We start from the raw sequence: 119,531 nt of genomic DNA, 5'->3' as shown, positions 1-119,531 counted from the left end.
GTTTTCCATCACATTTATAACAAAATCAAATATCCTTACCGTGACTGACAAATGCCCACCAGAATGTGGGCATCCCTCTCCACAGCTCTCGGTTCATTTCCCCTTTCTCGCTCTCTCCTAGCCTGCTTTACTTTTCTTCAAAGAATGTATCCCCTTGATATTACATATCTGTTGATTGTCTCCTCCCACTTTAAGTTCCAAGAAGGGAGGAACTGTGTCTGTCTTGTTCACAGCTGTATCCGCAGTCCTTAGAGCAGAGCCCGGCACATTCAGTAAATATTTGTTGAATCTGTGGATGAAATGAGACATTACATGTAAGGTGCTTAGCATGGCACACCTGGGTTCCCTTCCCTTCCCTTCCTTTCCCTTCCCTTCCCTTCCTTTCCCTTCCCTTTTCTTCCTTTCTCTTCCTTTCGCTCAGACATATTCACTCTTTTCTTATACCTCACCCCACAACCAAGAATATCTCCCATATGACCAAGTGGATTCCTTCTCTCATGCCCCCCTTTCTCACCCATTTCTACTCTTTCTTCTCTAGGTGGCCTTTACATTCGGCTGTTGATCTGGAGTGTGACATGTCTTCTCCATTAGACAATGGTTCCCTATGCAGGAACTTTGGAAACTGTGGTTCGGCCTCACTCTGGCTCTCTCCTTTCCAAGGACTCAGCCTGTGGAGCTACCCACAGGGACCACTGTGTCATTTCCTCACTCTGGTAAAGAATTCCAGTCTTATTCCCCTTCTCTGTCAGTAAGTCCCTCCTTCAGTCTAACTGAAATCATCCTTGCTACAATAAAGAATGAGTTTCCTCTTAGTTCCCTAGGGCTCCTGAGAGTAGTTGGGCCAATTTTTTCTGTCATCTTTTGTTGGTTGTCAGGGACATGGAGTCTCCAGGTCAGGCTCTCAGGCAGAGCCACGCTGACCAGATGCTTGGCAGGAAAGATTTCTCCTTTATTTAGCTCAGAAGACCTCAGTGGGTCCTGCAGGGTCATTAAGTCTCCAGGACTGTTGTCTATCAGGTGGTTGAGAACCAGGCACAAGGTATGATGGGTACTGTAGTAGTAGTTAATGAACCTGGATGATGGGAGAGATTGACACCTGTGACCTTGACCACCTCACTCCCTCCTCCCCTTCTTAGTTCATCCATTCATTCATTTAGCCTTTCAGAGTAAAAGTCAGGAGCACCAACTATATACCAGACACCCAGTTCTTACATTCTCTAATCTCTCTTTCCCTGTCTTTAAAATGGGACTAATAGTACCCTACTACTTCTATGGCCATCATAAAGATTAAATGCGCTAATATATATAAAGTCTTTAGCATAATACTTGACTCATTGTAAATACTTAATAAACATGTTGTTTTTCAATTTAATCAACACTGAGAGATGCCAGCTCTGGACCAGGCTCTCAAGGGTGTAGTGGGAAATGCAGATATAGAAACAGATATTAATAAAAGCAGGTCAATTCAACAAGGCGTTTGGGGACAAGGTGGACCTGGTACTCTGCTGGGGGACCTTAGGGAAGGCACACCCTCTCTGGTCCTGCCAAGGAGAAGACAGGAGTTAGGACGGAGACTGATGCCTAAAAATAAGGTGAGACAGGAGTAAGGACTTGGGGTTGAGCCAGTGGACTCTGCCTTCCAAGCTGCCAGCTCCTCTGAGTGTGACTTTGGGCAAGCCCCACCCCAAACCTCAGTTCCTCCTCTGAACAGTAGAATCATCACATGAGGTGGCAAGGTAGTTGTGAAGATTCAAGAAGAGAACAGATGGCAAACTTGAGGTGCTGAGCCCTTATGTGAGAGCAGTGCCAGCCCCGGCCCGCCTGAGGTTGCGGAGGAATTTCGTCCATGGCAGGGAGGACATAGAGCTGAAAGCTGGGAGGTCTGCCTTGCTGCTGTAGCTCCTCTCATGCTGGTGGCTATAGCGTTTGAAGAGGCTGAAGACCCAGTACTTGCCATGCCCCAAGAAGTCTGTTATGGGGTTCACTGGATGTGGTACTGAACCTCAGGCTAAGGACTCACATGCAGGCACATCTGAGGTCGGGGGGTACAAGGGCCCCCTGGGATATTACATCTGCTACTATCCTGGGCCAGTGGGGACTGGATAGACAGTACAGGGCTTCAGCCCTGCTCGGTAAATGAGTCGCTACATTCTTGGACAAGTAACTCAGGCTCCCTGAGCTTCAGTCTCCCCATCTATCAAATAAGGGCAATGAGATTGACCTGGAGAGTCTTTCAGAATTGACTAGTCCTATTCTCCAGCTTGTCGTGGTCCATTCCTTAATCCCCTTGCCCTTCTCATGGCCCTGGTGAAGTTATAAGTGAGGCGGTTTCTGCCACTTTGCTTAGTCTCTCCTTTAGACTGGAGGATCCTGAGGGCAGAGCTTTGTCTCTTCCTTCAAACTGGAAGGTGGGGCTATGTCCCTTCCACATGCTCCAAATGTTGGTATTCTCTAACATTTACTGTACACAGTGATACAATACAACAGGCTCTTCGCACACATCATCTCTGTTCATTATAGAACATCGATTTTATGAATGTACCCATTTTACAGATAAAGAGACTGAAGAGGCTTAAGGAGTTTAAGTGACTTGTTCAAAGTTACCCAGCCAGTAGACAGAGGAGTCGGGATTTGTTTAGAGGCCCATGTCAGGGTTATGAAAGGAAGACAGTGTTTGGGTAAACGCTGAGCCAAACCCCAGCTTTTTTACTCATTCACTAGCTGTGTGACCACAGGCGAGTCTGGAGTGCTCTGGCCTGTTTCCGTATCCTTATAACAGGACCAATGACTCTACTTCACAGGGAGATAATACATGCAGATGTCTGAACAGGGCCTGGCACACGGTAAGTGCTCAATAAAGGGTGTTGCCTCTTCCCTTCCTTCTTTCCCTCCTCTGGGAGGGCCTCCAGGCCTGGGCATACTCCAGGCCAGGCTGAGCTAGCTGTCTCAGAGGCAATATTTGTGTCCCGTCCTCCCACACTGATAAGGCCTGGAGGACTGCTGCCCCCACCCAGGGTCTCTCCATTCTCAGGCAGCCTTAGTCCACTGGGGCAGAGGGGTTAGGCGGTAGTATGGGGGTAGTCTCCAGTCCGATGGAGACACAGTCCAATTAGAGAGGAGAGATACCGGTCCAGACCTGACAGTGAGTGAGAAACCACAGCATTGTGCCACCTCATTGCACGAGGTTTGTGGCTGGGGTGTGGACACAGGAGGCAGACTTGTTTGTGCTCTGGCAGGGAGGTTATCTGGAGCTCTGTCCTACGTTGAGTAAACTGCTGGGGTCACTCACCTTTCGGAGGGCGGAACATGTCATGTGGACAGCAGCTGGGGAAGCTGGCATAGTCCAGCTGCTACTTGTTGAAGAGAAAGCCCCATAGGCAGCTAAAGCTATGCATGGTAGAGCAAACAGGAATTGTCCCCTGGGGACCCAAGGCCACCCAGAGTTGGTGCATGTTCTTCTACACACTGCCTGTTGACATCCTCTCCAGCACTGAGCACTCCTGGACCCCAAGGGCCTCAGATCGCATAGGCTGCAGGAGACACCAGGAAACACTGAGGCAGAGTAGATTCCTCCTCCCCAACAGACTCCCATAGTCAGGAATAAGCAAGCCCCCCACCAAAGCAGGAAGGACTGCAGGTAGACTGCAAAGAGAACCCTGGAAGCAGAGGGCTCTGTGCTCAGCAATGCTCCCTACTTCAACCGGGAGTCCCACTCTTGGGAGAGGGCTGCTGAGGAGGGGGAGAAAGTCCCGCCGGAAGCAGAGGGATGGCCACGTTGACCTGACCCTTATCTGGAAGCCCTAGCATTCAGGCAGGATATTGCACCAGGAATGGATCTTCCTTGGTGCCACCGACTTGGAGGCAACAGCAGACATTGTCCCCCAAGGCCAGAATCACTTTGTAGCCCATACTGAAGGACTGTTAACGGCTGACCTGGAAGGTGAGGACCTGCTCTGGGAATAGGAAAGAACATGAGGCTGGACTCCCAGGGACCCTACCTTCAGAATCTTTGGATTGCAGACCCAGGGCTGAAGGGGGCTCTCAGCCTCCAAGGCCCAACACCATCCCAACTACCATTTTCACTCACCTCTGAAATTTTCCAACCTCCCTGTAAAAGACTTCAGCCCCATCTGAAGTACTCCTGTTCCCTCTGAAATAATCTAGTCTCCCCCAGAAGACTTTAGCCTTCTCCATAATATTGCAGCCTCCCTCTGAAATTCTCTAGATTCTCTTCACTCAATACTCTAGCAACTTCTGAAATAACCCAGCCTCAGTGAATTCTGTAGCCCCCACTGTACACTGCTGCAGTCATCTCTGAAGTACTCCAGCCCCTGCTCCACCGTTAAACTCTAGCTCAACTTTAAAATGTGTGCTCTAACTTTAACACTGCAGCCCCCTGAAATATGCCAACATCCATAATACTCTGCACCCTACTTTAATACTCCAGCCCTCACTCCCGTTATAGTTCTCCACCCCCAGTGAAAATCTTCCAGCCCCTTTGGTAACACTTTAGCCCCACTCTGACACCCAGCACCTCTGCAATGCTCTCTCCTGCCCCAAAGGAAAGATGGACTCCAAGGCCTGCCCAGAGCATTTTGTAGTAGTATTCAATCCAGCTTCTGCTGGTTCCCATGTCCTCCTGGGCCTCAAACAGCTCCCGGACATTAGCCTAGGGGAGTGTCAATATCCGTGGTGGAAGGAGGCTATGGGATGACTCCACTGGCTTCCTCGAGGTACTCCTAGCCTAGCATAGTCCCCTTCTATAAATCTCCCCACCCCCTAGATAAGAACTCCACTAACAAACATGGTGGTAGTCCCCAAAGGTTGGAGGCAACCAGTCCCTGTGTGGACGCACTTCTGACCTGCTAGGTTGACTTGTAATGAACTCCCCGGCTGGGTCAGCTGCCTAGAGACAGTCCCACAGGCTCAGTCAGCCCCAGTACCTGGCCATTTTCCCCACTGTGTCACTCTGAGAGACACCTGTCCTTTGGCTCCATGGGTAGCTAGACCACGGCCAAGAGAAGCTAGGCCGAAGTATCTAGGTCAAGGCCAAGCTGCCTCTGTTTGAGGACCACAATGACTCAGCAGGGCCTCTGGGTCATCGGGGAGCAAAAGTGGGCCCCCTGAGAAGGGCTTCAGGTGGTGGGGGAACCTTCCTGCCTTGCGTTGTGCTTGTCCAAGTGCCACCTACCAGGTCACCCTTATGTGAGGGTGAATGTAAGCAGAGTCTAGCAAATCCTTGATTGCAAGGTGGCTACATGGGAAGTGATCTTAATTACAGGTTCTGCAAGCAGAAGGAACTGGATTCCCAGCCCAGCTCTGTTGTTACTTAGGCAAATCACTTTCTTTCTCTGAACTACAAGTGGTTTTGCCTTTGGAACAGAGATAACCCTTATCTTGCTCTTTACCAGTTTCCTTCAAAGTTCAAGTGAGATAGTGGTTATAGAATAAATATTTTATTTGGCAAATATCTATTGAGGGTCTACTATATGCCTGTTCTCTGTGACAGAGATTCTAAAAGTCCTGATCAGAGCTCCCTCCCTGGCTCTTGACAGTTTTTTTGTATAACTACTATGTACAAATTACTTTCAAAGCCAACATTTCCTTTACTACTCATCCTAGGAGACAAATATTACTGTTCTGGTTTTATTGTTATAGAAACTAAAGCCTAGAATTGTTAAACCGCTTGCCTGAAATAACACAGCTAGTAACTTGTGGGGCTTAAATTTGAACCATGCCGCCTTTGACATGAAAGAGGTCGGCGTATCGCCCAGTCCTCTTCCACCTCCACCTCTCACACCCTGGTTCTTCTGCTGTGGGGAGATGAGCCAGGTCTGTTCCTAGGGGTCCTGGCATCAGGGGCTCAGTCTGTTTAAACCCTGTCGTCCTGGACAGAGGTCCTCTCAACCTTATTGGCACCAGGAACCGTTGTTCCTATGAGAATCCAATGCCTGATGATTTGAGGTGCAGCTGAGGTGGTGATGCTGGTGCTGGGGAACAGTTAGAGATGAAGCTTTACTCACTTGCCAACTGCTCACCTCCTGCCATGTGGCCCGGTTCCTACCAGGCCACAGACTGGTCTATGGCCCTGGGGTTGGGAACCCCTGCTCCAGGAGTCCCCAGTCTTATAGAGGACAAGAGGACCAGACTCAGAGCAAGACATACGGAGGCTGAGCAGACCTCATAGGCCATCTTGTCTCACCCTGTCTTTGTACAGATCAGGAAGAGTCCCAGAGATGGGCAGACATCTGCTCAAGATCTCACAGACCATCCGAGGCCTTGCCTCTTACCCAGGCGAAGATTTGCCAGCCATAAAAGGCAAAGCCTGTCAAAGGCCCTCTAGTGGTGAAGACAATAAATGCTCAAGGTTCAGAGAAGGAAGAACACGCACCAGGCCTAGAAGGCTGAGCCTGGGCCAAAAAAAAAAAAAAAAAAAAAAAAAGGCTGCCAGCGCGGGAGAGTGGGGCGGGGTGGGGGGTGGGGGGGATGACGACCTCTGTACAAAGGCTTGGTAGTGGGACTTGTGGTATTTATCACCATGGAGGCCCATCCCTGGTTCATACATGAGGTCAGTCCGTGTGGATCTCAGAAGCTTGCTCGCCCTGTTCGTTGTCTGCTGAGACCAACCGTTATGCTACGGAGCTGCTCTAATGATTGTGGTTCTTCCTGTGCCTGAGCTGAAATTCTGCCTGCCTGAGCCTCCACCTGCTGGTGAGAGTTCTGCTATCTGGGCCCCAGAATGAAAGTCATCCCTGGCTCCAGAACCACTGAGGGGGAAGGAGATCTTATTCAGAAGTCTCGTCAATAGGCAATCTAGTTATCCTTCAGAACTGAATCGGATACTCTCTCCTCTGGGAAGTCATCCCTCTCTCCAAGGCAAAGCTTATTTCCTCTTTCATTCCTATTTTCAACTAGTACCTATGAAGTATCTGCTAGGTGCCAGGCACTTGCAAGGTACTGGGTAGATTAAGTAACAAAACCCTTGCCTAGTAGAGCTGAAAGTCTAGGAGGGAGAAAAAACACATCAACTAATTCATGTAATAATAGCTGTTTTTTTTCCCTGAAAAATATCTAACCAAGGTTGACACATTTCATTTGGCAGTGATAGCTTTTTGGTTTCTTTTAACACAACTTTTTAAAGTGACCCAGCCAGTTGTCTTTTAGAACATTCCATATTATTGATGAGTCTAAAGATTCCCTCACAGTGTCATTTACCTTATTCCTCTAAATGTTGTATCTCTTGTCACTGCAAGTTAGGTCAAGAGCAGGGGTAGGCAAACATTTTCTGTCAAGGACCAGAAAGGAAATATTTTTGGCTTTGCAGATCACACAGTTCCTGTTGCAACTACTTGGCTCTGTCACAGTAGCATAAAAGCATACACAATATATAAATGGAGCGTGGCTGTTTCAACACAACTTTATTTATGGACACTGAAATTTGGAGTTAATGTAATTTTCATACATCATGCAATATTATTATTCTCTTGAGTCTTTGAACTATTTAAAAGTGTAAAAACCATTCTTAACTCATGGGCTGCACAAAAACAGGCAGAGGGCCATAGGTGACTCATAGTTTGCTGACATCAGTTATGGGGTTCCCACCAGATCTCCCCATTGAAAAGGAGATACCAGATCAGCCGTACAGTGCGCCTTCAGCACGCCTAAACATTCTGTTCTTTAAAATCTTTCACCTGGTTGTTTTGGCATCTGCTATGCCCTGAATTGTGCCCCCCCATCCCCGCCGCCCCGCGCTGCCCCATTTAGGTGTTGAAGCCCTATATGGAAATAATTAGGTTAAATAAGGTCATAAGGGTGGGGCTCTAATCAGATCAGACAGAAGTCCTAGTAAGAAGGGACACCAAAGAGTCGGTTCTCTCTCTGCTATATGAGGACACATAGAGAAGGCATCTTCTACAAGCCAGGAAGAACGCTCTCACCAGAAACCAGCTCTGCCAGACCTTGATCTGGGACTCCCGGCCTCCGAAACTGTGAGGAATAAATGTTTGTTTTTTGGGCCACCAGTCTATGGGATTTTGTTATGGCAGCCCTAGCTGACAAATACATTGGTATTCTCACCTAAATTGATTATCTAATTGGGGCTGCAAAATGGAGTTTTCCTTCTAGTGTGGTAGATAGCATTTGTCTACAAAGAAAAGTGTTCCCTCATCAACTAGGAATTAACTATAGTTCCTCCCAAAAAAGCAGGATAAATGCTTAATTCTCTAAAGGAAGGTTTCTGTTTTTTCTTTTAAAATGAAAAATTCTAGAACCTGTTTGTATGCTGAGAGGATAATTCTGTGGAGAGGGAGAATTAAATGGTGCAGGAGAGGAAGTTATGGAAAGTATGAAGTCCTCAAAAGGTGAGAGGCTTTGGAGTGTAAATGGGGAAGGGAGAGGAGAGGTAGGAAGTTGAGGGAACAGGAAAATCGGTGTGAACTGGTCAGCTGGGCAGACGCAGAGGTTCAGTTTACTGAGAAATGCCCCAGAGGGTTTCCGGGCCTGATTAGTGTCCTTTTGAGGCTGAGAGTTGTGACCTTATCTGCATGGTAGGTGGTTTTTTCTTCCATGCCCAGAGAAGGTGGATGGTTGGATTACCGCAGGTCTGGGGCTTTCCAGGCAAGTACACTGGAGGGAGAGGAAGGCAAGCAGTGCAGGGTCTTTGCAAAGGAAGGCTAGAAGGAGTGGCAACAGAATCTAAGATGGTTGAAAACAGAAGTGATAGCAAGAGAAGTGATAGCTAGATGGGAAATGGATAGGTTTCAGTGGGCTTGCTGGGCTTTGAGTTTTGGTTTTGGTATCAGTTTTTAGAATTGAATTAAAGGAGCGTGTGAGCACAGGAGGCTGGAAAGATAGCAGAAGATTTTAGCAGCTCCTCATGAGGCTTCTTTGCCCTTTGCCCACCAGTCAGTCACTTATGCCACACAGGGAGCAAGTGCCACATAGAGGACAAGTAGTGGACATGACTCCTATCTAAGCCCCCAGCACCGAGCCTGGCATAGAGTAGTGACAGGGAAGGTTTGAGGTTTGATGAATGAATGATAGCAAATACTTAAATGGTGCCAAACACTAGTCTAACAGCTCATTGATTTCTCCCAAGACTCCTGTGAGGTGGGGTCTACTATTATCCTGTATGGTTGAGGAAACCGAGGCACAAAAAGTAAAATTATTTGTCCAAGGTCACGGAGCTAGGAAGAGGCAGAATTGGTCTACAAACCAGGCAATCTGGACCCAGAGTCTGTGTTCCTAACCACCAGGTTATTCTAAATGGATGAATGAGATTCATAGAATCTCTGTCCTGAGTGATACCAGATATCTTGAGGTCGAGAGATCCAGAGACAATAAACAATGAACTGAGAAACACACCTTCTAGATTGTGACAACTGCCATGAAGGAGACCATTTGGGTACTAAGAGCAAGAAAGAGGGGACTTCCTTAGATGGGGTAGTCAGAGAAGGCTTCTCTGAGGAGGCAGCACTTCAGGGAAAGGATAGGAAGAAGCTAGTACTGTGAAGAGCAAGGAGAAGAGTGTCTTAGGAAGAGGGAATAGCACGTGAGAAGGCCCTAAAACAAAAATTCAATGTATTCTAGGAACTAAAAAGGATTCCAGTGTGGCTGAAAAGGAAGATGGCCCAATGGGACTGGAGAAGTGGGCAGGGGCCAGGCACAGGAGAAGTGGGAGGCCATGGCAAGGCATTTGGATTTTATTATTCTTTATTATTATTGTATTGTATTTTTATTATTCCAAGTAAAATGGGAGGTAAGTCATTAGAGAGTTTTAAGCAATTTGGTCCAATTCCTATTTTAAAATCAGAAGCAGTTTTGTTCTATTCATTTGTTTATCAAGTCATTGATTCTTAAATTTCTTCATTTATTTCTTAGTTCTTACCTTCGATTATTTTTTTATTGAGCTTTCAATTGTTCACCTGTTAATTCCTCTGTACCTTGAATAATTCATGCATTTCTATGCTCAAAGAGTCCATGACTCTGTACCAGACCCAGTCCTTGCCCTTCAGGAAAACATATCTCATACCCCCACATCACAGGAACCAGCAGTCACCAGGCGGAAGGTGCTGCTGAGAGCTGTGCTGGTGAGGGGGGTGATGATGATCAGGGAAGGCTTTCTGAGGAGCCAGACCTTGAAGGATAACCGAGAAAGCCTGGTAGATTGGGGGACCCTCAAGGACAGGGATCAGTCTATTTCATCTCTGTGTTCCCTAAGCCTGACACCTGACAGGCAGTGATAAATGTTTGTTTGTTAAATGAACACATGGACCAATGGCCAATCAGAGAGTACCTGATGGTGGAGGAGATGGTGCCCAGCCAGGGAGAAGCCACCTCTCCCAAGTACCCCAAGTACCTGTACGTTCACCTTCTCCCCTGTGTCTTCCTCCCATTACTCCTCCCATTTTCCTAAGGAAAAAGCATTCTTACCTTCATCCCACCTACTTTGCCACCCACAATCACATTGGGCTATACCTGAGTCCTTGTGTGTATATGCACACACATACAGAGGCATTCTCACACATCCTTATTCACACATGCACAATGTGTCCTAGTTGTTGATTCCAAAATTACAGTCGTGTTCATTGACTATAATCATGCATGCACACGTACACACACACACACACACACACACACACACACACACCTATACTTACACACCCTCCCTGTTTCCCCACCATATCCCAACACACATACTTCACCAAACAGCCCTCCCACATGGCGTCTCCTCCCCAGATAGATTTTCCTGGTCCTTGGTCTAAAGCTGAAGAAGTAACAGTGGCCAGTATAGGGATTGAACCCCAAGTTGAGGGGGGGTCAGGGACTCCTACTAGTTGGAAAGGCTGGAACTGTGATAGAAGATGATAATTAAGTTTTTCTAAAACTTGGGGAGGCTGACACCCTCCCCTCCCTCACGGCGGCCTGAAGGCTGATTCCTCTAAAAAGCAATTTCCTAAAGAAAGAGTCTCCTGCTGCTCCCCACTCTCTGGCATCCCTGTGTCCCTAGTGCCCAGCCCCTGAGGATGGCAAGGCATGGCGACTGGATCCAAAGTGGCTCCAATGACAGCAGTCTGAAGTCAACTAACTGGCTGTGAGAATTTGGATAAGGCCTGTCCCCATCTATCTGGTCCTCGGTTTTCCCAGCTGCAAAAGGGCAGCGCGGATGAGGTGGGGTGGGGGGCTTCGGTGATAGAGAAAAGGCCCTCTTAACTTCGAATGCAATGATTCTAAAAGAGCAGATGCTTCTAAGGGGAGGAACCTGCCCCTTTGGCAGGGGCCCTTAGGAAGTCCGTGCTGGGGGTTCAGGTCTGCGGACAGGAGCTGGGGTTCAGGTACGGGGTTGCGAGAGCCGACCCCCGGTAACCCGGGGGAGGCGGGAAGTGGGGGCGGGCGGGCCAGGGATTTGAGGGCCCCTCCCCGCTGCAGGCAGCTGGCTTGGGGCTGGGGCGTGACTGCAAGTTCTCCTTGCCGCCACCGCCGTCGCGTCGCTGCGGCTGCAATAAGAGAAGTCCAAGACGGCTTCCTCCTGCCTGCCCAGAGCGGGCGGCGATCAGAGGCGGGCAGCACCCCAGTTTTCCTCAACCACACGTCGGTACTTGTGGCGTCTGAGAGCCCGGCTGGCTCGCCCTGGGGTCTATTAGAAGCTGCCTCCGCTGGGACCAGGTAGGCGACGGTCAGGTGGGGCCCGAGGGGCAGTGCGGTGCCCCGCCCCTAGTCCGCCTTCGGCCCCCAAGGGAGGGCTCGGGGAGGAGGGAGGGGTAAACCTGAATTTAGGGAGGGGAGCTGAGGGAGTTGAGAGCCAAAGGGGCCCCACCCCTAAAAGGACCTAAAGAGGAAAACTGAGGAGGAGACCTGGAGAGTAAGACCGACAAAATATGGGAAGGAGACTACGGGGATACGGGAAAACAGACTAAAGGAACCCCAAAAAAAAGTCTGGTGGGGAAAACGGAAGGAACCTGTAAAGTGAGATTGATAGAATTTAGGACTGGGCCTGAGTCGGGAAGAGGAACCTAAGGGGACCCCCTAAAGAGGCTGGGGGAGAAACTGAGGGGACCTTGAAAGTGAGGGTTCGGGGATGACCTGAGGGGTCTGAGTGAGGGGAATCAGGTGGTGGGACTGAAGATCAGGTGAGGGAGTTGGTTGGAACGGGTGAAGGAGAACCATTCCTGGAGGATGCAGACTGTGAAACGCAATCCCAGGGGTCCATGAAGTCCCCCTATCTGAAAACGGTAGAAGTCGGAGGTGAATCTTGTAGCGGGAGGAGTGAGGCTGGTAGCCAGGAGGGGAGCGGAGACTACCAAGAATCAGCCCCGTGGACCCTCCTGCGCCTGCACGGGTGGGAGGGTCGCGGATAGCGAGAAGACACCTTCGAGGCGCTAGAGGCGTGGGTCGCGGCTTCCTGGGGAAGTCCCCGCCCTCATCAGGGATGGGCCTCGCTGGGTGCCCCCTCCCCGCCCGCTGCGGCGGTCTCAGTCTACGTTCCTCTCAGGATCCGGGAATTGCTGGCCGCCCCGACGGATATCCTGCTTTTGACCGTGATTGCCGGGAGGGGCTGTCTCCATGGAAACAAGAGGGCGGAGAGGCAGAACTCCATGCTTGGCTGCTATAGCGCGCACTGCCCTCGCAGCCCCTTTGGTTCCCGCTCCGCCCCATTTTGGGCCCTCAATTGGGGGCCTGCTGCTGAACAGAGGAGTAAGGCGATGGTGCTCCGTGTTCAGGGTACCTGGGGTGGGTAATCTGCAGTCTCAGGGACTTGACCAAATTGGGCCCTTGGTTGCTGTGTGACTTTAGGCAAGTTATGGGGCTTCCCTGGGCCTCATTTTCCTCATTCGAGTTACGGAGGGAAATAATTTCTGCCCCTTCCCAACCCATCCCCAGTTATAAGAATCAGGTGCAGAAAGCAGTTTTTACCAAGTGTCCTGGAGAGGTTAAAGAGTTATTTATCACTAATCCTGGGGAGCCTCCCCTTCACCTTCCCAAAAGCATGTAGGAAAACCAGAAAGCCTGACAGGGCCTCCAGACATCAGCGCACAGTTGACAGCTAATAAATGTCTGTGATCTGTTGAGGGAAAATCAATAGGTTTGAGATCTGTCCCCAACCCCCATGGTGCCACACCCAGTAATCCTGAGTCCTTCTGCCTCCTTCCATCCGTGCTGACGGTGGTGGTAGAAGAGCAGGGCTCTGTTCCCATGTCACAGATGGGAAGATGGAGCTTTGAGAGTCAATGACTGACAGGGCCAGCAGTAGAGACCCAAAGTCCAGAGCATCTTGTCCGTGAATGTAGTAGCCAGAGCTGAGGCCTGAGCTACCCTGCATCCCTCTCAAATCCCATGTAGCCCTCTGGAGAGGCGAGTGGGTGAGAGGGGAATGGTAGAATATGGGGTTCATGGGCTTCCTGGCTGGCTCCTGCTCCCCAACAAGCCTGAAGCTGTGAGTGAAGATATGAGAGTATTCGTGAGTAGGATTTGGGCTTTGAGTGAATGAGCGTGAGTGTATGAGCATATGTGTGGGTATTCCGGTGTTTTCTGCAGCCACTTGGGGCTGATATAGAAAAGAAAGTGGCCAGACCTTGAGAGGCTAGGACCCTAAACCTGCAGAAGGAGGAGTCAGGGCCCTTCCTGCTGGCTTAAAGTAGCACCCAGGGAGGGAGCTTCCTGTCAGGTCACACTATGGAATCTAAAGTCCTATTTCCTCAGCAACCCATGGACCACCCATGCCTCCCAGCCCCCAAGAATGTTGAGTCCCTAAAGAGCTCTGTTCTAGAGGTTAACGAGTGTGTTTTCAACAACAGATGAGAAACCACTTTTACCTGTAAGTGGAGAAAATTCAGCTGACACCTTCAGGACCATATGGAGGGTAAAGCCAGCATGGTCAGGATAGGTCTCCTCTCTCCTCCCCTGCCCCCACCCTTCTCCCACCCTACCCCTCATGCCTGGCCCCACCAGGGCAGTAGAGTCAGATTGGGCTGTGTCTTAGCCTTTGGGTATTCAGGGGTGGGGAGCGGTAAGCCCTCAAGAAGGCTGGTGTGAAATGGCCAGGGTTCAATGGGAGGTGAAGGAGATGAGGGCTCTGTGAAGGCACTCGAGCTTCATGAGAGGTGGAGGGTCTCAGTGAGGGATGGAAGACTTTCATGGGGGGAGGGGAGGGGGTCAGGTCTTGGTGACGTATGGGGGTGCCGTGGGACCGAAACTTCGGTTCTGCCCCTCCAGCCCTTGCTGCCCGTGGCCAGCCCGGAGGCTGAGGAGAAGCCGGAACTCTTGCAGGATGGTGGTTTCCTGCTGCTGCCCAAAGTCCCAGTTCCCTTTTATTGAAATCCCCCAGGCAGTTGGGCCAGCTCAGCCTTCCCACCTCGCCCTGGGAACTTCTCTTTCTTCTCAGTCTTGCCACTCCTCCTCCCTCGGTCTTGGAGGGGCCTTCCATCTAAGGAATGGAGCAGAAGTGAAAGTTCACTGAGTACCTACTGTGTGCCTGCTGCTTTCAGGGGCTTGACCACATTTGATGCTCAGAAGCAACCTCATGAGGTAGAGATTTATATTCCTGTTTTCTAGGCAAAGAAACTACAGTTCAGAGAGGTGAACTGACTTGCCCAATATCTCAAGCTAGTTGTCAGGCCTGGGAGAATTTGCACCTAAACCTGTCTCCAGATCTTACAGATACTTGGCAGGGGTTGGGGGGAGGGGAGGAGGGACAAGACATCCTGGGTCTACATCAAAGCCCTGGCTTTGGAAAGTATAGCCCTCAAGAAAGGATGAGTAAGCCGGGGGCTCCTATGTCCAGGAGTAGGGGTGGGAAGGAGGCAGGCTTCCCACTGGGTGGCCAGCTGCCATACGGCAGCGGTGGTGTGTTCAGTTGGCCAGGAGCTGGGAAGAAAATATGATGTTCACCAGTCAGGGCCAGCATGACCTCCTGCTCAGGCTTTGGAGAACATGGCCACGGTGCCAGGAACAGAACTCTGGACCTGAATTAATAATCCTGGCTTTGAATACCCTGTCTGGCTATTTGACCTCAAGCAAGTCACTTCCCCCTTCACACAAGAGGGGGTGCTGATTAATGGTCCCTGAGGGCCATTCTAGCTTTGCTGCTTGTTGTTCTCAGCTTCACTTAGCCACTGCACACTGGGCAAGAGTCACACTTCTTCACGCCTTCCCCCGAAAATGCACAGAAGGTACAGATGCAAAAATTGAGGTTCAGAGGGCTGTAATTCATTCAAGGTCCCAGAGTCGGGTAGGGCCACACAGAGGAGACACTGAAGGCCACAGCACCATGTTCCAGGGTTGCACCTCGGCTATGACACCCACAACTTGATTTTGACCCAGATGAGCCTCTAGAAGCCAACTTTTGTCAACCAAATGTTCAGGAGGTACATTTATTCATTAACAGATTCAGGTCCCTATCTATAAAATAGGGGTAATAATAAAACTCACCTCATAGGGTCACTAAGTAAAATTATGCATGAGAATTGCTTGGTACAATGCCAGGCACTGAATAGAGGTATTCAGTATATTAGCATTTTTAAACTAATAGTTATTGCCTCCCAGATTCCTAGGAGGTCAAATAATTCTCCAAAGAATTGGTGGCACTAGTTGGTATCAGAGCTAGACCAGGACAGAGAGTTGGGTGAGGAATATTTTCATGCAGAAGCCTGAGTGGAGAGGACCCAAACTGCTCCCTCTCTCTTTCCTATCTTCATGTCTTTAGTTCTGTCTCTGACTGTCTTCATCTCTGCCTTTCTCTTTTTCTGTCTCTGTCTTTCTCTGTCTCTCTACTTCTCATTTCTGTCTCTTTCTCTTTGTTTCTCTCTGGCAGTGAAGCGCTGGAGCCAGCTAGTTCTGGCTCTAGGGAGCTGAATCTTTGCATCTCTTTCCAGCCCAGCGTTCAGGAAGTCACTTTGGTAACCTGAAATCAGCCATGGTGGGAATATTTTCACCATGGAAATCAGTAAATGCTAAAAATGAGAACTTTTTTTTTTTTTTTAAAGTGTCAGTATACTAGTACACCACACTGGGTTTCTCTCTTTGTCTGTCTGTGTTTAGGTCTCTGTATCTCTCAATCTCTGTCTCTTTGTATCTGCGTTTTCTTTTTCTATTTCTCCCCATCGCTCTCCTCTGACAAAGAACACAGTTACTTTCAGTGCGGCCCACTTACTGCCTTGGGCCCGGCAGATGCCAGACCCTGTGCCCCAAGCCTTTACCCCACATCCCTCCACCCCCTCTACATGGTGGTACTCAGAGGTCCAGGCCCAGCCCCAGGCTCTGGTACCCAGCAGGCTTGGGAGTACAAAGCCCTAAGAGCTGACCCCGCTGCCTGTGACCATAGCATCAGACCTGTTAGGGCTCTTCCTCAGCCCACAGAGCCCTCTGCCTCCTTCTCAGAAGCTGACAGTTTCTGAACCCCCTCCCTGCCACTACCTTCTAGGTGTGCTGAAGTCAGGGCTCTCCTTTGGCTGATTTGACAACATCTAGGTAATATGTACCCAAGTGGTAACAGTATATCTAGGTGGAGATCCAAGAGGTTGTATTAATTTGTGTCTTTTAGAGGGGAGTTCTGTGTAGGTCTGCCGCCAGGGAAGGGCTGTGTATATCTCTCTGTGTCCCTGCGGGGGCTTCATGCATCTGTGCATGCTTTTAGGGATGGCTGTAATTATCCATGTCTGTGACCGGGCAATGAAAAGAAGTGGTTCAGATTCTGGAGCTAAACGCCAGAGTACATCAACTCTGTGACCTTGGACAAGTTTCTGAACCTCTCTGTGCCTCATCAACAAAATAATACTTACCTCATAGGGTTGTTATGAGAATAAACAGGTAGTGTAAGTAAAGTGTTCAATGTGGTGGCTGACACATAGTGCTATAAATCCTGTATATACTGTTCTTGTGGAGCGACCATGTGTGTGTGGATGGGTGAGGGCTGGAGGTGTGTATATATGGAGGTGTGGATATCCTTGAAGATGTATGTGTCTGTGAATCTGTACAGAGGAGCTCAGAGCCTCTGCATGAGGTGCTGTGTGTAGCCGAGGTTATACGCGTGTCTCAGAATGTGTCAGGAGCGCTGTGTGGATCTGCCATTTGAGATGTGCATATCTTCCTGTGAGAAAACCTTCATTCTCACCCTGTAACCCCTGTTTTCATCTTACCCTCCATCTGTCCTCTCAGTGGCTAAAAGCCCGGGAGGCCGCCCCCCACCTCCATTCTTTCTCTGGCCCTAACCAGCCCTGCAACATCCTGGAGCCTCTCAGACATGGTGGTTTCACCCCAGGGGAGGGGTCCCGAGGTGAAGGTCTCGGCAATGGCTTGCCGAACAGGGACTATTTTAGGTTTCTCACCACAGCCCGCCTCACAGTTTACCACATAAGTGTCAGCCCCCGCTTCCAGGGGAGAACAGTCACAGTGAAGGGTGACAGGGGCTGGGAGGGCTAGAGCGGGGGTCAGGGCACTGCTGTGACAGAGTCATCATCTAGGCAGCCTAACCTGGTGGATCCAGAAAGGCTTCTTGGAAGAGGTAAGTGGTGCCTGTTAGGAGGGGCAGGACCCAGAGAGAAAAGTTGGAGAATATCCATAAAGCAAACTGGACTTGGGGGTCAAGAAAGGCAAGGCAAAGGCCCTCAGGCCCCTCTGGGGGGAATCAGTGTTTACTGGGCTGGCCCCACCCTGCAACTCTCCATTCCCCTCACATCTTAGGAAACTGTGCTCTCTCCCCCGGCAGTTCCTCTCTGAGTGTTGCAATGGCAGAGTTTCTGGCAGGGTGTGGGGACCCCTTGCTCAATGGCCTGCCAGCCTGTTGCTCAGGGGACACAGATACCAGGAAAGGCTTGGCTAATGGAGGGGCTCCCCAAGGTATCCTGGTGGCCCTGACTTCTGACCTGGGCCCTTCCCTGATGTGAGGATAGGAGCAAGCTCTGGAGGTAGGTGTCCACCCTCATTCTACCACCAGATGTAGCCCTAGGCTGCTGGGGTTTGCCGGGGGCCAGGCAGGGAACAGAGGCAGTGTCCAAAGAAAGGACTTGTTTTTAGGAGGCAGTGACTGGCAGCCCAATAGTGAGCTGATCGTGACTTGATAGAAATCCAATTAGAGAGATGGCTCTAACACTAAACTATGAGTGTACAAGGCTGTTAACCTGAGAGGCAGCCTGTGTACGTGTGTATGTGTGTCTGTGTGTGTGTGTACGTGCTGTGCATCAGAGCATGGGCTCCTGTGAGAGTTAGTTTGTTTTGGTGTGTGGTGGTATTGGTTAGCTCACTCATGCAAGTGTATGCTGTGAGCGTTGGTGTGTGACAGTTCCTGGTGTGTGTGTATTACTGTATGTGGTGGTGCAGCGGTGTGTCAAGTGAATATTAGTGTGAGAGAGTCAGTGTGGGTGGTGTGTCCTGTATGAGGGTGGATGTGTAAGTGCGCCAGGGGCGATGGGAAGGAAAATGAACGCAGAAGTCATGCTGGGGCAGAGCCCAGGCTTTCTGGCTTCCTGAAGAGGGCAGGAGCTGGCAGCTAGCTTGCAGGAACATTGGCAGAACCTTCATCTTCTATGTCCTTCTGTCTCACTCTCAGATCTCTGGCCCCTCCCAAGGACCATGTCGCAGCCTCACTGACCAAAGAGTAAGAGCCTGAGGGGTGAGTGGGGAGAGTGGGAATTGAGGCCTTTCAAGACCCCAAACGGGATGGGGGTGGCCTTCCTGGGCCCCACAACTCCTCACAACCCCCTCCTCCTACAAGAACCCTGTTGCTAGGTAACAGATGGGTGAGCCAGAATGAGGCAGCTTGAGAGACCAGAGGCTGGACCCACAACAGGAAATGGCCTTGATCCCTCTCTGCAGGGAATCTCCAGGTGCAGGCACACAGCCCTCACACACATTCGCACCAAACGCACATCAATTCATAACATGCAGAGACACAGAAAGACACACACACACATACGCATAGATATTCACACGTACTTCCACAGACCTGCACACACAGATAAACACTCGGAAAGGCACATATACTCCCACACAGGACTATGTACATGCACACGGTGATGTCACACAGACACAGAGGCAACTGTTCACACAGACTCGCATTCACAGGGATACACACACACACACTTGCACAGAAACATGTACATATCTACACACCCATAAGACATGAACACACACAGAGCCATCACCTGCATAGACATGTACACACACTTATATATACACCCGAACATTCTGCACACACACGCACACAGGCATACCCACAAACAAACTCACAAATACTTAGAGACATGTAAAGACACACGAGTTCTCTGAAAGAGTAACGGAAATACAACATACTGAAGCAATAGGAGGCGAAAATATATAAATAAGCACAGCAACATTTCAAGGCAGAAAACCAGCCCCGCCGAGGATACAGATACTCTCCAAACACACTCTGGCAGCTGGCTGGTAGATCCAATGGTGGCCATGCTTCATTTTTATCCCTCACTGGGGAGGACCCCCCACTCCGGGCCTGAGAGAGAAAGCTGCATGCCTGTGTGAGTGTGTGTGTGTGTGTGTGTGTGTGTGTGTGTGTGTACACACACGCACATGTCCAAGTATATGTGCATAGAGTGGCATATCTGGTAGGGGCCTCTGAGTGAGGCACGCTCCCATTTTTTAGCAGAGTACCTGGAATGGGCTGTGTATTCTGCAAGAAGTTGGAGCCAGGACCCAAGGAGGACGCTGGCCTCGAAGGGGACTTCAGGAGCTATGGGGCTTCGGACCGCTATGGCCCTGACCCTACGCAGGCCCGGTCTGTGCCCTCTTTTCCCCATATCCCCAACTACAACAACTTCTCCCCTCAGCCCACCAGCCCTGCCTTTCTCGATGGGGGCACCGTCAGGGGCATCTCAGGTGAGTCCAGTAGGCTAATAGCAGGTACTGCCCGGACCCTGGGAGAAGGGGAGACGTGGACTTGTCCTTAGGAACCTCCAGTATGATATGGGAGACACAGCCCTGCTTTCAGCATTCAGTCTGAGGGAGTATGTACAGCCCTACCCTCTGAAACCCCAGTCTGAGGAGCAGACAGCTCTGTCCCAGTGTGAGAGAGGGAAGAGGACAGATGTAAAATGTGAAGTCTTCTCTGTGGGGGGAAAAGGAGAAATCAGTGAACTGGGGACTTCCCAGGGTGGGAGGGATGAGTTTGAAGGTTTGTGTCCTGAATCCATGGTGGGGGAGGGGACAAGCTGTAAAGCCTGAATCAGGAATGTATTGGACTCAGAAGGCCTGTGGGAAGTAGGGCATGGCAGCAGTGGGGAGGCGCAGCACCTGGCTGGGGAACAGGACTCTAGAGGTACAGCCCCCTTGGAGCCCCATCCCATGCCCTACTCTGCTGAGTAGCCCTAACTCTGCAGGGCCCGGGGTGACCCTGTTCATCGCTCTGTATGACTATGAGGCCCGAACAGAAGATGACCTCACCTTCACCAAGGGCGAGAAGTTCCACATCCTGAACAACACGTAAGTGACTAGACTACCCAGCTCAAGTCATGGCTTTGTCCCTGTCCTCAGAAAGCTCCAGCCTAGTTGGGGACACAGAAACATGACAATAACAACCCTGAGCAGTTGCTATGATGTGGGAGTAGTATGAGGAACTATGGTCACAGAAAGAACACCAAACGTGGTCTCCAGGGTAGTGGTGATCAGGGCAGTCTTCCTGGAGGAGGTGATTTCTAAGCTGAGACTAGAAAAATGAATACATATTGAAGGAAGTGGTGAGAAAAGAGGAAGAGAGAGTGAGAGAGAATGAGAATAAACGATGACTTCTGGAAACCACCAACTGGTTCAGTCTAGGGGGATCATAAAGTATGAGGTACAGAAAGGAGAAAGGGCAAAGTGGAGAGGTGAATGGGAGCAGAGTCTGCAGGGCTTTTTAAGCCATGTTGAGGAGTCTGGATTTTATCCAGAAAGAAATATGTAGCCATTGAAGGGGGACGTTCAGTGTGGAAGTGACCTACTTAGCTGTTCACTGCCTACCTGAACCCCAGCCCAGCTGAGGAGCCAGAGGAGAAAACCAGCAGGCCCAGATGTCCCCAAACACATTCCTTCTGCAGGAGACAGTTTCCTGGGGGCAGCTGCAGTGGCTGGGGGTGGAATAGAGAAAAGCCCTAGGGCACGTGTGTCCAAGGTAAAGGATCGGCAGGGCCAGCCTCCACCTGATCCTCTCTGTGGCCCTATCTGACCACATGGTGTCCCAGAGGCTGGTTGTCACTGACATCTTCTGTTCTGTGCCTGCAGTGAAGGTGACTGGTGGGAGGCTCGGTCCCTGAGCTCTGGACTAACGGGCTACATTCCCAGCAACTACGTAGCCCCTGTGGATTCCATCCAGGCTGAAGAGTGAGTAGGGGACTGAGGGGAGACCAACCCCGTGGATAGGACTCTGGAGTCCAGATTCAAGGTCATCTCTGTCTCCTTATCTATAATTCTATTAAGGTCATTGTGAGAATGAAAGAAGATAATGATAATAATAGTAGATGATACTTATCTAGGATAGACTGTGTTCCAGGCACTATTTAAAGTGCTTTCTATGTATTAATGGAGTTAGGAACGAATATCCTATCCAAGTTCACATGGCTAGTAAGTAGGTGGAGCTGATATTTGAACCCAGATAATCTGGCTGCATTTGCTAAGCATTATATATATTGCCTCTCAGAGATAACAACAGTGTATGAGCTTTAAAAAATTGTAAAGTGCTAAACAAATTCAAAGGGGGCATTGATCAGAATTAATTGTACTGAGGAGGCAGGGAATTATCATTCATGGAGTAACATTATATACTTGAGATACTATGACAGGTACTTTACATACTTTGATTCATTTAATTCTCATATAACACTATTGATATTAGTATTGTCCCCATTTTACAAATACGGAAACCGAAGATCATAATTTAAAAAAAAAAATAATAATCCTCACATATATATACCTATATGGGAAAAGGAAAGATTGGAGAGACTGCAGAGTGAGAGTCACCAGGATTTGGTGACTAATTTGCCATTGGGGTATGAGAAGTAGGAGGAACCCAGGGTGGCCCAAAGTCTTCTTGAGGAATTTGCTAGGTGATGGTGCCATTTACTAAAGTGGGGTACACAGGAGCAGGTCAGGTTTGGGAGTGGGAACTTGTTGGGTTGAGGTTCATGGAGAGGAATACTCAGGTGGAGGAGACTGCCAGCAAGCAGATTAGGTTGTACTTTGCATGAGAAGCGCCCAGCCCATGCCATACCGTGCCTCTGAATTAGCCCAGAGGAAGGAGCATTTTCTCCTAATTGGCACTAAGGTTCTTTGTTTGCTGTGGCTCTTGCAGAGGGAATACCTGGGCAGGAGTGGAAATTTGGGACTCTTTGGAGTGGAGATGATAATTAAAACTTCATAGAGGAATGAAGGAAGAGGAAGGAGAGAGATTGCCCCTAGGACCCAAGTTTAGAGAAAGCTGCCCTTAAAGGAGAAAGAGCTGCTGGAAAACTAAGCCAGGCCAAGTCAGAGCAGCCAAGAGGGCGGAGAGGAGGTTTCAGGAAACAAAAGAGGGAGTATCAGAGGCTACCACTGGATTTGGCAATGGAAGTGACCTTGGTGAGAGATCTCTCTCTTTGTAAAGTAGGGTGAAGGCCAGACAGCAGAGCCTGGGAAAGAGTAGGAGGAAAGGAAGTAGAGACCCAAATGTGAAGTGCTTTTTCAAGTGAAGAGAAGACGAGAGATACAGCAGAATGTTGATGGCAAGATAGGGCTTAAAGCAGTTTGCTTTGGGGAAGGAAGAAATGCAGGCATATGTGCAGGTTGGTGGGATGGAGAGACTACAGATGGGGGCTGGTCGGTGGGGGAGAGGTGTCCCTGAGCAGTAGGGAGTGGACGGGATCCAGAGCTCAAGTGGGGGTGAGGCCTTCATCTGGGGAGGGTGGGAGTAGGCATGGCGGAGAGAAGGGGTGAAAGTGCAGAAGTTGGGAGGTTTGAGGGGTTCGTGCTTGTGTCCACATCTTGGAGGCAATGTCATGAAGCCCTGAAAGGCACTCAGTGCAGTGTCATGGTTAAGAGTTCAGGCCCTAGAACAGACAGTTTGGGTTCCTATTCCGGCAACACAGCTTAAGAGCATGTGGCCTTGGGCAAGTTGCTTAACCACAAGGTATCTCAATTTCCTCCTCTAATGGGGGTAAATAATAGTACTTACCTTATAATAAATATGTGTAGTGCCAGGTGGGTACTAGACTTATGGAGGAATCACTTTGTAAGTTATATAAATGTCTAATCACTATGCTGTACACCTGAAACTAATATAAAATAATATTAAATGTCAACTATAATTGAAAAAAAAAAAATAGTACTACTTACCTCGCAGCATTATTATAAGAATTAAGTGAATACATGTGTGTATTAAAGCAAAGCCTGACACAAAATAAATGCTGTTATTATTAGATTAATTATTAAGAAGTAGCTAATGTCATGGGTGTGGGTGGGGTCAGGGCTTTGAAAAACTCGGGAATGTGTCTTGTCTACACAGTCCATCAACAGTTCCTCCTTCTCCATCTTGCCACTCTCCTGAGTGCTCCATTTGCCAATGCCTATCCATATTCCCTGTGCCTAGAGCCCAGGCATGGATGGACAATCCCAGAGTTCACTGAGACTGCCACCTCGCTTAATTTGAAAACTATGCTCCTTTTAATTGAGCCCAAGATGGTTATGGTTCAAGTTAGGGATCAAATGACATCTGAGTCTTCTATGGCACCTGTGGTCACTTCAACTCCCCTGCGTTTGAGGCTACAATACAGTCCCAGGAAGATTATCTAAGAGAGCAGGATGCTTGGAGCCTGAGGTTGGAGTTGAGACTTAGGACAACATCCAAATTTAAGAGAGTGAAGGAAAAGCAGCAGTCAGAGCCTGCCAGGAGCAGTCAGAAGAAGAGAAGAGAAGCAGGAAAAGGTGTCATTCTGGAAGCTAAAGGAGGAAAGGGTTTGGGGTGGGTGTGGGGAGAGGGATCTGAGTGATTGCCCGGGGTGATGGGAAAAAAACTAGGGTGGGTGGCAAAAGATTTCAAATAAAGCTCATCAGCTGGCCTTGTGTGTAGGTCACTTCCCTTTTCCCAGCCTCAAGTTCCTCATCTGTAAAATGAACCCATGGAGGGGCAGTAATGAGATGGACTAATAGACTGGTGACACTCTGATGAGGTAACTGGTCCTGGGTTTCTAGCAATTTTAGTTCAAGAGAAACCCAAAGAGTGGAAAGGAGGAGTCTAACCTTTATCGGGCACCTACTATGTGCCAGGTATTCTAATTTCCCTTCTCTATGATCCTCAACACCAGGCTGTGAAGCAGGTATGAGTCCCCTTTTAAGGGTGATGACATTGAATCTTGGATTGTGAGGTGACTTTTCCTAGGAGGCTGAGTTGGGGGTTCAACCAGATATACCTGACTCTTCTTGGCTCTTCCCAACAGGTGGTACTTTGGAAAGATTGGGAGAAAGGATGCAGAGAGGCAGCTACTCTCCCCAGGCAACCCCCAGGGAGCCTTTCTCATTCGGGAGAGTGAGACCACCAAAGGTAGGGACTGCACCATGGCTGGCACTGGACAGGGACGGCCTAGCTAATAGGGTAAGGCTAGGAGTGGTGGGGTGGGACTTGTGTCAGGGCCAAGACTGGGACAGGGTAGAGGAGCAGAGCTAAGACAGACACTGGGTTCAGGGATGTGGCTGTTCAACTTCAGAGTCCCCAGCCTTTTGAGCATCTCCTGGTTTCCAGACTGGGAGCGAGGAGGAAAGGTGGTCCAAAGGTGACCCTTCCCCACAGGCGCGTACTCCTTGTCCATTCGGGATTGGGACCAAGCCAGAGGTGATCACGTGAAGCATTACAAGATCCGCAAGCTGGACACAGGTGGCTACTACATCACCACACGGGCCCAGTTCGACTCGGTGCAGGAGCTGGTGCAGCACTACATCGGTGAGGGCGGGCCCTGGGCCGGCACATGCTGTAGATCTCTGACCCAACCTACTGATACTGAGGCCCAGAGGAGGGAAACTTCTCTCAAAACGGGAGTGGCTGTCCAGGGCTAGAACCCAAGTGTGTGGACCCTTTTCACCCAGGACACAGCTCTGTAGGATTCCAGAGGAAACTGAGGCCTGAGGCCATCTGTGGCCAAATGGTGCCCCCTAATGTCTGAGCTGGATAGGAGGCAGAATAGGAAAGACCTGGATGGGCTGTGGGGGTTTGAGGGGAAGGTGGGAATCACGCCCAGGTTTCTGCTTTGGTTGGTTAGAGCAAGGATGAGGTGCATGGAAGGGTGAAAGCCGCATGTCTACATCTTTGTCTGGAATCCTCAACTCCATTTCCACCTGTCAGAATCCCATGTTATCCTCCAAGGTCCATATGGAGGCCACCTCCTATGGGAAGGCCCCTAATCCTTATAGGGATCATCTCTCCCTCTTGGCGCCACTTTCTTCCTTGGGCACCAACATGTTCACCCACTCAGTGGGTGGGGTTCCCTTCTACCCTGGCCTGTGACCTCACCTGTGGCCTAGTTCCTTATAACTGTGCTTGAAGGCTGGAGTGAAAAAAGGAATGTATTGGGCTGTTCTGGCCCACCTGTGACTTTCAACACCCCGCTCCCCAGAGGTGAACGACGGGCTATGCCACCTGCTCACTGCGGCCTGCACCACTATGAAGCCGCAAACGATGGGCCTGGCCAAGGACGCCTGGGAGATCAGCCGCAGTTCCATCGCGCTCGAGCGCCGGCTGGGCACCGGCTGCTTCGGGGATGTGTGGCTGGGTACGGAAGTCCCAGGGGCCGGGGCCGGGGCCTGGGGCTGGGGCCCAGGGCCGGCGCGAGGGCTTGGACTGTCAGGGAGCGGGTTCTGACGAGCCGCCGGCGCCCGGCAGGCACGTGGAATGGCTGCACAAAGGTGGCGGTGAAGACGCTGAAGCCGGGTACCATGTCCCCGAAGGCTTTCCTGGAGGAGGCGCAGATCATGAAGATGCTGCGACACGACAAGCTGGTGCAGCTGTACGCCGTGGTGTCGGAGGAGCCTATCTACATCGTGACCGAGTTCATGAGCCACGGTGAGGGGCGGGGTTGGGAGGTGGAATCTGGGGGATGTGGGGGATGGGACTTCGGGGCGAAGTTACAGTGGGTGTGGGGGAGGTACCTCGGTGGCGACCAGTTATGGGACGCGAGACGATCAACAGAGTCCGAATACGGGTCTGGAGGAGTGAGACTACGTGAGTGCTGGGAGTAGGGGCGGAGCCAAGTTAGACCCGGCGAAGCCTCTGGCGTTGGGGTAGTTAGTTTGTGGGTGGGGCTTGTGAAAGCAGGATCTGATGGGGAAGGGTCTGGGGCGGAGTCTGAGTGGGACGTGTCTGCCGGGAGTGACCGAGGCAGAGAAGAAACGAGTTGTGGGCTGAATCGGGGTATCCGTGGCAGCGGGGTCTGGCCGAGATCTGTGAGACGTCGAGGCGGGACGTCTCGGGATCCTGAGTGGTGGTGGATCAAAATGAGAGGGCTGGGCACAGGGGGCGGGGCTGAGCTCTAGGAGACGAGTTCTGAATAGAGGCGGGACTGAGGAAGAAAAAGCTGGCTTGGAGCTAGGAGTAGGGTCTTGATGCTGATTTTCTCGGTTCCTCTCCTCAGGAAGCTTATTGGAGTTCCTCAGGCGCCGGGAGGGCCAGGATTTGATGTTGTCCCAGTTGGTGGACATGGCAGCCCAGGTAAACTGGAACAGCAGCCTTCACCTCTCAGGATCCTCTCCTATTAACTTTCCACAAACCCCTGTCCCCGCAGACGTGCAGTCCCCGCAGACGTCCAGCCCCCGCAGACGTCCAGCCTACCCCCTGGACGTGCTGCCCCACCCACTGCATCAGCTGTGCAACCTTGAGGCAGGGCACGGAGCCAGTCTCTGAGCCCCGGTCCCCTCATCTGGAAAGTTGGTTTTTCAAATGATCTGTCAAACAAGCCATGGTCTTCCCATCTCTCCATACCTTGGCCTCCAGGTGGCTGAGGGAATGGCCTACATGGAGCGCATGAACTACATCCACCGCGACCTGAGGGCAGCCAATATCCTTGTGGGGGAGCAGCTGGTGTGCAAGATCGCTGACTTCGGCCTGGCTCGCCTTATCGAGGATGATGAGTACAACCCTCAGCAAGGTGCCCTGCCTCACCCCACCTTGGGGCCCCACATACTCGGGAACCCTTCCCCACCCCAAACCATCTGGGACACTCTGATCCTGATGAAGTGTAATAGGCAACTCTGGGTTCGAATCCCAGCTCCTCCACTTACCAGCCATGTGGCCTTGGGTGTCACCTAACTTCTGTGAGCTGTCTTTTCTCATCTGTAAAATGAAAATATTCAGCCAACAAATATTTATTACGTACCCACTGTGTGCCAGGTACTGCTATAATTCTCAAGGGAAAGACCATAAAGTGTGATAGATAGCATGAACTCTAGCCAGAATGCCTAGGTATGAATTCTAAGTACTTATATACGCTGTGTGACCTATGCAAGTTCCTTAACTACTCAGGGCCTCTTTTTCCTCATCTGTACAATGGAGATAATAGTAACATGTACCTCATGGAATTTTTGTGAGGGTTAGATGAATTGATGCATGTAAATCACTTAAAATAATGCCCAGCTTGTAGTAAAGGCTATACAGCAGGTCCTCAAATAATGTTGCTTTGTTCAACATCGTTTTGTTATAACATTGATGAGCGAAAAATTTGATTTCCCACTGGGGTCACTGCCTGTGTGGTGTTTGCATGTTCTCCCCATGTCAGCATGGGTTTTCTCCCATTTCTTCCCTAATCCCAGAGCTGTGCACATGAGGTGAATGAGCGTGTCTACATTGGCCCAGTCTGAGAATGTGGGTGTGAGTGGCCCTGAGATGGAAGGGCATCCAGTTCAAGACAGGGTCCCACCTTGGGCCTTGAGCAGCCAGGAGAAGCTTAGGCCACCTCTACCCTGAACTAGAATAAGCGGGTTGGAAAATAATTATCTTTCTTGTCTTTCTTTAATGTATGTATAGCTCACATTTATTTCAATGTTTACTATTAGAAGTGTTTTGGATCTTTATTTAGAAGTTTGGTAATGATTTTGTACCCAGAAATATGCTGCAGGAACTTAACTCTTATTTATATCTATTATTAGTCTAGGGTAAAATTGTTTTTATTGTACATCGTTTCACTTAAAGTCACACTATCGAAGAACCTATTGACATTAAATAAGGACTTACCATATAAGTGTTAGGTGTTATTATTATGAGAATTATTACAATGTTTATAAAGTGTCCAGCACTATACTAACCACATAGTAAGTGCTGGCTAGATAGTGGTCCTTTCTATTATGCTCAGGGTCCCCAATCGTAAAGACGCCATTTTTTAAATCCAGCTGTTCCCAGGGTCCTCCTCACTAACTTTCCCTTCTCTCCCAACTTCTCCAGGGGCAAAGTTCCCCATCAAGTGGACAGCCCCCGAGGCTGCCCTTTATGGCAGATTCACTATCAAGTCAGATGTGTGGTCCTTTGGGATCCTGCTCACTGAACTCATGAGCAAGGGCCGAGTCCCTTACCCAGGTTTGTAGAGGGATGGGGAGGTGGAAGGGTGGTCATGGAGAAGGAGTTTCTTCTGGAAGGAGCTAAGCCCCATAACTGATGAAGTCTCACCCTCCAGGCATGAATAGCCGAGAAGTGTTGGAACAGGTGGAGCATGGCTACCACATGCCGTGCCCCTCAGGTTGCCCAGCATCCCTGTACGAGGCCATGTTGCAGACCTGGCGTCTGGACCCAGAGGAGAGACCTACCTTCGAGTACCTGCAGTCCTTCCTGGAAGACTACTTCACGTCCACAGAACCCCAGTATCAGCCTGGAGATCAGACATAGCCTATTTAGGCATCAGCCACCTCTCTGCCCACAAGCCCTTTCTAATCCTCAGGGCTCTGGTCCCACAGTCCTAGGCTTAGGACCCTATAGAGTCCTAGCATGTCAGAGCAAGCAGATTACTCTGATGTCACTGAGGACAACCCACTTATTTAAAGATGGGCAAACTGAGGCTCAGAGATCATTCCTCACTTCCTCTGGCCTCAAGCATTATTTCTCTCCTTCCAACTTAGGCCCCTACTTGTGCCTAGTCTCCCTGTTCCCTCCTCCAAAAAAAGAAATGCTCGTACCCTCTCTAGTTATTTATAAAACTGTATATTCTTTCCCTCACTTATTTCCCATCCCTGCTTTGCTACCCTGTCATCCCACCCTGGGTTCAGGACCCCAGAATTCGCCCCCAATTATCTTGTGTCTGTAAGTTGCAAAGATAGGGAAAGACTTTGTTGGATCCCTTTCCTGATGGGAGAATGCTATAGTCCAGAACTGGAGTCCAAGCCCAGGGACTGAGGGGGAGGGTTGCTGAGGACTCACCCCCTCTCCGAATCGTGTGTCTGTTTATTGATTTTGTAAATAAGAAAAGTGATAATATGAATCCTTGAGTTATGAAAATCACTGGGAAGTGAATGGGGCTGCTTTGGCTGCTGGGAAGATGGGAATGTGAGAGAAGTATCCTAATGCCTACTGAGCATGAGGTACCCAAGGGGTGTTTTAGGACACCCCAAAATGATGCTCTTCCCCATGTGAATTTAGGATGAGTTGAGAGATAAATATAGAAGACAGGCAACTGGAGATCAAAATGTTCCCTTCATTACTGATGTCCTTTTAGTCTGTATGCAGTGGATTGCTAATTCTTTACACGATTTCAGTTTGTCACAACAACTGGGGACTCCTATTGGCATGGAGTAGGCAGGGATTGGAGGTGCTGAACAACTTGCCATGCACCTGTGCAACGAGGAATTGTCCTACCCCCAGCTTCCCCTTTGAGAAACTCTGGCAGCACGTGTGCCTCCATGTGGAAACAAGAGGAAGAGGGAATAAGAGTTCCCACCTCTCCCATCAGGAAATTATTGACCCCCTGACTTACTAAGAGGGTGGATGCGGAAAGAGGCTGGGAGCTAGGAATCAGTGCTGCAATTGGCAAATTACTATGTATTAACTCTGTGAAGGGCCCTTTGCTAGGCAGGACCCTAGTAACACAAACATGAACAAGACCACTCCCTGTCCTGGAGGAGTTCATAGTCATGCTGGAGAGAAATAATAGTAATAATAACTTTTTAATTAAATGTCTACCAAATGCCAGAGGTATTTACATCTATTAATAATCCAGTCCTGAGTCTGATTCTATGATTAGCCACCATTCGCAGATGAGGAAACAGGCTCAGGGGTCACACAGATATATGTGACAAAGCTGGGATTTGAACTCAGGTTTCACAACAAGGTCCATGATTTTTCTACCAGAACTCACTACCTCTGGGCTTTGGGAAGAGATCATATCTACCCCAGATGGATGATTGGAAGAGCCTTCTCCCTCAACAAATTGATAGAAAGATTCCCTGGAAACCCTTCTAAGTTGAATGACCTAAAGGAAAGGGGACAAGGTGGCCGGTATAGATTGAGAATTTCCCATACTGGGATCTGCTGAGTGGGAGCAATACGATGGAGAGAGGCCAAGTGCATGCTTAGAGATATGGTCACAGAATTGGGAGCCTTAGCTCTGCACATTCAGACCCTCAGAGACCAAGACTTCCTACATCCATTACTCTGGCTGACCATTTTCACAGGATTCTGATATATAAGCCAGAGGCCCAGTGTTTCTATCTGCCATGGGGTAAGCAGAGAAGAGCACAGTTCTAGAGCTGTACTGCCCGGTGTGAACCTTGCCCCCACCAATCGCTAGCTGTGTGATTCTGTCCAAGTTATTAATGTCTCCAAGCCTCAATTTTCTTAACTATGAAATGGAAATAAAATGTTCAAAACATGTTAGCGCTCTTTGTCACCACCTTTTACAAATTATTTACTCTGTGTCAGGTATCCTGCTAAATGCATGCTGCCATTTAATTCTCACAGAACCCTATGAGGAGAAGGCTATTTTATGTTCATTTTACTAATAGGGAAACTGAAGTACAGTGAAGTAAATAGCTTATAGAACATAAGTGGCAGAGCAGGAGCTTGAACCAGGTCCTCTGATTCCAAAATCAGTGCTCTTAACTCTCTATAGCCTTTTCCTGGGACCAAAAATGATTTTTTTCTGCCTGATAGGATTATTTCTGGTACCTAGACACCCACTAAGTTTACATGAAGGCCCAGCAGGGCAGTGAACAACCTGGAATTCACTGGGCCCTCGCTGCTCAGCAGAGACCAGAGCTGCCTGAGCTCGGAATCCCTGTATCTACTGCTTCCCTGTCCCTCCCGCTGGTGCAACTGAATAAATTCTCCTTTGCACCCCCTTTTCTGTGCATCCTTCTGTTCCCTTCAGATAGAGCACAATGCAATTGATTAGGCCTCTGTTTTCTCAATTTCAATCACATCCCCGCCCTGCTTCCCTGAGATTACAGGCGGGTCACCTTGATTGCGGTTTCCACTGTTCACAAAACCTTTCAGTCGTTTAGGAAACCATCTCTCGCCTCATTCACTCCCCCACCTGGCTCTTCTCTGTGATGTGTAGATTTTACTGGCTTAAGACTCAGAGGGCAATTTTATTTCCAAGTTCATGGTAGGGGAGGAAGACACCTAATTGACTAATGCTAGATGCTTCACATGCATCATCTAATATGATCCTCCCGAGACAGTGCAAAAGCGTGATTATCCAGTTTTATAAAAGAGGAAACAAAGACTCTGAGAGGCTTACACAAGGTCATATAGCTGAATAGTAGAGCCAGGATTTGAACCCAGGTTTATGTGATTCAAAGTCTCACGCATCCCACCATGTAACATTCTCTTAGTTGATGGTGCACCATGGGAAAGTATAATACTAACCCAAAGCAGGCCCAGGGAGGGCATGGTACAGATATGGGTCTGGGGTAGCCCCATATGTGCTGAAATTTGTATTTGTAAAAGAACCAAATCATTTATTAATTTCACATTTACTGATGTTTCCTGTAAGCTGGTCCTGTCCAGGAGGCAGAATAGTAAATGATTACAACACTTAAAGGCAAAGGTCAGTCTGAAGGCCAAGGAAGACTTTTTGGAGGATGTAAAAAAAAAAAAAAAAAAGTCTGCCTGATGAAGCAGCCAGAGGGTGAGATCATTTTCCACTGAGGAACTAGCATGTGCAAAGTCCCAGAGGTATGGTAGAGCAAGGCTAAGTCAGGCAAGTGCAAATAATTATGTATGGGAGGGTTGAGAGTGCAGATAAGGCATGGAAGAAGAAGGTTGGAAGGTCAGAGGCAAGAGGTAGGAGTGTTGGAAAACCAAGGGGCAAGGCCCCTGAATTGTGGAGAAAACTCGAATATCCAGGGGGTCTAGGGCCTATTGAGGAGTAGTCTATCTTGGATATCACCCTCCAGTACTGAGCTGGGTGGACCCACTATTCATTCTAGCAGTTGTCTCTCAGGTACAGTATCTAAAGCTTCCCTCCCAATCATCGCGCGCACGCACGCGCGCGCGCACACACACACACACACACACACACACACACACACACACACGATGGTCTTGCAGTGATGTCCACACGCCATCTAGTGGTGGTTCTTAGTACTACGTTTAAAACTGCAACAGGAACGTTTCCTCTGGGATACGAGTAGGTGAATTTTCCCACCCCATAGAACAGGAGATACAGTACAGTTCCTGCTCTCAACGCTCACAGTAATGGTGATGAGGATAAAGTGGACAGACACAGAAAGAAAACGTGAGAGAATAGGGGAGGGTCCTAACTCAGTCGGACAGAGGAAGATCTGGAAGGCTTCTCAGAAGAAATTTTGCTTTATTGGAGACTTCCAAAAGGAGTAAAAGTTTGCTTGATAAAGAAGAAAGAGAAGGGCATTCCAGACTCTGCAGAGTTAAGTGACCTCAGAGGCAGAAAATGAGACCATTCAAGTAGTTACAATTAGGTAGGTGTGACGGAGTGAAAAATTTGATAGAGGGGAGACAGCGACTAAAGATAAAGATGGCGAGGTAGGTAGGCATGGGTCTTGTCCGCCATGCACTCAGGCTAGGAGTCTAAATTTTGGACCATGCAAAACAGCAGGGGAATAACAAAGTTGGATTCACTTTCTAAAAGTAACTTTCCGGCGAAGAAAGAATGGGAAGGGGAGAGGTAAGAGAGGGTTACCTCTCTTGGATACAAAAAACCACACCAGGACACGTAGCTTTGAGCAGGCTTGTGAACCAGATACATGATGATACCTGCAGACATGTCAGTGGAATCCCAGGCTGAGCACCCAAAGATAAACAAACGTGCCGATATACACTCAGACACATAATTCAGGTCCATGAGTCGAAAGGAAACCAAAGACACACATTCACTCCCAGACACAGGCTGACAGAATCACAGTCACCCTGACAGATATAGGAATTCTCTCTCTCTCTCTCTCTCTCTCTCTCTCTCTCTCTCTCTCTCTCTCTCTCTCTCTCACACACACACACAGTGTGGCTGTCAAGGGCCCTACCCTGCCCCCTCCATCTCCCCCGGGTCCCTCACCACCTCCGGCAGGAACAAAGCTGACCTTTGCCCTCTGGCCTCTGGCCTCTCCTCCCACACCCCCTGCCCAGAGGGAGGAGCTGTTTGAAGTCTGGGCTGCAGCTGGGGTTTCCTGTTGCCTGAAGGAATGTGGGAGGACTTACAGGGAGCAGGGAGCGAAGAGGGGCCTGCACAGGAGGAGGGATAATGGGGCCCAGGGGCCTTAGTTCCCACTGTACCACAATGAAATGGGGCTTTCTGCTTCCATGGTCTCTTGGGCTCCAGCTCTGAGCTGTTCTCATCCAGAGGAGGGGAAAACCAAGGCCATAATGGCTCCAGTCCAATGGACCTCTTGTTCCTGGATCTGTAGCTCGGTGGCTTAGGATAGGTCCTCAACCTCTTTTGGCCTCAGTTTCTCCTTCTGTGGACTAGGAAGAACCCCTTTCTAGCAATACTGAAGGAGCTCCAAGAGTGGTGCTAGCCCCAGAACTGCAGTCAGGGAGGCAGCGCCCATCTCTGCCTAAGGCTCACTTCACTCTGTCATGATCCCCAGGGTCCTGGCTCCAGGCTGCTGCAACCTCTCAGTTATTGTCATTATTATTATATGACTCAATGATCCCTCAGCATGCCTTTGCCAGGTTTCAAACTGCTTTCACATCCATGTGCTCAGTAAGTCTTCTCAACAGCTGTGCCTGTAACACGGGAAGGAACTGATTACTCCTCTATTTTATACATATGGAAACTGAGGCCCATAGAGGTTAAGGATGCACAATAAAAGCCACATCAGAACCACCTCTGTCTGACTCCTATCTCGCAGGCCTCTAAGCCCTGAAGCCCTGAAACTTTATCTCTAGACTCTCACTTTTATTTTCTAAAGTCTCAGTTGTACCACTTTCTGCTTATATTGAAACAAAAGCGGTTGGACTGAACTGAGCCCAGAAAGGGATAATGCAGGCTCTTCCAGAACCTGGGTCCCCTCCTTCAAGACTGCTTTCTCCCGGAGTTTACCGGGTACTGCCCAGCCTGTAGTAACACCCACACTGTTTTTAAGGATTGGGTAGCTAACCCTAACCATTTTAGAAGAGGCTGCTGAGGCAGTGCTGAAGATTAGACACTAGGTGGCAGCAGCAGCCCACAGAAAGACTCAGCTTGAGTTTGGGGCGACTGTACCCCACTCAACAGAATTTGGAGAGGCTCCAAGAGAAAGACTAGCCTCCAAAAGACTTGGAAACCCTGTAATGCTGGGTCTCAAGTGATGCTCAACACCTTGGTGGTTAATAGCATCCTCCCGCTTTGGGGAGGGGGCAACTGAAGCAGCATGGGGTAGGAGGGGCATGCTTAGAAAACCTTACCTATCTTCTATTCTCCTTTCACTCATGGAGCCATGGACCCTGCTAACTTCCCTCTGCATCTCATCACTCAACTTCTCTCTTCCATGCCTTTCCCAAACTCGTCTCCATCCCTATCCACCTTGGGCTCCCCATCTTCCTGAAACCATCCAGTATTACTCCACCCAATTCCCTCCCAAAACTTGGTAAAAACCTGGGTGGGGTCTTCATGCCCCAGGGCAGAGCTTAATGAGTAAAAATGGGGGGAGGCTCAAAGAACAAAAGAACGGGAACCTGGGCCTCTTCTTCCTTCCCTAAAGTTAGATCTCTCCCATGGGGAACCAGCTAGGGCAAGATGCTAAAGACTCACCTATTTGTGATAACTTTCGATTCAGACTTTGTTGCTACAAATGGCCCCTAAAGACTTTAACCAATACTTTCCTTAATATCTGACCTTATAATACTTCCCGTTCAATTAATAAATCTTCAAACCCAAGGCTTGCCTGCAAGAAGAAGGTGGTCCCAAAAGGGGGCATTTTGGACTAGTCACATGATGCCCCAGGTGTATCATTTAGAGCCCTAGACCTCTTTCACTGCTGCCACAAAGGGCCAATAGAGAGTGCTCCCCAGATCCCCTCTTTTGCCCTCTGAGAGTTCCATACTGTCCTAGAAGAGGTGCTTGGGAGCGGTGGAGGTGTCAGGAAGGTGGTGACAGGGAGCTCTATTTGGCAAAATGTTACTACCTGCCTTTGTCACATGCTAGCCTTCACCCTACATCACCCCGCAGGGCCAAAGGAGGAGTCAGAAACAGGTGGGCCAGGGACAAAAGCAGTGCTGGCGGAACTTCAGACATGGGGCAAGACAGACAAAACCAATAGACACAGTCAAAGAAATGTCAGACACACAGACGAAGTGGGACTAGCACAGGACCAGTCAGGGCCAGTGTTGGTAGACAGTGAGGACAGGACAGCAACAATGCATTATTCATCTCTGTGTCCTCTGTGAGCCCTACATACCTCAGTTAACATTTGTTGAATTGAAATGCCAAGGGAGGACACACAGATGCTGGAAGAGAAGACGAGACAGCGGCTTGAGGAGTCACGACTCCCTGCATAGCCTGGAGGTTAGGCAGACCTAGTCCAAATGGGCTCTACCACTTCCCAACTGGGGGACCTGGGCCTCAGTGCCCTCCTCTTTGGAAATGCTAACAGTACCATTTGACCAGGTCTTTGCAGGATTCAAGAGCCCTGCGGTGTCCAGTAAATGGCAGCAGCAGCAGTTCTCTTCTAGCTGTTCAGCTACCTCCTCTTGGTAACCAGGCCCTGGCAGTGCACATTCCCATCTGTGGGGATGGGCTAGGCAGGGGGCCCAGAGCTAGGGGCTGGATAACAGATGTGACCTGAAGAGGAGGTAGGTGAAAGTGCTGAGCCCAGCCCCCTGGCCACAGCAGGAGCTTTGAACTGTTGAATTTGTATCTTGCTTCCTAACACAATGAAATGCTCAGTCGAATTCAGGGTGTGTGTGTGTGTGTGTGTGTGTGTGTGCGCGCGCGCGCTATCTGTGCATAATCCAGGAGTTTGTGCCCTTGCCACCCTTGGACTTCTAGGAAAACTAGGAGTTGCGGGGCGGGGGGAGGGGGCTGCTAAATCCAGAGCTCAGAGTTTGAGACAGGGTCACTGAGTGCGGAGGAGGCGCTGACGGCTGCAAGGTTTCTGTGCAGTCCTTTCGCATAAGCCCTTGTGCTTTACTCAATGAGACACTTTTTCAGAAAGGGAGAACGTCCCCAAATTTAGAGCCGATCCTACCCTTTTTCTCTCCTATTTAATTGGGACGCCCCAGAAAGTCGCAGATCCTTTGGCATTTAATCCCTTGATTCTCTATTCGAGTCTCATTCCATTCTCAGACCCCGCCCCTTCGCTCCCACCCGGAACCTCCGTTCGAGCTAGAGCCCCCCGCAGGGGACAAGGAACGTGGGAAAAGTTCCCAATCCTTGGGGAAAACCAGAACCCCTTGGTAAACGAGAACGTGCCCCTGCCCGAGAGGCCCTGGCGCAGGGTCCCCGCGGGCTCCCGGCCGCGCCGTCGGAGCAGCGGGAGCGGCCCCGCCCGCTCCGCGCGCCGAGCGGCTGGCTCCAGAACTACAAGTCCCGGCGTGCCGCGCGCGCGCTCCCCCCTGGGGTTCCGGATGGTGAGCGGCGAAGGTAAGGCGAGCTCGCAGAGGCAGCGGCGGCGGCGGCGGAGACGGAGAGAGGCAGGCAGGCAGGGCGAGGGCGAGAGACGGAGGGAGGGAGCGAGCGAGGCAGACCAGACAGACAGACAGGCGGGCGGGCGGGCAGAGCGAGCCACCCGCCAGGCTGCGCTCAGCCCTGCTCGCAGCCGAGAGAGCAGAAGGCAGGAGGAGGGAGGGGAGGAGGGGGAGGGAGAGAGAGGGAATCCAGCTACCACCACCCAAAGCCAGCGTCTGCTTTCTGTCCTCATTTCCTTTTCCCACCCAGCTCTGAGAGCAGAGAAAGGCAGAGAGAGCGAGAGATAGAGACAGTCAGAGAGACAGACAGACAGCCAGAGAGAGCGAGAGGGAGGAGGGCGGAGGAGGAGGAGCAGGAGGACTACGCGGGGCGCGTTCCCTCCCAGGTTTGCAATTGGGGAGGTGGGGGCGGGGGTGTCCAGGGCTGTGAGAGTGTGTGCGCGGTTGGGGGATCGAGGGGGGCGCAGACAGCAAAAGAGTGATTGAGGTGGGGGGGCGCCGCGGGAGCTGGGGGCCGTGTCCAGCGGAGTTAGCGGCGGAGAATGTGAGCCGAGGCGCGAGCCATGCTGTCAGCAACAGCGGGCGGCTCAGAGCTCCTTCACGACTCCTCTCTCTAGCACCCGGGTGCCCGCGTCGCTGCCGTCGCCGGATAACAGACGACCCCCAAAGCCCCTTGCCTGGCTCGGACCCACGGAGCCGGCAGCCCAGCACTCCGGTGAGTGGCGCCTCCTCCCCAGCCCTAGACCCCCGCTGGGGACCGGCTGGCCGGGCTCTTTTGTGCAGCGCGCCAGGGGGGGCCCTGCGCCCCCTCCGCGCGCCCCGGTCCGGTCCGCCGGACCCCGTGGCTGCGGTGCCCGCGGTGCGATCGGTCTTTGTTTCCACCGGGGCCCGCGGCTCGGCTGGGCTCGGCTCGAAGCCTGGCAGGCAGCGCCGGGAAGGGGGAGGGGGAGGTGGACGAGAAGGGGGGGCGGGGAGGGGGGGGTTCTCGGGTTTCCTGGCCGCCCCGCGGCTCCCCCGGCTCGGGGGCGAGGTGCGCGCCCGGCGCTGCCGGGCGCCCCCTCCTCCTTCCCCCTCCCTCCGTCTTTGGATTTAAAACTGCAATTTGCTCTCCAGCTTGCTGAGAATGTGGGGGGGGGGGATGAAGGGGGGAACCGTGGGAGCGGAGAACAAGGCTGGATTTTAGGAACGGCACTGGGAAAGGGGGAGACTGCGGAGGGAGGAGCCCCTCCCCTCCAACCCCCAAATCCCAAGGTTCCGCTGGTGCCCTGGGAGTTGAGGGGCGGGGACCTAATGACCTGGAGGGGCTGTGGGGCGGAGGAGGGATTTGGGGGCGGCCAGGGCCGGAGGGGTTGGGCCGCGTGCCCGGTTACCTGGCGAACAAAGTCGGCTCACTTTTGCATAAATAAATAAATAATCGCCTATCAATGCGTTTCCTCTGGGGCTCTGATTGAATCTGCCCCCTCTAGATCCCCAGGGGGTGGGGTGCTGAGTGACAGCTGTCAGCCCCCTGGGCCGGTAGCTGGGGGTGAATTGCTGAATCCCTTTGCTTTCTGGCTGAGGGCGCCTTCTCCTCCTGCTGGGTCCTGGTCCCCGGGCAGAGCCAGAGGGGCAGGGGGCTGGCTCTGACTCTAGGAAATAACCTTGTTTCCTGTTCTACAGGAAAAGGGACAGCAACCCAGAGTTTGGGGGCTGGGGATGAGGACTGACAGGAGCTGGAGGGGTTCCCCAGCAGCCTGACCCCCCAGCCTCCTGCTAGGCGAAGGGGCCAGCTGAGGGAGGAAGGATGTGGGCCTTGCTGGCCGGAGGCGGGAGCTGGGGCTGTCCCTGAGGCGGGCAGCGGGCACGGAGAGGGAGGAGGGAAAGAGAGAAGCGGGGGCGGGAATTCTCTACCGCAGACCCTGGGGGCCAGGGCCAGATGTGGAGGGGTGGGGAGTTTCCCCCTCCCTTCTAGCTTGGGGGCCCTGAGGCTGGGCTGGGATGGGGCTGAGCCTGGTGCCCTCGGTTCTGCACCAGTGCCTGACTGGCAGGGCCAGCTGAATTTGGGCCCAGGCATCACCCTGGGAGGCAGGGCTGGGCTGCACCAGTCTGGTCCCTGAACACAAGGAGGGACCCTTGGGGGGGGCCTGTGCCTGTCTGGCTGGGCAGGCGTTTCCCGCCGGACCAGTTGGTGTCAGGCGGGACTTGGCCCCAGCTCCCTGGGCAGAGCTCAGGGTGTGAGGACAAGCTTTGCCTCCGGGTCAGGGTGGCCACATTTTGTCCACTGCTGCCTCCAGCGGGGCGGGGGCATGTACCCAGGCCTGGGCAGAGTCCTGCCAGGAGCATTTGGGGTGTTTCTATTGTTGGCTTGTTCCTGTTCCGTGTGGCCCGGTTGTGTAGCTGTGTGAGCTGGGACTGTAAGTGAAAGATTACCAGTCTGTCCACCCTCCCACCCCTGCTTTGAGGGGGGAGGCTGGGTTGTGGTGGTGAGTTGTGGGGGGACCCCCCAGGTGGCATAAGCATGCTGCTTGCTGTCTTCCTCCTTTGAGCAGATGTATATTTATTTTTATAGTAATGGAAAATCAAACTGGGTAGTAAGTTGAATTCATTTTTTCTCCTGTGTCAATAGTTGGAATAACCCCCAGAGACTGGTGAACTTCTTGCCCCAGAGCTCCCACCCATCAGAGGTTGCAAAGATCAGTGAGGGCATGAGCTTTGGGGGACCAGTGAGCACCAGTCCAAACCAGTACTCTTGTACTTCTTGGACTGGCACTGGAACAGGTGCCCAGGTGAGCAGGCATTGCCCCCTCCCCAGGCATCCCCCACACCCCAGGATGTAATCTGGCCTCTCAGCTACCTCCTTGGTCAATGTCTAAAGTGTGCCCAAGCCCTCAGGGACATTCTCCGGGTGGGCTCTCTCCCCCTGCCTGGGCTCCCGGGCCACGTGCTGATATTTATTTTCTGTAGTAAAATCCATTTTTAATGCCGTTACTTTTGAAATAATATAGAGAGAAACAAATGTGATGTGTTTAAGTTGCCCTCTGTGAGTTTTTAATGTGATCTATGGCTGAGGTAGTGATGGAAGGAGCTGTTGGGCTTGGAGAAATTTGGTGTCATAAAGAAAAAGAGCTTGCAGTTTATTATGGTTGCTGGGCTGGGGGGCCTGGAACAGGGTTTTGGGGGCAGGGAGCCCCAGTTCTCCAGGTGCTGTGGTTGGACAGTATAACTTCCTGGTTTGGGGGTATGAGGGTTCCAGGATTATTTTGCATTGCTCCCCAGCTTCTGAGGGGCCCTTTGGTGAGGGAACTTAGGAGTTGGGGGGCGTTGTTCCCCCCATTCCACCTGCTTAGATCTTGGATCTTGGCAGGGAGTCTTCTGGAACCCCCTGCAGAGTTAAGTGGAGGGAGGCTTATGGTAGGGAGATTGGACTTGGACCCTAAAAGAGATTAAAGGATGGGATCTCCACCTAATTGTTGTGGCTTGAGGGGCAAACTGTCCCTGGCAGAAGCCAGGGGACATTTTTTGTGGGGGGTGCGGTTCTGGACTGGACGGGCAGAGTGCCAGAGGGACCCCACTTGTTCTCAAATGAGTCTAGAGCACTGACTTTGACCACTCCCTTCTCTTTCCTCTTTTTGCCATTGGCCGGGGTCTTCCTTCAGACAAACCAAATCTCCCTGATTCCCCTTACCACCACCACCACCACCACCACCATCATCACACCACCCCCAGGTCAACTTATTTATTTATTTGTTTGTTTGTTTATTTATTTATTTATATTTTTGTTTATGGAATACAGAGCTCCATGTCTCGTGCCAGACACCCAAGACCAGGGGTGCCATGCCATCTTACCAGATGCCCAGGCACTTCTGGTTTGGTTGAGTGAGGTCAAACAGACTCACTATTATGGGATGGAGCTCTGTCTCTGGGTCCCCTGGGTCTTGGGACTGAGCCTGGCTGGGGAAGCCAGGATGGGGTGGAGCCAGTGACTGCAGGAGGGAGCAAGGGTAACATTGTTGCTAAAGTCAGCAGATGGGCCCCCCAGGGAGAGAGCTGGGCGAGAATGGGGGGAGGTGGGGAGGGAGAGACCCAGACAGCCACATGTGAGGTGCAGAGAGGGAAAGATGGTGACAGAAGACAGTGATGAGGGGGTGAGAGAAAGCAGGCAAGGAGAAAAGCCAGAATCACAGCCCTCGGAGGTGGGGTCCAGGTGACCGAGAAGGCCTGGGCATGTGCCAGCCCCCATTGCCACAACCCAAAATGAGCAGACACTGAGGGCTTCTCACCCAACATCAAATGCTGGGATTGTTTTTGGAGGAGAGACAAGCAAATGTCTCTGGGAAGAGGGAGAAGGACAGGTGGAAAAGAGAGTGAGGGAGAGAAAGATTCCCACAGGAGGAGGGAGGATGGGGAGGCAGGGAGATTCCAGGGGTCACTTGACTCATGCTCCTGCCCCAGGGCAGTGTCTCCCCTCTGCCTTCTCCAGATGTCTGGGGACTGAGCAGAGCTTTTCTTTGGACCTGGGGGCGGAGCCTGAGGCAGGTTCAGCGCCCCACAGGTTGTGGGTGCTTTATGCCAGGAAGCACAGGGGTTTAAAAGTGAGGAACATTAGGGTTCCAGAGATGCCAGGGGTATCATCCAGTTGTTTGACAGGAGGAAACCAGGTCTACAGAGGGGAGCCACTTGCCCAGGGTCACAGACACTTGGCAGGCCCTGGCCTGGGACCCAGGCCCTTTGCGCTCCACCTCTCCGTAGCTAGAGAATTGGAACAGCTGCAGGACGCCTCCTGGGCACAGAGGGGGGCGGGGGCCTGGGGAGAGGAGCAGGCGGGCACCCTTGTGGCCAGAGCCCCCCCAGGGGAGGGGGAGGCGCTGCTGCTGCTGCCGGGAGAGAGAGGGAGGGAGGGGAGAGAGGAGGGGAAACAGTGAGTCAGGCTTCCAAGAGCTGAAGATGAGAGAGCCAGCGCTAGGAGGGAGAGGGCAGGGAGGGCTGCTCAGAAGTGAGGAGAGGGAGGGGGCCCAGCCAGGGGCGAAGAGAGCTCTGAAGGGGAGAGCCAGCCCCCAGTCATGCTGTCCCAGTGGTAGGGCTATGCAGAGGGTGCCACCAGTATGGACTTTGCCCATGGTAGGTCAGGATGGAGCCAGATTCTGCCCCTGCAGTGTCTTATTTCTTGTCCTGTCCCTTGTTTGTGATCCCATCCCAGGCTCTCAGGAGGAATGACTGTGTCCTCCCAACCCTTCCTCAGTTTCCTCATTTACTGTGGGATTTGGACCATGAGCTATGCTTAGGGAGTGGGGGGCACAGCATCCTGGGAGGGTGTCGAGGGATGCTGTCTCCTGTTGCTGGCTTTGTGCTGGGGGCACTGTTGGAGCTGTCACTGGTGCAGGGTAGGATGCAGGATCTTGGGGTAGGCTCTCTGTTGAACTCTCTGAGTTACTGGGTGGGGGAGTGGGGGTGGTGGCTAGCCATGAGTTCTGGGGTGCACTGTGTGTGTGTGTGTGTGTGAGAGAGAGAGAGAGAGAGAGAGAGAGAGAGAGAGAGAGAGAGAGAGAGAGAGAGAAAATGTGGTAGTCCGGTGATGGCAGATGGTCTACCTGGGGCCTCTCAGGGTAGCTAGTACCTAGGCAGGGCTAAGGTCCCCACGTGTCCAGAACCACTTTCCACTTGGGGAGGGGTGTTGATACCCATTTGATCCCCCAATATCCCTATGGGTCAGAAGCTCTAGGGAAGCTAGGAGGTGGGAACATCTCCTGTGGGAACTGGCAAGAATTGTATGGCCCCTCAAGACTGGAGCTGGGACCAGAACTGGAGAGATCCCCAGGGACTGCCTGGAAGGGAAGAGGGGAGGAGCCCCCCCCCACCCCCATCAGACAGATAGGAAGCTAGGCTCCCAGTCTCTTTGTCACCCAAGGCCTGGCATCCCCCTGCCCCCTCCCTCCCGGATCCCAGCGTCTCTTCCATATCATCTAAGGAATAAGGAGGGTGGACACTGAAGATTCCTCTCTTGTAGGGCTTGGCTTTAGGAAGGAATGGCAGAGTGAGAGTAAAGTGAGGCCCCTGTCTCCTCCCTTGCACATATATACAAACTCAGCTGCAGTGAGGCCCTGCTTTCTCTCTTATTTCTGCTCTGGGGTCCTTGGCCTGAGAGCCCAGGGGAGGGGCCGCTTCTGCAGCTGGCTGGCCCCGAACTCCCAGCTCAGCCCAGCTGCTACTGAAGCTTCCAGAAGCTGCAGCTCCGCACCCCCCTCCCCACCTCCTGAGCCAGGAGATGCCTTTGCTGACCTGGGGGAGGGTGCTTTGGGAAGCGAGTGGGCACTCTTAGAAGGACTAGCACAGACAACCAGACAGATGGGTGGTAGAACAGATGGACAGAGACACCCACACACAGGCAAATGGAGAGAGACAGACAGATGGACCAGGACAGGGAGAGACGGACAGACAGAGGTGCTGGCAGAGAGAGGAGGAGTCAGAAAAATGGAAGGGCCTGAGGAGAGAAACAGAGAGACAGAGACTTGGAGACAGGGCAATCCAAGAAGGATAACCAGGTGACTGAGACGGGAGAAGGAGAGAGGTGGAAGAGAGAGTGAGAGACAGGAAGAGATAAAGAAAGGGGAAACCCAGGCAGAGAGAAAGAGAGACTTGAGGCTACAAACCACAAACAGGGATTTGATGAGAATCTGGAAGGTGTTTTCTCCTGCTTCCCTCCCCAAACCCCCAGGCCAGCCAAGTCTCCATTCCTTCCACCCCCGGCTCAGTTTCCAGCTGCTAAAGAGGTCAGAGAGGAGAGTCAGAGACTGAGAGAGAGAAGCAGCCCTGAGACCCTCTCCTCCCTGCTCCTTTTTCTGTAGGGGAGGGAGTTGCTGAGGGCTGCTCTCCCCGCCCTGACCCCTACTCGCACATGTACTTACCTCTGAGCTCTTGGAAAGCAGCACCCTACACCACTCACTGGGTGTATGTCTCCTTGTATAAATGCACCCCCATACTCACACCTGTCCACACAGGCCTTGCCCCCCCCCCACACACACATTTTGTAACACAAATCACTCTCACTTATTTCGAATCTCAGAAAAATTACTAGCGAACATGTACCTGTGCTTCGTTACACACACAGGCCTTGCTGGGGGGTCTCAGCACACAGTTAAGTCTCACCCATTACTGTGGCAGTTATACCAGAGCAGAGAGAGGGCTCTTTCTCTGGAGATGGAGATCGGGGTTCCCAGGGAGAGTGGCATCGGGGGTAGGGCCGGGGTTGGTATGGGCCCTCACTGTGACCCACCCAGCTGGCAGGGTTAGGTGGCAGGGGGCCCTCAGTTGGTGGGAGCCCTCTTGGGAAGGTGCGGGGCTGGGCCTGGATACAGATAAATTGGCTAGTGGGTCGCGTGTTGTGAAAGAGCTGAGAGCTGGTCAGGGGACACGTGTGCACGGATAAGCACGCACACATATGTACAGGTATAAGGGGCGGCAAGTGTCTGTTATGGTGTGTGTGAGAAAGACTGAGCACAAGTGAGATGGGACATGGGTGTGACAGGGAGATCCAAGGTGTGCGAAGTATGTAGGTGTGTGTGTGATAGCTACTTGTCAGGTATGTAAGTAGGGACGCATGTATATGTGGTAGGTGTGTGTGACCGAATCTGGTTTTGCGGAGTGGGGGGTGTGTAATGGGTGTACATGTGTGTGAAGGTACAGAGCCCTGGGGATGAGCTGCATGTGTGTGCGGGTGCAGCATTGCATGGATGTGAAGGGGTGTGTGGTATTAGTGTGTAAGTGTAGGCAGTGTGCATATGTGAGGGGGTAGCTGCCTTTGTGAGGCTGTGAGCATGCAGCCTAGGTTGGAGGGCTGTTTTCCAAGGCCAGAATGCTGCTTGAACAGAGGCCATCAGCGCAAACACATGCGAAGGGGCTCCAAGGCTCACAGTTGGGCACTGACCCACACAGCCGCACAAGGACAGACAGACCCGCCCCTGTCCTCCCTCTTCCTCTCTCCTGGCGTCAGTGGTTTTCAAAGGAGCCTCCATGAGGACTGTTTGCTGTGTAGTTCCCCCCACTCCCAGCCCGTGCCTTTTCAAACAGCGATGCCCTCCAGGCAGCTTTGTGGAGGCTCCTGCCTCGGCCATCTGAAGGCAGATGGGTGGGCTCCGATCCGCTGCCACCCCCTGGGAGCGAGGAGGTGGCTGCTCCTTGTGCCTGAGCACAGGCTGAAACAGATGGACTGCCTGTCTTGACACCCCTGCATGGGGTCTGGAGGTGGGCAGGCACCCCCCATAGAGGGGTTCTAGCAGGCAGCCCCCAGTTGGGCTCCTGAGCAAAGGCTAGGACTCTGCCCTTTATTTCCCCAGAGGGGCGCCCCCCTCACCTTGTAGTCCCATCGCCTATCTGGGCACAAGGACCCAACTATAGCCCCTACCACCTTCTAAATACATAAAACTGCTCCCTATATGCTTACAGCTCCAACACCCCTAAATACAAAGCTTCCATCTACAAACACACAGCCCTAGTACTTCCACAAACACACAATTACGCCACATACACCTTCCTGACATCCAAAAGCCTCAAATACACACACAGCCCCAACATACCCATAAACACACAGTCACCACCTGCCTACCCACGTAGACATTTGCAACCCTAGTACTTAACCAACACCTACATTTTTATGACCCCCCAATATACCCCAAAATACACACACACACACACACACACACACACTCACACTCACACTCACACTCATACAGCTTCTACCACATCCTCAAACGTCAACTCCCTCTTCATCCCCAATACCTCCCCAGATGTACTCAGGACCCCGCTGCAGCTCTAACATTTTCCACATATGCAGACTCTCTGAGTCCCAGCACCTCACCAGGACACGCTCTCCCTACAGCCCCAGCACGCTCCCCAGCTGCAGCCTAGCACCTCCCCTCCAAAATCAGTCCAGCCCCCTACACCTTTCCAAACACACAACTACCTCTACTGTACACATACACATAGGCGCACCGCCTCAGCACTGACCCAAATGAACACCCCCTGTAGTCATGCCATTTACCCCAAACACAGACATAGCTTCAGTTCTAGTATATATCTAAACAGATAACTTCTCCCCAGTTTTTTGTACTCCCCCCCCCCCCCACACACACACCAAGACCCATCACCTCAAAAAGGCAGTCCTCTACATCCCAACAAGCTCTATCTCCAGTATCCTCAGCCATCTGAGAGGCCAGGGACAGCCCCTACACCTTTCCAAACACCAGCCTGCTCTTAGACATACAGCCTCAGCTCAGTCACAACCCTGCACCGTTCACCCCTTAGAGCTCTTGAGCAGCTAGCTCTTCCCTGCTCTCCCTGTACCCCCTCCTCGTCCTGTCACCTACCCCGCCTCAATTCGTCTGCAGCCCTCACTCCCACCATCACACATTCCGGCACACCCTTCTTCCCCAGCACTCTCAATCACAGCTCCCCAGCCCACCTTGTTCTCTCCAGACCCCCGCCCAGACGGCCTCAGCCTTGCACACACACGCTTGCTCACTCTTGTGTGCTTTCTCTCTTTCCCTGCTGCCCAGTCCTCCCCCACTTCCCAGCGCCTCCTGTGCCTGGGGAGGCATCTCCACCCCCTTCACTGCCCCAGGCCTTTCATTCCTGGATAGTGAGGCTGTACATCTGGTTCAAAGCTGCCCCACCCAAGACCCTATGCTCCGGGCACCCTGGCCTGGGCTTTGGGGGTTTGGGGCCTCTTTGGGGGCTCTTGGCACCAAATCACCCTGGTTTCTCAGCCAAGAACTCTGAGTACTCAGCTCTATCCAGGCTCTGGCATGTATGGGGGGCACAAAGGGATTTACCCCCAGCCTGTACTTTCTCAGGTCCTTGCCAAATTCCCCCTGCCTCCTTGGCTCACCTGAGAGGGACATTGGGCCATGGGCTTGAGGGCAAGAGTTAGGAAGGTGATGGCTCGATGTGCTCCCCACCCCGGCCACCCCGCTCCCCAGAACCGAGCTTAGGACTTGGTCTCCCTGGGAGTCAGTTCCGACAGTGAAGGTTACTTTACTAGATGCATGATTTTAAACGGAATCTCCACCATCTGTTCCACCCCCTAATTACAGATGCACAGAATCCGCCTCAGAGGGCAGCATGAGGGGAGTGATTTAGAGGCTGAGCTGCTTCTGCCTGCATTAGGGCTGGGGAGATTGGGGGGGACTCTGGGTGTTGCGCACAGCCCCCCAATCCCATCTTTTTCACAGTAGCCCCTCGTGCCTCATCTCTTGCTCAGAGAAGGCTCCTAGAAAGGTTCCCCTGATCCCCAAGACCTGAAAGATGAAGCAACTGCAATGTTGAGGGAGGGGTTCCTGAGATATCCTGTGTCCCAGGCCCCAAGTCCTGGGATGCAGACTCCATTAGAGCCTTGAAAAATTCAGTGGATCGATCTCCTGCCTGCCTCTTGTGCCCTGGGGAGCCACAGGCGCTGGCCTGACCCAGCTGTCTGCCCACTCCAGGGGCAGCAGGGATTGGTGAGGTAGGGAGGGGAGTCACAGTGAGGTGGGAACAACTAGGTTCTGGCAGCAGAGGACATAGGCAGGCATGCCAAGATCTACCAGGTGTATTTGCACACATATCCACATTGGTGCAACTAGCATGCCTGACCCCAGCTTGAGCTATAATCTGTAGGGCTGGACTAGCACCAGGGGCCGGAAGGGTGGGCCAGGGCCTGGACCTCAGAGGGTTCTGAGGGATACTGGGCTACAACCTCAAAGAAGAATGGGTCCTCCTTTGCCCCATGGGCACCAGGGACCTGGGCCCCAGCCTGCTTGGTGGCGGCAGCGGCTGGCACACTGCGGTAGACGCTGGAGCATTCACTGCGGGGAGAAAGGGAGCGAGGTTGAGCTGGAGGAATTTTAAAGATTGCTGCAGGCAGGAGGGTCTCTGGAACCCTGTGGAGTGGGCAGTCATGCAGAAGTAATCCTATCGCAGCCTGCCTGGAGGAGTGGAGAGGACAGGCAGGGGGCGGGAGAGGAAGGATGGGCCGGGCCCTGCCCCTCTCCTACCTCAGCCCCTGCCCCAGCCAGCTGTGGAAGGAGCCAGGGACCCTAGGGGCCTTCCTCGAGGAGGCACCTTGTCTTCTTCATTCCACTATGGCATGTGTCCCCTGGAGGGGCAACGCTGCAGCTGTTGCTCAGCTGCGAGCTCTGGGTTTTATAAATAATGCAGCTCGGAGGTGGGGGCCAACTCAGCCCCCGGTCACCTTGGGTCACTCAGTGTGGTTTCTCCAGCTGGCAGCCCTCCGGCAGAGCCCCCTCCCTTCCAGCCGACTCTTCCTCTTTTGCTGTGTGAGCTTGGGCCAGAGGCCCAGCCTCTCTGGGCTGGGCCAGGGGCAAAGGAGTGTGGAAGAACCCAGAAACCCCTGTCCTTTTGTCCCACCACCCGGCCCTCACAGGTTAACTGGCAGCTGGCTCAGCGAATCCAGGCTGGAGAGGGTTGGACTGCTTGACAGGGCCCTCACCCATTCCACCCCTCCATTTTGCAGATGGAGTAACCAAGTCCAAAGAGGGAAGGATGGCCAAGGCCAGTCAGCTGATGAACCCTTCCTTTCTGCCCCATTCTGCTGTCACTCAGGCTCTTCTCATCCTCAGCTCAGCTAAGAGCAGGGCCTTGGTGGGGGGGAACAGGGGGCGGGGCGGGGAATGTTTGGGAAAGTGGTTGTGGCTGAGAGGTTGCCATGGTGATGCTGCAGGATGCCGAGCTGAAGTGGGGGTCCTACAGGGTCTCTGGGGCCCCCAGCTCCACACCCCTGTGGTCTTCTCCTTTCCATCTCCTGCTCCCCACCCAGATGCCTGTCAGGCAGTTCTGGTGACAGGCTGGGTGGGTGACAGGTGGTGCAGGTGATGGGCTGGGTGGGTGATGAGCTGGGTGGGTGACAGGTGGTGCGGGTGCGAGGCAGGCAGGTGACAAGCTGGGTGGTGACGGGCCCTGCTGATGACAGGCAGGGGGTGTGGTTGGCGAGGATGCTGTCTCCTGGCTGGTGGCCTGTTGCAGCCCCCCACCCTCATGTGTGTGCACACACATAGACTCTGGGCGCAGAGCTTGGGGCTAAGATACTAATGAGGCTTATTACGTGTGGAGGGGCAGGTGCCCAGGCTCACTAATGAGAGGCCTTTAACGAATAGGGAAGACAGCTGGGGGCTTTGAGGAATTTGGCCAGCCCTCCTGGGCTGAGGCCCTGGGGGTCCCGATCTGGCTGGAGGATGAGCCATCCTCCCCTTCCCCTGGCTACTTGGCTTTATGTTAGTACTACCCACAGTCGTGACAACCACCATTGTGCAAGCACTTGCTACACTGTGCCCAGCCCTTACATGCATTTTCTCATTTCAGCTTAACATTTGTAGGAGGGGGGCACTGTTACCCATTTTATAGATGAGCAATCTGAGGAAGAGAAAGCAAGGGACCTCACATAACAAGTTTCTGGTGCAGCCGGGATTTTAATCCAGGTCTTTCTGTCCTTTCTATTCTTAACCACCTGTAAAACTCAGGTCTCGGTGCAAACTCAGACCCTCTCAGGGCCTCACTCTTCCAGAAAATGGATGTATGGCTGCGGAGTAATCACCACAGGCTCTTCAGTTTTGACTTGGGTTTCTTCTGGGACTCCTCCAGGTAGCTGCTGAGGCCTTACCCCATCTGGCTCAGATTCTTTGTGACACCCCTGGACTGGAGAGAGGGCAGGGCTTAGTGCTGAAGGAGCTGAGCTGAAGAGGGGACACCTGGGATATCTGAGCCACTTCCTGCATCTTGCGGCGGGGTAGCTGAGGCCTGGAGAGGAGCAGCAACCGCCCAAGGTCACACACCTCGTGAGCTGTAGGGCCCCACAGGGATCCCAGGTCTCCTGGCCTGTTGAAAGGGCAGGGCTAGGTGTGGTACCAGGGCTGGGAGGCCACCTCCTCCTGGGCCCCACCTACCAGCCTAGCTTCTTCCCTGGAGGTTGTGAGCCCTCTAGCTCCTAGGAGGGTGCAGGGGGCTGTTGGCTGCCTCTTTGGGGCCATGTCCCCTCCCCATTAATCTGAGCTCCTAGTGTCAGTTGAGCCCCTCCCTTTGGAACTCATTGGGTTGGAAACTCCCTGGCAACAGCTGATGGATGGGTTAGGGCCTTGACATTGGCCTGGGACCACAGCATGACCCTGGAGGGACCAGGCTGGTGCTGGGGGGCTTGGAGGGGAATTTAAGGGAGAAGAATTAAGCTCATAAATCTTAGAACATCTCAGTTTTCCTCCTCCTCGACCTTAATCTCTTACCAAACCTGCTCTCCAGCTGTTCATCCAAGGCTGAGGTTGAGGGAGTCCACCTGCCCATTTTCTTCTCCCTCCAACTGATGTTTACCCCCTTCTGAAATCCCCTATGGGGAAGAAAGAGTTCCAGCCACTACTGTAGGGCAGGATAAAGACCTTGTCCGGACTACTGGTGCTGGATTTGGCCCCTGATTCATAGTGTTAGGTAGGGCAGAGGGCTTCAGTGCTTCCATTTCCTCAGCCTGGAGTTTGAAATCCTGTCTTGGTACCTGTCTGCTCAGTCAGAAGGAACACTAAGAACGAGAGGGATTTCACAGCTACAGGACACATGGCCCCGGCCTTGGGAGCCCTCAAACCCAGAGGTGAGGTCTAGAAACCAGGCTAGGCGTGTGCTGAGGTTTGGGCAGGGAGTGGTTGGTGCTGGGTGGCTGGACTGAGATGGCTTTCTGAAATCAAGCAAAGGCTAAGGCTACAGGGAGGCCAGAGGGAGGGTGGTGGTTTGCCTGGGGGGCTAGGGAGCCATCTTCGGTTGGTTAGGAGGGGAAGCCTGGGAGGGTCTAGCTTTCCCATAGGCACAGAGGCAGCACTAGGCTAGAGTTCTGGGGCCCTCCTGGTTACCCAGGGAGCCTACTGCTGCCTGGCCCTGGGGACCCAGGCGTCCTGGTGGGTGAGGGCGGGTCTACAGCAGGCGCCCTGCCAAACCCTGCAGCCTGCTCACCAGGAATCTTGTTGCTGAGAGATGGAAAATCCCGGCTGGGCCTGCAGCTCATCCCTCCCCTCTGGGAGGAGGAGGGGCCCAGAGATTCCTTCCTGTACCCCCCTCCCTTATGGGGCAGGGCCCTCCTAGGCAGTGGGTGGGGCTGGGGGGCCGGGACAAGCCTATAAGGCTTGGTCACATGTCCTGGAGCCCAGCCCAGCCTGCAGTGGGCACCCAGGCACTCTGAAGGCAGAATGGGCCTGGTACAACAGAGCAGGGGTGGGGGTGGGGGTGGGGTGCTGAGGCCAGAAGGGGGCCTGGGCTGGAGCCTATGCCTGGCCCTGGCCCCACTGGCTCCCCCAGGGTGGAGGGTGAAGAGTTGGTTCTCTCCTTGGACAGGAAGACGAATGATCCCATTATGGGAGCGTGATTTTATTCCACGTGTCACGGAGTCTGAGATTAACTTGCTCACCAGTCTGTGACAAACCCCTCACACCCTCACACTCAACACATACACATGCACAAGCACAGGCACAGAGACACGCACATATCCCTGGTCTCACAAGCGTACATCCTGCAGACACAGATAAGCATTTTTATAGTCTGGCATATGACAGTCTCACATACAGAGACACAGCATACTTAGGTACCCTGGGATCTAGACCCACAGCCTCAAAAGCACAACATTCCCTCACTCATGCTAAGGCTACATGGACCCACCGATACAAGTAGGCATTCCCAAGGAACACTTGCACCCCTCTTAGACACGCACGGATCAAGGACACACAGTACCCCATAGACAGAGATACGCTTAGACACACACAGACCCAGACACAGTCATGCAGACAAGCATAGACCAACAGCTACATGCACCGAGACAAAGGCCCAGATACATACAGAGACAAAGACAGGCACAGACACACAGCCAGCAATGCGCACACAAGCACAGGCGTGCACACCTGGACACAGACAAAGACAAATAAATGCCCAGAGGTTTTGCTGTGGACAGATGTAAGGCACACACACATCTGGGCTTCCTCCTCAACCTCTCTGCCTGGGGATATGGTAATCTGGTGCCTGTGGCTCCGGGGAGAGAACTCTGGGGAATCTTCTGCTCGGTCATAACCCTGCGACCCCTAGGCCCAGGGCCAGCCCCCACCTCTGGCACCCAGCACCCGGCGCATGGCCAAAGCCATGGCAGCCACGCCCTCAGCACAGCCCTGACGTCTCTTACCTTACCCTCCCCACTGGACACACAGGCAAACCGTCTCCTCCTGCGCATGCTCACAGCAGCCCCCTACACCCACACACTTAGGAGTTTCTCACTCACATACCCTCAGATGTCCCCTTGTTGTCTTTCTCAGTCATACTCCCCCCAACAGACATGTACGACTTCCAGCACATACACACAGAGCCTTCATGGCAAATGCCTCACCTTCTCTCACACGGACCCACACACAAGTAGTACACACAGGCTCTCCTTCACATATAGCCTTGTCTTCTCACACAGACCCCCGCATGCACACGTACGTGCCCTCCTTCACATACTTCCTCACCTTCTCTCTCCCAGACTAATTCACAAATGCAACACACACACACTCCCCCACATACATCCTCACTGCTTTCTCACATGTGTGCACGCACACACACATACTGAGAGCCTCCCTCACACCATCACTTCTTCTGTCTCTCACAAACACTCCCTCTGCCAAGAGTGTAGCTCTGCTAAAAGCAGCCCTGACAGGATTTGTCACTGCTCTCCACTGTGTCCTTGGCCTTCCTGGCCTTAGTCTCTTCTCTTTCACCTCTAACGCTGCATACTGTGGCCTTGTCATCTCTCCGTTGAGCCAACAATTATATGTGGAACATTCATTTATTCATTCAACAAATGTTGATGGAGAATTGGTTTTATGTTAAGCATTGGGGATATTGCAGTGACTCAGGTCCTTCCCTCATACAGTTCTCAATTTTGTGAACTGGTTGGTTTGTTGCTTGTCTTGTCTGACAAGCTTGTAAGGTAACCTTCGATTATTGGATGTTGAGGAATATGTAGGGATTCACAAGAGGAAAAATATGGGAAGGGTGTTCCCGACAGAGGGAACAGCATATGTAAAGCTTAGAAGTGAATCAAACTATTATACGTTGAGAAAATGGGGTGATGTTCAGAGATTAGAAGGGAAGCTGCAAAGAGGGCATAAGCCAGATGCCACAGACCTTAGATGCCATGCTCAGAGGTTTGGATTTTGTCCAGTGGGCCACAAGGAGTCATGGGAAGTCTTTAGTGACAGGACAGGGTGGGGAGAGACTAGAGGCAGAGAGGCTAGTTGAGACGCTTGAGTAGTACAGGTGGGAGATGGTGGTGGTCTGACCTGGAAGAGGCAGGTGGGATGTAGGGCAGAATCATTTAAAATCAAGGACCAGAGGAACTGCTGTGACCCCAGAAAGTCACACAGAGACTTTGAGCTGGGTCCATCATATGAGGATGAGACAGCGCAGGAGCCATGCTTACGGTAAATGCTTAATAAATGATAGCCATATTGTCAGTTATCAGTAGGACACGGGGGACATCAGATGAGGAGATTTACTGAGCACCTACTGAGTGCAGGGTACTGTGCCAGGTGCTAGGCCCAGAGGCATGGCATTTGTGGCTTCGGGAAGCTCAGTACGTGATAACCACATCTCACTTAGACAGTGTACGAGTGGAGGCAAAGCACCCTGGGAGGTTAAAGGAGGATGAGGCAGCACCTGTCAGGGCTCTGGGTGCCTCACAGAAGAGCAGGCATTGATCTGGAGTCCAAAGAGGCTAGTCGAACTTGGGCAGGCAGAGGCTGCAAAAGGAGTTTCAGATAGAGGGAACTATGTGAACAGGAGTCCAAGGGCAAGTCGAGGAGTTTTGTATGGAATACAAGAAAGGGAGAGTTGTGGGATGGGTTCGTGGAGGTAAGGTCTCGGTGGCCAGGCTGAGGGGGGTCGGCATGGAGCTGAGCTGTATGTACTCTAGAAGTCTCGTAGTTTGGTAGTGACATGGAATGTGCCCGTTAAGAGATTCTGCTCCAGGTTCTGCCACTATGCCACTGGATGATGGCAAACAAATGTCTTGTCTTCCTTGGCCTCAGTTTTCCCATTTGTGCAATGAGGCAGTCAGTCTTGTATAGATGGGAATTGGGTAGCATGTCCTAGGGACTGGTCTAGCCGACTTTGTTGGGCATCTTCTGGCCTGGGATTTGGGGCCTCAGCAGTGCCTTCTTTCTGAGAATTCTGAGGAAGAGAAAGGAGCAAAGAGAGTTCCCCGGAGACAGATTTTGGGTGCTCCAAATAAGGGACCAAGAGCTCAGCATAGAAGGGAGGGGTCTTTGCCAGGATCTGATTCCAGGCCCTGGAGGGGACCTAGAAGAGAAGGCAAAGGCTCCTCTTCCCTCCTACCCTGATCCATGTGGTAGTAGATGTGGGCCATGTACCCTCCTGGCCCAAAGGATGTCAGGACCCTTCCTGCCCACTGACCCAGGAGCAGGGTTGGGTTCAGGAATATGACTCAGGACTTGGGGTTCCCTGGGGTAAAGAGTCAGGAGGCCAGTCATGGGATGGCAGAGCCAGGCGAATGCCCATGGGTAGCTGGGTTCTGCCACTGATATTTAGGATTGCTAGGAGTTGTGGTATAAGGCAGGTTCTAGTGACCTCCCAGCTGCCCTGGATCCTGGCTGCAAGGAGCCCTTAAAGCATCTCACCTGTGAGGTGGGGCTGGTAGAGAATTAATTTCCTGTGCTATTTTAATTTTGCTGTATTTAATTTGCTGTTTATTTTAATTAATTAACGACGGGTAATGGTCTATGGTAGCTTGCTGCCGCTGGCTCCTCTTTCTTTTTGGAGGGGTGGAAGGCCAGGCCAGGCGATTGCTGAGTTAGCTGTGGAGGAGACGGAAGGCCTTGGGGTCATGCCTCTTCCCCTTTACCCCTCTCAACCCTGGCGTCTTCTCTACCCTCCCTGGTTCTCTTCCAAAGGGGCCCTCTCTTCTCTGCTCAATACTCCTCCCTCTTACTCCTCCCTTCCCTGCCCCCCTCTGCTTCAGGGCCTCAGATGTAGTAACTTGGTAAAGGAAGGCCTTACGTAGGCCTCTGCCTACCCCCCAGTAATCAGTATTTTAATGTCAGTTAAAGGACAGGGAGCTTGGCTTGCAACCTAACTTGCTTAGGGGATATTGGGGGGACTTTTAAAGTGGGGGTTGGTTTTAGTGGCAGCCCTCTTCCTCACCCCAGTGCCTAAACAACACACCCATCTGCGTTGTCAGGTCTGTGAGACCGTGACCAGGCACCTGGGAACACATCCACGGGCATGATTTCAGTTATTAGTTGATCTTTAGAACAGACATACAGGGTAGATTATCCCCCCTGTACAGAGGAGGAAGCAAAGCTCAGAGAGGCTAAGTGACTTGTCCAAGGTCACATTGCAAGAAGGGAAGCAGGGCTTGACTTCTGGCTATAATCTGTGTGGAATGAGTTAACAGTAAGGGGGAAGGGGAAGTGGCTTGGGGATTACGGAAGGGGGATTAGATAGAAAGACTGATGGGGCCAGGAAATGGGGTCCTCTGGCTCTGGAGGATGTGGGGGGAGGAGTGGGCCCCTGCCACATGGGGCTTTCCCACAAGGAGGTGTGAGGTCTCTGCCACCTGTTTCCATTTCCCTGTGTGTCTTCAGTCGTCTGTTTGGAACTAAGGCTTGCTTTGTCACTTGGACTGTACCCTACCAGGGGAACCTTTCTGTGGCTAGATAGAACCCTACTTTGATTTATTTAACAAACACTTACATAGCATTTACCATGTCCCATATAGTCATCTAAATTTATAAAGAGATATTCATTTAATCATCATAGCAGCACTATTATTATCATCCTTATTTTACATATTGGAATATTGAGGCTTAGGTTAAGCCTTGTGACTTGCCCAAGGTCACACAGCCAGGACCTGGTGGAGCCAGCCTTTGATCGTGAAACACTGGGATCCAGAGTCCTTGGTTCTGAAATCCCAGGCTATCCTGCCTCCTTAGTACTTTAAGCGGGAGATGGGAGCCCTGGGTTCGTGGGAGATATGATACCTTTGGGGAACCTTTCGTCAGGTTGAAGGAGAGCTCCAGCTCTGCCTTCACCAACGCCAAGATCTGCTTTGTGGGAGGGGGGAGCAGATGAATTTCAGGGTGTGCCTGGCTGAGAGGCACAGAGCAGCAGTTAGGAAGCCTCTGTGGAGCATGTCCTATGCTGCTACAGTGGCAGCTGGGGTGGGGGGCGGGACATGGAATGGTTGGCTTCAGACCATGCCCACTGAGAGCTTGCTGTCTAACTGCAGAAACAAGGCAAATGTGTGTGAACAGTTATCAACAATTGTATAAGAGTGGGAGAAAAATATCACAAAACATAATGCAGTTCAAAGAGTTTGGACTTTGAATCCTGTGTGACCTAGTTACTTGACTCTTCTCTGAACCTCAGTTTTCTCATCTGTCAAGGGGAAATAATATGACACTGACTCCATAGGGTTTTGTGGAACTCCAGTAAGATAAACTGCGAAGGGTTTGGATTCTGGAGCATGGGCTCAGTGAGCATCCATCCAGATGCTAAGGTCCAACCTCTGGAGAAAGAAAGGGTTTTGCTCTGGGTGTTGGCATTGGAGCAGAGCTGCATGGGAATGATGAAGATGAGGAGGCCAGTGAGAGTCTCAGCTTTAAAGTCAGACTACTTGGGTTTAAATCTTAACCATAAAAAAAAAAATCTCAACCATGACAAGTCGATAACCCTCTCTGGGCCTTGATTTCCTTGTCTGTAAAATGGGTGTAATAATAATGCCCCTCCTCATAGGATGTTGTAAGGATTCAACTAGTTAGTTCACTTATTCAGTAAGCAATATTGACCACCTGCTGGGTGCCAGACATGTTTCTACTGGGTGCAGATAATAAGTGGTCAATACGTGTTGGCATTCTTATTATCATAAGTTATGTTCTAGAGGAAGGGGCTATTCAGGGAGGAGGAAGAGAGGAGGCTGAAGTTTTAGAATGAGGATGAGCAACATGATAAAATGCTGTAGAAGAAATAACAGGCTGATATTTTGTGAGTGCTCACTATGTGTCAGGCACATCAGCTCATGAGGCAGGTGCTTGTACTATCCACATTTTGCAGATAGGAAATAGATTCAGAGAGGTATAGTGACACACCTAAAGAAACACAGCTAGTAGTGGGTGGAGCTGAAATTTGAGAGACTCAAAAACAAGGCTCTTAGTGACAGAGCTTTTTAAACTTGGTAAGAGGTGGCATAGGGTGGGAGCAGTGATCCAGCAGAGGAAGGAGGGAGAGACCTGGCCAGGAGGACAGAGGAGGGCAAGACATTCAAATTCAGGAAACGAGGGAATGGACCAAGTCAGCATATGCTCTCCCAGTGGGTTTTCCCAGCAGTAAACAAGGCATGAGCTCAGGGAAGGGAGCAAGTGAAGACTTAGAGGCAAGGCTTCCTGAAGAGGTGGGTCTTGAGAAATGGGCAGAGTCGAAAGAGATGGAGTCAGTGCATTCCAGGCAGAGCACACAGTATCAGCAAAGGCCCTGAGGTAAGAATGAGCAGCGTGGCTTTGGGCTGAGAAGTGGGAAGAAATGGCTGAGAGGTCAGAATGACGGTTGAGAGGGCTGGTGGCCTCAGGTGCATAGGGAGAGTAACAGCCCCAAGAAGATAGGGAGGGGGTACAGATTCAAGAGGCTTAGCTAATGTAGAAATAGATATAACCCCCCATCTGGACAGGGAATAGATCATAGTGAATAAGAGGGCAGGCCCTGGAGTCAAATTCTAACCAGGCTGCTCCCTACCTACCCTGTGATCATGGTAAGCCACTCGAGGTCTCATTTTCAAAATGAAGGGTAATGAAAGTACCTGTCCCCTAAGATGAGATGATCTGTGAGGGGTGCTTAGCACAGTGCCTGGCACATAGTAAGTACTTGATTCATTCATTCCTCAACTACCAAGTGCATACTTGGTGTCAGGCACTTTTCTAGGGCCCACATCTGAGAACAAAGTAAATAAAAATCTTTGCCCTTAAGGAGCTTATATTTAGAGGGCAAAATAGACAGTTAATACAAAAATAAGTAAAATCTGTGGTTTGTTAATGCTGATAAGTGCCAAAGAGGAAAATGAGACAGGGAAAGGGCTTAAGGTAGTACCAAAGTTGCAGGGTTGTTGCAGTTAAAAAAAAAAAAAAAAAACTTATAGAGGCTAATGTTAGTATTATTTGTATAGCAGGTTTTATTTTTAAAAAGTACCTTCCAGTTTATAAGGCATTTATCCTTCATGAGAATCAAATGAGGCATAGGTATTGCTGTCCCCATTTTATAGATGAGGACATTGAGATTCAAAGAAAGAAATCTGACCCAGGAGTCATGACTGAGGATAGTGCTATACCAACTCACTCCGTATGATGAAAGTAGTGTTCCTGAAAGTCTAGGGGACAGGAGAGACAGGTTAACCCAAGAGCATATGGGCAGTGGCTAAGGTGGGTCAGTGTTGAGGGGTGGAGCTGGGCCGGACAGCAGGGGCAGAGGTTTGCTTCCAGGAGCGGGAGCTTCAGTCAGCATACCCCAGCAGGGCCTGATCTAGGTGAGCTCAGAGAATGGCTGGACCCAGGGGCAACCCTAAGGGCAGAGCGGGGGCAGCAGCCTGGGCTTAAGACACTATGTGATTGAGCAAAGGGGCAGAATCTGTTCAGAACTGAGTGATTGTGTGGGTGGTGTGGATGCTGGGGATGGGGAGAAAGAGGAAGAAGTCAGCTCCACTGACTGGACAAGAGGGAACAGTGAGGAGGTTGGTGGAGGCTGGAGCTGGTCGTAAAGGCTCTTGAATATCAGGCTAAAGACCTCAGCCTTGATGTTGTCATCAGCAGTAGGGAACAGGGACACAGTGTCATGAGAATGAGATTTGAGAAAGACGAATCTGACACTAGGTGGAAGAGATTCAGTGAAGGCATTTGGAGATGGGGAGCCCACTGGGGGGCTGTCATAGCTGAGTAGGCGAGAAATGGTGAAGTCAGATTGTAGAGACAGCTTGACTTAGTGAAAAAGAGTGGGGCCTGGGAGACAGTACTCCTGAGCGCTAGCCTTGGGCCTGCCTCTTTATTTTCTGAGGGACCCTGGCTTAGTCCTTTCCCCTTCTGTGTGCCTCCGTTTCCTTATTTGGATTGAACTAAAGCTCCTTCTTTTTTTTTTTTTTTTTTTCTTTCTTTCACTATTTGGGCAAAGGATCCATTTTGAGAAGATCCATTTTGATGCGGGCCATGGCCTTCTCTTCAGAAAAATTCAAAAACACGTTTTGGTTAAAATATTATGAGGTTTACAAATCTGCCAAAGTCCATGGAACCAAGCTAGATGGTCAATGGTAGTAAAAATAGCAGCTAGTATTATATGCTTATTCTGGGTCATGTGCTGGGCAAAGTGACATACTTCATGATCTTGTTAAGTCTGTACATCAACTCTGTGAGGTAGGTACTATTATTATTCTGTTTTACAGATGAGGAAACTGAGGAAGCCTAGAGAAATGGAAGGTTAAGGCTAGGACTTTTAGGATAGGGGAAGGAGAAATGGCAGGGAGGGGGCAGATGTGGGAGAATTTTCAGGGAAAGTCATGGAGAAGCAGAGCTAGAGGTAAATTGTGGGAAAGGGGACAGTGGTGTCACTCAGTCCTGAGATGACAGGCATCAGGCAAAGTTGGCAGTGAAGAGTCATTTGGAACCCTTTGGTCTAGCTTCCTAAGGGGTTGGTTTTCTGTCCCACATGACTCCCATCTAAGTGACCTACTCAGGAGCCTCCTGGGAAGGGGTGGAGTATGGGGCTACTCTGTCTTCTTGGCCTGATAAGGTTCTGAACCCTTGGCAGGAAAGGGATTACCCCTGACTCTTTGACTCAACCTTCAGTGCTGTCTCTGGATTCTACCCTTCTTTCCAAGGCCATTGAGTAGTGCCAGTGGGCATTGATCCCTTTAGGGGAGTTCAGAAGTGGAGACACCTTTTCCATCCCAGAGAAGAGAACTGGGGCCCATCCCCTGTGATCAGAACAGAATCTGGAACCCAAGCAGCATGGGGTCCATGTTCAGCTCTGGTTTAGATCCTGGTCATCACTATCATCTTGCAGAAGGTGATCTAGATTCGACTAGCCATAGTCTCAGGCTGGAATCTAGATTTATTGTGGGTTGGACTAGTTGGTCCTTAAGACCCGGTCGGCAAATTTTTTGTAGAGTCAGTGAAAATTTTAGGCTTTGTAGACCATTTGATTGCTGTCATGAGTACTCAGACTCTGTCATCATGCCTTGAAAGCAGTCATAGACAATGTGTAAAGGAATAAGCATGGCTGCATTCCAATTAAACTTGAAGTATAAAAACAGACGAGCTGGATTCAGCCCTTGGGCTGTAGTGTGCTAACCCTTGATCTAGAACCTCTCCTGAGGATGTCCATATCTTAAATCTTACTAGACAGTGCTCTGTAAGCAAACAAGGCTGGGGTGTCAGACTTGGTGACATGGAAGATATTCTAGAGCCCGCACACTTTCTGGGACCTGGATATGGGGAATCGTTGAACAACAAATGTACTAGACAGTGGTTTAAAACAGACTAAGCCATAATCTCTGGCTGAGCCTAAATTCACAGAAGGCTGGGGTGGTGTGGGGTGTTGAGATTTAGACCCACACATAGGCTGTGCGGTCTGGATATGGGGAAGTTGATGAGCTAAAGCCACACAGATATTGATCTAGAGGAGGCAAAGTCTTGATCCTCAGCCAGAGCACCATATGATCTAGAACAGCACTTACCAATTGAAATGTAATGGGAGCCACATGTGTAATCTAAATTTTCTAGTACCTACGTTAAACAAAGTAAAAAGAAATAAGTAAATTAATGTTAATAATATATCTTATCTAACTCAATATATTTAAATTATTTCAACATATAATCATAAAAATTATTGAGTTACATGTTTTTCATATTTAAACTTCAAAATCTGGTGTATATTTTATACTTAAGGCACATCCCAATTCCAACTAGCCACATTTCCAGTGTTAAATAGCTAGTCTCTACCAAATTGGGCAGCACAGGTTTAGAAGCAAGCATTTCTTTGAGACCAGGATCCAAAGGCATCATGAGCCAGAATGATCTGGAATAAATAGAGTTGGACACATCAGAGGTTATACCCTTAGCCGACTTGAACTGGGTATAGACTGACTCACCCGGTGAGAGCATCTAGGCTCTGGGTTGGGAGCTGGGGAGGGAGGGTCCCTCCCTTGGAGTCCTGACCAACTGGCCTCCAACTCCTCCCTCCTTCATCCCAATGTCACCTCTTACTCTGGAGTGTAGTCTGGCCTGGCAGGTGGGGTTGGGGCAGGGTAGCAGCTGGACCCTTGAGGGAGCAGGAGCTCCACCCCTCCAAACCAGCTGCTGCCAGCCTTCCTGGACTGACTCTGTGGAAACAGGGGGCCCAGAGACAGAAATAAACTGCCAGGTTTCCGGGGAGGAGTGGGGGGCCTGCCAACCTTTGTGCTTCCTTGCTTGGAGGAATGGGGGTGGGGGCAGGAAACCACTCTAGGCCTTGTCCAAGGCTGTTACCCCTGCCTGCCATCTTCCTTCACCCCCAGATGTCCCCACCCCCATGGCTGAGGCATGGCTAAGTCTAGAGTTTGGTGGATTAGGGAACCCTGGGGGGGCCAGGAATCTGGGTCTGACCCTTGAAAGCAGAGGGCGATCTCCAGAGCCCTAAATAGTTTGGTGCCCATTTCTAGAACCCTATCCTGGGGGTCCTCACTTGCTGCTGCAGAACAGGAGCTGAACAGGGGGCTGCAGGGGGCATTGGACTAGGAGTTGGAAGATCTTTGTTGGATGTTCTGTCACTAACTGGGCAAAGGCAACTTTGGGCAAATCACACTTTGAGCCGTTTCCTCCTCTATAAAAAGGGGGCAGTGTTTGTCCCGCTTTTCTCAGGGCACTATGGTTCAGTGGTTAACTCAGACTCTGGAGCCAGAGTTTATCTGACTCTGACATCGTGTGACCTTTGGCAGGTAACTTAACCTTCCTGAGCCTGTTACCTCATCGACAAAAAGGGGTTATTACCTATTTTATGGGAGTCTTATAATTCAAGTGCTCAATGGTGACACTTGGATAGTCCACTAAGCTCAAAAGGATTGTAAATGAAAATGCTTTATTCAAATATAAGGGAGGCTTCCCCTATAAAGAGTCCTCTCAGACCCCCTCATTTCATAAATGGAAGGTCCCATAAAGAGAAAGTGTTTTGCCCAAGTTGAGGCACACAGCAAGCAAAACCTTTATTTGGAACTCACCATGTAAAGCCAGGTGGCTCATTCCCAATTTACAGGTAAGGAAATCGAGGCCGGTGATTGGCCACTGGTGCACCATGGCGCTATCCAGTGAGGCCTGAGTGCGTCGCTGGGGAGGGAGTGCCCTGGCCGCCTGTGCTCCTCGGAGGAGGGGCGCGCAGGTAGCGGGCGCCCTGGAGCCGCAGCCGGAGCCAGGCGCGCTATTAATAATCCGCCCGCCGGGCCTCGGCAGAGAGCGCAGGCCCGGACCGTCGCCGGACGCCTCCCGAGCCTGGGCCCGAGCCGGGTCGCGACGTCCCCCAATTCGCCCCGCCACGTGACCCCACCCCCCAATCCGCGGGCAGCCGAGGGCCCGGGCTGGCGGGCCGGCGGCCAGGAAAAAGCCGAAAACACCGAGGCTGGGCCGCTTCACTCCCGCTCAAAATAGCCCGCGGCCGGGGCTGCCACGCATTCCGCCGGGCCCGGGGCGCGGGAAGGGGCGGCCAGTCGGGCCCCCGCCCGGCCCGACGTGGCTGCCCGGCCAGGGTGGAAGGGGGGGCGAGGGCGGGCCGCGCGGCCGGCCGGCATGTGGCTCTCCTTCGGGGAGCCTTGGCAGCCCGGACTGCGCGCTGCGCCGGGATGATGGAGAGCTTCTGGAATTTCCTGCAGCTGGAGAGCGCGGCCGGCCCGGGGAGCGGGCTGAGCGCGCGGCTCGTGAAGGGGTGCCTCCCAGCCCGACCCTAGGGGGCGCCTCGGCCTCGAGGGTTGTCGGGGGGAGATCTTCTTACCCGCCCCTAGACTGTGGGAGAGGAGGGAGCACACCTCCCCTCCCCCGCCACTCTTTTCAGGTCTGGCGGGGGTCCAGTCCCGCCCTCCCGGCCTGGGCGTCGGAGAGGGGCCAGGTGCAGGCGACGCCCCTCCCCCAGCCGCCTGGTTTCCCTCTTGCCCGTCACCTCCTCCAGGAGTCAGAAGCTCGGCCGCCTCATCTGGGAGGGGGGCGGGGGTGGCAGAGATCAGGGTGCAGCGCAGACCTGCCAGGTAGCGGGAGAGTCAGCGGCGGGAAAAGTCGGGGGCGGACCGTTCGGGCCGAGAACGACTGGGCCAACGGACCAGAGAGAGCCTCCTGCTCCAGTAAGAGGCCTCTCAGGGCTGCTTCTGTGAGGGAGGCGAGGCAGTGTTCTCCCAAGAACCCCTCACCACTACCTGCCCCCCCACCTCCGCAACTCCGGAGCTGGTAGGGGGCGGACCTGACGGAAAAACCCTGGACAATTTTTCTGTACGGCGGCTACAGCTTTCTTTGGGGATGGCTCGGCACCTTGCAGGTCCCGCAGTCCAGAAAAGGGCACGCGGGAGGGAGTGGGCTTCCTTTTACAGGAGCCCTGAGATCCAGGGGAGTAGGTAAGTGACCTCTCAGGGCGCTCTCTGGGCACTGTGGGTTGGGGGAGGGGAAGAGGTCTACTCTGCCCTTTGTGGGGGAGGGGAAGGGACGCTTGCCTACAACTTTGCTAGTTCCAGTACCATTTGGTGCTCTGCAAACTGATGAGCCGTTTGGCAGTTCTGTAGGCACCTCCCCCTCCTGGGATGGCCCTTGCCAATGGTCTCTGTTCAGTCTCATTTCCTGCCCCAACCTAGCACACCCTCACCATGTTATACAAAAGCAGTGAGGATAGATACAGTTAGAATCCCTTCAGTTCCACTCACTGGTTGTGTGACCTTGAGCAAGTCCCTTCACTCCGTAGTTCCTTGGCTCATCTGAAAAACTAGATAATAGTAGGTAGACCATGGCTTTCTTGCCGGGCTTAAAGTTGCACAACAAGTAAAGCAGTTAGCACAAAGAAAATAAAGTGCACCTGTGTAACATAGCCCTATTCAAAGTAATCAAAGTATCTGAATCCCCTCCCTCTCCTGTAAAATTTGGCTTCCCAAGGTAAGTAGTGCCTCATTCAGGCTGGGAGGATTGAAAGACGTTTTTATTGAGTGTTCGTTTATTCATTAAACACAGTTAATGTAGGTTTCTGCTAGCTTCAGACTTGGGGAGAGACTTCTGAATTTGTGCTGGGGACTGGGAACTAAGACAGGTCACCATTCTATGTTAAAGCTGAAAGGGCCTTTAGAAATCCTGCTAAGCTCTTAGTACAGATGGGGAAACTGAGGCCCAGCGAGGGGGCCGGGTCCCCTCATAATGATCCTTCTGTTCCAGTGGGGGAGTGGGGTGGCTGGCAGAGAGCTCTGGGCTGGGGGAAGTTGGGGCAGCCCCTGGCCCTGCTCCCTGGGGTATGGCCCAGGCTGGCTGAGAGGCTGATGGAATTCCACTTCCTCTCCCTCCCATCTCCATGCTGACCTTTCACTCCACCACTGTTAGAGTGGGTGGGGGTGGAACCCAGACACCCAAATTCAAATTCTGATGTCTGTTGGCTCCCCCCAGCCCAGGATGTTGGGCCTGGACCTGTGTCAACTCCCACCCTTCCCTCCCTCCCACCCCCCCAGTTCTCCCTGTTTCCTGTGGATTGGCCTTCCTTGTGTAGGAACTTGTGAAAGGAACTCAAGGCTCCATTTGTTGTCTATGTGAACTTAAGCAAACTACCCCACCTCTGTGAGCCTCAATTTGTTTTTCTGCAAAATGGAGTTGAATAAAAACTTCCTAATAGAAAATCTCTTTCACAAGCATCCCCAAGGCTTCCTGGTAGAGATGTATTTAAATAATAAAAGGCAGAGATCCCCTAGAATTTACATTCCAGGCCAGGAACCCGGCAATCTTCCTGTATCTTTGGTTTGAGGAGGTAGCTCTCTGGGGCCCTGTGATAGGAAGTGGAGTAGGGATAAGTATCCACCAGATCATTTTGGCAAAGTTCAGATTCGAGAGAATTTATGTGGCCCAGATTCCAGGGCTGCCAGGTGCCCATGTCTGTGAATGCACTGCTGGGCAGTTCTCAAACTCTTTTAGGACTGTAGACTCCCTCTCCAACTAATCCAGTCTCACCTCCCCCTGATCGTACTCCCCTTCACAGTTTGTCTTCAACCCATAAAGGGCTATCACTGAGGGGCTAGAAGCAGCAGTTGGGCTGTGTGACTTTGGGCAACCCGCTTCCCCTCTGTTTCCTCCTGCATAGAGGAGGAGACTGGATTAGTGACTCCCTAAGGCACCTTCCAGCTCTGACAGGCTCTGAGCCTGTGTTGACTGATGTATCCTAGGAGATAGGAGCACACAGAACCGAGTCAGCTGGGAGATTCCTGTTGAGGTATCCTGCTCCCCCCCCCCCCACCCCCCAGGCTGGAGTGCCTCCCTTTCCCGGACACACCCTTCGGGGACACTGGCTGAGATTGTGAGTGAAGGGGGCATGTCACCCAAGTGAGTGGTACTGCTGATTTCCAGGGTCCTTGTCAGTAGCAAGGCCTGTGCCTAAGAACAAGAGCTTGTTTCAGGCGGGGCTGTGAGACTTCTGGCTTCTAGGGGAAGGGAATGTGTGTGTCAGTGACCAGTCAGCCTCCAGGGAATTGGGGGTGTGGTGCACAAGGCATCCAGTTTGTGGGATGGTATGTCCAGAAGAGTGATTGCAGGGGCAGTATATTGGGGTGCGTACACGACAAGGAAGCTGGCATTGAGAAGGAGGGAGAAAGAAACAGATGAACCAGAGAACCAGGCTCTGAGTTAGAGCAGGCTGTGTGGGGAGGCTTCCGCCTTATGGGAAAGTGGTAGAAGATTCAGCACAGTCAGACGGGACAGTGCAGTCTTGCCTGTGCCTAGATTTTGCTGCTTGTTCATAGGTGTTGAGCTGAGCTGCACTGTTCTGAATTGCAGTTGTCATGTTCTTTGTGGAGGTATCTGTGTTGGGTGTCAGGGTTTTTTCTGAACAGTGAATGGCTGTTTGGGGTGCATGTGTCTGTACAGGATGGTATTTTAATGCAGTAGGCAGCTTCTGTCCATTTGGGGTGCTTATTGTCTTGTGGGCATCGATTCTGGCTGTTAGGAAGCCTTGGGCTATATTGGGGGCATGCTGGGTTGTACAGGAGAATGTTTTCAGGCTGTGAGCAAATCCTTGCCATGTTTTGGGTGCCTCTTCCTCCTCCATAGCTTATACACTGGGAGGAAGGTCTCCTGGCTTAATCAGTCCCTCTGCAGGTAGGCAAGCAGGCAGCACAAGCCTGTTCACACTCACACTCGCAGTAATTTTACCACAGTGCCTAAGTCAGGAACAGGCGTGAATTGACCTTTTAACCCCTTCCCCACCACGGGATTAGACTGTTTCCTGTTCAATCTTCTCCAGAACCAGTTCCATCCCACCTGCCCCCCACCACCACCACCAAGGAAAGGATAAGCAACCCCCCATCCTTTTTCTTTCCCCCTACCCTGTCAAACCTTTGCGGGGGTGGGGAGGGGGGCGCCGAGGGCCCGGCTGGTGCAGGGTCTGGCAGGAGCTGAGGGCCCAGGCGGGAATGATAAATATTGAAGAGGAGGGATTTCGGTGTGGGCTGGAGCAGCTGCAGTGGTTCGAGTGTCACACTATCTCTCCCCAGGTTTACTGACCCATTTCCATTCACGCGGCTGCTGGTTTCCTAGCAACGGCAACAGTCCCCCCAGAACAGGCGGAGTGTGTGTCTGCCATTAGCGACTGCCGCAACTGTGTCAAGGTTACCCCGCTCCCTGCAAACCCACCCCGGCGGGTTTGTTTTCTGCCAGCGCCTGGCACACACCGTGCCAGCCAAGGAGGGGGTGGGGGAGGGGAGGGGGCCGGGGGCCAGCCCAGCGGCTTGGGTGGGGGTGGGGGACCGAGGAAGAGCTGTAGTTCCTGGTCCAGTGGGAGCCAACTTGGACTGAGGCCGAAGCAGGCCCCCCCTCCCTTGGCTGGTGGAATTCCTGAGCCCGAGGGGAGCAGGGGGCGGGGCTGTCCCTCAGCCCTGACCCCCGAGATTCCACAGCCTGGGGGGAGGGGTGTGGGCAGAGGGGCCTCTGGGAAGCCTGCCCGATCTGACCCCACCTGGCTTGTTCTGCTTCTGCCCTGGCTTCCTCCCACTTCTGCGCAGCTCCATGCTCTTTCTGCTCTCAGCTCTTTGTCCCAGTCTCTGCCTGGTCTCCCCCATCAGACTCCCCAGGGCAGGGTTGTATTTCTCCCATCAGACTAGGGGCTCCTGAGGTTGGGGTTCATGGTGCCTCCTTTCCTTCTCCCCTCAGCACCACCTCATGACTTTTCCAAATGTCATGGGAGATGAGATTAAAGTTGGGGTGGTAAATAAAGTCTAATTTTTCTTAATAGGGACAAGTGGGGGATATTGTCACCTCTCGGTGAAGTAGCCTCTGCTTGTTCTCCCCCATCTGGCAGCACTCCTATAGGAATAGCCATTGAAAGTAGAGTACCCCTCTTTTTCACCCCGAAAGCCTGGCTGCAAAGGGTTAAAAGAGGTCCCCCTCCCCTCACCTCCCCTCACCTTGCCTTGGTATGTGAGCTCCCCCTGGCTAGGGGGATGGGAGGATGGGGGGGGGCTCTGTTGCCTTATAGCCACTCTTGTGGTCAGCTCAGACCTGACCAGTCACATTCCTGCCCAGGAGGGCTGGAGCTTGAGGTGGAGGGGCAGGGGCTTAGAGCTGGGTTTGTAGGAATGGAAGGCGGAGGGGTACCAAGAAGCTGGGGCTAGGAGCTGCTGGGAACTTGGAAGTATTGTGCAATATAAACCTCAGGAAATCTAAAGCTTCCTCCTGTTCCTTTGGGCCTCAGTCTCCCTGTCTTTCCTCCCAGTTTGCAGCTTTCAGAATGTTCCCATGGTCTACATAGTTGTGATACAGGTACAGACCTGGTCCCAATTCTAAACAAAAAGTGTGGTAGAAGCAGTTTCTGACATGCAGGGCAACACAGGGGCTTGTGGGTAACCTCTAGTGTGACTTTCTGGTGCTTGGAGGAGGTTGGCTGGGTTTTTGGTTGGGTGAGATCTAGAGTACAGAGCAGGCTGTGCTAGACAGTAGGAGACCTGGGTGGGTGACCCAGGAAGCCTGGTTCCCTGCCCAGCCCTGTGCCTGACTCATGGCCTCAGTCTCCCCATCTGAGGAGCTTAGGCCAGTGGTCTCTAAAAGCCCTCCTGCCCTGTTAAGGTAGTGATTCTGGGTGAGGGATGAGTGGGGGGCAATAGTCCAGGGCTATGGGAAGCTGCCAGCTCAAGGGGGAGTTTGCAACGTGATCCCAGAGCGAAAATAGCCCAGGTCATTTTCAGCTGCTTGGGCGGAGGTATCTGATCCAGGCAGGGCAGGGCATCTTGGGCAGGGGGCAGGGAGGAACATTCTGTAAAGCCCTCTGGGAAACCAGACCCCAGGAGGGAAGGGTGGGGAAAGGTTGGCATGCTCGGCTGGGCTTCCTGAGACCCACTGGGGCCCTGGCAGGGGCTCCAAATGGAAAGATGAGGAATTCAGAGGGTTAACAGGAGGTGAGAGCTGGACTCTGGCCCCCTTTGGGTCTTGGCCTGGATAAGGTGAAAGGTCAGTCCCAAGGAGTCCAGGCACAGCTGGGGAAAGAGTAACCCGATCCTTCTCCCTAGCCTGGCTAAGGGGATCACAGAGCCGCCTCCCCTAGGAAAGGTGCTTTGACATCCCCAGGAAGGAGTTTGTTTCTACTTGTTCCCAGCAGGGGTTGGGGACTAGAGGAGGGTCCCGGCCCAAGGGGTCAGGGAGAGCTGCAGGCCTGGCGCCCCAGCCAGTATGTCAGTGCTTTGTCATTCTGGGGTCAGGAGAGGTGGAGGTGAGCCTGCTGGAGAGGTTAGAGGTGGCCCATTCTGGCCCTGCTTTCACTCTGTGCCCCATTTATAATGACTGAAGCTTAGAGGTAGAAGACTCCCCACCCCCACCCTCACTCCAGCTCACACACTGGTTAGCGAGAAAAACTTCCTGATACTATACTAGACTGTGGCACTGAGATGTGTTTGGGATGGAGGATTACACCTTGACTGAGATGGCTTTGGGGTCTGTAGTTATGCTGTGTGGTGGGGTGTTAGGTTGTAAGGCGGTGATAGGAAGCAGAGATAATACACAGAACATGCCTCTGAAGTCAAGCTTAACTTGGGTTCAATTCCCTGCTGCTACCTAAGCAAGCTATTTAACCTAAGCCTCAGTTTCCCCAACCAAAAAATGGGTCTAATAGTACCCACCATATAAGAGTAATGGCAAGGACTGTCACAGAATAAGTGCTTGGTAAAAAGTAACCCTTAATGAACTTCAATGTGCACACCGTGGAACCCACATTGAAGCTGGTCTGACTCTAGAGTAGGAGTTGGTGAGCCACAGATGAGGGAGAGGGTAGTTATGAGACTGTGACTGGGTCAGTGTCCCCAGAGCCGTGCATGAGGCAGTGGGACTATGCAGGTCACTTGGGGTCACGTGAATGGTGTTGAGTCTGGCAGCAGGTGGCTGGGGCAAGCTTTTTAACTCCGACCCCTCGGGCTGGCGATAGCCCACTCTTTTCACGCGGGCGGACTTTGTGCAGCCACATGTGGGTGTAGCTGTCCCCGGAGTGTGACTCTAAGGTATGTTTGAGAAGGCGCAGGCATCCCAAGAAAGAACAAGTCGCCTTTTGTACGCGTTCAGCCCCGGGCTGGGCCGGGCCCTCTCTGGGGGATCCCCCGTTTCCGCGCCCAGTTCCCCGCCCACGGACAGCACCCCGGCCCCGCCTGCCACCTGAGAGGGCGGTGAGGCGGCCTGAGCGCCCCCTCCTGGGGCCCCGTGCTTCGGACGTGGGGCAGGGGTCTGGGGCAGGGGCTGTTCCCGAAGCCGTGCTCCCGCCCCTTGTTACGTCACTCCAGGTGTTACCAATCTCTGGTAGCCCTACCCGCGATTGGCCTACCGCCTCCCAGGCATAGCTCTCCTGTGATCCCGAGGCACAGTGGGTGGAGGAGGAGGCAGGGCCGGCCTATGGGGTGGGGAGACCATTGAAGGCCTCGCCCTTCCTGCTTTGGGAGGAGCCGAACTTACAACCCCTGAGACCTTACAGTTCCCCTTGAACCTCACAAGACTTCTCTTTACTGGAGCACTCAGCCTTCTTGCCCACCTGTTTAAATCTTGCCAGGTACGGCTCTCTGCAGGAAGCCTTCCAGAACTGATCTCACCTTAACCTTTTTTCTGATTACCTACACCCTTTTAGTGATCCTCTGTAATAACAGCAATACCAGTACTACTACTAACACCAGCTGCTGTCCACTGTGTTGTTTATTGTGTACCAGACTGATCCATGTTTTTCATGGACTATCTTATCTGGTGGATCTCTGATTGTTTTCTATCTGGTATTATGAGCCTTTCTCACCCACTGGAATGGAAGTACCTCTGGGCAGGGGTCGTAGACATGGCCTCGTTCAGAATAGGCACCACTATATGTTTAGGATGGATGATAGATGAGAAGAGAGGTGGAAGGAAAGCACCTTGTCAAGAGTCGTGCAGCAAGTAGGTGGAATAGTTAAAGCTAGAAATCAGGTTTCCTGGCTCCATTCAGGTCTTTGGTTCTAGTGTGACTGAGAATAGAGAGTTGCACAGAAAGATGCTCTAGGTCTTCCCTTATAGGAGCCATCCCACCCCCAAGATCAGAAGAACCCGAAGTCTGTCTTCCTCTGCAATCCATACACCTTGTACCAGAACCCCTGACTTCTGGGAGGAAGAGGAGGAGCAGGAGGAGATATTGGGAAAGCTGGGAAGGCTTTTGCAGGCCAAAGGGGCTGTATTATGGACCTAGTGATTTGGAGGTAATGGTTCCAGGGACTTAAGAATTTAGCTCGCAGGTGGGAGGTTCCAAGTTGGGCAAAGAGAAGTGTTGGGAGCCAAAGTATGTGGGGGTTCAGTGCAAGGGAGGCAGGAATTATGCTGGGCTAGCACTCCCCCTACCAACAAGCTGGCCCGTTGGAATGCTGGGAGGCCCGGGGGATGGGGCCAGGCAGCCAAGGTGTCTCTGGTGGCACAGAAGCAGTTAAGAGCTGCCTCAGCCCGTTCCTTCAGACAATTAGTGACATCTCGCTTGACAACACCACACTGAGCTGATGCAGACCTCAGCCCCCTCCTGCCACCCCCCCTCAGCCGCTTCAGCTGTTTATTCTTGGGCTTTAACAATTGGGATTCTGACTTGGAGGAGCAGGCGCCCCGCGCTGCCCTCTGACCCTCCGTCGCCTTGGCAACTGGAGCCCGGTAGGCCTGGGCTCTGCGTTAGGATTACAGATCCTGAATTCACAATCTTGCTGCTCCCCTGCAAGCAGAAGCAGCAGCTGCAGCAGCAGCATGCGGGATCTTCAGCTAGACTGGAAGGGACAGAGAAGCAGGATCCCCAGGGGCCAGCCAGCCTGAGGCACGGGTGGGAATCTGGGATGCCTACAGGTGACCTGGAAAGTAGTGCCCTCCTGGCAACCTCCATGGAGTTGAGCAGGGCCCGGAGCCCTCTTCAGCTCCCAACATCTCTCATCCACTCTCTGTAAACTTTCTTCCTAGTAGAGCCCTGAGAGCACCCCCCTCTTTCCCTCAGCCCCCTACCATGCCCAGAACTTCAAGTGCCAGTAGACTGTGCCCCTGCCGTGCCTGCAGCCATGGCAACAGGCCCCCCCTCCCTTGCCAACTTTGCTCCTTCCTCCTCCCCACCTCCAGCAGCCAACTGCCCCAGCTGAAACCAGAGCCGATGCATCTGTGAGCCTCATGCCCAGACCCACATTCCACTTCTGTCCTCTGTCCCGTCCGCATCCCCCCCTCTCCCCCCCCCCCCCGCTCTGGCGACGACTTCCCCCTCCTCATAACCCCTCCCTCCTTGCCTCTGTCTACACTTGCTGCCCCCCTCACACACACACACTATCACTGAGGGTCTCCCCCTTCTTCCTGCCCCATTCTCTGAATGTGGCTCACCCTCTCCAACTGTCTCTCTTGGTCTCTGGGTGTGTCAGTCCCTTGTCTGTCTCCAGCTCCCTGTGGTGTCCTCAGTTCTCTGTGCCTTGCCCTGTCTGTGGCAGGCTGCTTCATCTCTTACCCTATGTGTGTATCTTGCTCTCTTTCCCTTTCTGTCTTTGTCTCTGCCTCATCCTGCCTGTCTCTTTGTCCTCTTCTTCCTCCTCTGTCTCTCTCTTCCTCTTCTGCTGTTTTCCGTCCTCTAGTATTCACATATTCACATACCCATCCTTCATTCACTCCTTCATTTCTCTCTTTCAGCCTTATTCTGTTCTGGTTTTTCTTGCCCCCCCCCCCCCCCCGTCTTCCTCTTTCTGTCTCTTCCTGAATCTGATTCTCTGCCTAGGTTTCTTCTTCCCTCTTTCTCTTCTCTCTGACTCTCTCCCTCTAAATATGTAGATTTCTTTCAGGTCTTTTTCCTCTATTTCCCACTTGGTCATTGCACTCAGGTTGGAGCTGGGAGTCACCCTAAAGGAGTCCCTGCTCAAGTAGGGGCCAGATGTCCTGGTACCCTATTGGGCAAGCATAGTTGAATCTCAGGGAAGAGAGAGCCTAAGGTCAAAGAGCCCATGGAGGGGCGGGGCACTAGGAACCAAGAGTGCCAGGCCTCCTTTTCTAGGGTTTCAGAGGATGGGCTCCACTATCTAGTCTAACTTCTGCCAGTCCAGGTGGGGGTACAGTGTAATCTCGGGCCGGTCTGTCTCAAGAAGCCCTCCTAATTATAAGGACTCAAAGAAGAGCATGTCTAGGCCTCTCTGATTCCTGGGTTTTGTCTCTTCCCCTGCCACAATGATGGCTGTCTCAGACTGTGTCTCAGTTTTCCCCAATGACACATGAGTACTACCCTTGTTCTATCTCTGACTTCTTTAAAGTACTTCGAGTTCCTGGAGCAAAGTCACAGTCATGAAGAGGGAAAGGGTAGAGTGAATCCTGCCCCCTTGCTCACCAACCCCAGGTAGACTCCAGCACGTACGGAGTTGTCTCATGGTAGGGGTAGAATAAGGATCCTGTTTCCTTAAATATCTGGTGGAAGACAGTGTCCCCCACCCCACCCCCAAGACTGGCCGCCCCTGCTGTCAGGCCCGCCCACCCTCCCAGTCTGGGCAGTGGCCTCTAGCCCTCCTCCCTGTATCCCTTCTTCAAGGAATGAGCTCGGAGTCATGGGAAACAGGCCTTGGGGTGGGGGTTCCAGGCCGCCAGGGCCAAGATCTTGCCTCTGGGTGTGGTGAGGCTTGGTCAGGCAGAAGTTCGAGGACCCTGGGGTCTGGACACTACTCACCAAGGGGCCAGGCGGGGGAGTAGGGGTGCCTGGGGGAGGTGGATTGCTCGCAAAGCATGCTGGGCCCCCCTTGACGGGTGGGTGGGGGGAACAAAGCTGGCATCGAGGCCTCAGCTAAAATTAGCCGCTTCCCTGCGCGGGAGCGAGCATGCCTGCCAGCCGCCCAGATCGCCGCTGCCTCGGCAGGCCATCTGTCGCCACGTTTTGCTCAGTCCCCTAGGGCCCCCCAGCTCTATCCACCCCTAAGGGCTAAAGGGACTCTACTCTGAGGCTGTCCCTGGCCAGGGCTCTGGTCTCTGATACTGTCATGCTGTGTGACCTCAGGCTAGGCGTGTCCCTCTCTGGGTTCTTATACAATAAGAAGGCCTTGGACACTGGCATCCTATAGCTCCAGTTCTTCCAAGCACCAGGTGCTGGTGCCGATCATGGGGGCTGGGGCATGGGCTCCCTGCCTCCCTTGGAGCTAGCCCAATGGTCCAGTGTTAGAAGGTGAGCCAGGTGGAGTTTAGGGTAAAGGCCTAGGATGTATGACAGACTCCTATCAGTATTTTTGGTTTCATTGGACAGTCGGGCAGCTGTGTATCCGACAACACTCCAGCAGCCCTCTTTACACCCCTACACATGCACAGATTATGGACCTCCAAGCAGTCTTACAGAAACAGCTCTAGTAGGAAGCCAGGAGGTAGAGGGTGAGCTCAGCTGATTCTGACTTGCTCCGTGGCATGGGCAAGTCTCCTGCCTTCTTTGTCCTCTTTAATAAGAAGCTCCCATTTCTTAAGCACCAGCCCACTTGATGCCCATTTGATGTCTCCTGAGGCTGACACTGTCCCTGCTTTACAGATGAACAAACTGAGGTCCAGAAAGCTGAGGTTCCTTTTTAGGTAGCGGTGGAACTAGTAGATAGCTGTGTCCTCCTTCCCATGGCCTCCAGTGCTCTGCTTGCTGGTCTCCAGCCTTAGCTACTTTCAGACCCTGGCACGTCCCTGGCTGCTGCCCCTACCCTTCTCCCCAAAGCCGGAGTCTGAGCTGCTGCTCCGGGGTCTCTCAGCTTGGCCTGGGAGGAGCTCAGACTTGAACCCAGGCCCCTTGGCCCTAGCCTCCCTCACTCTGGCCAGCAGGCTGGGCCTGTTCCCTGGGTGAGTCATGCCCCTGGACTTTGGCCTCCTTTCAGGCTCTGTGGCCTGAATTTAGAGAGGGGGGCCTTTGTAAGAAAAAGGGGCTCCCCTGGCAGTAGTAGGGGTCTGAAGCTATATCCCTCTGCCTTCGCAGTCCTGGGCCCTGAGGGCATGGCGACAACAACCCATTACCTATCTTGCCTCCACCGATCTCTTAAGTCTTATAGGAAGACCTCCTCAGGCCTCAGTAAGAGACAGCCCTCCTTCTTCCCTCAGCCTGCCCTCTCAAGATAACAGCTACATTCAAATAGAAATGGGATGAGGGTAGGAACTTGGAGCGATGGCATTTTCAGGTTGTCGTGTGCCCAGGCAGCTTCCTTCCCAGCACTCATCTCCCCCAGCACCAGGCCACTGGGTTATCCAGGAGGGAGGCCACGGTGCCTCCCTTCCTGGTATCCAGGGACCAAGGTCACACTTAGCGCCCCATGTGCCTCCACCTTCTCCTGGGGCCATTGGTGTTTGTCACTGGGGCAACATGCGGCTGTGCCCAGCTCTGGCAGTGCTGAGGTGACATTCATGCCTTGTGAGCTGTGACGCCTCTGCAGGCAGAGGACAGCACCACCCAGGCTGGCAGTGATGGGGGCAGGGTGAGAGTGGGCTGTCACCTGTCACCTGTCCTAAGCAGTCAGGGGGTGATACTGTGTACCCATCATGCCACAGTCTGGAGGCAGGACTCATGGGGAAGGAGCTTATGTCCCTGGCTAATTCTGTAGGGTGGGGTTGGGGGGTCTGTACGTTCACACCTGGAAGGTGAGGCCTGTGTGTGGGTGTGCGTGTGTGCATGGCACACGAAAGAGAGAGAGGCTTTCCATGCATTTCACATCCCATTGGGGTGGGGGTAACTGGTTGTATGTTAGTTACACCATTTCAAAGGTATCAGCCTGTGTTCCTATCTCACTGTCTGGGGGTATCAGATGTGCCCATCTCACGCTTTGGGGGAAGCGGCAGGTTATGTGCTTAGCTCACCCTATTAGGAAGGTAGTCACTGACTCGTATGCCTGTCTCTGCTGGGTATGTGTGAGATGTCACCATGTGCCCATCTCATGCTGTTGTGGGGAGTGACGTGTGATTATTTCATGCTGTTGGGAGGTTGTCATGAACTTGGGAACTTGTCTGTCACCCTAAAGAGACAATGTGTTGCCCAGTGGAGCTGACAGTTGGTGGAGCCTTTCCATGGCGACCGAAGGGCCCCAAAGGGCTGGCCAGAGGAAGCGCTCATGGGTGGGGCAGCCCCAGTCCCACATGATCTACCTTCTGACCCAGGTGCCAACCCTGGGCACTGTTCCCAGGAGGGAGGGACCCAGTGTTTTTCAGACAATGTGGAACAGGGCCTCTGGGACTGGGGCAGGTGGGACTGGGGCAGGTGGGGCACCAGGCAGGTTTGCATGGGGGGCAGTGTCCCCGCAGGCCTGGGGGACCCTATTCCCTGCCTCTTCTGCCCCTGAAACTGTTAAACTAATTAAGGCTGTGGAGCCGCAGGATTAATCGGGGCAGCTCGGCGCGGGCCGGGAGCTCAGGTAGTCGATTAGTGCGCCGCGGAGGATATTGGATTTCTGAACCGCAAGTCAGCACTATTCGGGCCTGTTATCTCTCCTAGGCTCGAGGGTCAGGAGGCGGGAGGCTCCGGGCGTGCTGGCAGCCCCCGCCCAGCCAGCTCAAAGGGTCCGCTCCCCCTGCCCACACCGCGGTCCCTGTCTGTTTGCTGGTGTCTCCTGGCCCTGGCGCTGCCCATACAGCGCCCTTACCCAGCCCTTCTTCCTGGCTCATCCTGGCCTTGCACACTGTCTCTCTCTCCCTGTCTCCCTCCATCACCTTCCGGTCCCTGTCTGTCACGCTGGCCTCCCCAATGCTGCCAGTGCTCTCTGGCTCTGCTCTCTCCCTCTCAGTCCCACCTGGCCTGACTTGCACTCTGTACCTCACTGGCACTTGCTCTTCAGCCTCTGACCAGCCTCTCCACCTCTGCCTTCCTTTCCCTGTCCCCCAGTCTGTCTGCCTCACCAATCTCTGTCTCTCTGCTTTTGTGTTTGTATGTGCCTGTCTCAGTTTCTGTCTGTCACTATCTGTCTTCATCTCTCATGTCTCTCTGTCTCTGTTTCTCTCCTGTGTGTCTCTGTGTGTATCTCTCTCTCTCTCTCTCTCTCTGTTTTTTTCCTCCCTCTGGCACTCAACCTCTCCCTCTCTTTTTCTTTCCCCCTTCCTCTGCCACCACCCCCCCTTTTCTCTCTCTCTCTCTTGTGTGGTCTTGACTGGTGTCTGCAACCAGAACAAATCTCCCTCAGCCAACACCCCCTGAACAAGGAGGCCAGAGCAGCTAATGGGAAACATGTGATTCTGCCTTGCGCCTGGAGCACCGTGAAGGGAGCCTAAGTCCCAGCTCAGCCCTTGCTCCCCCTCCTTACAACATTCCCCCCACCACACTGTCCCCTGTCTCTCAAGGGCTCCCCCCAGCCTGTGTGGGCACAGTTGCAAGTTTCCTAGTCATTTACATTTCAGGGGGGTTGCTGACATTTATCAGTTGGGGAGTATCAGGTTGTGGAGGGGCTGGGAGCAGCTTCGCTCCTTTTCCCCAAGCCCCCAGGGCCAGGCATACCCCATGCAGACTTCCCCCCACCACCACCATATGTAGGAGAACAGGGCCAAGATGAGCTGAGCTGTGGGGGCCATGATGGGGGCAGTCAGTCCACCCCCACTGGAGGGCTCTGGAGCCACCCAGATTTCTATCTTTTTGCCCTTCTGGGCCTCTGGGGAACTGCAGAGGTTGGTGGGGGGGGGGGCTCCTTGAGGGGTTGGGAGCTGCTGGGCTGCATTTCTGTGCCCACCCAACCACAGGGAAAGGGGGGACGGATCAGAGGAGGGAGGCTCTGGCAGGTTGGAATTCTCCTTTGCCTGTGGATAAATTGTCCCTAATCCAGGCTTGGGGAGCTGTCTGGCTCCTACAGAGAGAGAGAGAGAGAGAGAGAGAGAGAGAGAGAGAGAGAGAGAAAGAGAGAGAGGAGGGAAGCAGGCATACAAACACAGTGACAGACACACTGTCTCACAAAGGGTCTCTTACACGCACGCACACACATGCACTGATGAGTTACACAAAGGTACCACACAGACACTGAGGCACCCTTGGTCAGACAGGCACACTATGGCAGACAGACCCTCCCACATGTTGACACTGACATAGCTATACTGGCACGGACATACAGCGACATGGCACAAGGACTCAGAGGCACACAAAGATAAGGTCATACAGCATACACATGCGTGGACACACACACAGGCATATACTGACCCATGGTGAAACAGACCCACAGGGACACCGTGACCAGTCACACCATCACACCATGACCCTGAAAACCCAAAGAAAAGCAGAGGTAGGAAGGAGGCAACACTGATCCACAGTGACACCAGTGCCTGCAGTCACAGGCCTCGAGATGGGAAACCTGCAGGGACAGCAGAGGATCAGTCGCTCTTCCGCCCCCGCCCCCACCCCCACACACACATTCAGAGAGCTCTCAGACAGGCAGAAGCCAGTTTGGCTCCTGACACAGCAGGATGCAGAGAGCGAGGCAGAGTGTATGAACACACAGGCACACTCATAGTCTGACCACAGCTGGGCACACCTTGTCACATATAGGCACACACACTTCACTTCTGTCTCTGTCCTCACAGGTGTGCAAACATAGGCTCAGCTGGACATGCACAAAGCTGAATAGAACCAGATGCACACACCCACACATATAACTGAATTCACCGAACCCATGTACACATCAGCCAGAAACACACAACCCCACACATGTTCTCTTAAACACACGTACCTACACAGACGTGAAAATACAGAGAAGCATATCGAAGGCTAGATAGACCAAGGAACCCACATGCAGGTGTCTTTATCCAGGCAAGTGGACAATTGTAGACGTGCATTCATACAGGCAGGATCGCTAACACACGTAGAAATTCCCAGGCAACCAGAACCTGTAAGGAGTCCATGAGTCCTGCTTCCCAGACCCCCTCTGAGCTCAAGTACAAACCTCAGGGAGGCAGACAAATGGGCGGAAGCAGGGGGGTCGTGAGAAGGGCTATGGCTATTAAAGAGGACAAGAGACATAACCAGTAGCTGATGGAGAAGGGTAAATGCCAGCTGCATATACACCCCCCATGGAAATCTGCGTACACCATCACTTTGAACAGCAACTCACACCCGCAAATTATAAATAAGTTCTTAGAATTTATAGTTTCCCCAGGGCACTGCTCCCCATTCACAAGATCTCCCCATTTTATAGATGAGAAAACAGCCAGAGAGGTTAAGTGACTAGCTCAAGATCCCACAGTTAGTGAGGGTTAAGCCAGGACTGTCGGACTCCCAAAGCGAGGCTCTTTCCACCCCAGCATGTGTACTCAGTGTTCATGCATGTGTGTACCTACACATACAGAGATACTGCTTCCCAATAGGAACCTCAGGTTTCAAGGTTCATAACTCCCCAGTGAAATGAGGTTTGAGCTGATTTAATTGTATGCGAGAGTGAACCCCATCAAAGATAGCCTCCTGGTCCCTCAGTCTGGCTCATCCTGTGTCCATGCTTACACCCTCTGGTGCTGTGTTTGCTTCCACAGATGGGAGCTTGCCTGCCTGTCTACCCATTAGCCTGGACCCCAGAGCCCGCTCAGCTAAGTGTGTGCAGAGGGCCTCGGGTTCAGGGCGACTCTCAGGCTGCCGAGGAGACCACCCTGGAATCACTGGCGAAGACAGGCCTTTCCTGCTGAGCCGAGCCTTTCTACACAGTCTGCTCAGGTAGGTGACAATGTACAGAGAAGCCAGGTCTGTGGCTTGGGCCTCCCCCAGGAAGTAGGGATCAGGGGATTTACTTCCCCCTTCCAGCAGAGATTTCCCCCCTCCCAGATCAGGCCAAAAAGAGGTCCATTATAGAATCAAGATATATTATTAAACTTACTCAAACTCTCCATGGGGAACTGAGGCCCATGGGTATATAGCAAGTCCCCTGGAGTCCTGCTTCCTAGTCTAGGGACTCTTTCCTGTTCCTTGATGGCTTAAGAAAACTGGGAAGAGAAAGAGTTTCTGACCGCGAGCAGAACTTGGAGCAGAGATGGAAACCAGAGTGGCCAATATGTGCAGCTGCCTGAAGTCGTGGAAGCAGAGAGCTAGGAGGCCAGGGTGAGGTGCTGAGAGGACCTAGGTAGTTCAGGTATGTTAGGCTGCCCTCTTAGGATGAGGCGGGGCAGCGGACAGGACCCACCTCCCTAGTCCTGGCCCAGATCAGCCCACCCAGAGAGCACCACGGAGGCCAGGTGGTGCTGCCCTACCCTGCAGAGGCAACTCCCTGAACTGACACATGAAGCCTCTGGGCTCCAGGAAGCTCCCTAGAGCCCAGCCTGCCTAGGGACCCCACCCAACTTCCAAAAGAGCATTCCTGGGGCCTGAAGTCTGGAGGTGGGGCCTCCTGCAATTGTAAGGGTAGGGAGGTTCAGCTGTGGGAGGATGCAGGGCTATGTGTACCCACTGTAAAAGTACAGGACATCTTGTGTGCAGGCACGCAGGCGTGCATGTGTAGGGCTCCGTCTTTAGGTGTGCAGGGTTCCATATACAAGAGTTATGTAAGTGGGTTGAGCTGAGGAATGTTTGAGGGCTGTATATGTGGTAGGTACATTGGAGTGATGAGTACAGGATTCAGAGTGTCCAGGGCAGATGTGGGAATACTGGAGTGTTGCATGTGCCACAATGGGTTGTATGTGCGTACAGGATGCTAGTGTACAATGGAGAGGTATGTAGACAAAAATCTGAACACCGAGATGATATGTGAGTACCCCTAGGATGCTGTGGTGTGTATACACTAGGATCTCTCCATGTGTCACTGGGGAAGCATGTGTTCAGGGTTCTGGGTGCACGCTGGGGGTGGGTGTGCACATGGCTCCGTCTGTGCTTTGGAGGTGGGCTGGGCAAGCCTTCAGCTGAGCTGGGCTCAGCAGTGCCCAGCCTTGTGGCCAAATCGCTGAAGTCACTTCCTTTCCAGCAGCAACTTTCCAGGAGGAGGAGTTCTTCAGACCTGGGCGGGGAGGGGGGGGGCGGAACAAGGAGCTCTCAGGGGAAGGAGGTGGGCGGGGGTGAGAGGCTGTGGGGAGGGCCTGGTGGGGCTGGAGGAGGGGAGTCCTCCAGGAGACAGAAGGAAAGACAAGGACAGAAGTCTGGAAGGGCCAAGGGCAGGAGGGGATGGGGGTGGAGCAGGGCGGGAAGCACAGTCCCTGGGTGACCTCGGAGGGAGGAAGGGAGGGCCGCCCGGCAGGGTGACCCTCCGGTTCAGCCAGAGCTGGCTGTGGTGCCGGCACACCTGGCACCCAGGGCAGGGGGCTGGCAGGGGGCGGGTCTAGGGCAGACCTGCTTGCCAGGTGCCCAGCTCTGAGCAGGAAGGGGGTGGGCGAGGGCTGTACAAAGGAGCTCTGTGTGGCTGGGGGTAGGGTAGGGTGGGGTGGGGTGTGCTGTGCAGTGCTGTGCTGTGGGGGGCGGGGGCTGATGGCTCCAGGGGGCAGGGCGGGGCTTGCTCCCCTTGGGGGCATCAGTGGCTCTAAGGGGACACCTAGTGGTGAGGGAGGGTAGTGCATTAGGATAACCGAGGTGGGAGGGGGTGAAGAAGCTGGCAAAAATTAAAACTGGTGGTTGAGACCAGAACAGTTGGAGGAGGCTGCAGGGGAGGGGGCTGACTCTCCAGACCGTGAAGAAGTTTAGTTTTAGAGGAGCCCAGCAAACCTAAATTCAGGCTCAGCTCTTCCCTGTCATGGCTGTTTGTCCTTAAGGGCAAAACTTACCCTCTCTGTGCCTCCATTTAAATGCCCAAATAAGTGACAGCTGCCATTATTATTTTCATTATTGTCATTTTTTGTTAAGATTTTGGGCCAGAGTCAAGTTGGAAGATCTTCGAGTACAGTTGGGTGGGTGGGAAGAGGTTGAAGAGAAGGAGATTGAGAGGGGCCTCATGGGCTGATCCTGGGCGATAAAGGCCCCTAAGGGAGATGCTGGAGGTGTCACAGCAGCATTAACAGCCCCTTTGATGCAGTGTTTTCCATTTGAGGACATCCCTGGGCCTTCAATCCAGGCTGGGAGGGAAATGGTGTGGGGGGGAGGAGTGTGCAGGCTGGAGAGAGGGTCATGAGGCCGGAAGTGAGAGCTGGGGCTGGCAGTCTGGCTCCCCTGGGGAGGCTGTGGGTGGGGGAGGGGGAGGCGGTCTGGGGAAGGGGTGGGGTGGTCACAGCCGCAGCGGGGGAGGGTGGGGCTGGGGACTCAAGGATGTGGGCTGGCGCTTCCCGGCACTGTGCACAGCAGGTTGGGGCCCTCAGCTCCCTCCCAGCTGTCTGTTGTCCCCATGGGCAGGCTCATGCACACTGACCCAGTAGCAGACCGAGGGACAGAGGATCCTTTCGTCTTTGTTGGGAGACATGGGATAGGTGGTGCCCTTGGGAGGGGTCCAAGAAAATGGCTGCCTGGGTGTGGTGGGGAGGTGAGCCAGCTGCTTCCCTCAGATCTGGAGGCTGCAAGAGAGAGCAGTGGACAAATTCAAGAGGTCTGGCAGGAGGACATGCCCAAAAGTCTTCATGGGTGGGTGGAACAGAAGCAACCACTGGAGAGGAGGTTTTTCCCTTTTGCCAAGATCACACCCTCTGGCCCCAAGTGGGAGGTCTCCAGGGCTGGGAGGCTTGGTGAGCCCCACCCTCGGTAAGGGAGGGATGGTGGCTTCCCGTAGGCATCTCAAGGAAGGCATCAGGAGCCACGGGTCAACCTATACTGTTAGAAATCATGTTTGGAGATTCCAGAGTCTGAGCCCCTTCCCTCCTTTGCGAGGGTGTTACCCACAGGCCTTCCTGAAAGATCAACAGTGGGATTCTTGGAGTAGAGAGAGCCTGGCCTGGGAGGGGCCAGTCCACAGACAACAGCCAGGCACAGAAAGAACAGAACCGTGAACGATGGAGTACGTGGGACAGTGAGGAGCAGCTAAGGCCTAAGACCTGCAGAGAGAGACGGGATAGTGGACAGAGGGATGTTGTGCCCGGATGAGAAATAGAAGGGCCCTCTCCATGCCTTGGGCAAAGTCTCTTTCCCTTTTTGGGTCTCAGTTTCCTCAGCTGTAAAATGGGAGGGGCATGAGGTGGCACTTGAACAGTGTACCCACTAGGGGGGCTGATCAAAGATACAGATTCCCATATGTCACTTCAGATCTATGAGTCAAACTCCCCTGGACTAGGACCTGGGTATCTGGAATGTTACACAGCTCCCCCAGGCCCAGGGTTTGGAAGCCAGTGGGTTAGATGATTTTAAGGTTCCTCCCAAGCCTTAAATTAGACCACAGCTCTAGAAGAGTGCTTTTAGGAGTGGCTGAAGAAGAGTTGCAGGAACTGGCAGTAGAAGGAAGCTTTGCACTTAGGACAGAATTAGGAATCCTGCCACTTAGCAGCTGTGTGACTTCAGGCAAGTTACACAATTGCTCTGAGCCTGTTTCCTCCATAATGCAGGGACCATAAACTATGTCTGTGTTGCTGTGAAGATTCAGTGGGTCATGTATGTGGAGGTGGTTTGTAGATTGCAAACTGAAGTCCACAAAAGGGGAGTGGAGAAGTGTCCTTATCCATCCTGTCCTTGTCAGCTTTGCAGTCTTCCTGTGGGGTGCCAGCAGTGGACAGTATGGCAGCTGGTGAGAGTCTACATGTGTCTATGGGGGATGCGCCCTGGGGATCAAACACTAGGCAGTGTCAGGGTCAGTGATTAAGACCCTCACAGTGGTCAGGGCTCATTCAGCTTCTTGCTCCCCAAGATCCCAGCTCTGGGGGATCAGCCAGGGACCTAAAGTCCATAAGCACCCTTGGAAGTCTGATATGCCTGGATTTAAGTCTCAGCTCTGCCCAGACCAGCCCAGGGAGTCATTTGGTCAATATTTATGTAGCATCCATAGCCCAGGCCCTGGGGTCAGGGGATGCAGTGGTAAATAAGATAGATGTAGTCCCTGCCCCTGAAGAGCCCACACTCCAAGGGGACACACTAAACAGCCAGTTGTACAAGTAATCGATCACAGTCGTGATAAATACAATGAAGGTGAAATAGAGAGGGCTCTGAGAATGTATAGGATGAGCTAGACCAAGGCCAGGGGTGGGCTAGGGATGGGGAGATGTGGGGAGTCAGATAGGGCCTTTCACATAAAGGTGAAAGAGGGGTCAGAAAATTTCCCTTTCCTCATTCTTGTCTCCCTTCCTTCCTCAACCTCTTTTTTGGGTCACATTTTTGAGCCTGAAGAGGAACGAGAGAGATCCTCATGGGAAAAGGCAGGGTTGAATGCTCTGTGTGCCTCATTCATTTATTCATTCATTCAGTAAAAATTTTTGAAGCACACTTGTGGCCCATATGCTAATCAGGGTGTTGGGAGATACAGAAATGAACAGGACAGAAATCCTTGTCCTCATGGTGCTTAAAACCTTCCAGTGGATGGTTTCCTAGTCTGCGAAAATGGGAATAGTAATCATATTGATCTCAGGTTTGCAGGGGGGTTAGATGAGATAACCCACATAAAGTACTTAGGGCAGTGTTTGGCAACAGAGAAAGTGTCCCCGAAGTATAAGCTGCTATTGTTGTTGATCCCCTGGTGTGATTGCTAAACCTCTCACCTCAGGCACTCTTCACTTTTTCTTTGCAGCTTTTATCCCAGTAATAATTAAGTCATTTATGATTATCTGGTGTTTTTCTACCCAGTCCTTGTGCAAAGTAGGCACTCCATAAATAATGAGTATGTGAATGAATGATGTTACTTCATCTCTGAGCCTCCATTTCTTCATCTGCAAAATGGGGTTATTAATAGCCCCTACCTCGCAGGATTGGTATGAAGAATTAAATGAAACGATGCCTGGACAGCTTCCAGCCCAGTGCCTGGCGCGCAGTAGGTGCTCACTAAACTTGAGCTGCGATGGTCCTTTCCAGGCGCTGTCTACGCCCCGAGGCCTGGGCTCAGGCCGAAGTTGCTCCACAGCAACCCCAGCTGACAGCCAGCAACCGGCAGAGCCCCCAGGCACGGGGGCCTTCTCTCTCCCAGGTCAGCTGGGTGTGTGTGCTAGAGGGAGCATGGAGGGAGCTGGGGATGGTACATGGAGGATACCGGGCTGGTGGGCAGGTGGGCAGTGGTTGGGTTGTGGCCACCAGACCATTCAGATCTCCTGTTGCCTATCTTATTGCCCACAGAGATCTCCAGTGTGACAGCCCAGGCGGCAGAGCCGAGGGTGAGTGCTGGGGTTCCCCTGCAACCCTGGGGAAGGGGGCAAGAAGGAGGAAGGCCTTGCCTTTGGTAGGAGTTCCTGGCCCTCTCCTTAAGTTTGATCTGGATTGGTCACCCACCCCTGCCGATGTTCTTCCCTCTCAGAGGCAGATGTCCTGTTCTACCTCAGAATATAGCCAGGGTCTAGAGGGGGATGAGCTGTCAGTGAGTGGAACTGAGGCCCACGCAGGGTTCATGGTGCATGTGTGGTTTGGGGAAAGCTGGGGGTCAACAAGCGGATTAGACTTGGGCAGGGGACTAAAGAGAGGGGTGCAGGGGGTCATTGAGGACTTGGGTATTCAGTGAGGGACCTCCTCCCTGTCCTGCCCATCAGGTCCTGGTCCCGGCTTCTCGCACCCTCATGTCAGCCCCGGCCCCGCCCGGCGGCCCGCGGAGGACAAGGTCAGGATGCGTGTGAAGCCCCAGGGCCTGGTGGTGACTTCCAGTGCCGTGTGCAGCTCTCCTGACTACCTCCGGGAGCCCAAGTACTACCCCGGCGGCCCCCCCACCCCCCGGCCCTTGCTTCCCACCCGGCCCCCCGCCAGCCCACCTGACAAGGCCTTCGCCCATACCTTCTCCGAGAACCCACGCCCACCCCCACGCCGGGACCCCAGCACCCGGCGCTCACCAGTCCTTGCCAAGGGGGACGACCCGCTACCCCCTCGGGCAGCCCGTCCTGTCTCACAGGCCCGCTGCCCCACACCCGCCGGAGACGGCAGCAGCTCCCGACGTCGTTGGGACAACGGGCGGGTGAACTTGCGTCCAGTGGTGCAGCTGATTGACATCATGAAGGACCTGACTCGGCTTTCCCAGGACCTGCAGCACAGCGGCGTGCACCTGGACTGCGGTGGGCTCCGGCTCAGCCGCCCGCCTGCCCCGCCCCCCGGTGACCTTCAGTACAGCTTCTTCTCCTCCCCTAGCCTGGCCAATAGCATCCGCAGCCCCGAGGAGCGGGCCACCCCCCACTCCAAATCCGAGCGGCCCAGCCACCCTCTCTACGAGCCTGAGCCTGAGTCTAGGGACAGTCCCCAGCCGGGCCAAGGCCATAGTCCTGGAGCCACAGCCGCGGCCACCGGTCTGCCCCCAGAGCCTGAGCCAGACGGCCCCGATTACTCAGAACTCGCTGATGCCGACATCCTTAGTGAGCTGGCCTCCCTTACTTGCCCTGAGGCCCAGCTGCTGGAAGCCCAGGCCCTTGAGCCACCATCACCTGAGCCAGAGCCTCAGCTCCTAGACCCCCAGCCCCGCTTCCTGGACCCGCAGGCACTAGAGCCACTCGGGGAAGCTTTGGAGCTGCCACCCCTACAACCTCTTGCTGATCCTCTGGGACTGCCAGGCCTGGCTCTCCAGGCCCTGGATACCCTGCCTGACTCCCTGGAGTCCCAGCTGCTTGACCCTCAGGCACTTGACCCCCTGCCCAAGTTGCTTGATGTCCCCGGACGCCGTCTGGAGCCCCAGCAGCCCCTAGGGCCCTGCCCACTGGCAGAGCCCTTACGCCTGGACTTGTGCTCACCTCATGGCCCCCCTGGGCCTGAGGGTCACCCTAAGTACGCCTTGCGGCGCACTGATAGGCCAAAGATCCTGTGTCGCCGGCGGAAAGCCGGACGGGGGCGTAAGGCAGACGCCGGACCTGAGACCCGCCTACTGCCCTTGCCTATGCCCACAGGGCTGGCTGCTGCCCTGGCCGAGCCCCCACCACCACCGCCTCCACCACCTCCTGCCCTGCCGGGCCCAGGTCCAGTCCCAGAGCTGGAGCCGGAATCTTCACAGAGCGCAGTGATCCCTACCCGCAAAAGCAAGTGCCGGGGCGTGCGGCGCATGGTGGTGAAGATGGCCAAGATCCCTGTATCCCTGGGTCGGCGGAACAAGACCACGTACAAGGTGTCGTCCTTAAGCAGCAGCCTGAGCGTGGAGGGCAAGGAGCTGGGCCTGCGTGTGTCAGCAGAGCCCACTCCGCTGCTGAAAATGAAGAACAACGGACGGAACGTGGTGGTGGTCTTCCCACCCGGCGAGATGCCCATTATTCTCAAGCGTAAGCGTGGCCGCCCACCTAAGAACCTGCTCCTGGGTCCTGGCAAGCCCAAGGAGCCAGCAGTGGTGGCAACTGAGGCAGCCACCATGGCGGCAGCCACTATGGCTATGCCAGAGGTAAAGAAACGGCGGCGGCGGAAGCAGAAGCTGGCATCTCCCCAGCCGTCCTACGCAGCGGACGCCAACGACAGCAAGTCCGAATACTCAGACGTCCTCGCCAAGCTGGCCTTCCTGAACCGCCAGAGCCAATGTGCAGGGCGGTGCTCACCACCCCGCTGCTGGACACCCAGCGAGCCCGAGTCAGTGCATCAGGCACCTGACACCCAGAGCATCTCCCATTTCCTGCATCGAGTGCAGGGCTTCCGGCGGCGTGGTGGCAAAGCAGGCGGTTTTGGTGGCCGGGGCGGGGGCCATGCTGCCAAGGCAGCCCGATGCTCCTTCAGTGACTTCTTTGAAGGCATTGGCAAGAAAAAGAAGGTGGTAGCAGTGGCAGCTGCTGGAGTGGGGGGCCCTGGCCTCACTGAGTTGGGGCACCCCCGCAAACGGGGCCGGGGGGAGGTGGATGCTGTGACTGGGAAGCCCAAGCGTAAAAGGCGGTCCCGGAAGAACGGGACTCTGTTCCCAGAGCAGGTGCCCAGTGGCTCAGGCTTTGGGGATGCTGGCACCGAGTGGGCCGGGGATAAGGGCGGCGGTTGGGCCCCTCACCATGGACACCCAGGCGGGCAAGCTGGCCGAAACTGTGGGTTCCAGGGGGCTGAGGCCCGGGCCTTTGCCTCCACTGGGCTAGAGAGTGGGGCTTCAGGCCGTGGCAGCTACTACAGCACAGGCACACCTACAGGCCAGACCGAGCTCAGCCAGGAACGCCAAAACCTCTTCACTGGCTATTTTCGCTCTCTGCTTGATTCAGATGACTCCTCCGACCTCTTGGACTTTGCCCTCTCAGCCTCACGCCCCGAATCCCGGAAGGCGTCGGGCAGCTATGCAGGGCCCCCCACCAGTGCCCTGCCTGCCCAGCGGGGCCTGGCCACCTTCCCCAGCCGAGGAGCCAAGGCCAGCCCAGTGGCAGTGGGCAGCAGCGGGGCTGGAACGGATGCCCCCTTCCAGCCTGTCCTGCCTGCTCGCCAGACCTTCCCACCGGGCCGGGCAGCAAGCTACGGGCTAACCCCAGCCACTTCAGACTGCCGGGCAGCCGAGACCTTCCCAAAGCTGGCTCCCCCACCTTCAGCAGTGGCCCGCTCACCTACCGCCCATCCACCCACCAACACCTACCCCCCTCAGTATGGTGGCTATGGAGCTGGACAGAGTGTATTCGCCCCGGCAAAGGCCTTCACAGGCCAGGACTGTGCTAATAGCAAGGACTGCAGCTTTGCCTATGGCAGCGGCAGTAGCCTGCCTGCCTCGCCCAGCAGCGCCCACAGCGCTGGCTACGCCCCACCGCCTACTGGTGGCCCCTGCCTGCCACCAAGCAAGGCATCCTTCTTCAATAGCTCTGAGGGAGCTGCCTTTTCTGGTTCAGCTCCCACACCCCTGCGCTGTGACAGCCGGGCCAGCACTGTCTCGCCCGGTGGCTACATGGTGCCCAAGGGCACCACAGCCTCTGCCACCTCCGCCGCCTCTGTCGCCTCCTCCTCCTCTTCCTCCTTCCAGCCCTCGCCTGAGAACTGTCGGCAGTTTGCGGGGGCTTCTCAGTGGCCTTTCCGGCAAGGCTATGGAGGCCTAGACTGGGCCTCAGAGGCCTTCAGTCAGCTCTACAATCCTGGTTTCGACTGTCACGTCAGCGAGCCCAACGTAATCCTGGACATCTCCAACTACACGCCACAGAAGGTGAAGCAGCAGACAGCCGTGTCCGAGACCTTCTCCGAGTCATCCTCTGACAGCACCCAGTTCAATCAGCCAGTTGGCGGCGGTTTCAGGCGTGCCAACAGCGAGGCCTCGAGCAGTGAGGGCCAGTCAAGCCTGTCCAGCCTGGAAAAACTCATGATGGACTGGAACGAAGCATCGTCTGCCCCTGGCTACAACTGGAACCAGAGTGTCCTCTTCCAGAGCAGCTCCAAGCCAGGTCGTGGACGGCGGAAGAAGGTTGACCTGTTCGAGGCCTCACATCTGGGCTTCCCGTCATCTGCCTCAGCCACTGCCTCAGGCTACCCATCCAAACGGAGCACCGGGCCCCGGCAGCCACGGGGCGGACGGGGCGGCGGGGCCTGCTCGGCCAAGAAGGAACGGGGTGGCGCGGCAGCCAAAGCCAAGTTCATCCCCAAGCCACAGCCAGTCAACCCGCTGTTCCAGGACAGCCCAGACCTCGGCCTGGACTACTACAGTGGGGACAGTAGCATGTCACCACTGCCCTCACAGTCGAGGGCCTTCAGTGTGGGTGAGCGAGACCCCTGTGACTTCATGGGACCTTACTCCATGAACCCATCCACGCCATCCGATGGCACCTTTGGCCAAGGCTTCCACTGCGACTCGCCCAGTCTGGGAGCCCCGGAGCTGGATGGCAAGCATTTCCCACCACTGGCCCATCCACCCACGGTGTTTGATGCTGGCCTGCAGAAGGCATACTCACCCACCTGCTCACCTACCCTGGGCTTCAAGGAAGAGCTGAGGCCGCCACCCACAAAGCTGGCTGCCTGTGAGCCCCTCAAGCATGGGCTCCAGGGGGCCAGCCTGGGCCATGCGGCTGCAGCCCAGGCCCACCTGAGCTGCCGGGACCTGCCACTGGGCCAGCCCCACTACGACTCCCCCAGCTGCAAGGGCACAGCATATTGGTACCCGCCAGGCTCAGCTGCGCGCAGCCCACCCTATGAAGGCAAGGTGGGTACAGGGCTGCTGGCTGACTTCCTGGGCAGGACGGAGGCCGCGTGCCTCAGTGCCCCACACCTGGCTAGCCCATCGGCCACGCCCAAGGCCGACAAGGAGCCACTGGAGATGGCCCGGCCTCCCGGCCCACCCCGTGGTCCCGCTGCAGCTGCTGCTGGCTATGGCTGCCCACTCCTTAGTGACTTGACCCTGTCCCCCGTGCCGAGGGACTCGCTGCTGCCCCTGCAGGATACTGCCTACAGGTATCCAGGCTTTATGCCGCAGGCGCATCCTGGCCTGGGTGGGGGCCCCAAGAGCGGCTTCCTGGGGCCCATGGCGGAACCTCACCCTGAGGACACATTCACCGTCACCTCCCTGTAGTGCCAACTGAAGTGCCGACTGGACCTCGAGGTTTTGTTCCTGGGTGAGTCTGGGTGCAGTGGGCAAAGGCCTGAGGGGTGGTGGGGGATGAGGACTTTAGAGCTTGGCCAAGGGGAAGAGGTAGAGTGATGAACAGGAAGGATTTAAGGACAAAAATGAGACCCAATAATAGGGAGTTGGCGTTTGGGAAGGAGTCTAGAGTTAGATGTTGGGAACAGTCTTAAGAAGGAGATTGGTTGCTTGGGGAACCCGGCATTGGGCTTGTATGGTCAGGGGGCCCTGTTATTAAAATGCCTAGAGAACCATAGACCGGATGAGCCCATCTGACTTGGTTCATCAAGCATTTCTTTCCTTCAAACATGCTAGGTCCTGGGCAGCTTCTACCTGAGTCTCAGGAAGCACCACTTGACCTCTTGGGAGGAAGGGAGTTCACATTGCCCTGTGTGAGACTAGCAAAGAGAGAAGCAGGTTGCATAATTATCTGCCAAGGTCCATCCAGGGTGCCAACCCTGCCAGGCTCCCTCGTTTTCCTAGGAGCTTTCCTTAGTCCAAGATACAGTTTGACAAGGGCCAGGCTGAAGGTGTGGCCAGTATGTCTGATCATCCACTGTGCAGTCTGCAGTAGCTTTAGAAAATGGCCCAGCATATCCTTCGTTGTTCTTACACGGTACCCTCAAAGGCTGTTTTTCAACATCTTTGGTCTGAGGTAGGCTCAATGTGTTTGGGCATGTGGGGTAGGGATCCAGGAGTGGAGAAGGGGTGCTGGGATCCCACCATGCCTGTGTCTATCCCCAGATAAGATTTTTCTGCCCTGAAAAACCCAGTCCCTTTCCTGAAGCCAAGTGATTTTCTAGGACTCCAGTTAAATGTTGCTAGGTATTCAGATACTTTGATCAGGCACTGTGACTTCAGGAGTTAGAGTCACACTTTTGAAATTCTCAAGATTTTGTGTTTTAGAAAAGGACAATAAAAGGGAAAATGCCCCCAAAATGGTCAAGGGGGAGAAGGCTCGAGAAGCCATTTTCTTGATGAACAACTTGCTCTGGAGATATAACCACAGCTGGCCCATTGGATCCCACTTTTGGATAACAGACTTGTCACAGAATTGGCTCAGACGTAGTGGGTGGTGATAGAGTGGGCTGGGGGCCTGTCTGAGCCACTCACCCTTTACCTCTGCTGCCTGCCGCTGGAGCCTCCTGGCTGTGTGTCTTCCTAGAGAAGGACTAGCAGAGCTACTGGAAAGCCCCATCCCTGCTCTCGGGAGGCCATTCAAGGCCAGGATGACTCAGGGTCCTGAAGTTTTGTCATTGGAAACTTATTACCCCCTCTCTGTCTGAACTCAGCTCCTTGGTGCCTGAAGGTGGCAAAGGGCAGCACATGGAGAGTCAGGAGGCCTGGGGGAGGACAATTTCCCAATTGGCCACCAACTTGCTATATGCCCTTGACTAAGCCTTTGTCCTCCCTCCCCCTCTTGCCTCTGTTTCCCCATCTGTTCAAAGGAAATTGACTTTGATAATCTCTCAGGCTGTTGCAACTCTGTGGCATAGACAAGGGACCAATTTTTTTTTTTTTTTTTTTGCATCATATTTTTCCTCCTAATGAAGCCAGGCCAAGATTAAAATGGCCTTCCATTCCCAATGCGTCTCATTGCAAGCAGCAGAGTCGCAGATCTGAAGCAGGCCAGGGAGAAGCTGCTTGGGGTTTAAAATGTCAAACTCTTGATCTTTCTCACTGGAGGGGAGATGTCTCATGGATAATCAGAAATGCGAAATCCAAAAAACGTTCCTCCGGGGCCCTGGGTGGGAGAATAAATGGGCGTGGGAGCTGGGTGTTTAGGCAGGTCACAGCTCAGTGAGATACATAATGGAACCACCAGTGAGGCCTGAATGCAGGAGGAACTGGGATGCCGTCCAGCCCCACATTCTGGCCCTGCTCCCCACTCCGAGCTGGGAGTTGATAGCACTATCCTAATGCCAATGCATTCCATTGTTCCAGAGACATCCACTATCTGCCAGGCATGGGGGGCATCACGGTGAACACCACAAATGAGGTCCTGGTCCTTGGGGCTTCCCATTTAGAGGGAAAGACAATAAACAGAATGACGTAAAGCATTTGGTAAATATCACGATAGGAAGGACTGCAAGAGAAGGAAAGCTAGGAGTCCATGAGAGCCTGCAGCAGGCTGACCAGATCTTGAATCTGATGTTTATAGGGTGAGGGGATGTCAGCTAGACTGGGAATGGGAAGACCATTCTGGGCAGAGGGAACAGCAGTGAGTAAAGCCCTGAGGCAGGAGGGAGCTCAAGCTTTGAGGAACTGATAGGAAGACAATAACACTGAGAGGTTGAGGCGGGCAGGGCCAGATCACACAGGGCTTAGGAAGGAGTTTGAACTTTATTCCAAAACAAATAGGGAACCACTGAGGTGAGCCCTCAGCTGGGACGTGCCAAGGGTTACACTGAGAACGGGGCAAGTGGTAAAGGAGAGAGACCAGCTGCAGTAGTCCAGGCACACACTGGTGGTGGCTTGGACCAAGGCAGTGGTAAGGCTGACCCCCTCCTTCATCTAACATGGCACACCAGCTCCCTCGTCTAGAACAACTCTCCAGTGCCAGCACTGATTAAAATCATTGTGGGAATGAGGAAGATATGGGGGTATAGGGAAGTAGAATGGTGAGGAAGAAGAGTTAACAGAGGACGTGTCACTGTCAAGAGTGGACTTAAGCAAAGAGGACAGTGACACACTTGTTCACCCAACAGGCTGTGAGCACTTTCGATGACTGGCACTGGAGAAGCAGTCATATATTGAGCCCCTCCATGCCATCCCAGTGCCTGGCACAGAGAGACAAAGCAGCCTTGGCCCCTGTCCTTAGAGGTCAGCATCCACCCCAGGAAGCTAAAGCAAGTACACAAAGAACCTGAAAACACCTGGTGGAAAGTGGCAGGTGCCCAGAAGGTGAGGAGAAACAAAGCTTGTGTGCCAGGAAGGTGGGTGTTAGGATCAGAAGTCATCTCTCTGCCCCTTTGGTGAGAAAAGGGACATATTTTGTACTGGTCCCTTTGTGTAGCACCACCTTACCCTTCACAGCAGCCTGGGAGGTGGGTCCCCAACCCCCAATCAGAGAGTTGAGGAAACAGGTGCAGCTATGAACCTTGCCCGGAGGGGTCAAGTTGCTAAATGGTAAAGCCAGCATCTGAACCCAGTGCTGCCCCCCACCCCAGCCTGGGTTCTCTGCCACACTCCTCCCTCTCCACTGCACACCCCTGATTGCCCACCCAGAAAATGACAGATTGGTTGGGTGCTCCATACAACTGTTTCTGGGTCTGACATTTTAAATGGATTTTGAGGTTCTGTGGAAGATGATGCATTTGAACTCAACCTTGAAGAATTGGATATGTGGAGAATGGGGGGAGGACATTCCACACAGAGGAAGCTGTGGGCAAGGGCAGGTCACATCCCAAAGGGAATTACAAAAAGCTCAGAGGAGCCAGAGTGGGAAATATGGGATCCAGCTGGTCTGGGAGCTTAGCTAATGGGACAGAGAAGGAAAGGGGTGAGGGGTGGGGGAGTACCTGGGCCCAAGCAGACATCTTCTCTAGTTCTTTAAATGTGTAGTCCTTTAAATGGAAAGCAGAGCCAGACAGACTGGCTCCACGTCGAGCCCTGAAAATCAGCCATATTCAACCCTGGGAATAGGGTGGGAGAGTAGGAAAGGCCCTCCAAGGTGTTCAGGAATCTCAAGTTCCCCCTCTCCTCCCTATTCCCTCTCAAGCCTGGACCTGAGGCCAAAAGAAATGTCACAGGTCCTCCAAGGTTACACCAGCTGGGGACTGACCAGAGCAGAAAGCAGTTTCTAAGGCCGCCATCCAGCCAGGGTCAGCAGGCATGCCCGGACCTGGGCCAGGCCCCGAATGCTCTGGGCTTTGTCTCTTTGAGTCTCGAAACCTCAAGAGGTCACTTGATCTTGCTTCTGGCCCTAAGCAAGAGTCCCTCATGTCAGGGGTCAGCCAGTCCTGCCTCTCCTGGGCTCTTCTTCCCGTTCCCTGAGGCTGTGCTTCCCTCCAGTACTGTCTCTCGCCCCTACAACAGCCATTTTCAGGCCAGGCCTCCTTGTTCTGAGCCCTCACTTCCTGGAAATCTAATCCGTCCGTGAGCATGTCCTCTCCTGCTCCTTCTCTCCCATCTCCCCACATCCCTATGGACCTGGAAGAAGAACCTACGGGAGCAAGCCCCTGAAACTGGGGCAGGGAGAGTGGGCTAAGAGCATGTCTGTAGGCACAGAGAGGCCTCTGTGCAGAGCCTGAGTCCATTCCGTACCAGCTCTGTGACCTGGTGAGTCATGTCACCTCACGTCATCTCTTGTGAGAATTAAATGAGATTACCTGTGAAGCACTTAGGCCAGTCCCTGGCACACAGTGAGCACGTACTCAGTGGCTGGTAAATGGGATAAAAACCTCCCCACAGACTAAATTCCGGGGCCTCTGACCCAGCCTGTATGAGTTGCATCCCTGACCCTTTCCCACTTGCTCAGGACTGTAGCCAGCCCTCCTTCGCCTGTTCTTCCTGCTTCACTCCTAGGAATGATTTTGTATTTAGTGTGAGTTTGGGGCTTTTGGTGGGAAGTGAAATGCCACCCAGGTCTTTGCTTTAGCAATGAGGCTGAGTCCTCCCTGGGGGGCTGAGACAAGGTAAGTCACTGGCCCCACTCCAAGAGACCTGAGCATCAGGGCCATGGTCAGCTAGAGCCTTCCCACACAGTTATCCACACCAGTCCTCTTGGTGCAGATAATCTGAAAAAGTTTTCCTGCAACTTTGTAATAATACATGATTTTTACCCTGGCAGATTTGCCACTTTGGTCATTATGACTTTTGTTGCCATAGTGCCCTCTTGTTTGTACTAGAGGACAGGGGAAATAAGTAAATTCTGTGTTCACCGCACATGAACTAGCCATCTTACTGGGCTAGGAGTTGCAGCTGGTGCTGAGGGTACCATTGAACAAGATCAGCAGTGTTCTGCCCTCATGGAGTTTGCAGCCTATAAACAGGTGTTCGTTAAAAGACTCCCTGTGGACATCACTCTCCAGGGAAGGGACAGAAGCACTCCCACCCTAAGTGCCAAGAACCACCCTCTTGAACCATGGGCAGAGCAGGCAGCTAGAGCTTCCTGGAGGTAGAAAATGGGTCTTGAACAAATTTGAGGCTTCAGAAACTATAGCCCCAGCTCAGCCACCTGGGTCAGAGTACCCATTGCCTTCTAGGTCTCTGCCCCAACATCTGTCAATCCCCTGCCTGAGTCCATTCCCCCTCCCCCCACCCCCCCGCCCCACTGTGGCCACCAAAATACTTGTCTTCAGTGTATGGTGTCTGGAGTACCAAAAATATTTACTAAATGAATTGATTAAAACACTTCTGCTCCTATGACTTTATTGCTTAACACCTTTTGATTGTATCCTCCCCTCTTCTGCCTCCTTCCCTACAAAATAAAGGTCCAGCTTCCCAGCCTGATATTCTGGGTATTCAAGGCTTCTTTGTAGGCCTTGACCTCTTTTTCACATACCCTCCATTTCCAGCCCTTGACTATGAAATCAGGAGGATGGGGCACTTTCCCTAGTGTGCCCTGTGCCTTTGCTTTAGCTGTTCCCTGGCCTGGGCTGCCCTTTTCTACCCACCATCCATCTCTCACCTGTCAGTTCTATCTTTCAGTCAGATATCACCTCCTCCAAGAAGCATTCCAGGATCCTTCCCAGGCCCAATTAATCTGCAGCCCTTTATGCATCCATGACAGCCCTTCCTGGGAATGTCCTCCCCATGCCATTAGCTCCTTTAGGCCAGTTACTCATCTCTGTGCACTGTCCCCAGCTCCATCCCCAGTGTCTCATCATGCCTGGGACGTTTCAAGGCCAGGGGTTTTGGGGTTTTTTTGTTTTTTGTTTTTTTTTTCCATGAGTCAAAGAAGAGCGTGTAGACTAGGAGGAATGGTGAGAGAAAAGGTTAAGTGTTAGGGAGTGGGTAGAAGACAATTCCTCTCACTCCCACTGTTATCAGATATGCTTCTAAAAGTGGGACAAGGGAGGGGTGTATAAATAAACCAAACTCTCAGGGCTAACTGGGCTTTTGAGATCTCCAAGTGCAACCCTTCTCAGTTTTTAGAGAGGGAGAGGGACTTGCGCAAAGACACCCAGCCCCCCAGGCAGGGATGCATAGCATGGAGAGCCAGGAAGGGCCCTTGGGGATCACCCAGTTCTAGTGTATGTGCCCATCATAACACCCATCTTTACACAGTTATCTCCAGTCAGGATGCTGGAGAAGCTATGGGTGGGGGTGGGGGGCGTGTAGCTTTCTCTCTGTTTAAGAAGTGTGAGGCTCTGAGTAGTGGGAGATATACCCAAGGTCACACAAGGTTGGTGGACGACCACAAATCCAAATCCTGTTTGGCCCTGCTAGCATCCCTCTCTCTGCCAAGCAACGAGATCCCTAAAGAGAGAATAACTGGTAGAGCTAGAGTTTAAGGAGCACCTCTGGTGGGCACAGATTTTTAAAAACCCCTGGAGAGGGGAGTCACACCAACACCCACACCGTACACAGCCTGCCCATCCCCGGTTGGTAGCCTCACCCCTCAGTGTATCTCTGTCAGGTGTGGTCTGTGCCCTAAGGGAAGCAGTATCCTCCACATTTGAGGGACTCACTGGCCTGACTTTGCCTGAAAATATCAGAGGGGAATCAGCCTTTCTGATTCCTTGTCTGGGGTGCACACTCAGTACCCGAAGATCTCTTGCATTACTTGTTTCACCCCCTTATTTTATGTAAAAACTGAAGCCCAGAGAGGAGAAGCACTTGCCTTAGGTCACACAGCAAATCGGTGTCAGTTCCCCTGCACTCTCTCCGCCTTCTACTCCACGGCCTTGTTTGGTGTTGAGGTCCCCTTCTGGAGGGCAGAGACTAGAAGGTGGAGATTAGACCTTAGCAGGAGGCCTGGCAGTTAGTGGGTGTGAATACATGTCTGCTGGTTGTTTAAATGAATGGGAAATGTGTGCTTGTGGGGAGAGCAGCTCTCTCTGGGCAACATGGTCTGCAGCGCTTTTGAGTCCCTGCTATCCCTGATGCCCCCACTGACAGAGACCATTTAATGACCAGGCATCTCAGACGGTGAAACTCTTTGAGCACAAGGACTTTGTGCTATGTGACTTTTCCATCGTTCATTATGGAGGCACTAAAAGGTTAAGTCTAATGAACAATGCTGGTTTCCTGGGGCACCAGGCACATGCTGGCATTGGGGATACAGAGGTACCACACACAGGTCCCTGCCCTGAGGAGCTGGGAAGGGAATGACGAGTGCACCGGTAGCTATGGTAACAGTGGTCTAAGGAGGCGTCCAGGGGGTGTGCACGACCTGCACTGGACCTTGACACACTGATCAGACTTAGACCAGTCATCGCTCTGTCGTTCATTCAGCACACATTCTTGACCCCAGCGTGTGCAGGGCACCATGCTCAGCAGTGAGAAGAGCCGCAGTCCCTCCCACCAAGGCTGGGCTAAGTGTCCGCCTGTGCTCCTTGAGCCTCCTGGATCTCCCTTTATCTCCCTGCATGGTCAATGCCTGGTGTGGGGTCTGCTTTGCTTCTCTTTCTGCTCTGTGAGCCCCTCAAGGGCAAGGACCAAATCTGTCTTGTTTTCTGCTTTGTCTCCAGTGCCCAGCACTGGACTGCTTGGCACCTCACCATTGGCTCCATTTTGTGGAGAGTTGAACCTAGCAAGATCAGGGTTCTGCATTTTCCCTTCTCCCCTACTCCCAGGCTCAGGAACCTCTGAATTTGATTCCCCATCCCCCATGTTCTGGCCAAGTCTTGAAAGCTGGGGAGGGCGGTGGGAGGAGGAAGGTGAGACAGCGATGGCTTTGCAAAGGGTGAGAAAGCCTCCCTGCTGCCTGGCCGCTGGCACCACGGGAATGGTTCTGGCAGGAGCTGCCTGCTGGGCTGAGATCACCATGGAGACCCGGCTTGGAGAGGGTCACTGGCAGTGGCTAAGGGCTAGAGGGGGTGGGACTGACAGGGATTTGTGAGGAGGCTTCCAGCCTGCCCCGGGGCCCTTCGGGGAAGCAGGGGAGGCTGGGATTCGATACAATCTACTTGTCTAAGTGGTTTGGAGCAACCAGTTCTAGGTCTCCCCCTCACTTGTGTCCCCAACACACTATTCCTGTCACCCCAGCAGAGGTTCCTTAGCTTAGTAGGTGTTCCTCAACTGCAATAAAGCTGTCCTACAGATAATTGCCCCCAGCCCTCCAGCTGAACCTTTTCTCCCAGACCCAAGAGTCCTGCCCCCTAATGGATACCCTGCTTATTCTACAGCTGCTCCTGCTTATCATCCTACTACCTGTGGAAAACTGACTTCCGTCCCAACTGCACCCCCTGCCCTAATAACCCCAGTTGTAATACAGCTGTCACATGAACAGGCACACCTTATAGCTAATGTTCTATCCTCCCCTCACCTTCAGGAGACCTGGCAGCTTAACAAAGATGCAGCTCCCACCCTCCCCCTCACACCTGGGCTAAGACACTGGGTGGGGTGCTGCCCCTACCTTGTACCTCGAAGGAGCCCACCTGGGTCCCCTGGCCTTGGGGGAGTCCTGGCAAGTCCAGCCTCAGGACAAAAGTCTTCCCTAGGGCTGACTGCCCAGCAGACAGCAGCCGAGGCTGAGCAGAATTTAAATGTGGCCCTGTTGGGAAGGGAAGCCAAGAACGAGGACAAGGAGGAAAGGCTTTCTGTAGCTTCTGGGTTCCTGCAGGGGTGGAGGAGGGTGAACTGGCTTGCTGAGGAGTCTTAGAAAGCAGTTTTAGCACCTCCACTCTGAATTCTTGTAGGATGGTCACTCACATGTGTGGGAGCCTTGAATTTCAGGGACTCTTGAGAAGAGGACCAAACTCTGAAAGGGCAGGTTCATGAGTGGAGGTTCTGAAAGAGACTGAGCCCATCCCTGTCCCTCTTAACACTTGCCTGCGCATCCCAGCAAAGCTGGGGCCTGCATAGGGAAGTCATGGCCCCCCTTAGTTCTGCATTCTAGGGAAAGGAGGTACTTCAGACCATCAGTGTCTGGTGATTGTAGATACCGAGGATTTGGGAGTTCCTAAGATTCAGGAAGACGGGGTGCAGCCGAACACAGATGGTACTGTGTTGGGCAATTTCATTATTCCTTTATTCAGACAGACTTCCTCCTTACCTCACCTCTCTAAGGAACAGAACGGCATAGGTGAGGGCTGGGGAGAAGGTTGGGTTTAGAAGAAATTAAAACAGTGGTTCACACCTGTGCTCTGCTAAAACCCTGCCTTCTCCATTATGTCATTTCTCGGAACAGCCTAGGTTTGGAGGATTGGCTAAACTTATTTGTACATGAAGAAACCCAAGCTTGGAGAACCTAGTTGGCCCAGGAAAATAATAATGACTGATAATTAGTATCATTTAGTATGCATTGACGTACCAGGCTTAATCTGCCTTAAAGCACTGAATCCTCCCATCAAACTTAATAGGATAGTTCTGCTAATCACCTTTTTACAGATGAATAAACTGAGGCTCAGTGATTCCTCAATTTGCCCAAGGTCATAGCGCTATTAAATGGTGATGCTAGCTTTTGAACTCAGCTGTATCTGACCCTAGAGGCCAAGTTCTCAACAAACGGCACTGCCTGGAATTCCAGCTCTTCACCCAACACATCTTTACCTGTCAGTGGGGTGCGCCTTGGGCCACACACCTATTTTACAGATGGGGAAACTGAATTCAGAGAAGGCCAGAAGTGGTCCAGAGTCTTACGTGGCGCTGGTTGGAGTTTTTTGGGAGAAGGAACAATGGGGTTAGCTTCTCTCAGAATCCTGGTAGGAACTGAGTGGTGGTGGGTCCCGATCTTAGCCTCGCTGTTCTCAGTGTCTGCCTGCCACTGACTTCTGCCTCTTGTGTTTTTTTGCAGCTTTCAGAAAACCAACGCCAAGACCCCTCCCAGCGTCCACATCGTCCTCTGGCAGGAGCGCCTGCCCCTCTGCCTCCAGCCCCACCCCACCTGCACCCCCTGCAACCCCATTTCCCCCCACCCCTCCTTGCCCATCTCCTCCACGCAGAAGCCCAAGGTGAGCCCTTTCTGCACAAAACCAGCAATTGTAAATACTTTTTAAAAATGTACAAAACTTAAAAACAAAACACAGTTTTAGAAAAAGACAAAAAAAAAAAGAGAGCGAGAGAGCGAGCGTGTGCAAGAGGTTGCGAGCGGGGCCTCAAGGTGTCCAGAGCCCCTGCAAGTATGCACTGAGAAATTTATCTACAGGTCGTTTGACAAAAATGAACAATATCCTATTTATTGTATATACTGTTTTATTATAAATCGTGGATTGTATATTGCATTCTGTAAACCTGCTGTGGTCCCGTGGTGTGCAAATTCGCATGGTGGGGGGGAGGGAGAAGAACCTCTTGCGGGAGCTTTTTTTTTCTTTCTTTCTTTCTTTCTTTTTCACTCTTTTGGGTTTTCTCTTCTGTTGTTGTTGTTGTTTTCTGTTGGCAGGACACACCCAAAGATCCAAGTTTGTATTAAAAAGAAATGAAAAAAAGCAAAAAAAAAAAAACAAAAAAAAAACAAAAAAAACAAAACTCGTGTCTTGTGAAGGGGTGAGTGAGGGTGGATGAAACGGAAGGGGCACACCAGGGTTTTGTCACCAGACACTGGTTCCCCAGAGGAGTTGAAATACTGCCATGGTTTCCCTCCCTGTTAGTTTTCCTTTCTGTCTGAGAGCTGAGTCACCTTCCCACCTGGGCATTCCGGGCCCTGGGTCTCCCTGCCTCGACGTCCCCAGTCTGCCCTAGGGCTTCTTGGCCCCTGGTGTGTCCATTCGGTCCCAGATGCAGGAATTCTGCCCCTCAGCCCCTCATTTGGCCCTAGGTCTTGGTTCTCCTCTCACTCTGAGACCCCTATTCTATCCCAAGTCCTGGGTCTCCTGTCCCTAGGTTTCTTTTGCCCCTGGACCACCATTCTTTTCAAACTGCAGGGACGTCCGCCTCTAGGACCCCGGTTCTCCCGTGAGTCCTAGTTCCCCCTCCCTGAGGAACTCTCATTGTGAGTCAGCTCTCCCATGCTTTTACCGTCTAAACCCCCTTGTTTCACCCTAGGTTCCAGGGCTCTGACTAGCCCTTTCATTTGTCCTGTGTCTCCCCGGCCTTTGGGCCCCACAGTTCTCCTCTGGTTCAAGGACACACCTGTCTTTGAGATACTCCTTTCACTCCCTGTGGGACACCCCCCTTTCCCTCAAGGACTGGAGTTCCCCCTGTGTGTGTGTCCCATTGGCCCCCGGGCCTGGGTCTCCTCAGTCTCCAGGCCTCCATTTTGCCCCAATACACCTGTATCTGCCAGCGCAAACTCCAAGGTATGAGTGGGCCAGTAACCCCAATATCTTTTTCTATGTCCTCCTCTTTCTACCCCGAACCCCAAATTCTGGGTCTGGTTTTTCTCCCAGCTTTTGTAAACTTTGGAAAAAGACAGCTCTTAACCGCATGCCTATTTCTGGTGGGCCTAAAAGGGCTGAGCTGTTCCCCAGTCCCTGAACTTGGGGAACTCTTGGCAGCCCTTGACCAAATAATGCCCACTTTGGGCTGCCTGGTCTTTAGCAAGGAGCTTTTATGTGTTCCTCTAGTGAAGTTCAGGTAGACTCCAAGGGCCGGCTCCACTCTCCTGCCCTTCCTGACCCAACCAACAAGGCCCAAGCCTAGGAAGAGTCTGAGAAACCCTCTCAGAGAGAGACAGACCCCCACCTTCTCAGCATCCATCTCTGAAAGAGGGGGCCAGAGGATTCAGACAGAGTCAGGTAACCATTCCTAAAACTGCAGCTTCCCTGCTGGATGTGAAGGCTCATCATTCACCAAGGCCTCTCCATGGATCCCCAAGAATCAGATGTAGGCACTGTCCGTACCTTTCTTCATGGTGAGGGATAAGGTATCAGTATGTGCTCAAGCTGACAATCTAGTATGGTGCTGAAAGTAGGGACGGAACGCTGACAGTCCAGTGTGGTGCTGGAAGTGGGGGCAGGGAGCAGTAAGACCCCTGTGAGGGTCCAGGAGTGGGGGCTTCCTTCCCAGAGGAGAAAAGAGCATATGCAAAGGTCTGGAGGTGTGAGGGCGTGACGGGGGGGGGGGGCGGGTTGGAAGCCACACAGAGTTGGGTCTGTTTGGAGTAGACACTGTGTTTGGGGAGGGTGGAGGCTGGTTGGAGGGGGTGGGTGGCATCACAGGAACCAGCGGGGGTTGCCTGAGAATCTTGTTTTCAGCCCCAAGAATCGCCTACAGGGAGAAAATGAGTATGTTCAGTGGCTGCTGAGGAAGCAGAAGAGACTTGGGGAGGCTGTCCAGGTGGGGCAGTCTGGGCTGAGGGCTCAGATCGGGGGAGGGGTTGCAGAGGAGGTTTCTGTGAGGGAAGAGGCAGTAGGGGGATTATTCAGTGGAAGGGATTAGGGCTCTACTTCAGAAGGGTCTGAAGATGGGGAGGAAGGGCAGTGAAGGGTTGTGTGCCCCAGAATTGGAGTGGGGGTGGGGAGGAAGGAAATGGGAGTTTAGGAAGGTGATTATAGCCCAGCAAGAGGGCTCATTAACTTGAAGAAGGCTTTGTCAGGGGAATGGGGATTCACTGTAAAGAGAGGGGCACCGGGAGAAAGATAGGAACTCAGAGAAGGGATAATGGCTTCCGGGATGGGAGGCAGCTTGGGAGAACTGGAGCTCCCTGAAAAGGGAGGGGTCAGCGAGGAAATGGCAGCTCAGAGACGGGAGGGTTCTGTGGCTTAGTAAGGGCTAGGCAAGGCTGCGGTGTGTTTCGGAAAACAGACTCGGGAGATCTGCCAAGGCCAAGGGCCCAGGCTTTTGGTTTTAAGCCTCTCTAAGCCGTTGGGCCCTGGGGCCTCCGGGGGAAGGGCAGCAGAGACCCTGCCACGCTGGGTGGGGAAGAGATGGGGGCCACCCTATTTGATCTTTTCTTACCATAGCCACATTCCCACACCTGATCCCAGAATGCATCAAGGCAACATGGCTCCTCAATATTTGGGTTTTCCCACCATTTATTAAACAATCCTTGAGGTAGAGAAAGACATTTACCTCATTTACAAATGAAAAGACAGGTTTAGAAACACCTAGTGACTTGTCCAAGATTACATGGGAAGTGGCAGAAGTAGGTTGGTCCAGAATCTGACTCTGAGCCCTGGCTTTTTCATAACAATTTAAAGGGGGAAAAAATCTTACTCATAAAATTCATCCCATCAATTCATTCTATACTAATTTTTTTTTAATTATAGAAATAAGAATAGAGAATTATATAATCATATAATACTATGTATCAGATACTGTTCTAAATAAACACTTCACACATACATAAACTCATTCCAACTCCACAATGATCCTACGAAGTTATATCGTAACCATTCTTATTCCTGTTTTACAGACAGAAAACTGGAGTGCAGAGAAGTTGCAAAGACAGAGGGTCACATGCAAATACCGAGGGATCACACATGCGCACACACATACGCTGACAGATGCTCATCCAGGCACATGCGGATACACAGTCACAGGCACATCTGGGGCATTCTTCCAGAGGAAACCCAGGGCCATGGACACACAAACAGATACAAACATACTTATACCTGCATACAGAAAACCCAAGTGTAAAGACCACTCAGAAAATAGTGACAGCAGAGTTCACACCCAAGCAATCTGGTTGAGGAGTCTGCTTCACTGTACTGTTAAAAATGAAAACCCACTCTCACTCTTATCACCATCCTTGTGCCAACATTTCTGTGTCCGTCTAGATCAATGATTCCCAACCTAGAGATTCTGCGTTTATTTAGCTGTGTGGGGCCTAGGCATCAGAATTTTTTAAAGCTCACCAGGAGGTTCTGTGCAGCCAAAGTTGAGAACCTCTAATCTAGTTATTATGTTCGGTGTCTGCACACAAGCAGGCACCTATGTGCACACACTTACTTAAGGGGCTATCCTAGGTGTACACAATATGCCTTCTTGTATGTACACTGGTATGCATTCGTGTTTTTCACTCTTGAGTGGCTGTAATTTACTATGGGTTCTCTAAGTGGCTGTTAGAGAGACACCATGTGAACACATTCAACAAATATTTCTTAAGCACGTACAAGATTCCAGGTACTGTCCCAGGCACTTGGGGATACAGCAATGAACAAGAGAGATGGGGTTCCTGCCTTTGAGTGTATAGTCTGATGGAATTGACAGATTTGGTCATCTGTCTTTCCCCCTGGGTGGTAAAGGTTTGGAACCCCTCTGGGATTGCTGAGGGGTGAATGGCTGGCTGGGAGAGCTTTGCAATGTGAGACTTACTGTTGTGGCTGTGTGCATGGTGGATCTGCTGGCTCTTTGTGCAGATATGTTTGAGACAGGGAGTCCCAGGGCATGTTTCTGGGTTTGAACGAGTGTGGCTGATTGTGTAGCATGTGTATAAAGGTGTGTGTGATCTGAGCCTGAGAAAATGTGGGCAACAGTTGGGGGGTGGGGTGAGGAGGAAGGGCTGCGTGCAAGGTAGTCACCAGCCCAGAACAGCACACAGATGGCAGCACACGCGTGCATACACATACACACAGCCAGCTGCTGCAAGGAGGAGGCTGGGTTCCAGTCCCAGGGCCAGAAGAACTCTGCAGTCGGGTATGTGGAGGAGGCACAGCTGGGGCTGGAAACTAGAGTGGGAGGAAGGGAGAGAAAGGAGGAGGAGGCCGGGGAGCCACATCCTTGATCTCTGGTCTGTTTCAGCAGTTCTGGACTTTGTGCTCTGGGTCTCTATGTGACTCTGGATCTCCCTCTCTCCTAATACTCTGATCTTGGCATCTCTATTTCTCTCTTCTGGGTCTTGGGATATGAGACTGATCACATGACTTTGGGTTAACACCTCTCTAGCCTACTTGGCTCTTTCTATCTCCCTCCAAGTCTCTGTCTCTGCCCTCATGTCTGCCTCTGTCTCCTCGTCCTTCCTTGTCCTTGCCAGGTGGGGGGAGGGGTTCCAGTGCTCAGAGAGCAGGTGTCAGCTTGCTCTGGCAGCAGGGAGTGAAGCTGGGGAGGGCACAGAGCCAGCAGCCCCTGGACACAGCCACACTCCAGGACACACTCAGGGAACTCACAGGAACGCATAATGACATGGAGAGATGGGTTCGCTGGGACATTCACAGGGACATACAGATACACAAAGCAACATGCAGCTGTTCCCAGAAACACAAGGATGCCAGACACAGTGGGTCACATGTAGGTACCAAGGGATCACGCACACACACTGACAAATACTCATCCAGGCACACAGGGCTATACGGTCACAGGCATACCTCCTGGGGCGTTGTTCCAGAGGAAACCCAGGACCCTGGGCACACAAATGGACACACAGACACACCTTCATCCAGACACACAGGCACAAAGATGGCAAATCACACACTCAGTTGCACCATGACAATCATACTCAGAGCCACATGCACTCAGGAATGAGGAGTCAAAAACAGCACAGACAGGCAAATACCCTCAAGGACACCAGAGAACAGAGGCACACAACAAGCACACTGAGGAACACACCCGGGCACGGGTAGAACCTCCTCAGGTACACCCACCCCACTCGGGGCTCACTCTGGAGCACCTGGGGACGCGCCCATAGGCGGCGGGGGCAGGGCGGCCCTAGCACACCTGGCGCCTCCAGCTCGCCCCCAGGAGCCCGCGGGCGCCCCGAGTGTGCGTGCCCGTGCGTGCGTGCGTGCCCGCCGGAGCGCGCCGCCACCTGTGGGAGGAGAAGTGCGCACTGCGCCCGGGGCTGCCCGGTTATGCGGCGCGGGGGGAGCGGTTGCCATGGCACGCGGAGCCTGGCCGCATACTAATGGGGCGGCCACGGGGCACTGCCCCCCTGCCGCCCTGCCGCCTCTTCCCGCTCCTTCCTATAGCTCCTCCGAAGTCACTCTGGCCCGCGGCTCAGCCCGCGAACCCCATTCAGAAAACCTGAGCCTGTTGTGTGAGGCCTGGGGGCCGTGGGGAGGCCAGGGCTGCTGGACCCTCCCTTTTCCACGTTTCCCTCAGGGAAAGCCCAAGCCGGACAGGGCTAAGGGCCGGGGGCATTGACGGGCTGCTCTGCCTAATGCGGGGCACCAAGCGGGAAAGGTAGCTGGGAGCTCAGGCGCTGCTTTGGAAATGGGGGTGGCTATGGGGAGGGGGTGGGTAAAAAAAAAAAAAAGGAGGAACTTAACCCTTTTGCTGCCAGCGGACCCCCACGGTCCACCTTCCTGGTTGGCTGGGGAAGGGCAGGAGACTTGACCAATCGCTAATACAACCCACACCCCTCTCTCTCCAGCCGCTCCCAGCATCTTTCCAGTTCTGACTTGACCTACGGGGGAGTGTGGCACCAGTTACTATCACTCCAGTTCTTGTTTGATTGGTGAGGTGGCGGTGAGGAGAAGTGCACTGAGCACTGAGGGGAGGGGAGCTGTGGCCCCAGAAGGGTTAACACATCCTCATACCTTGATCCCAGTCTCAGAGCCCCCTTTTCACGAAGCCTTGACCCCCTACCCCCTCAGCCCCTTGCGATTTTAATTGGCATGGAGGGGCGTGATGGTATCCTGGGGTGGGGGTGGGAGGGAGGTAGCAGAGGGTTTGCAGGTAGAGGCAGTGGGAGGGGGCCTAATGGGGGGGAGCTAGGCAGTTGCCTAGCAACCCCACAGCTGTCTGTTGACCTAGAAGAAGCTGCGCCTTCTTGACACAGCTGGTGTTTACATGTAACCGAGGCTCTGGCTTAACGCTTGCTTGAAGGAAAGCTGAGGCAGGGCCCTGGTGGCAGCCTGGCCCTGGCCCCCGGCTGTGGTGGGCTCTGTGCCTGCCTTCCCTCTTTTCCTCAGCTCCCACCTCAAGTCCAACGGGAAGGAGTGGGAGGGCAGATCTCAGAGCTGGAGGCTTTGCGGCTGGGAAAAGTTGATGTACACACACACACACACACACACACACACACACACAACCTGAGGCCTTCAACACAGAAATGGTGGGAGACTAAGGGAGGGCTGGTGGAGGGGGGTGACCAGCTTGTGTACAGATTTCAACCCACACAGACAACAAACGTGAACAGGGACACATGGACATACAGACCCACAAAATCAAATTCACTTAGGCACACACATACAGGTACAGAGGTGCCCACTGACATAAGGACGTCTAGACAGACACACACACAAACAACACAGAAATACAGTTAAGCAGGTGAGTGAAACCCTGACACAGACGCACCCCAAAACTTCCTAATGCAGAGGACAAACAGGCACTGACCATCTATCTGATAGAGACACACTCAAACACACACACAGAAACCCCCATGTGTTAATGCCAGCAACTCTCACATGGATACTGTTCATTCCAGCTAGTTTGCAGGTTTGCATTATAAAAGGGAGAAACCCAGACCCCTGCATGGAGTCACCCACATGCAGAGAAACACAACTCCTAAACTTTATCAATTACCCATAATGCTCAAGGCAGGCAGTCGTTGACACCACTGACATATGCAGAGACACACCCAGGAGCCCAACATGTGAAGAGGTCCCTGAAAGACCACGGGCCCTAACATGTCCCACCGCACCCACACACCCATAATGCAAACACATGCCGGCCTAGGGTGTGGACAGGGCTGAGACTCTTCCCTGCCCACAAGCCCTGAGCAGCAGCAGATGCGCCTCCGGGTCAAAAGGCCCTAGTGGCCCCAGGACCCAGTGCCAGGTGAGCCCATACAGCCTGGGTTGCACCCTTGACCCTTAGTTCTAGGGAAGAAACAGCACCAGAGAGCCCTCAGACTGAGAGAAAAGATACAGCCCATCCCCAGGAGCCCCTTGTCTGAAGTTCTGTCCTCTGGAGTCCCTAGACTGGCAGAAGAGGCACTGCCCAGATGAGCCCCCGTCTGATGGAGGCCATCGCTACCTCTCAGGCAGCTCTGGACACCACAGACAGACACACATGCACATACTAGTACGTGGCAGCTCCTGGGGGGTCCTTGAGGGCTTCCTGACAGAAGTGAGCCTGGGGCCTCGCTTTGGAGCCCAGGAGGAAAGCAGGGAGTGAGTGTGCTGACTTTTCTTACCCCATACCCGCCCCTTATCCAGCAGTTCCTCCTCCCCCTCTGGGCCCAAGGGGCCTGCTGGGGCCCCACAGCCCCATCAGCCCAAGCAGTGAGCAGGAGGAGGAGAGGGGATATTTTTAGCTTCTCTGCCACTGACATTTCGCAGCAGGCGACCTGGGGTGAAGCTGAGTGAGTGCTGAAGGCTGGGAGAAGCCGACAGCGCCTTCCCGCCCCCATGCACAGCGCACATGCACACACAATTGTGCACGCACACAGCCATGTCCCCCAACACTCCCAATGCTCACGTAAGTGGCATAGCTCCAAGTACACAGTCACACACGTAGACACACACATGCACCTGTGAACACATTTGGTTCACGTGCCAATTACACCTAAAACCTCACATACCTGGACACATAAAATGTATCCATTCACACACCCAGGTACATGCACACACAATTCATACATACAACACACTTCTCACACCCAGCCAAGCATGCCCACACTCGTTTATCATTCATTCAAGAAACGTGATTCAGTGTCCGCTGTACGTTGGCACTATTTTAAACACTGAGGATATCAGGAGCAAAATAGGCAAAAATTCCAGCCCCCATAGTTTATATTCCGGTAGGGGAAGTTTGACAATAAACAAAAAAAACCCCAAAATATTGTTTCAAGAACTACACATATAACCCAATCCCCAAAAATATACAACCACACATTTGAACAGCTCACTAACATTCACTGCCCCACAAATAAATACAACCATACACAGCCCATGGTCAAGACTCATACAGACAATTCCACTACAAACCTCCAAACAATCACAGACGTGTGTATACAGCAGCATACATATGTAATTACACACTTCACATATACTCATGCAATTCAAACATGATACACACATAAATCCAGCCACATACACGCATTGTACATAGCTATACAATTTACCTACCTACATACACAGAATACAACCTCCACAAGAGCATATAAATACATGTTCATGCACACCACATACACACATGCACACAACCATTGCCTCAGGATACAATTTATCTGCCTAGTATAGACATACAAATGTCCCTGCCATTCTCCCCCCCACCCAGTGACATCCAAGCCTGTTTGTTACATGTTCACAGGTATACACAGAGTCCTAGCATACTCACGACTTCAACTCCCACGCTCCAAAGAGGTTACGCATCCTAAGTCAATTCATACCCAGGTTCACACCCACCGTCCCCTCGCAGTCCCCTCCCTCTTTTTTCATGAGGTGAGTGTGGTCACTGCACACCACACGAGCACCCAGAATGCTGCCCCCGAGATTCCAACCCTGCTGCCCCAGGGGTTGGGGGTTGAGTCCTTGCCTTAGAGAAACCCTGGGTCTCCATCCCAGCCACCAAGGGGCAGGACTCCCTCAGAGCTCAGAGTTGGCCCCTAGTGCCCAGGTTGGAGATGGAGGCAAAGGAGAGTCTACTCTTCTCAGACCTGCCCCCAGCCCCCTCCTTCCACTCTCCTCCCCGCCTCCTCTCCTTGAGTTCCTTTCTTTCTATTTCTCCATCTCTCCATCCCTCCCCCACCTACCCAGCAACCCTTGGCCCAGAACCAAGCTTTTCTTTTCCAGGTTCTGTTGCCCTAGAGGGTGTTGGAGCCCTTGTGACAAACAGATGGACTAACAAGCAAACAGACAGGTCGCTTGGGACCAAAAAAAAAAAAAAAAAAAAAAAGCAAGAGGTCATTGTCACATCCTGAAGACCTGGGAGGGAGAAATGACTAAATGGGCCAAGGGAAAAATAGGTCTGACTGGCTCACACCAGTGCGCACACAACCAATTCAGCTGGAAGCAGCCCTGGGTTTCAGTCCTGGCTCTGCTGTGTTACCTTGAATCAATTGCTGCCCCTCTCTGGATCTCTCTTCTGCTTCTGTACAGAGAGGGAGTGACAGTCAGTGATTTCTGAGGCAATGAGATTCTCAAAGACACTGCAGCAGTTATATAAACAGGGAGGGCGCCTGGGAGCCTTGGGATTCTAATTAGAGCAATAAGAGCCCCCTCCCCAGAGCCTGTCTCCTGTCCCCCACACCCTTCCCACAGCCTCCTCCCTCTTCCATTCCTGGGCTCTAGTCTGAGTTGAAGCAACAGAGGCCAATAGCACCCCCTGCCCCCCAACATATATAAACACATGTGTTCCCCCAAGCCTTAGCCACGTCCTTTGCCCTCTCTGGACCTTTGGCATCCAGACTTGTGTATGTAGGGGTTCACATTCGAGCTCTGGCCCAGTGAGCCAGTCTATGTGTGCACTGTCTGTCTGTCCAGCTGCCAGCAGCCTTCAGGCGCCAGGAGGGGAGGCAGCAGTCGGGAGGGAGGTGGGGGCGGGGAAGGAGGTAGCGTTGACAAGTTCCAATGTCTGGCTTTCCCTCCTGGAAACCCCTAGCTAGAGCTGGCCCCCCCTTCCCTTCCTGTCTCTCTCGCTCAAGCACGTCCCTTCTAAGAGCCCCTCTCTGCAGACACCCCCAGTGGAACCAAGCCCAGATTTGCTGCCAAGAAGGCCGACATTTCTTAGACTTGCCACGTTAAAGGGGCCTGCACAGGCACGCACTCAAATCTCCCCTCCATGTCCTCCTCCTGTGCACATTCAGACGACCCGAAACACACAAAGACACAGTTGGACACAGCGGCCACCTGTGCATACAGGAGGTAACACATGAAGCGCATCTGACCCAGGCTCACAGACAAGTACAAACACAGCCATGTACTCCCCGCTTCCCACCCTCAGCTCACCACAGACTCAGAAGCACACTCAGTTTCCAGCACGCAGTGCTCATACACGCGCAAACACAGTCACACACAGGCCGTGCCATGCAGAGAAACAAGTGCAAACCCGTAGCATATTGTCTCCCCGCACAGCACAACCGCCACTGCCCTATGTGGGTACAACACAGAGACACGACGCCTATGCCTCCTGTTCTCTTGTACACACAGCCAAGCATATACAGCCACGCACGGTGATGCCCTGCATCGCCATAGATAAGCACACTTACAAAGTCCGCTGGGCACAGATACACCACGTGCCCACACCCTGGACATTTGCACTAGCCCATACAATTAGTTACACACTGCCTTCCTGGGCATGGAGACGTGCATAAAATTACAGCTGCATGCAGCATTTCCCTATGTACATGCAATCACTGTCTCTTGGACACACACAGATGAGCCTAAACTCAGTTCTGTTGTTATCCTCTTGTACAAAATAACAAATTCACAGGGACTCCCAATGCACCCAGACATGAGCTGGGTACACAAACTCAGACACATGTGCTGACCCTTTTGTATGCACACAGATTCCTTGTCATTAACAGTTGTCTTCCATGCTCACACATAGGCATGTGTTCAAACTGAGGGCACACATAGCTTCCCCCTCTGCTTATACAAACATGCAGTGGCCCTCTGTGTATGCACAAACCAGCACAAACTCACGCAGCATCACTTGTGCACATTGAGGCACATACAGATTCACAAATCACCCCCAATATGCTCCTCCCTGCACACCTAAGTGTGCGTGCTCACAAAAACAGACCCAGCTATCTAAACCTCACATACAGATACTCAAGCCCCCCAGCCCTGAACCCCAGCCTTCTTTCTGCCTTCCTCCCTTGGCTGGTGAGGATGGTGAAGGGCTGGGAAGGTGGGGGGCTGGCTCAGCCCTTGTTCCCTTCCTCTGCCGGCTGGCTCTCTCCCTCCCATCTGGCAGAGTCAGCCAGCCCAGCCCCTGTTCCAGCAGCCCTGGCTCTTCTGGGCAAACTCTCGGCGGGTTGGTCTCGGCTGATGCCGCATCAGCAGCAGCAGCAGCAGCAGCAGCAGCAGCAGCAGGGGCGAGAAGGCTGCGGGCGGCTGCCAGCGTGGCAGACGGCGGGCAGGGCGGCAGGAAGGAAGCTGGGCCCATTCTGCGCCCACTCACTGGGGGAGACAAAACCAAGGGGGCTGGATGAGCAAGCAAGGCAGCTGGGCAGGGGGACCTCGTGCTCAGCCTGGGCTCTGAGCCCACATTGGCCCCAGACTCACTGGGTGACCTTGGGCCACTTGCTCCTGCTCTCTGGTCCTATTTCTTCCTTTAGCAACTCAACAGTCTGGGTGCGCTCGTTCCAGCTCCAAAAGCTTGTATCCAATTCAGTGCAGAGAACCCACAGGAAAGAGATGTGGGTTCACTCTGTGGCCTCGGGCTAGTCCCTTCCCCTCTTGGAGACTCAGCCTTGCCATCCAACAGTAAAAATTCCTCTTTTCTGTACAGCAACTGCACCACTGACAAAATGTTTTCATTCTACAAAGGTAACATCATTTTACAGATAGGAAAACTAATGTTCAGAGAGGTCAATGATGCACCCAAAGTTACCCAGCAACTAAGTGATAGAGCTGGGACAGAAGCTCAGGGCTTCTGATTTAGTCTCTGAAAGCAATGCTATCTCCCTTGTCTTCCAGTCATCCCAAACCTTCACTGGTATCCTGCTGCTCGTCTGATGCTCCCTCTTACTCCAGGCCCTGGGCCCCACCAGAGCCACCTGGTTCTGCCCTGGGGAGTTAGGGTGCAAAGGCCAGACAGGCCTCCCACCAGCTTTACCACTGCCACTGAGAACACAGCTGTCAGCAGGACCAAGAGACCCAAAAGCCGCCTCCTAAGCGGGCCCACATAATTGGTACATCGTCAACTCAAATCAGAGCTGCTGTGGGATCTTGGGCAAGCCACAGTCCTCTCTGGGCCTTGGTTTCTTTATCTGGCTGCAGTTATTGGATTCATCCATTTCCAAGGGCCATTTCAGCTTGGACAGTTACCTAGGAAGTGACCAAGGAGAAACACGGTGGGCAAGGCAGCTGTACCAAGGTCTTTGGCCAGCCATGGGTGTGTCTTGGGTATTTGGAACTGAAGAATCTGGCCCTTCTCACCTATAGGCTGGGTTACATCAGAAAGTGCCCACTCCAGGAGTGTTTGCAGGATGAATGGATGGACAGACAGTGGACAAACAAAGGTATGAAGTAGTGAAGAAAAGAAAGGCTCTCAACAAATGCTCTAAAGGCTTAGCAACCCCTGCGGAGGAAGGAGGACAAAAGACAGACGAAGGGTCTCTCCCTATTTACCTATGTCCTTTGTTTATTTGATAAAACTTCCTGAATGCTCACTTTGCCCTATAGGGCAGTCTGTGGAGGGGACAAATGTGGGACAGACAGTTCCAAGAGGATGGTGAATGCAGTCCTGGAAACTGTGGAAGAAACACCCAGCTCACCTGTGGGGGTGAAGAATCTCTGGGAAGAATCACAGGTATTGAGCTCAAGCTTCTGGGATAAGTCAGAGTTAAGCCTGGTGCAGTCTGTGTGCTTGAATTGTGTGTCTGTGAAGCTACAGTTACTAACCCATTCTACAGACAGGGAAATCAGCGCTCAGAGGTAGAGAACTAGAGCCAGGCCTTACGCCCAGGCCTGCCTGACTGCAAAGCCAGTGTTTTTTGTACTATGCCACGCTGCCTCCTGAAGGAGTGATTTGCTAATGGTGGCATTTCAGATTTCAGATGTAGTGACAGCAAACTAGGGAAGAGGTTCTGGACAGATGGTTCCCAATCGGGTTCCTGCCTCGGGCAAGCGGAGCAGAGGGTTGTTAGGGCAGGCGAAGTGCCCTCCCCTCCATTCCTTTTGTGTGTGGGATGCAGGCAGGTCCCCCACACACATTCTCCTCACCATCCCCCTCCAGCCCTTTGGCCCTGCCTGGATGACCTGCATGAGCTCAGCTTCCCAGCAGCCCTGCGGAGGAGTCAGCCAGGGCAGAGGCTGTCTCTGCCCTCTCACTGTTTGGCAGTGCCAAGGCAGGCGGGGCTGCAGAGAGGTAGGGGGAACCTCCCAGCCACCAGGCCTCTGGTCCTGTCCCCCAACTCGGGTGCCCCCCAGGGTTTGCTGCAGAGGCTCAGGCTGGGACAGGTGGTACAGAGCTGGGGCACTCTGGTCAGGCCCATCCCTGTTGCTGCAGCCTTGTTGAGCTGCCATTAACAAGTGGCCGGAGGTTGCCGTGTCTCCATGGAGACCAGACAGTCAGCGCGGCTCCGGGGTGAGGGCCGTGATTAGTGAGTGTCAGCTTTGCCAGCCCTGCTCTTCCCACCGCCCTGCCGACACTGGGCTCAGAGACAGCAGGCCTGGCCGGGGGTGGAGAAGGACAAGGAGGGGGCTCTGGGCTCCCACAGGCAGGGGGGCTCCCAAGACCTGCCCCAGGTACTGTGTCTTTGTCTCCCCCAGTGGCTCTTCAATTCCCCTTGCCTTCTCTCCCAATCCATCTTCCACACTGCCCCCAGGGTGAGCTTTATAAAACACAAGCTGAATCCTGACGCTGCCTTAAGAACTTTCCATGGCTCCCCGTTCCTTTGAAGTTGAGTCAAATTCCTTATCATGGCATTCAAATCATTCATTCATTCATTCACTCATTTATACAACAAATCTTTTTTTGAGCACCCACTATGTGCCAGGGAGCTTGCCAGGTGTATACAATCAATAAAACAAGCAAGATCCCTGCTTTCAAGGATCTTCTGATCTAGTGAGGAGAACACACTATAAGTAAAGTACAAATCAACAGATACAGGATTACAATCATGAAGGCTGGGAAGGAAATGGAGAGTGTGTGGTGGCAGAGAATAATTTGTAAGGGCTACCCTACCTAGGGTGGTCAGCATGGCTTCTCTGAGACCACAGTTTGACAGAGTCACAGACTGATGGGGACCCACTGGTGGGGAGACAGGGAGGAAGAGCATTCCAGAGAATCACGTGCCAGGGCCCTAGTCTCCAGCCCTGCCTGCTCCTCCCACTCCACCTCCACCCATGTTTCCTATTGTTGTTAAAGGCATCAGGGCTTATCCAAGGGCGAAACCTGAGTTATCGCCAACTCTTTCTTTCCCCCTTTGCTCACTTCTCATCAATCATGTGTCCTGTCAGTTCTCTCACCATCCTCTCTCTCCTCATTGCCCCCTAACAGGTTTATCCATTCACTCACTGGTCCATTCATTCATCCGATCATGGATTGAGCGCCCCCTATGTGCTAGGCACTCTGCTGGAACTTGTGGACACAGCGGTGAGCAGGACCACACAGTCCCTGCCCTGGCCAGAGGCCATTCGGGGTGATGGACAAGTCTACAACTTCTGAGGAAGAGGAGGAGGACCTAATCTAGATCTGGAGTGCCTAGAGGAACTTCCAGAAGAAAGTATGGCCAAACTGAGACCTGAGAAAGGGCAAGAAATTAGCTGGACAAAGGGAGGGGGAAGACGTCCCACACAGAGAAAAGAGCCTGTGGGTGGGTGAGACGCAAGCGTAAGTGTAAGCGAGGTCAGCGCCTGAACTGCAGGCTGGTGAGGACCCACTGGGGGACTTTAACCCACGAGGAGCATGCTCAGATCTGCTTGCTGACATCTAGTCTCTCTCCTTCCGGTTCACTCTCCACACTACAGTTCGAATCATCTTTCTAAAATAGGCACAACCATGTCCCTGCCCAGCTCTTAAAGTCCTGCTCTGTCCCCAGTCCTTTAAAGTCTAAACACTGCAACCAGGCACTTGAGGTCCTTGAAACCGCCTTTCCAGCCTCATTTCCTATCAATCCTCCCAGCTGACTGCTCAACCACACCCAGACAGGTCATATCCTTCCACATCTTTGGGCTTTTGTTCATGTAGTACATTCCTCCAGGAATGTCCTCCCCCACTTCTCCAGGTGAATTCTTTATCCTTCAGGGCCCAACATAGATGTCCCCTCCTCCAAGAAGGACCTGACCCTTATTCTCCATCAAGAATAAGTCTCTCCTCTATGCCCCTATTACACTTAATTACAGATAGCTAATACTCATTGAATGCTTCTATGTGCTTGACTTTATAGAAGCATTTCATATTCATGATATTATTTAATACTCATGACTATCTTGTAAGAAAGTATCTTACCATCATTCCCATTTTACACATGTGAAACTGAGGGTCAGAGGTTAAATGACTGGTCCAGTTTCCAAAGGTTGTAAGTCTGATTCATCCAGGGTCCCCAGTACGCCACATATGGCTTCATACCCTGGAAGGGTGTGCAAATGCATGTAGGATGAACAAATAACTTTAGTTAGAATGCTACTAGAGGGTTGTGAGACAGGCTCACAGACAGGCTTCTTCTTCATCTATCCTGAGTGGATCTGTTCATCATCATCCTGGGACAGGTACCATACTCAGTCCAGCATCTGGCTCCTGGACAAGGATCTGCTGGTGACCGTGGGATTCTCATCCCTAGCAGCCTCTTAGGAATCCAACAGGTCCAGCTTTGAATCTCAGCTGCGCACTTAGATATAGTTGTGTGAAGCCAAACAAGTGACTTTACCTCTCTGGGTCTCAGTTTCTTTATTTTCTAAATGGGCTCAATAGTAGTGCCTGCTTTCCAGGGGTGTTGTGAAGTTAATGGATGATAGCCATTCTTACTATCTCCCAAACGTCTACTATGTGCTGTGCTGGGCTTTGTCATTTACTTTAAATTAATTTGGCCCTTAGGCCCAGGCAACTAGGGAGGCAGGAGCCCCTGCATTTCAGAAGGCGTATTCTATTTCTCCCCTTCTGGGCCCTCCCCCACTGAGTGAGGAGTCAGAGAAGCCAAGAGGCCATGCCTACCTGGAGCCCACCTCCACACCTTTTTAGACCACCTCCAAATCCTAGAGTCCCTTGAGCCAGCTCCCGGGGCCTGAATGGGCCCTTGCCGAGTCCAGGCCCCACTGCCAGGATAAATTCCTATGCCCGAGAGGTGTCCAAAGGCCTGCTGTCTTCTGGGGATGGGTGAATAGAGCTGAATAGTGGAACAGGGACAGGGGATAGGCGAGAAGAAGGGCCTCTGATGTACTCTTCTTAGGGACCAGCTTGCCCTTACTAGTCTTCATAAGTGCCCTGGGAAGCAGGAATTATTAGCACTATTTTAGAGATGAAGAAACTGAAGCTTAGGCTAGAGGACTGACTCCAAGACTTCATTTTACTGCCTCTGAGGTGGCAGTGCTTTATATCCACATACTTTACATCTATTATCTCATTTAATTCTCACAACAACCCTGTATTATCATCCCACTTTACAGATGAAGAAACTGAAGCACAGGAGGGTTAAAGCAGTGGTCCCCAACGTTTTTGGCATAGGGGCCAGTGCTCCTATGAAAATCTGATGCCTGATGATCTGAGGTAAAGCAGAGGTGGTGATGCTAGCACTGGGGAGCTGCTGCGAATACAGATGAAGCTTTGCTCGCTCACCAGCCCCTTACCTCCTGCTATGCAGCCGGGTTCCTAACAGGCCATGGTCCTTGCCCTGGGGTTTGGGGACCCCTGGGTAAGGGATTTGCTTAAGCTCACAGGGCTCATAAGTGGCAGATCTTGGAGTTGAACCTTGGCAGTCAAGCCGTCAACTCTAGGCTCTGCCGTGTATTACCATTATCACAGTTATAACTCAGTTCCTTAACTTGGCTAGCAACCATTCTGCCTCAGTCCTTTGTCTGAGGAATGGGATACAGTAAAGGGGCTCTGAGTGTCTCCTGGTTGTTAAGCCAGAAGAGGCAGAAATGTGATCCAAGCTTAAGGGAGGGCCATATAGAAGAAACTGGAGGTAAGGGGCTGGTGAGCCAGCAAAGCTTCATCTGGGGGCTTGGCTCTGCTTCCCATCCTCTGTCCTGCAGCCCCAGGATCGGCAGGCAGGGCCCTGGGGGCTGCTCAGAGGGAGAGGCCCCTCTGGCCTGAGCTCATGACTATGCCCTCCTCCCCGGCCTGTGGCCTAAGAGGATGGAGCTTTCCCAGGGCCGAGGCAGAGGCAGCAGCCCCCACCCTTCAAGGCCCAGCTGTGGGGTGGCTGCCCAAGCTCCCGCCAGCCCCGCCTCTCCCACTCCCTGGCCAAGTTGCTGCTCTGTGGTCACCTGGACCCAATTTCCTCCTTCCTGCCTCCTCCCATCTCTGGGAAGCGCCCCTGGGCTACCCTGCCAATTTCCAAAGGCTTCTCCCCCAGGAAGCCATTCCTGTCTCTCTCCCCACCCCCACCCCAGGTCTCTGACTCCTTCTTGGAACACTCCAGCTCCTCTCCCTTCAGCCCCACACACAGAGAATCACTTGGACCATCAGCCCATTTTACATTTGGTTCCTGGCTGAACATTGGGTCCCCCTGGCCAGACTGCGAGTTCCCTTCCCCAGGGTAGTTATCACATCCTGTGCTTCCTTCTCCCCCTTCAGTGCCTGGCAGGGAGGAGCCCAGAGCCAGAGTTGCCCATGCTCCGGGAACTGAACCTTGCTGCTCAGAGTCCTGGAGCCAGTGTCACTGTTCTTCAAGTGTTTGAGGTCCACCTATGCCTCGTTTTAGGTGAAGAGACCCAAGGAGCCCAGGGAAGGGAAGAGACTTGTCCAAGGTCACCCAGAGGCCAGGCGAGGATTCAAACCCAGGTCTTCAGACTTAGGCCCAGGCTTCTGATGCACTAAGTGGATCAAGCGTCTAATCTCCCCAGGTCCTCATTTTCAGGCAGGAAAACCACCGTTCCTGACAATGTACTGTCAGAACCTGGAGCGTTAATTCTTCCTCAAATGCCATATCTGGAAAAGCTCCGAAGATATTATTAGTATCCATTCACCCCCATTTCATAAACAAGCAAACTGAGACCCAGAAAACAGAAGGAACTTCTTAGAGGTCACACTGAGCTGGAGCTAGAGCGGAGATTGGAGTCCATGTCAAATTCTTTGAAGGAGAGTTAAGCACCAATAATTTATTTGTTCAACAAAGATTTTTTTAATTTTTTTTTTTTTTTTTGAGAGCTTAATAATTCCTGTGCTGGGTGCTGAGAATATAAGAGTGAAAAATAAAAAAATAAGGGATTGTAAACTGACAAGTTCCTTGCAATCTGTGAGGTCAACCAAGGGTTACCTTGCCTAAAAAAGAAATAAATAAAATAAAAGTCATACCTGGAAGGGACATGAAGGGACTCCTGGGTATAGGATATGTTCAGCGTCAAAATATTCTGTGTCTTAATCTGGGTACCAGATACATAGTATGTGCGGTCTGTGAAAATTTACCAAGCTATATATTTTGATATGTATACTTTTCTCAATGTATATTTCAGTAAAAAGAAAAAAATTTAAGAGATTTACAAGCACTGAGCTCACAGAGCTACAGTATACTAGCGGAGATGAGATGTTAGACAACTAATTACACAAATAATTGATAATTATGATTGTGACAAGTGCTACAATAAAGTAGAGGGTGCTGTGGAGTAGGAGGACCTGATCTAGTGTGGGAGTAGTCAAGGAAGGCTTCTCAAAGGAGGTGAGGTACAAACTGAACTGTAAAGA

General features: G+C 52.8%; 2 protein-coding genes and 1 long non-coding RNA gene across 23 annotated transcripts; all 3 read left to right on the top strand.

The window, feature by feature from the left end:
• Nucleotides 1-7,854: 7,854 nt before the first annotated feature.
• Nucleotides 7,855-9,777, top strand: LOC107503582. Its single transcript, XR_001595253.2, has 3 exons — nucleotides 7,855-7,988; nucleotides 8,268-8,360; nucleotides 9,589-9,777. It is a non-coding gene; the product is annotated as an uncharacterized LOC107503582 (long non-coding RNA).
• A 1,706-nt stretch (nucleotides 9,778-11,483) lies between these two features.
• Nucleotides 11,484-30,969, top strand: FGR (FGR proto-oncogene, Src family tyrosine kinase). 17 transcript variants are annotated; one of them, XM_016132113.2, is made up of 13 exons: nucleotides 11,484-11,664; nucleotides 18,542-18,589; nucleotides 19,613-19,842; nucleotides 20,343-20,445; nucleotides 21,223-21,321; nucleotides 24,408-24,511; nucleotides 24,758-24,907; nucleotides 25,578-25,733; nucleotides 25,844-26,023; nucleotides 26,592-26,668; nucleotides 26,951-27,104; nucleotides 28,394-28,525; nucleotides 28,623-30,969. In XM_016132113.2, the coding sequence occupies exons 3-13, from the start codon at nucleotides 19,623-19,625 to the stop codon at nucleotides 28,829-28,831; spliced, it is 1,584 nt and encodes a 527-aa protein (XP_015987599.1). In that variant the 5' UTR covers nucleotides 11,484-11,664; nucleotides 18,542-18,589; nucleotides 19,613-19,622; the 3' UTR covers nucleotides 28,832-30,969. The 17 variants fall into 17 exon arrangements, with proteins under 17 accessions (XP_015987599.1, XP_015987598.1, XP_015987590.1 ...); XM_016132112.2 differs by having other exon boundaries at nucleotides 18,542-18,604; XM_016132104.2 differs by having other exon boundaries at nucleotides 18,542-18,604; nucleotides 19,610-19,842.
• Nucleotides 30,970-36,953: 5,984 nt separating this feature from the next.
• On the top strand, nucleotides 36,954-100,719 carry AHDC1 (AT-hook DNA binding motif containing 1). 5 transcript variants are annotated; one of them, XM_036230569.1, is made up of 8 exons: nucleotides 37,036-37,404; nucleotides 37,636-37,733; nucleotides 79,204-79,381; nucleotides 84,560-84,671; nucleotides 84,818-84,855; nucleotides 85,225-85,292; nucleotides 85,578-90,141; nucleotides 100,054-100,719. In XM_036230569.1, exon 7 carries the CDS (start codon nucleotides 85,677-85,679, stop codon nucleotides 90,096-90,098), a length of 4,422 nt encoding a protein of 1,473 aa, XP_036086462.1. In that variant the 5' UTR covers nucleotides 37,036-37,404; nucleotides 37,636-37,733; nucleotides 79,204-79,381; nucleotides 84,560-84,671; nucleotides 84,818-84,855; nucleotides 85,225-85,292; nucleotides 85,578-85,676; the 3' UTR covers nucleotides 90,099-90,141; nucleotides 100,054-100,719. The 5 variants fall into 5 exon arrangements, with proteins under 5 accessions (XP_036086449.1, XP_036086462.1, XP_036086460.1 ...); XM_036230567.1 differs by having other exon boundaries at nucleotides 85,225-85,375; XM_036230556.1 differs by lacking the exon at nucleotides 37,036-37,404 and adding an exon at nucleotides 36,954-36,974 and having other exon boundaries at nucleotides 85,225-90,141.
• Nucleotides 100,720-119,531: the final 18,812 nt, after the last annotated feature.

Source organism: Rousettus aegyptiacus, unplaced genomic scaffold (assembly GCF_014176215.1).
Source record: "Rousettus aegyptiacus isolate mRouAeg1 unplaced genomic scaffold, mRouAeg1.p scaffold_m13_p_1, whole genome shotgun sequence".
Lineage (NCBI taxonomy): Eukaryota > Metazoa > Chordata > Mammalia > Chiroptera > Pteropodidae > Rousettus > Rousettus aegyptiacus.
This window is presented reverse-complemented; position numbering and strand designations above follow the sequence as displayed.

Bases quoted from the DNA above. Each gene is read 5' to 3' on its own strand.
- FGR (XM_016132102.2), top strand. The intron at 20,446-21,222 runs GTAAGTGACTAG...CTGTGCCTGCAG, and splicing joins TTCCACATCCTGAACAACAC to TGAAGGTGACTGGTGGGAGG. The intron at 25,734-25,843 runs GTACGGAAGTCC...GGCGCCCGGCAG, and splicing joins CTTCGGGGATGTGTGGCTGG to GCACGTGGAATGGCTGCACA.
- AHDC1 (XM_036230556.1), top strand. From the start codon at position 85,299: ATGCGTGTGAAGCCCCAGGGCCTGGTGGTGACTTCCAGTGCCGTGTGC.